Below are 111,087 nucleotides of genomic sequence, written 5' to 3' on the forward strand. Positions count from 1 at the left end.
TTTAATATTTTAATTTCTTAAGCACTGTGTCATTATGCAATTGATTATATATTCTTGTACTTGTTTTGTAAAATATTCTGCAATTCAGCCTTTGGCTGCTAATGAATTTTCAATAAACCATTACTATACTATATTAATCTCGTTTGCTGATTTATGTATTACAATCTTATTTTATTTTGCACGTGCGGAATTATTGGGGGGCAAAACGATATGTTTGCCCCCCAATATTTTGATTAGTGTGGCGATCGCCCCCCCCCCCCCTTCCCACCAGGATCGACGCCTCTGGTTACAATTAAATAAGTTTTGCAAAATAAAAAATATATACAAGCAATGCAGGGAAGGAATGACTATCAGAGAGCATTTCGGGAGAGAAATCATAAAGCATTTCCAAGCTTATAACTATCAGGCCCATGGCCTTGGGAAGCAGGGGTGCTTCAGCACCTCCAAGATTTTCCCAGGGGTGCTGCGTGTATTAATTTCCATAGGCAGCACTTCCTGGAATTCTGGTAGGTGTGTCTTTTTTAATATAGTGTGAAACATGGTTTGACTTCTCCTGAAATGCGAAAGACAATTATAAATTTAAATCCCATTGATATACAAAACAAATAATTGTGTGCATCTATTAGGATATTTAAGATTTCAAAATATAGAGGAAATTTTGTGTTTCTGCGACCTAGATTTTCCTGGCTGTTACTGTTATTTTATTTATTTAGTAATTTTATTTATTTCTATTATTTATTTATTTATTCATTCATTCATTCATTCTTTTTCATTCATTCATTTATTTATTGATTGATTTATTCATTTATTTATTTGTTTTTAATATATTTTATTTTATTTATTCATTCATTTATCTGTTTAATTCTTATTTTTTTATTTACTTTTTTTTCTTTTTTTTGGGGGGGGGTCAGATAGATGATTACAAGTAATTTTTCCGAAATAATTAATTAGGGTGCCTTTTTGGCTCATAAAAATGACGAATGATAAGAGCATATCATATCTTCGAATATTTTTAGTTTAATAATATTTAGATCCATGGTAGGTAGTTTAGGACGAAAAACTAATCGGACATGTAAGTTTGTAGACTGAATCGGGTAATTTCTATATCGTAAACAAGTTAAAAGTGTACATATTCATGAAGAAATATTATCAAAATAATATGTTTATATACTTTCACTCCCTGTCTTTATTTAGAAATAGGATTATCTATGTACTAAAAAATACTTGGAAAGGCTAGAAGCTGAAACAAACTCACTGTTGTAAGTAAGGTTTACTTTTCATTCTTTAAAAGCTTATCGTGAATTTCGATGGCAGAATAACTTTTTTAAATGGGACATATATAATTATGTATGACGATACCAAGACATTGATAAAGATCTTAATCATGTTAAAGGGGGTACTCCAGGCTGAATGTAGTAAGGCTTGAACAGATATGGAAAATTGAGACTTTCTTAAAATTTCATCCAAATCGGACAAGATATAACGAATTCTACATGTATTCATGAAATATTCAATGAGCAAACTGATGGTGTCATATGCCCACTTTCAGGGGCTGGGGGGGGGGGGGCTTCAGCCCCCCCCCCACTTTTTTCCAAAACCGTGTACAAAAACGTAAAAATGACCATATGATTGTGATTTTTTGCATGGTCAGCCCCCCCCCCCCCCACTTTGAAAACCGTTCCGCGGCCCCTGCCTTTTTCTTTTGTATTTTATTACATGAAAATGTGTATTCAAATGTTGGCATCCAAGAATAAAAAACAAAATGGATCGACAACTAATTCAATAAATTAGATATTAATTGCTGCAACTTATTTTATGAAATGGGAGACATAGCATGCACACATATATGAAAATATAAAATAATTATGATGTCATGTATAAATATAAGGAAAAGGAAAGAGTTGGTGCCCATCTAATGAATATTCATGACGACATGAATATAACCGTTTTCACGAAATATTCCTAAACTTAAAGATGACATAACTTCGCTAATTGTTATTAGACTATGACGAAATTTTCAGCATTTTGCTCCGTCTATTTAGATAAAGTTATGTTCAGCCCGTAGTACTCTACAGTGCGTATAAAAAAAAACGGGACAGCTTTGAAAAGTCTATAAAAAATTGTTTCAAATTATTATATCTATATTTTGATGTTATCTTTTCTTTGAAATGCCATTAAAAAAAATAAATTTTGTTCATGCTTGAGCAAACACGGGACGTTTTTTTCGGGGGTTCAAAAAGAGGCTTGCGCCAAGATGGCAGACATGAAAAAATGTGATGATTAGACTTTTGGCTAATCAGCAGACTTCCTCTTTTCATTATCTTTGCCATACTTTTCGAATTATGCTGTCAAATTTCATTTACAAATTTATTTATTTACCTGAATTATTTTGTTTTTCATTTAAACTTCTTTTACCTTTGAATTTTCTTTCATAAGTAAGAAAAGAAGACTTTTTGTCAACCAAAGTAAGAAGATTTGCATTGTTAATTGGGAGAATTTGTAATTATTAAAATCCTTTTATTACTGGTATGTGAAACAAAATTATGTTATTGTAAAAGACATGAATCCTATTTTCAAGGGGTTATTGAATCCTTCACCAAGTTTAATTATGTGCTTGACAGGACAAACAGGAAAGGATTCATGTCTTTCAATGACAATGGTGTATTGAGTCAATTTTGAACGAGCAAGATATGGCAGATCGGGTAAAATGTATTAAAAAGTTGTGAAGCGAGCAAGCAAAAATTTCCACTTTTTCATTAAAATATCAAATTTTGTGATTTTGACATAATATTCAGTAAATGATATCATATTTCAATTTCTATGTTTTCTGTTATTTTCCTTTCCACTTTTTTTCTTGGTCATTATTTTTAATTGGGGGATCACCCCGAGCCCCCACCCATCAGTATGCCACTGTGTACAAAGGCACCATAACCTTTGTAGCACACAATGAAAGGAATAAAAAAAAACACGCTCTCCCATACTTCGGTTTAAAAAAAATTGTTCTTGCCTAAAAAAAGAATATTCAAAGCTAAAAGAAAACATATTAAAAAGGAACAACAGATCTATTCAAGCAAATAAGATTTGGAAATGAATTTTGACCGCATAATTCGAAAATTATCGCACAGATAATAAAAAGGTTAAGAGGAAGTCTGCTGATTAGCAAGAAGTCCGACCATCATAATTTTATGCCATTTTGGCGCAAGTCTCTTTTTTAACCCCAGATAAAAACATTCCGTGTTCGCTCAAGCATGAACAAAACTATATTATTTTAATGGCATTTGAAGGATAAGACTTCAGAGCACCTATTGACACCAAAATAAAGAGATCATAATTTGAAACACAAATTTTTATAGACTTTCAAATCTGTCCCGTTTTTTTGATACGCATTGTATTTTGAAACTAATCCCGAGTAAATGTCAAATATATTCAATGCTCGCTCACTTGGTCACATTAAACTAAGGCAGTACCATTGCGACATTCGAATAAATACAACCCCTAACTTGAATGAGCATTAACTTTTATTAAGAGTTGGAGTTCCCAAAGACTATAAATATCTCAAGTATAGCGCAAATATAGGATTCAAACACAAGGGGTTCTTTATTATTCACATTACGTAAGTGAAAATTGTACAATAAACCCAGGAGAGTGTATGTTTATAGATCGAATTGATGATGATTTCATTCTTTTAATTTTAACTTGGCAAGTTAAAATTTAAAGAATGAAATCATCATTATATATTATACACTAATTTTTTTTTAACCCAATATGGGATCAAATGGGAACATGCATGTTTGTTGGGTAAAAAGATACCAAATATTTTGTAAAGTTTTACGCAATGTTGCGTTGAAATTTACCCTTCAAACATGCTTTTTGCCCAATATTGGGGAAAAAATTACCCAGCAACCATGCATGTTCCCTTTCTACTCAATATTGGAACAATTTTTACTTTCTGTTTTTAGAGTGTATTTACATTTAAATATGAGTAGGTAAGAATAATCAAGGGCTATGGGCGGTGATATTAGGGGGGTGGTTGCTTTCCGCACTACCTGCTAGAAACCCACGTCCGACAAGCGTTCATAATTATGTATACCTTCCCATAAAGTATTTCTCTCTATGACATTTCCCAACAAAATTACGTATTTATTAAAGCTTGATTTCAATTATCATACTTAGTTGGGTATACTTTTTCTACGCTTGGCACTTTTGGTATGAGTTATATGTGTGTGTATTTGTGTCACTAGACTCGCGAACAACATTATTAGTAAATATAAAGTTATTCAATAGACCTGCAACGTTTCAGACCTTCCGTCGATTTTTTTTTCTCCTTAATTTATTTGATTTATTTGGTGGGACTAACACCAAAACATTTGTTAATTTGACCAATCCAAAATATAGCCCTATCTAAATTTGAACTGATCATTTGTCATTGCAATATAAGTTTCTTTTTAGGCAATGTGGACAGAAAACGTTTTTTCAATTCAATCCAATTCATTTGTTTTTATAATCTCAATAAAAACACCAAATACAATAGAAAGTTCCAAAACAAATAACAATAAAATTAGCATTTAACAATTGAGTATGGGGGAACTAGCAAATGTGGGTAACATTATTGAGTTCTTGATTATTAAAAAAAAATAAACCAAAACAAAACAAACAAACGAACAAATAACTCAAATATTCAATATTTGAGTTGCAAAAAATAATTGAAATTTATAGCTACGTTTGAAAGACGATAGAGCGGAGGTTTCGGATTCCGATGATTGGCCCGGGTTCGAATCCCACTGGGTGCACTAGTGCTCTTTCGTAAAGTATTAATCCTCATTACCAGGTCCATCGGAGCCTACGTTAAAAGCCGTCGGTCCTTTGGTTGCTTGCTTACAAGCATTCATGCCTTCTTAGCAATCAGGTAAAAAACACCACCATTTAGCAATAAGCCAATAAGCATTAGGCTAGCGCGCTCATCATTTTGAAGGGGTGGGAGAATAATGGGAGAACATGTCTTAAGTTAGCCACCACAGAATTAGTGGCCTATATGCCAAAGTCCACCGCCTATAATGTTGAAATGATTATTTGTGCACGATATTAAATTAATGCCACTTACCAGTTTAAATTCACCCCTCTCTAGCCTTGCAGGATGCTTTTTCATAGATTAAACATCAAAAGCACACGGGTAAATAAATTTGCTTCGTGCAACTTTGACCGATTCCAAATCCTGATAATTTCATTAGAAGTTCCAAAATGATCTGATGCTGAAAGAACATCACCTCGTAACAAAATAAACCACCTTGTATTTACTACTTTCAACCGCAACTTTCCAAATGCAGATCCGGATGTAGATGAAGAAAGTACACTCGGGATGTGAAACTAAACTATATACTCCCTTCCTCTTATACTTTGCACTGCATTGTTTGTAATACAACCTACGTCCACTTATATCATAATTGTGTATTTTCTTTTGTGTATCACGTGTGATAATAATCAGCTCTGAAGACGATATCATACTTAACTCAATTATTTATTTATCTCGTACTTTTGTTTTGATAGCGATCTTTGTAAGTCGAGATGAATACATTACGGAATAGAACACAGATGCCAATATAAACTTTAGTAGTGTGAAAGCGATAATAAAATCATTCAGGTCTTCATCAAACTGTATTGGAATTGGTTGTGTTTTTTTGCCTATATTAAAGGAGAATGAAACCCTTGAAACCAGCTGAATCAATATCAAAGAGAAAAATCAAAGAAACATTTTGTTGAAAGTTTGAGGAAGATTGAATGAATAATAAGAAAGTTATGAGCATTTGAATATTGAGATCACTAGTGCCATGTAGATCCTCCTAACGGCAATGCGATCAAGATCTGTGATGTCACACACGTACAACTCCCTCACTACTTTAGTACTTATTTCACTTATATTCTCACTTTTATAGAGTCTATCACAACGTGAGGTGTTCTCTTTATGAGATGACAAGTACAGAGGTTTCACAACATTATATCATTGATGAATCATGTGTCATATGATTAGAATGAGCAAAAAGAGATGTTTTGAGGTATATTTTCAGTGTCCAAATGGGAGAGTTGTACGTGTGTGACATCACAGATCTTGGTCGCATTGCCAATTGGAGGATCTCCATAGCATTAGTGATCTCGACATTCAAATGCTCATAACTCTTTTATTGCTAGTCCTATTTTACTCAAACTTTTGTTGATCTTATTCTTTGATTTTTCTGCTTTCACAAAAGCTAACTTGCTCCAAGAGTTTCATTCTCCTTTAAGAAGATGGTGGTTAATGAATCAGCTCAAAATTTCGATCTAGATACTTCAAAATACTCGGTATTTATAGAAGCTCAATGGAGAAAACACATGATTTATAGTCTTACCAAGTTTAGAGATGCTGTTAACAGGCGAGAGCTATGAAGAGCAAACGTTGGACAAGGTTTCGATATAATTGCAATTAAAGGACTGGGGTGAAGAGATTTGAAAAGATCGAGAGAGATGGGGGGAGAAGAACTGTCATAGCAGAGACGAAAATGCAGGGGCGGATCCAGCCTTCGCCAGTGGTGGGGGGGGGGCGGAAATTTTTTCAGCCACATTTTCCCCTATCGGCCGCTCGAAATTGATTTTTTTTTAAAGGGGTAGTCCTAATAGTCACTTCTAAGCTCTATTCTTTATCAACATAAATATATAATAATCTCATAAGCTTTTGTTTTCAATAGTGCGAGAGCGAAGTGCGAGCTATTATTTTAAAATTTCATGTATTCTGTCATAAAATTCAAACATTCTGGGCAATGTTTGTGATCCTAAACGAAATTTGTATCCAACTAAATAATTACTGCGAGTGCGAAGCGTGAGCGGAAACTACGTTTTGATCTGATAAAAAAATGATGTGTTAATGGCTGCTTGCAGTTAGCCATGAAGACGTTACATATTTCAACAATCAATAATGCGAGCGCGAGCTGAAAATTTTGACATTTCTACCTGAAGAATGGAAATTCTAAGCACTTTTTGTAATCGTAAAATGATAAGTATATAACAATTGATGCGAGCGCGAAGCGCGAGCGGAGGAAAAATCCGAGATTTACACCTAACAAGTGGAACTCATCTGGCAGTCTCGCCTGCATTACGCAATTCGATTATTCAAAGAAGAAGACACTAATATGATATATATTAATATGAAAAAATATTATGTCCATTGACCCAAAATGACCTTTGACCATGGTTATGTGACCTGACATGTGCAAAACAATCAATTATACTTATCATAAACTTTTAAAGTTATGATGACAATTCCACAGATACCCCCAACATTACCAAAGTTTATTTACCCAAATGACCTTTGACCTTGGTTATGTTACCCGAAACTATACTTGATTGCTCTTATGTCCAAGTTTCATGAACTAGATCAATAAGATTTCAAAGTTATGATGACAATTCCTCAAATACCCCCAACATATGGCCAAAGCTCGTTGACCCTGAGTGACCTTAGACCTTGGTCATGTGACCTGAAACTCGCATATGATATTCAGGGATACATGGTTGCTCTTATGTCCAAGTTTCATGAACTAGATCCATTAACTTTTAATTTATGATGACAATTCCTCAAATAACCCCAACATGGCCAAAGTTCGTTGACCCTAAGTGACCTTTGACCTTAATCATGTGACCGGAATTCTAGGCAAGATCTTCAGTGATACACTATTAGTAATTACCCTTTTAGTTTTATGAACTAGGTCAATATACTTTTGAAGTTATGACAACACTTCAAAAACTTAACCTTGGTTAAGATTTCAATAATGATTCCCCCAACATGGTCTAAGTTCATTGACCCTAAATGACCTTTGACCTTGGTCATGTGACTTGTATTTCACGCAGAATGTTCAGTAATTCTTGATTACCCCTATCTCTAAGTTTCATATAGGTCCATATACAGTGGCGTACCTGGCATATTTCGTCAGGGGAGGCAAGTGACAAGAATGAGCAAGGTGGGGGGGGGGGGGTAGTAGGCATGGACGTTTATAGGCACAATTTTTTTCAAGGGGGGGGCTGATAATAATTGCCCAAATATCAACTTCACAATTTTTAATTTTCGAGCGAGCGAAGCGAGCGAACATTTTTTCAATTATTATTTAGCCTTTTTACATGATGTGAAACGTGCAGAAATTATACATTCGGACATAAAATTACCAATACACGAGGATATTTGGGCACCTCGCAGTCCTCGTTGCCCTGCATTTTGCAGCCCCCCCCCCCCTCCACTACACGTTTGGATGTGTAGGTCTGGCAGTGGCACTGAAGGTGGGAAAGGTTACCAAGGGGTGCACAATAAAACAGTTTGGATCTTGCTACTACTGATATTTGCTATCGGGCGATTGCACTTTATTGTCGAAATTAATTCTTTTTTTTTTAATATCATTCCAAAAATGAAATGTATTGGATCGTGATCGATATATTTCTAATCAAGTGGCAATTGCAATGTTTATATAAACATACTTCTTTTATTTATCTTTGAAGGTGTTTACATTATGTTCCCAATTCTGCTGATTTGGAGACGTTATAAAAAAGGTATTTGAAGCGCGAGCTAAAAATTTTGATATTCCTAACTGGACACTAGACATTCTAATTAAGTAGTTTTACATGACGGGTACCTACACAGTCGTGCGGGCGCGAAGCGTGAGCTAAATCTTTTGATATTCCGACTTAAGAACTTGATATTCTAAGCACTTTTAGAAACCATGAACAAATTGGTTTCTAACTGAATAATTAATAGATGCGAGCTGAAAATTTGAGATATTCCCACTGAAAAGTGGGCATTCTAAGCACTTTTTTTTAACTATGAACAAGCGGGTAGTTAAAAACAAGTCAGCGATCCGCTATGTCCAAAAATCCAAGATGGCTTTCAAAATCCGAGCCTAAAATGACTGTTGTTATCTAAAAACCCTAAAAACCGACATAGTTGTTTAATATCCGCCTGGGAAATATGATATTGGTGTCTAATCCACGGTTTAAATTGTCAAGTAATACGTTGGGACAAGTTACAAGGACAGTCAGTGGTCCTGTATGTCCAAAAATCCAAGACGGTTTGCAAAAATGGAGTCTCAAATGTCTGTCGTTAAGTTAAAACCGACACAGTTTGTTTTATATCCGCCTGGGGTATATGATTTTGGTGTTTAATCCATGGTTTAAAGGGTCAAGTAATACATTAGAGCAAGTTGCAAGGACAGCCAGTGGTCCACCATATCCAAAAATTAAAGATGGTTTCCAAAAAAGGGAGTCTAATATGGTTGTTGTTACCTAAAAACTGATATAGATTGTTTGATATCTGCCTGGGGTATATGGTTATGCTGTCTAACCCTTTGTTTAAAACTTCAAGCAATACATCATGTACATTAGGATAAGTTGGACAGTCAGTGTTCCTGTATGTCCAAAAATCCAAGATGGCTTCAGAAAAAAGGAGTCAAAGATGGCTGCTGTTACTTAATAATGGACATAGTTCATTTAGAATCCACCCGGGAGATATAATTTTGGTGTCTACCCTATGGTTTCAATGGTTAAATAATACTTTTGGATTAGTTACAATGGTATGAAGCAGTCCATTTTGCCGAAAACCTCAAAGATGGATAAAAAGATGCGTCGAAAATGAGTCCCATTAAGTTAAAAATAGTCATTTAGCTATGTGAAAAAAAAACGTTTGGTGTCTACGCTATTGTGGTTTGAATGCTCAAATAATACATCGGGACAAGTAACAAGGATGGTCAATTTTCCGGGTTTTTTTTCAAAAATCAAAATCCAAAGTGACTTCTAAAATTGCGTAAAATGACTGTTGTTCCCTACTCATGAAACCTTTTAACGGTACTTTTTAGGTTAAAATTGTACCCCATCTTTAAAGTTTATTTTTTTCGGGTTTTTACACCACCGCCGAATTTTGTACCTGGTAATACTTATTTTAAGAGCCTTAAAAACATAGCAGATACACCAAAATAATGGTTCTACATGGGATAATATAAATTATGAAGTATTGCCATTTTTGTATCAATGGTGGCCAATTTGAATGCAATTATGCGAGCCTTCTTCAATTTTCGGACAACAGCGTATCCCTGCAATACGTCTTAACCTATATTATTTGACCCTTGAAATCATGGGAAAGATACAAAAATGTCTTTAGGTAGACATTATATGCACTTTGCATCAATTTTTGTTAAGTAACAGCAACCATTTTTGAAGTCATCATGCATTTTTTGACATTCTGCACCACTGACAAATCTTGAAACTTTTCCAATGTATGTAATTTTTCCCTTGGAACCATTATTTTTTTTCTTTTCTTTTTGGATAGAGTCCCCAAATTATATTTACCAGGTGGATATTATATCAATTTTGACCATTTTAAAGTTACAATGTCCTTTATTGACGCCATTTTGGAAGATAATCTTGGTTTCTCTGACACCCTCACTGACTATCTTGTAAACATGTCCTGATGCATTTCAAGCTTTTTAATATAAACTAATTTGTTGACGCTGCAGCAAGCAATATATTTTTTTCCTTTTTGGAGTTGATAGTACAACGACTGCCGTTTTGGACGCCATCTTGGATTTCCAGGTACCCTGGACGACATTTTTTATATTAAAACTGTAATCTGTCTCCATAGATTTTGTTTAACCCTAAGTTTCATGAAATAGATACTTATACCCTAAAAGTTATGACATTTCAAAAACTTAACCTCGGTTAAGATTTGATGTTGACTTCGCCGCCGCCAAAGTCCGATTATTGCCGCCGTCAGAGAAGCGACGTCCATATCTTGCTTCTGCTATGCAGGCAAGGAAAACAATCGGCGAACATTGAGTAAAAGTTATGATGTGAGTTTGCCAGCATCTCCCAAAAATTATCAAACATTTGGCCATATATTATTTGTCAATCAGCAGCTGTGAATCACGGCAGCCATCTTGGAATTAAAGATGGCTGACGAATCAATCAATCGGATTGCTTTATGTTTGCAACCCTGGGTATCAAAAATATAGCATAGACCAACATTCTGAAATATAATCACCTATAGAAATTGTTTAATAGGGGAAACCCATAGAGATATATACTATCTCTATGGGGAAACCACATTCAAAATGCCGCCATTTTGTTTTTTGCCAATTTGACGGTGAAAACGTCGGAATCAAGTTTGGCAAACAGCATTTTTGGATTCAGCACCACTGAATTACCTTAAAAGGATTGATAAATCAGCATTAACACAAAATGCCTGTATATAGCACTTTTTCTGAGCACATTTTTGAAATTCTGGACCTGACTATAGTGACATGAAAGATTATTATTTTTCAAGTCTTCCCCTCTTTTCATTCACTCGTCTTCCTCCTCTTTATATTCTCCCCTTTTTCTTATCTATTTCCCTTCTTTTCCTTTTTTTCTTTTTTTCCCTTTTTTCTGCTCCGCCAATAGGGGGCCCGCGCCCCTCGGCCCCCTTTGATCCGCCTATGAAAATGCATATTGTTTTTATTTGATTCACTTTCCATCTCTGAAAAATGTGTCAATATACATGTAACTCACTTAAAAGCACAGGGTAAAAACACCACTAATCTCTTCATCACCTTCTCCTCAATTCTCTTCCTCCATTGTCCCCACTAGCCACTAGCGTACCTATGGGGGGGGCAGGGGGGCAGTCTGCCCCCCCCCTGACGAGCCACAACCCATGCAAAGGACGTATCCCTGCCCCCCCCCCCCCCCCCTGACGAGCTCGAAGACCTTTATTGTCCCCCTGACTGACGAGCGTGAAGACCCTTTTTTTTTTTTTTTTTGCTTGTCAATTTTTTTTCTGGTACGAAAATCCTAGGTACGGCACTGATTGCCCCTCTTCCTTTGCTTATTCTCTTCTTCTCTTTTCTCCTTTTTCTCTTCTAATTTTATTCATTCTTTCCTGTTCTTTCTCCTTTCCTCTCCTGTTTTCTTCGCTTCTTCCTCATTTTCTCCTCTTCATCCTCATCCTCATCATCATCTTCTTATCATTACTTCATGATTATCTTTACTTTTTCTCTGCTAAGTATTAATCAATTTGTTTGATGTCTTAAGAGTGTTAGGTGAATCATTTTTGTATCTTAATGTGAAGTAGATTTACACAAATAGAATTAAAGTGAGATATAAAAAGCCATTAAAGAAATCGAATGAATCATAGAAAGCATTCAAAGAAAAAGAAAACAAGTTTGTTACAGTAAAATTTATCAAATTATCACACTAAAACAGAGAAGATATCAAGTAGAAAAAACTTTTATTTCCACGCAATTATCTTGTTATAAATGCAACACAAAATCAACAACAATGGGAAAAAATATAGTTTTTAGAAGATATAGATCATATAGGTGACTTTGCGGAAGTCAAATCTTTTGGACAACAGTTTTTTTCTTTCACTTTTTAGGCAAAATTTGACTTAGAATCTGTCATTACTCATTAACACATCACATGTTTTGTATATTTTGTTCTGAAATAGCTACAATTTAGGTGATTGTGCAGAGTCTACTCTATTACTAGTACTTAAATGAAAAAAAAAATACACCGAAAAATACAAATTTGGATTATAATGACAGATTTAGTATGACACACAAAATTACCAGTACAAAATTATTATTTTGATATTTCCATTAATATTTAGGTAACATTTACATGTATGGATTTCAGTTACGTTGTACATCCTGATGTAGTTAGGAACAAAATTATCATCATGAATACTATACGCTTACTTATCAAACAAAATAATAAAGAAAAGCCCATACATTTATCCTTCAATAATCCATATGAATATATCTTCCTTCCTTCTTTCTTTCTTCCTTTCCTTTCTTCCTTCCATCATATCTATCTCAATTTGTTTGCATTACATCAAATATTTAAAAAAAATAACATAAAACTTCAAACTATGAATTAATTATTTCTTGAATTAGTACTGTTGATGCATTCTTGAAAAAAAAAGATATTCCTGCACAAATTTCTTTCTTTGCAAAATTATTCATCACGCTACAGAATGAAGTCAAAATTGGCAAGATATCAACAACAATTACAATACATATTTCAGCTCCAGATTATAAAAATAATGAAAATATAAAATACTTATTACATTAAGCACATGATAACTTGATTAGTTATCTATGTTTGTGAACAAAATTTCAGAGCAAGATTATGATATACATAGTTGGACTGATGTTTCACCCACATTGCAAAACTTTGCTTTCCCAACTTTTCAGCGAGTAGGGCCTTTTGAATTTTCTTTCAGCATCATCACAACTTGCCCCCCCCCCTGGATGCTTTATTCACACAGTACTCTTAAAAATGGTTTACAATAATAAATTGCTAAGCTCTAAATTCTGCTTGCTATTACTTTAAAACAGACATCAAAGTGTCCATTTATTACTATCAAAATGAACAATATGAACACTGGCGGAGCAGAATTATCGCAAATATCTATTTTACTCTTTGGTGATCTTTGGAGTGAAAACTACAAAAACACTAGGCTTCCCCCGCCTCATATTTTGACTGTGGAGGAAGAGATGTACTGAAGCCTCTGGGGAGCGTTTCATCAATATTTTTGTGCGACAAGTTGTCAGATCTGAAAACTTTCCTTGATTTTGACTGGCTGAGAAGCACCGTTACTATGGTAACCATCAGGAAGCGTTCGGCAAGTCCTTTCATGAAACTGTGCACCCAATTCAGCAAATAATAACCCATTTCTGTGGCCCGTTGCAGAAAGATCTGCTTTTATAAACACAACTAAAAAATTGTTGAAAATCAATGTGTTTGATTTTTGGTCCTCATTAGTCACCTCAACTTTCAAACGCTCCTAATTTTCTTATTATTTGTTCAATTTTTCTCACACTGTCACTGATTTGTTTGTTTGATATTTTTCTGTTTTCACACAAGCTGACTTGTTCTCAGATTTTCATTGCAAAAATGCATAAGAACTGAAAGGAGGATGAAACCCTCCAAAGCAGTTGAAATCATATAACAGAGAAAAAATCAAAGAAACAGATCAATCAACCAGTGTGTTGGCAGAGCATCTGTCTCACAACTGGGCCCATGATTAATTGGGCAAAAATAATTTTTGCAGTATTTCTATTTCAGATTTGTAGTTCGAACAATAAATGAAATAAAAAATCTGTATTTTTATTTTTCGTTTCATTTTCATTTAAGTTTGAGGAAGATTGAATGAATAATAAATTTATGAGCATTTTAATATTGAGATCACTAATGCTATGTAGATCATCCCATTGGCAATGCGACCATGATCTGTGATGTCGCAGAGGTAAAACTGCACCATTACTTGAGTACATATTTCGCTTAAATAATTCTCTCTTTTTTTCTGGTCTATCGTAAGTTCAGGTATTCTATTTGTGAGATGACAGGTGATAGATTTTTTTCATAACATTACATCATGGATGAATTGTTTGTCACACTCACTAGCATGGGCAAAATGAAAACATTAGTGATCTCGGCATCCAAATGCTCATAACTTTCTTATCGCTTTTGTTGATCTTATCTCTTCTGCTTTCACACAAGCTAACTTGCTCCAAGTTTATCTGTGAAGCTAATACTTATTAGAAGAACCAAACAGGACGTGCAGTAGCAAATTTGCTCAGCCCCTCGTCAGAAGACTGTGATGAATAAAGGAGGGAAATAAGAAAGAGTTTCAAAGGGAGGCTTCATTGGCTTGATAAAATGGGAATGATTACATGCAGTGATGTTCATAGAATCATCATGGTTCGATGGATTTATTAAGAAATTAAAATGAAAGGGTCTGGACCAAAAATAATTCCCCAGGGTAGGTTCTCAGTAAATAGCAAAATTGATCTAAAAAAAAGAAATCATAAAAGTAGCTTATATGAAAATTCCTCTTCAAGCTGTCAAATTTGAAGTTGTAAAATTATAATCACAGATGAGATACAAGATTTTCTTTGACAGCCCTTTTTTTTCTGAACTTCTTGAAAGCTTCATTGAAATTGAACAGTGTGCACAAACTTTGTTTTCTCCTTATACTTTGAAGCTCTTGCTGCATATCTTCTACACTCAATCAAGTACTTGTGTGGGCTATTGATGATCAAGTTTGACAAGTTATATATCCTTTTAAAGCTTAGGGTGTGCTTTTTCAAGCTCAATAAAAATCTCAAATTCACACTGGGCGACTAATTGGTTTTGGGGTGGAAAGTCAAATGCAACAAACAAACCACAAAGCTGCACTAATGATATGAGAAACACTGGATGAATCAGTGGCGGATTTGGGGGGGGGCACATCTGGCCCATGCCCCACCCCCTTTGAGAGCAAAAAAAAAAGTGGAATATGTCATGCTTAGACATGAGGACATTTTTTTAACAAATAGTCTCAGTTTGGGAGTGAAGGCCCTTTTTTTTGCTTGTCAAATTTTTCCTGCAACAAATAACCTCGCTTGATTTGGAAGTGAAGAACTTTTTTTTCTTCAAAATTTTCCTGTACAAAATGCCCCCCCCCCCCCTGGGATGAATAAACTTACCACTTCTGGTGCAGTGCTGTTGCATGATGATGGCAGTTTAAACCATCTATCTGGATCTGTTATTTTGTTTGTAAAATTCATGTAGTTTCCAGCATTGACGAATATGGCTGAAATAGAAAGGCAAAAAGTACAGAGATAAAGGCAGACAAGACAATTTTCTGTTAAGCGGCAAATCAAAATGGGAAATCTGATTTGGTTTACTAATTTTCTTGTGAAACTTCATTGAATTTACCTTCTAAATGGAATTCATGTTTTTTGTGTGTATATTTTCAATGATAAAACAGAATTCTCATTTAAGACCAAGTTTGAAGTGGAAATATATGTTTTCAGAAATGGAAAAGACCTTTTTTTTAAAACAGAAAATCATTGTCCCTAAATAATGAACATGTGAGCTCTTAAGCATGACTCGATGGATCTTGATTGATCTATTTCATTAAAATCAGAAGTTTGTCAATTAACCTACAATTGTCCCCAAAATGATTCGCTCACATTATTTTAATTATTTAGGGACAATGATTTTTTTTTTTTTTTAAATGGTCTTTTCCATTTCTGAAAACATTTATTTCCACTTCAAACTTGGTCTTACATGTAAATGAGAATTCTGTTTTATCATTGAAAATATACAAAAAAAACATGTCTCCTAAGAACTAAGAGTAACCTTTTGCAAAAGGTTACTCTTAGTTCTTAGGAGCCGTTTTTCAAACCATATTAAGCCGGTGACAACTGAATTATGTAGGCCTACATGTAATTCACAGGCTCTGTAATGGGGATACCCAATTCCAGTAGCTAACGGGTAAAGGTTCAATTTGTCTGAGCACTGTTTATTTCAATGTGTACTCCCTCAAAGGGGCCTGACATGGCATTAACTTAATAATTTTGATCATCAAATTTGTGATAGATTTTGACATATTCAGAAAATATCATATTTCACCCCTTTTCTTCTTCTACCTCTTTTTTCCTTGCTCATGATTTATTTTTATTTTATTTTATTTGTTTATTTATTTTCATTTAATCATTTATTTATTTATCATTATTATTATTATCTATTTTTTGGGGGGGTCCATGGCCCCATCTGTATGACAGTGACCTTGTGTACATACAATTTACAACGTTTATTGGTAACAACTAACAAAATCCAGTTTGTAAACAAATCTGAATGGTTATAGCCATTCCATATTTAGGAGGGGTGAACATCAGAAATCTCTCCTAAAATTGTTCATCAACTCGTGGAAAACATGATTAGTGTTGGGGATAGGTGCCAATGGGTCTTGTGATGAGTGATAAAAAGCCATATTACTGGAATATTCAAGAAAATTGGAAACCTTTTCTAGGAATCATTATAAAAATCAGTGATTCTGCTCAGTCACATTTACAATTCTTTTGGTCAGAAAGGAAAGGCCAGAGCCTTATAAGCCATGAGTTGAGTTATTTATCAATATGCCTACAATTTCTTGATCAGGGTATCACCATAACATTAAGAATTCTTGCAGCAGGCATTATAAGGGTAACAATAATAATAATGTAACTTATAAAGCACCAAACTGACTCTACAGAGTGCCCGGGGTGCATAGAGAGTTAAGATGAAAATAGAAAGGCTTTGAGCAAATTTAACCAAAAACCCTCGAATTTTAACTGAGATACAAGTTTTGATTTCTTCAGGAAGGCTATTCCACAAAGTGGTCTCTGTGTGTTGCAGAGTCAAAGCACCGTCTTACAAAACTTACCTGGTGGCTCTGTGGTTGAATCAGTCCCAATGAAGGAGCTACTGAACGGTGTACACATGTAGTCAGTCACGGTGTAACGCTGCATGCCCTTAATGACGCCCGGAGAGGAACCGATGAGCCATGTGTGCACCTTTAACTTCTCTAGTCCGACAGCAAATGTTCCCTCAAACGTTGCATCATCTGGTAAATGTAAGAGAGTGATCAATGGATTGTATGTTATGTTAATTTCTCACTATATATTTCCTTTGTTCTTCTTTTGATGCGTGAAAACAATGCAGCTTGATTAAAATGACATTTGAATAGGTCTACGGTACTGAAAAAGCATTTTCTCTTATTTCTTTAATTATCTTTACAATCAATATTCGTTTGATTGTGGTTTTCATCCTCCTTTTCTTCATCATCTTGTCCGTCATGTTCCTTTTCTCCTTTTCTTGTTCTAGTGATGCAGCTTTCTCCTTTGCTGCACCCAGGCTGTTGAATAAGCTCCCTCCTCTCCTTAAATCGTCACCAACATCGGATCAGTTCAAACAAGACTTCAAGATCTACCTTTTTTAATATCCTGATCATGTATGCACAGGACTTGGAATAATGTCACTGTCTGGTAATTTGTATATTTTATCTCCTATTCTGACCAGGGATGGCATCTCAAAGTACTTTGTATCTCATCAAAAAGGTGCCATAAAAATATAAATTTTATTCTTTCAATTTAAATGTTTAAAAGTTGCAGAATAATCATTTTATAGTTATCATTATATTCATAATGATTTACCATATCCTGTTTTGATGTGTTGTCAATGACTTTATATTTAATAAAATTGATATACTTCTTCTTCCCTCCTTTTTATTATTCCTCTTCTCATTGTTATTCTCCTCCTGATTCCCCCTTCTTCTACTTCCTTTTCTTCTTCTCCTTATACTTCTTCTTATTCCCCTTCTTCTTTTTCCTTCTTCTTCTTATACTTCCCCTTATTACCCTTCTTCTTTCTTTTTCTTCTCTCTGTGTGTGCCTAAAGTTAGTTACCAAGTTGATCAATTCTATTACCTGGTACGCATCTCGAGGGTGGGATAACACCTTGCAAAGATTGCTTGGTACATTTTTCTCCATTTACGGTCCACTGATAACCCTGAAAATATTATTGGTAAAAGGGACATAGATTATTCAATATTCACAATAGTGTTGAGGAAAATAAAGTTTGATTAAAATCCATCAAAAGACAAAAAAGTTAAAATAATGATTTCTTGAGTTTCATTTTTTTTTCAAGTTCAAAATTCACCTTTATTCAACAGTTACACACACAATAGTGCAGAGAGTTAGAAATGGTGCATTTTCAATGCATGATGATTCAATGATGGTTCTGAAAAAATATAAATTTAATTTAAGGAATAATTAATTCATAGAGATAGAATATTCCAATTAATTTATTCATACACTACAAACAGTGGCAGACCGTGACCCGGAGGAGACAAAGCATTGGAGGGGCACTGTATTGTTTGTGAACAATGCTGTGCCCCTCCAATGCTTTGTCTTCTCCGGGTCACGGTCCGCCACTGACTACAAACAGAAATGTAAGAGCAACTTGCAAGGATGTCTTGAAAATGAACAACAAAAATTCATAATCCTGTTTAAAATAAAAATATTATTGAGCCTTGATTCATATGTTTCTTTCATTTGCTACTTTATTACAAGACATGTGACCAAGTGAGAAATTCCCCTTGTGTACACTGGCCCTTTGGTCTTCATACCGTATTCACAAATGGTCCAAAATTCATCTGAAAACAACACTTATGATTTATACTCACCGCAGTAAAGTTCTGTATAATCTTGAGTTTGGTTTCCGGCTCACCCACGGGACGGATGGCCGCTTCCATGCCTACCAATGCCTGGACGAAATCATAGGCAGCATCTAACGACTCCTCTAAGATGGCCATCGGGTTGTCTCCAACTTGTGATGATAGAACTTGCTCTGTACATGGAAAAAGTAATATGCCTATGATCTTTGTCTTTTTATTCACTATTAATTATGTTATACAAGTTCTCTTGAGATATTGAAATTTTCCTTCTTAGCAGCATGAAAATGATCATCATCTTCATCTTTAATGGTTGTAAAAATCGTCGTTATTATTATCGTCTTTGTCAATGGTTGTTAAAATCATCATCATCATCATCATCACCATTACCATCATGAATAGTAACAATAACCTTTTAATATGATGACCTAATATAAATCCTTATAGAATTTGTACGAGTCCAGCAAGCAACAGGTCACTAGAGTCCATAGTAGGCGACGGGTTAATATATTTACCATAATGAAACGCAAATTGATCAGGAGCACAGCAAGGAATCGGCCGTTGTGCTGATGCGATCACGACGCAGGCAAGGAAAGAAGAAATCAGTAGTGCTTTCATGGTCAGGTGTGACACTGGATCTGTACACAGAAATATTTAAAAAAATTGAAATGATGAAAGTATTTGATTATAACTTCAAATATCCTTGAAATACACATTATATCTACATATCTACATATTTACTTAAGTAAATATTTGTTTTCAAGAATAAGGGGGAACATATTCTGTTCATACGATTGCTTGCATTCTCCATTTCATATAACACTGGATATTGGTTTCGCGCTATTTTCACATTTTAATTATAATATTGGTGTAATATTTTTTTGTAAAATAATAACATTGTGTCAATAAATGAAAATGATAAATGAAAGTGTCATTTTCAATTTCAGTGTAGCCAACTGGCAACATGCTTTTAGTTTGACACTCAATCAGTGAAACCAATCATACACAGCCACAGACTTAAGTTTTTGGTCTATCTGCCTTCATTTATGAAGCTTGTACATGTAGGAGTGAAATCGTGATTAAATTTAAAGTGAAACAAACAGAACAGAGGTAGGAAATTTCTGTCTAATTAATGTTAAACCGGCCCCGCCCGCAGGGACAGCACCCCGGACAGCACGCACAAGGCTCCACCACGCCTAACCCAGGGAGCTCCGGCCCGCTTTGCAGGCCGGAACCCAGGACTCGTCCGTGTACTAGTCAAACATATACTCTCCAAAATGGGGTAGAATGGGGTCGCAACATAGAGATGTATACTAATATCTCTATGGGTCGCAATAGCACTCCAAATAAAAGGGGAAAATAAATTATGCATGCACTTACCTTGATTATATGGATGAAGGTCTATCGAGACACAGAATCCTGACATCGAGGCAAAAAACTGGACCCTCAAAAAAAGGAAAAGTTAGACGTCTATGTCGCGTTCGTTTTGGTATCGATCAGCCATTTTGTTTTCAATTTTGACAGAAGGAGAACGAACGAGACAGAACTTTTCCTTTTTTTTCCTGTTTGTGCCTCGATGTCAGGATTCTGTGTCACGATGGACCTTCATCCATATAATCGATGTACCGTAAGTGCATAATTTATTTTTCCCCCTTTTATTTGGAGTGCTATTGCGACCCCATTCTACCCCATTTTGGAGAGTATATGTTTGACTATTACACGGACGAGTCCTGGGCTCCGGCCCGCTTCGCGGGCCGGAGCTCCCTTGGTTACGCCGCGCCGCGAAGCGACCCCGTTCCGTTGGCGTTGCAATTGCGCGTGCACTGCACTGCATGTATCTAACATTACAAGTTAGATCTCTGCTGACAGTGCTGTCTGCAAGCAACGGGGCAAGCAAGCAAGATCTGATCTTCGGAGCGGCTAGAAGAGTCGTATATATTACTGTGGACTTACAACTTTCGACAGCTCAACGAATATACAGGCCAAAATTCTGGAACCCACTAATTTAGATCTGTTGACAATGACAGTAAATATAAATGTAATGCACCCGTGACACGTACCGATAAGGACGACGAAAATTATCGTCACATGGGAAAATTGTCACCTGATAATTTATAATTATGGTCAGGTGACGCGAACTTTGGTCCAATGAGATGGAACGCCCCTTTTCTGCTAGTCTGCAGGCACAGACCTTTGCTTTTCGCAATTCGTATAGTGCATTAATGTAGTCTGAATTTTGATTAATATGACGTGCTATTCAGTAAGTAACTTTTCTTTTCTTCCTTCTTTTCCCTTGATAATGTTTTTGGAGGGGTGGCCAAGGCTCCCCCATTCCAGCAAGATTACAGATCAATACGGGGGTTATGATGATATATATATATTGTTATATATATATCATCATAACTCCCGTGTTTAGGTCCTTGCTCATCACAATTATATATTGTTATATATATATAAGAGTTGTAAGAGCAATTACTTTCATTTATTTATATATAATGATTAAAAATATTCCAGAATGTCTCGGTAAAGCTTTGTTAGGCATGCCTATTTTAATAGGCTGAGTAATTTTTGTTATTTCTGGAATGTACGAAGATAGACTGCTACACAATAGAGCCTGCCAGCAGTGGAAAATCACTATAGGATAAGCTATTTTGTTTACATTGTTAATTTCACTGAGGTCATTCAAGAGTCTTCTAGAATTTAACTGCTCTAGAAAGAAGGAGAATGTTCTTTTTAAAGACAATACTAGGAGCTTCCATGCAGAATAGTGGAAAAAGTGGAAAAAATAGTGGAGCTTTTCACGAAAGGCTGTGTTTAATAGATTTCTGAACCAGTCTTTTCTATGAAAATTATTCATCAAACAATAACAACAAATAATATTAATAGACTATTGGTAGAGGTGCACAAATTGGGGGGGGGGGCTTGGGCGCTTCCCCAAGGCCCCCCCCCCCAAAAAAAAAAAATGACGACTAAAACAAAGGAAAGAAAAGAAAAGAGAGAGAGGTGAAATATGATATCATTTTCTGAATATTTTTATGTCAAAATCTGGTACAAAATTTGATTTTTATTTTTTTGAAAATGTCGATTTTTTTTTTTACTTTTAGTACATTTTGCCCGATACGACATATCTGGCCCCTCAAAATTTTGGGCTCATTACGCCACTGATAATTAGGAGAAAAAGAAGAGAACTTGCCGTTTCTTGTGATTTGAATAAAATTGCATATTAATGAAGTAATTCTAGACCTCAACAATTCCACAAAGCCATATAAAACAATGGAATTATTAGGAGAAATAGCTAGCGTATTTTATTCTGAATAAATTAGCATTTGCATAGAATTGTAATGAAACATGCAGTGGCATAATGAGCCAAAGAATTTGAGGGGGCTGGATATTGCGTATAAGGCAATTTTTTTTTAAGTTGTGAGCGAGCAAAAAATTTAGACATTCTTATCTTTAAAAAAATCAAATTATGTATGGTACAATATCCATTAAAAAATATATTTCACCCTTCTCTCTTTCCCTTCCTTTTTTTTTTTCTTGGTCGTGTTTTTTTTGTTGGGGAGGGGGAGGGGGCCAGCACCCGAAGCCGCCCCCCCCCCCATCTGTACACCACTGAAGCAATTACTTTGTAACTGGCTTTCCTTCGCAAGCTGCTAGCTAGTACTAATAAAATAGTTTCCATGCATGTACGGTAGAACCCAGTCGACGCGTTTGCCGCCGAGACTATATTGAAAATAATATATGCCAATAAAAATGAAAATGCACAAAATTTGTGTTTTTTCCTTCAAATGTCCGTCGAAGTGTTCCAAAGATGACACACATGCACCCACACACATCCCACACACAACCTTACCTCATATGCGGCCTCCATTCCCTAACACAAATTTACACAGACACACAAATAAACAACTGGTACAAGAAACTACTCAGCACTGCCTTTCGTAAAAAGCTCCCCCGATTGTCTCGAAAAGGTGCGTTATTTTGACTCCCCTCCCTCAACCCACCCTTTCGAGAAAAGCTCCCCCGGTTTTTTCGAAAGGCCGTGCGGCCATCCCCGCTCCGCGAACGCAGACGATCGTAACAAGCCTATACAAATGGACTAATCAAAACTAACACTTCAAGAGATGTAAGATCATTATTTTTCGTTTTGTTTAGTGTATGAATGATCTATTTTCCTGCAATTAAAAATCAAATTTAAAACTAAATTTCATTGTTATTTGTAGTATCGTAAAAATATATATATAATATATATATATTGTATCGACACACTAAGCAAAGGGGCCCACCAGGGGCGGATCCAGAATTTTCCAAAAGGGGGGCAAATTTTTCGAAGGAAAAAATTTGACAAGCAAAAAAAAAAAAAAAAAGGTCTTCAACTACAAATAAAGGATATCTCGTACCCGAAAAATATTGACATGCAAAAAAAAAAGGTATTCACCTTCAAAAAAGGGGGCACGTGTCCCTGTGCCCCCTGGATCCGCGCCTGGGCCCACTAAAGTATTCCATTTTAGGGGGTGGGCAGTTGTGGTGACTGCGGATGTTCTGCGCTTTTTTTTTTTATTATACCGGCCATAATCCGATAAATTATATCAATTACTCTTATCATTACTGCGATTTTTTTAATGTAATAAATAACCCGGATACCATGAGAGCACATTCAACGTTGTACAGTAGAACTTATACCATCCATGCTGAGTGTTGCACCCCAAAAGCAGTTTTACTTTAACTATGATTCTGAACTATATGTACCAACATGACCTTTGGGAAATATTTTCACATAAATATTCAGTATCTTTAATGTTTGGTTGATATCAATTTTGTCAAAGCCTCAAGCCTTTTTCATATTTTCATAGGACAATTTGACACCTTCTACATTCGTATTTTAATCGTCCTTTCACTCATTTCTGTTTTTTTTTGCATTTACCATAAAGATGAAAAAAAATCAAAGACAAAAAAAATTATAAACACATAGACGTAATGTTGTTTAAAGATACATAGACTACATTAATGCAATAGTGCACTGAGTTTTTTTTTTTCAAAAACCATGTAAGCTTATCGAAATATTAAATCCATATCGACGGCAATGGCAAAAGTTAAAAAAATTGATTATTCCATGTTTACATTGCTATACAAGTTTTGAAGAAGAAAAAATCTTAAAACAGCCATTAAAATTGAATCTCATGACGATTTCATTGCTTTCTGGGTTTTTTTCACTTAAATTATTGAATACATGTATGTTTGATCTCTGCGATTTTTACTTATCTTGCTTTTTTTTTCGATATTTATTTCACTCGTTCAGGAATAAGTTCCTTATTTTGTGGTATCTGTTCTATTTTTATTCTACTTTTAGTATACTAAATTAGGTGGAACTAAATTAGTTCCAATTCCTCACACCTCCCCAAACCAGCCTACGCTCTTGGTTTGAATCCTATCCAATTATAGACAATCAATGTAACCATGGTTACTGTATATTGATCAGTCATTGATTGGCGCGACCTAAGTCTTAATCAATTTGCCCCCCCTCCTAAATTTAAAACCAATTTGGCACCCCTCGGGTCAATTTTACGTCTATCAAGATTACGACAGTGCCCCTGATATTAAGATAAATTTGGCATTTCCTCGAGGATGATATGATTCAAACAGATAAAGGCAAATCAGACAAACGATACACGGAAAATTTGATCAATATCGGACAAAGAATAACAAAGTTATGACATTTTAAAATGTTGCTTTATTCCGTTGGAACAGTTCTAGGCATGTTCTTCATGAATATTCAATGAGCAAACTGATGATGTCATATCCCGAAGTGTTCTTCTGCATTTTATTATACGAAATTAGGGGGGGGGGGGTTCAAATTTTTCCCCTCCAAGAACTAAAATAATTGAACTCTCAACTGATTTAGTACATTAGATAGTCATTGCTGTATACTTTCTTTCATTATAAGAGGGACATAATCATTCACATGTATAAGATAATTAAACAATATTATGATTTCACGTAATAACATAAGAAAAGAGAAAGTGGAGATGTGACATCATCAGCCCACCTGATAAATATTAATGACGACGTGCTTCAGGGGCGGGGGAATGTATTTTCGTTTTGGTGGGGGGGGGGGGTTAACGACAAAAAAGGACATTTATAATTAAGTCAAAATTGGCATTTTGGTGCAAACGGATATTTTCACCATGAGATTATCATCTGCGTGAATTAGTGTTTTATCCGCGAGCGAGCGGGTTTAAAATGTTTTCAAATCTGAAGGTGCAACACTCGCTTTTTGGTCAATTATGGCGCTAATTACTGTTAAATATTTGTTTAAAGGGCATCCTAGCGAGATGTTGTGAGCGCGAATCGCGAGTTCAAACTTATGGACAATAATCATGTAATAAGACATGAAAATTAAACATTCGAGCAGTTTTAGATATGAAAAAGATGTGTATCTAACTTAAAGATTCCACGCGAGCGCAAAGCGCGAGCTGAATTTTTTAATAAACTGACCAGAAAAGGAACCTGATAAAGACTGCATTTAGTTGTGATTGATGAATAGGTTACTAATGTCACTAATCAAATAATGCGAGCGCGAAGCGTGAGCTGATTTTTTTTTTAAATTTCCAACCGGAAAACTGGACATTCTAAGCACTTTTTAAAACCAAGAAAAGAATGAGTACCTTACTGAACAATAATTGATGCGAGCGCAAAACGCGAGCCCAAAATTTGTGATATTCCAACCTGAAATCTAGGCATCTTTTTTTATCCTCTCCTCCTTTTTCCCCCTTTTCCCCATGGGGGGGGGGGGGTTCTGCCCCCTTGAGTCCGCCGATGAAGCCATGTGCAAGATATTTCCAAATCGTAAAAAATGTAGTTTTTTTTAAATAATATTTTATTTTCTTCCTCTTTCAAATCAATAAGTTTACAATCACAATTCATATGATTCTTTGCATGTATACAATAAATAAACAATCAAACAAATAAATATATCAATATCAATGAGATTACAAATATTTTTAGAATGATTACAAATGAATTTAAACTCTTCTATAACAATGTGAAAGCAGAGGGGAAAAACCCATATCAATCGACAAAATAAAAAAACATACTTTGTAAAATATGACTTTTTCCCCTGAATAGAATATAAATAATCTCTTTTGCACATATTAATTGTACAAGAATAAAAAAATGATAAAAGATTATTTTAAAGGTTGATTAGAGGAAGGTTATTATCCTAAAACGTCCCTACACACTCACCTTACCCCCATACCCCCTCCCCCCTCATCTCTCTCCCCATACACTCACACAAGCTCACTTCAACTCACCACCACCCACAGCTCCCCCCCCCCCCCCCTCTTCCCCGTCACAAAACTCACATCTACACACGTACACCCACACACGATGCATCCTGCTCTGGTATCTGTATTTGAACAAATAAACAAAACAAAACAGAAACAAAATGAAGCAACCAATACATCCATATAATTAAGAAAGGTATGCATTGATTTGTTCCCATTTCCTTAAGTGCACCCCCAGCTTCCCCTTTTTAAACGCTATTTGATATTCCGTATCTCTATACTCTTTAACCAAATGTGTCACTTTCTGTACGGTTGGCAATATTCCCTGTTTTCTTGAACTAAAAATAATATACTTAATTAAGAATATAATACAGTTTGTAGTATTTCCAGATATCCCCATGAAAATTGTTTTCCAACTGTCACTGCCAAGTTCATTCAGTTGAAATATTTTACTCATCTCTTCCCATAATCGCTTAACTTCAGGACAATTAAAAAATAAATGTTGGTAAGACTCAACTTCTTTTTTACAAAAGGAACACAAACTATCTGTCTCAAAACCAAATTTAAAAAGTTCCCTTTTCGTGTACACAGCCCCTTGTAATTGTTTGTATTGAAATTCTCTGTTTTTATTGCATAGCATTGCACATTTCAGTGTCAGAAATACTTCTTTCAGTTCCCCCATTCCCAGATCATATTCGGATTGCCCATCTGTAACATGAAATACATAATCAATTTGAAAATTTTCAATGAAGTGGTCGTATATTCGTCTAGATTTTATATCACATAGTTTCTGAACATGCCCACAGGCACATATCATCAATTGAATTTCAGAGTTGTCTGTATCCATTTCCATAAAATCACCTTGTATCCACTCTTCTGTTATTACTGAAAATATCTTTTGAATTTTGAGCAAGTTTTCAGATGAAAATTTCAGATTATACCAGTATGAAACTTGTCTTAATTGACCTCTTCTTCTTCTTTCTTCTTTGGGTATACTGCCCAACGACCCACAATGGGAGCCAACCGGGCAGGAAGTGCGCAGATGTTAATAGCGCGGAGAGAGAAGATGCTTTTTGTCTCGCCTGCATAGCAGAGCGAGACTATAGGCGCCGCTTTTCCGACGGCGGCGGCGGCGTCGTCAACATTGAAATCTTAACCAAGGTTAAGTTTTTGAAATGTCATCATAACTTAAAAAAAGTATATAGACCTAGTTCATGAAACTTGGACATAAGGGTCATGAAGTATTACTGAACATCCTGCCTGAGTTTCAGGTCACATGACTAAGGTCAAAGGTCATTTAGGGTCAATGAACTTAGACCATGTTGGGGGAATCAATATCGAAATCTTAACCAAGGTTAAGTTTTTGAAATGTTGTCATATCTTCAAAAGTATATGGACCTAGTTCATAAAATTTAGACATAAGGGTAATAGTGTATCACTAAATATCCTGCCTGAGTTTTGCATCACATGATTAAGGTCAAAGGTCACTTAGGGTCAACACACTTTGGCCATGTTGGGGTTATTTGAGAATTGTCATCATAACTTTAAAAGTTTAAGGATCTAGTTCATGAAACTTGGACATAAGAGCAACCATGTATCCCTGAATATAATGTGCGAGTTTCAGGTCACATGACTAAGGTCAAAGGTCACTAAGGGTCAATGAACTTTGGCCATATGGGGGTATTTGAAGAATTGTCATCATAACTTTGATATTTTATGGATCTAGTTCATGAAGCTTGGACATAAGAGCAATCAAGTATCCTTGAACATCCTGTGCTAATTTCAGGTCACATGACCAAGGTCAAAGGTCATTTAGGGTCAACAAACTTTGGTAATGTTGGGGGTATTTGTGGAATTGTCATCTTTAAAAGTATATGGATTTATTTCATGAAACTTGGACATAAGAGCAGCAGTGTATCCTTGAATACCCTGTGTGTGTTTCAGGAACATGGCCAAGGTCAAAAGTCATTTAAAGGTCAATGTACTCTGTCTGTGTTGGGAGTGTGTGTGGAATTGGCATCATAACTTAGGAAGTTTATGGTACTTGCTCATGAAACATCGACATAAGGGTAATCAAGTATGAATGATAGTTTTGCACAATCCTAATTGGGTCACATGATCATGGTCAAAGGTCATTTTAAGGTCAATGGACATAATATTTTTATATCTTATTAATGTTTCTTCTGTGAATAACTATTCATTAGCTGTTTTTCAAAGGAAGCAATGAGGCTATATCGAATTGCGTAATGCAGGCGAGACTGCCAGAGGCGTTTCGCTTGAAGGTTTCTATGTTCTTGATTTCAGTGGTTGGGGTGTGAGGGAGTTCCAGTCTGGGATGGTTCTTGGAATGAACGAATACTTGTAACAGTTTTTGTTGGTTGAGATGGGAATGAAGCTTATGGATGAAGATTTCCGAAGGGGCCTTTGGACCGGGCTCAAGACTTTTCGCACTGGGATGGCTAGGCGACCCGCAAGCGCCTCGCGCAAGGTTGTTACTCGACGTACTTTTCGGCGCATTTGCAGCGGCTCCCAGTCGAGCCTCTGCTTTATGGCCGAGACACTGTTATACCTAGAGTAGTCACCAGTTACAAATCGAGCTGCTCTGTTTTGTATAGCTTCAATTTGATTTGTTAGTGTTTTGCGTATGTGAGTCCCAGACAGTTGAGCAATAGTCTATATAGATTTGATCTTACCAGTGTCTTGTAAGAGATGTCTTTGATCTTCTTGGCACTAGTCGAAAAGATTCCTGCGTAAAAAACCTAGAGATCTGTTAGCTTTTGCACATACTTTGCTGACATGTGCGTTCCAGATCAAGTCGTTTGAGATGTCAACACCTAGATAAGTGTGGGACTTTGACTCTGGAAGAGGGGAATCATTGAATGTGTACTGATATTTAACTGGATTTCTAGAGTGGGTTATATGCAGTACATGACATTTCTTTGCGTTGAAATCCATCTGCCATTTTGTCTGCCAAACTGCAAGTCTATCAAGGTCATTCTGCACCTTGTGTGCATCTTCCATACTAGACACTTGGTCATAGATTATGCAGTCGTCGGCAAACAAACGGCTGGTGGAGTTCAAACCATCGGGTAGGTCATTGATGTAAATAAGGAACTACAGGGGTCCGGTGACTGTACCCTGTGGAACGCCGGAGTCCACCGACACCCATTCCGACTGTTCTCCTTCAACTACTACCCTTTGTTTACGGTTAGTCAAGAATTCTGATATCCACCTATGTGTTTTACCAGTAATACCATAGGACAGCAACTTTGACAGGAGCCTTTGATGTGGTACCTTGTCAAATGCTTTTTGGAAATCCATTACAATTAGATCGATCTGTTTCTTATGGTCCACATCCTTTGCTATCCTGTATGGTAGAGATAAGTTGTGTTTCACAGGAGTGTTTTTTCCTGAAGCCGTGCTGGTGTTCATTCAGAATGCTGTGGTTATCCAAATGATTCATTATGCTAGTATGGATAATGTGTTCCATTACTTTGCTGCAAACAGAAGTAAGGTTTAATGATCTGTAATTGGATGGGTCGGCTTTGTCTCTAGCTTTCTTGAATATTGGGGTGATATTAGCACGACGCCAGTCTTCTGGAATTTCACCTGTTGAGAGGGATAATTGAAATATACTTGTGAGTGCAGCTGCTATTTCTTCAGCTGTTTGCCATAGGACCCAGGGTGATATCTCATCCGGACCTGTAGCTTTGTGTGGATTGAGATTTTTCAGTAGCTTAATAACACCTGTTACATTTATTTCAATATCCGGCATTGTAGGTAAGCCCAAATCATGAGATCTTGGTACATCATGGAGTCTTTCTTTTGTGAACTGTTCTTGATACTGCTTGTTCAACAAGTTAGCTCTTTGTTTTCTGTCAGTTACCAGCTCACCAGTATATTTGTCTTTTAGGGCTGGTATACCCATGGAGTCTTTTCTCAATGACTTGACAAATGACCAGAATTGTTTGGGTGACTCGCATGCACTTTTTCCTGGACATATTTCCTATGTGCTTTTCTTGTTTTGTTTTTTGTTTCTTTTCTAAGCTTTTTGTACAATTCCCAGTCATCGGGCTTACCCGTTTTGTTTGCCTTGTTGTGTTTACGATTGTGTAATCTCTTGATGGACTGGTTTATCCAGGGGGTGGTATTCGTTTTGCCCACCATTCTAGATGGGACAGTCTCATCTACCACTTTACTCAGTTTATCTTTGAGGTTGCTCCATACTTCGTCAACTGAACCTGCATTCTGTACTTGAACCTGTCTGTCATGGCTTATACTACTCACTGCCTCCTTTAACTTGTCTGTATCTGCCCCAGGTATCTGCCTTATTGTACAGAAAGACTTTCCTTGGTTTTTGCCTACTTATCAGGGGCTTAGTGTTAACAAGAATCATAGGAACACCATCATGATCACTCAGTCCTGGAACAATAGTAGATCTGATAATTAGAGAGGGATTCTTGATGAAAAATAAATCAAGAATGTTATCCCTATACGAGTGGGTTCCGCAACGATTTGCTCAAGGCCATTATCGTTAGCTATGGCGTAAATCCGTGTTGATGGGTGGGGGGATGACTGAAATATTTTGGCATTTTTTTGCAATCATGTTTTTAGATATGCAAGGAATTGTCATTGATATGTCCACAGTGGCGTACCGTGGGTCGCGGCATGGGGGGGGGGCACCAGCAAAATTTTTGAATGACTGAGTGAGTGACCTAATAGAGACATTTTAAGGACAATGTCATTAAACGGATATGTATCTCACTCATCAAATAATGCGAGCGCGAAGCGCGAGCTGAAATTTTTTTATATTCACACCTAAAAAGGGAAATTATAATCAAATTTGTGTAATCATGATAGGTACCTGTCTCGCTTAACAATGCGAGCCTGAAGTGGGGCATTCTAAGTTTTCTTTGTAGGAATTAACCAGGACCATACGTATTTCATTAACCAAATGATGCGAGCGCGAAGCGCGAGCTGAAAATTTTTGATATTCAGATCAGAAGAAGGGACATTTTAAGGACTGATTTTAGGAATTCATGAAGAGCAGACATATCTCACCAATCCATGAAAAATGTGAACGTAATCACGGACAGGAAATGTTTCATATATACGAAGACCTTAACATGGGGCAATCACTTTTGAGTCATGAAAAAAAAAGCATATGTCACTACATAAAACAATGATAACTCAAGTGCTAGGAAATATATTTGGTTTATATTGACTTGAAAACGGGATGTTTTGGTACAACAGGATTATATATCTCGTTAAACAGACAATGCGAGCACCAGGAACAATTGAGACGTAGGCCCTGGGCAAATTATGTTTCATAAAGTTATGATAAAAATGTTTCTTATGTAATGTAACTTAACATAATTATAATATAATATAACATTATAATGAATAATATTTTCTTCTTTCCCACTACGTTTCTCTTCCTTTCTCCCTCTTTTCTCCTTTTCCCCCTTTCCCCGGTTTTTTTTTTGGTCAGCCGATGGGGGGGGGGGGGAATGTGCCCCCCATGTCCCCCGTAGTTACGCCACTGTATGTCCATATGGCAAATACCCCTCCAATATTATTATCTTTTTTACCCCATGATGGTTTAATTGTTTATTAGAGATTACATTCAAAATTTTTTGACATTCCATCTTAATCCCTTCCCAAAGACCCCAACATTGATGAATTGGAAGTATTTCGTTTGGAAATGGTGAACTGGCTCTTTATTTGCATTTTATGATTCAATAATATTATTTTATTTGTTAGGCGGTATTTTTGGAAGAATTTTCACCAATAAAACAATTATCTCTTGTGATTTTTTTTTTCATTTCTTTCGTAAAAAGTGGGGGGGGGGGATGTTTGTACAGGCCATCCCCCCTCCTCGAAAAGTGGGGGGATATATCCCCCCCCCCATCCCCCCGGGATTTACGCCAGTGATCGAGAAGGTCTCGACACATTGATGCCTTCTGCGATCCTGGCTTTACGGTTTGTGAATCCCAAATGATGTCACCTAGGTTAAAGTCGCCACCTAGCCAGACATTGCTGTACTGATCTACATGCATTCACCTTACCTAGAAAGATCACTACATTCATAAATTAGAGAAGGCTGTAAAGGATCGGGATGATTCAGTGTATGACTTACAACTTCAACTTGACTTCATGTATGCACAGTGCCTACAACAAGGAGTTGATCTTATGATGAATGGGAATCCTCCCTTGCAACATACTTCAAAGTCAACTTCTAGAGTCGTAAATGAGCCTAAAGGTCAGATGAAAAGGAACACATCTAATACAAGAGATAGAATACCCACCAGGAACTCATTTTCTCCTTTGATTGATGAATGCTTCTTACCTGACTATACCAGCTCAGGCAAGGCTCCTAACTATGATACTAGTATCCAGGCTCAACCACCCTTCAGTGTGAAAAAGAAACACCCAGAATTTATCAGAAGGAAACCAAACCATCCATATGTCAGCAAAGGAATGAATAATAATAATAGGAAGAGTCAAAACTCCAAGTTTCACTCAAATGAAAGAAGGCAAAGTGCTGTCAACTATAATGATCAATGGCCAGCCCGAACAAGCTATGTAACATCAAAAACTGAACAGGATACAGCAAGTGAGATAAATGACAAGCAGGCACAGTTTGTATCTTATGCAGACAAGGTTAAAGATGGTCAAGAGCAAAGTTACTTTTGTCATAATACTAATGATTCAGATCTACCTCAGAGAAGAAGAAATAGCAACAGCCAATACCACACCTCTAGGCCCCTCAGCTCAATATCTCATCAAGAATGCCTTGAATTCCAACAGCCCAGGAAACAACAGGATAACAGCACCACGAAAGATAGATCATCGGTCCCCCAAGTACCGAATCAGGAGGCCTCCAAGCTAACACCTTCATCAAAACAACAGGATTTTCGGCAGGGCCGAGCCTCAACCGCCGACCACAAAACTCTAATGGAGGACACTTATCAGGCAGTGATGTATACAATCAATCTTCTGGCACTACCCCTATCCACTACGGACCCTGTCATTCGCCAAGTACTGAGAGCCCAACACCATCAAATACTGCACTTAACCTCCACAAGCCTCCACTTACTAGAAAACAACAAGGAAAACAACTAAGAATGGGAACCTTCAACTGCAGGGGGGCACAATCTAACAATGCTTTCATATCACGTCTTTTAGAAGAATTGGATATCCTATTAATTCAAGAACACTGGCTTTACCATTGGGACCTTAATGAGCTTACTAATATCAATGATAACTTCCAAGTCTTTAGTATATCACAGCAAAATAACTCATCATTACCACTACCAAGAAGGAGAGCAAAGGGAGGAGTAGCTACATTCATCAGAACATCAAGCTCTTGGAAAGCAACAAAGATAGAATCTCAATCGCAAAGATTAGTCATTACAGATCTACGTTATGAGCCTTCAAACTCGCATTTAATTATCTGCAATGGATACTTTCCGTGTGATGTTGATGCCAATAGTATTTCTGAGTATCATCATATGCTCTCTACCATATCCCACATCGAAGCAACCCATAAAGAGGCCCTGATTATACTTGGTGGAGATCTGAATGCTGATCTGACAAATGCATCGTGTAAGAAACCTACAAAGCGTATTCTAAAGGAATTTCTGATTAGTGAGAACATGATTAACTTATCATCTCTCCAAAATAAAAAGGAGCTATACACCTTCCAATCAGATGATGGTTTACGACAATCATACATTGATGACTTCATAATTCCTGCAAAACTCGAAAACTGCTTCTCTGACCTTCTTATTCAGCATGACGATCCTTTAAACACCTCTGACCACACACCGGTTAAAGTGACATTTTCACTACCACTTTTAGCCAATTATCAAGTAGATCATGATATACCTGATCGCAAAGCTAAAGGATCTGGAAAGTCTATACTTCGTCCTAAGATATCTTGGCATCAGTGCAGTGCTGACCAGCTACACCTTTTCTATACTCTTCCTATGGAACAAATATCAAAGAACCTTTTCTATAATCTTCCTGCAATGTGCTTGGATCCGACTCAAATCGACCTGCTGCTTGATCAACTTAGCGAAGAAATGTTGAAGGTATCACTAACTCTACCACACTCGAAGGGCCGTCAGAAAAGAAAAAGGAAAGGGAAAAGAGAGTGGACCAAAAAGGTAGAGGCATGTTATAAACAATCTCAATATTACTGGCGTCTCTGGAGGGCCAGCGGAAAACCAAAAGGCAAGGACCCTCTCTGGATCAAGCATGTATATACAAAACGTCTATTTAGAAGTAGCATCAGGCAAGCACGGCGGATGTATCACAATAATCTCCTTTCAGAAATTGAGGATGCTAAAGGTAGCAATGATAAACTCTTCTATAGGCTTGTCAAAAGCACTAAAGGATCTCGGTCCACTGATACACTGTCTTATAGGGGTACAACATATGAAGGAGAGGCAGTTTTAGATGGCTTCAACTCACATTTCTCAGATCTTGCTAAACCGGATTACATGAATGCCTCTTCTCCGCCTGAATTGGATGAAGCTATTCCCACTCGCCCGTTCCAGGAAAATTTGAATCAACCACTTCAACCCTCTACTTCAAAAGATCTAGATGGAGCTATTAATTCTCTCAAGAAACAAAAAGCTGCAGGACCTGATAATATATCTCCTGAGCATCTTATATATCTTGGCCCAATAGCTCGGAAATTACTTCTCGCCCTCATCAATCGATGTATATCCCTAAAGTATATTCCTGAACCTTTGAAGTCCGGCCTTATAGTCCCAGTTCACAAAGGAAAGGGAAAAGATGTAAAAGATCCTTCTAACTACCGAGGCATAACAGTTTCTTCAACAATTGGTAAAGTTTTGGAAATGCTCATCAAATCTCAACTAGAAATTCCACTCGCAATAAATGATGTCCCAGACCAGTTACAATTTGGATTCCAGAAAGGCAAATCTTGCCTCCTTACTGCATCTTCACTGGAATTAATAATCCAACTGAACTCTGCCAAGAAATGTACAACATACCTTGCTCTTCTCGACGCACAGAAAGCATTTGACATCGTTTGGCATAAAGGCCTATTTTCTAAGCTTCAAAACCTAGGCCTCCATGAATCCCTGTTATCTACACTGGAAGAGTTCTACAACGGTATACCAGTAGAGTCATGTGGGAAGGAAAAGTCAGCTCTCCTTTTCAAATCCTTCAAGGTGTAAAACAGGGGAGTGTGCTCTCTCCCACCTTATATACAGTCTTCATCGATGGCCTGATCAAATCACTAAGGAACGCTTGTCTTGGATGCTCTATTAATGGTTGCTACATGGGAGTGATAGTACTAGCAGATGACGTTGCTCTAATCAGTACATGCCCCCGAGAACTCCAATCAATGCTGGATCTCACCTTCTCTTATTCCTGTGATTGGAGATATAAAATTAATCCACAAAAAAGTGCCGTAGTAGTAATAAACAAAAAAGCATCAACCAGTGTAAGTTCAGTCGAGTGGAAAATGGGAGGAATGACAATCAAGGAAAGCAGAGAGCACCCACACCTTGGCATAGTAAAAAGCAATTGTAATATTGACCATACCAATAACATCATTTCAAAGGGATATAACACCTTCTTCTCTCTCACTGGAACTAAGCAAGGAACTCTACGCCTGCTGCCACCAATATGTACTCATCTTTGGAAAATGTTCTGCATACCAAGAATGCTATATGGGATTCAGATTATTCAACTTACCAACTACATGCTGTCCCGTTTGAACAAGGCCCAAACATTTCTTTTTAAAAGAGTGCTTGGTTTGCCAAGGAGTGCGGCGGACGAAATTGTTTATTTATTGCTCGATATCCTCCCAATGGATAAGCGAATCGACTATGAAATTCTTCTCTTACTTGGGCAATATGCAAGCCTTTCAGACGAACGCACTGAGAGAAGAATCCTGTTGAATGGTATAGCATACAATACACCTTTGGTAAGACGCTGGATAAAAATCCTCAATAGTTATGAGCTTCCAAGTCTCCCTAACATCCTTAGAGATCGCATTCCATATAAAGTATGGAAGAAGCTAGCACTGGGAAAAATTTATAAACAACACTATGCTGCCCTTGAAATTGCAATTGCTAAAAAATCTTCTCTAAGTCTATGGTCGGGCATGACCCAACGTGATAAAAAGAATTATTACCCAAAGCAAGTCTCCAGCCCTCTCCTGAGGGAAGCTATGTCCATCAGAGCTCAATTATCCTGCAGTACATACCCAACGAATAGAAGGTTATTCTCTCTGAATCAAAGTACCACAAAGTCCTGCAAGTTCTGCCACTCCGAACTGGAAAGTGTTGTACATTTTGTTGGAGAATGCCCAGCGTTTAGCACACACAGGAAAACCCTTCTAAACTTCATAAAAGAAGACGAGGAACTGCAGTATTTTTCTGTGCATTTCAAAGATCAAGAACCTCAACAATTTACCGCTTCCGTCCTGTTTCTTCCTGACGTCGAATTAGCAGATTCCTCCAGAAACGACCTCAACCTACTTGTCTTAAATTTCTTGCATAAGATTCACCTCTCTCGATCTACCTTACTCTCACGTCAAAATATGTAACGCTAATGTTAATGCAGTATTAAACTGCGGATCTCCGATACAGCGGAGGAAGGATACAGAAGAAGAAGAAGTGAGTTCTTAAGAGAGGCCAGCCTATCGGTGTTAGGGGGTCTATAAAAACAGCCAACAAGCACTGGTTTGGCACCATGTATTTCAATTTCTATCCATACACTTTCATTTTCTAATCCTAGGTCATACCTTTGGATACTATTATATCTCCAACTATTATATCCGAGACCTTAACTATACCTTTCTGAAATAATTCAATATAAAAAAGGGTCATATTATTAAGGCATATATGCGTGTTCTTAAAAATAATGGGATTACTTTTCCCTCCAAAATATCTACACTTATCCAATTCGCGCCATGCCTTCAGCATATCTATGTAAAATAATGGTATACGTTTCAAATTCATTTTACTCGTATCATAATCACACAGAAATTATGATTCGACCACCTAAAGAGCTAAAAAAATATTCGAAGGTTGCTTTCCAACCCGAACTTTTCCCTCCGTCTAGCAAACGTTTAATCCACATTATTCGTTGGTTCATATCAAAGACCTCAAAATTTGGAGGTCTCAGTCCTCCAACAGAATAGTCTTGATATAGATCTCACGTGTACGTAGAATAGATATTCCACAGCACTGTACATACTCCTGCATAATTCTACAAGTACGATGATACACCAACCTGGTGGACTGTACTTTAACAGATGATGATGATGATGATGATCTCTTCCTCCCCAAATATAATTAAAATGTTTTTAAAAAAATCTGCATAGCGCGCCCTCTTAGCTTAGGGTTCATCGGCGCGCGGCCAATTTGAAAAAAAAAAACAATCGGGGGAAAATTAATACGACTTTAACTGAAGTGAAGAGTCAGTAGGAACTTCACGAAAATTTACTTCATGGTGCAATGTCTCGAAAAAGGAAGTTTTCAACTCAAGATATAGAGGATCAAGAAAATAAAAGGTGTGTATGTAGCAGTTTGATAATGATTTATTGTCTTAACTCGTATGAAATTGAATTGTATTTGTAAAGTGGAGCATTTGACTCTGAATCTGATCCGAGTATTTTGTTGTCCCACATGCTTACTTCTGTGTAAGCCTTGCCTGCCTATCAGACTGTAGGATGGGGCACTCTAGGCGACACCCCAATACTTACCCGTGCTAATAAACTGGGACTCCACTCACGCGCATTTGGGCCGCCCTAGCTTAGAACTAAGCAATATTATCTAGAAATTGTTACATTGTAGTCATTAAATATGTTCTATTAAATAAATTGATAATGTTTAATCGGTACTCACCGGTTCTTTTGTTGCATTTTCAGACCATTTCTCACAATTCTTCGTAAATATTTGCGGCAAATTTTGTCGCCATAGACAGCTTAGCATCCATCTTTATTGATAAATGGAGCGCCCTTTACGATAGTTGTTAATGCCGCGGAGAAATCGTTAGGCATTTTGGCCTGTGTTCAAGGCGTTCTTTCTGTTTTATTTTTTACATTGAAGATTGTGCATTTGTTGAATAGCGCCGTCTACGTCAGGTATGAGATCGAGTGTATAAATACACTCTTCCAAAATAATTATGATTCCGACCTGGCGCTGTTTAACTTCAATCTCTTTCACCTAAATTAGCGATGAATGCTAGCATTATAAAATATATATTATTAACGTCTGACGAAAAGAATAACCAACCGATCAGCTGACGAGAACGCGAATCACGTGATCTTCATATCAGCTTCGATCGCGAGTCAGAAGAGAAGAGCAGCTGCCCAGAAAATCAGGAAAAAGCCGTGAAAATGTAAGTTCCCCTTCATTTCTTTCATTTTTTTTTTTGCTAACGATGCATTTACACTATAAAATTATAATTTAAATAAGAGAAAGGAATATAGCTTGTACTTGTACTTGTGATATAATATAAATATCCTGTTCTCAGAGATTTCTAACCAAATATACTACTGATGTCGCCTATGAGGTCCATACATGTAATGTTGGACCTCATTGGTACTAGGAGTGCTCTAGGCGACACCCCAATACTTACCCGTGCTAATAAACTGGGACTCCACTCACGCGCATTTGGGCTGCCCTAGCTTAGAACTAAGCAATATTATCTAGAAATTGTTAAATTGTAGTCATGAAATATGTTCTATTAAATAAATTGATAATGTTTAATCGGTACTCACCGGTTCTTTTGTTGCATTTTCAGACCATTTCTCACAATTCTTCGTAAATATTTGCGGCAAATCTTGTCGCCATAGACAGCTTAACATCCATCTTTATTGATAAATGGAGCGCCCTTTACGATAGTTGTTAATGCCGCGGAGAAATCGTTAGGCATTTTGGCCTGTGTTCAAGGCGTAGCTGTTCTATTTTTTTTTATAGGTATGAGATCGAAATCACAGCGAGTATTTACACTCTTCCATAATGATTCCGAAAGGGAGGCGCAACACCCCCCACCCACATGGGCGCAAATTCCAGGGGGACATGTCCCCCTCACCTAAAATAGTAGGGGGGCACATTATGAAATGTCATCCCCCTACTATTTTTGGTCTTTTCATTCAAAATCGAAATAAAATATGTATTTTGGAAGAGACGATCTTACTTTTGGGGTGCCCTTTTTTTTTTGCTTGTTTGCTTATCAAATTTCTTTTGGTCAAGATGACCTTCTTTTGGGGGTGATAAACCTTCTTTTTTGTTTTTGTTTGTTTTTTTCTTGTCAAATTTTCCAGCCCCTGGTCCCGGCTACCTTTGGGGAGAGATTTCCGCCCTTGCCTAACAGTACACTTGATATTGTTTGCGAATCTGCGTGGGCGTCGGGGGCTGGGGGATGAGGAAAAGCGGTGAGACGAGAAAAAAAAATAGAAGGAAAAAGAGGACAGAAAAAAAGTGAACGAAAGAAAAATGAATGGAAAATAAAAGGGAGGAGAAAATAGTGAGAAAAGTGATGGGTAGGTCGAGATTTTATGTGTCCGTGCAAAAAGAAATGAGCAGAGGTTGAGATGTTGTCTGTTTGGGCAAATGTCTGTCTGTTTGTTGGACTGGCGCCTGTTGCAAAAATTATTAAGCTGATGGAATCAGAAAGTTCCAACTGCTTCATGTCATACCGACAGTGACAGGATTAAGCGGTTGTAGGTATAAATCACGCTCTAAAACTGTGTTCTTTATTAAAAAGTTGTCCTTCATATTCATTTTCGCAAAAGAATATCAAGTTTTCAATTAATTGTCTATAGTTATCCTGTTTATGATAAAAATACTTAGAAATTGGGTTAGGTTAGGGTTATCAAATTATCGGGGCAGAAAATATATTTTTCAGTTCGCGCGTCGAGCTGGCATTAGTGATCAGTGAGATTATGTTTTTAATGACATTCATTCTATTCACAGCAATATATTATTAAACATAGCCGCATGAGTTATAGATAGGTCTATAGTTATCAGGTGAATAATTTACCGCTACACACTGATCATGCGGATACTGTTTTGTAAAGGGGAATTTCACCTTGATAAAAAGATTGTGAAAATATAGGCCAAAGAAAAATAATTTCAAAATATCGGTGAAGGTGTTATTTTAAAAAAATGGAGTTAGTAGAATTTCGAATGCTTGATTTGTGACGTCATAAACGAGCAGTTGCTCAATATTCTATGTAATATAAAAGGCCAAAATTTCCCATTTTTAATGGTCCGTAATGACCCACTTTTTTCTTTTTGGAGAGAGTATGAAGTTATCTATTGATATACTGAATTTACAATAAAAGTCATTATCACGTATTTCTTGACATTTCATTTACTTTTTACCATAATTATATCCGATATAGCTGCTCGCAAAGGCCTACGCCGTCACAAATAATTATTTAAAAAATCTCACCTTTGATTTTTTTTTGGTGGGGGATGGATTTTTCCTGAACGCATACCAATTTTTCAAATTATTTTTTCTGCTATTTTCATAATTAACTTTAAATAAATTCACCTATGCACTTCTTAATTTTTTCAAAGACAAAATAACAAAATTACATCTAGTCATCATCATCACCATCATCACCAAATTCATTCTCATCATCATCACCTTGCACTACCACCATCATTATCATCATCATCATCATCATCACCGCCACCATCACCACCACCATCATCATCACCAAGATAATTTTCATCATCATCATCTTTCTTTTTTTTCTTATTTTTTCCCCTTCCCTTCTTCTTTTTTTCCTTCATATTTTCCTCCCTTTTTAGAGGGGCACACCACCAAATAAATATGTTTGTTGTTGTTGTATATAAGTTGGCGGATGCCTCATGAAATGAAATAAAAGAGAAAATAAGGAAAGGGAAAAAGTAAGAAGAAGGATAAGAAGAAAAAAAGAAAGCCAAACAAACAAGACAAAATAATATCAAAATTTCGTAATAAAGTCAGTCAGTTTAATGATTATGTTTTCAATGAAATGAGACATAAAAGAATTGAAACGAGTAAAAAGGGCTACATCATAGTTAAAAGAAATAGAGGGAAGCTCTGAGACAATAAAAAGTGTAAAAAAAATCAGAAAAGACTTTGAAACACTCTGAACACGAGTATAATATATAAAAAAATTGGGAATAAGCGAGGACAAGTAGCTGAGGGACCCCCCCCCCTCTCTCTCTAGTTATTTACTCAAACTCGCATATACAAGAGAAGAAATTCTTACTAATCAAAATATTGCGAGCAAAAAGCATGAGCTGACATTTTTTTAAATATTCAAAACTGATAGAGAGACACATTTTGAACAATTCATGAAACATAATCATTCATTATAGCTACCAATCGGACTGCGACAAGATCTGAGAATTAGAAATTCATTAAAAGCATAAAATTGTATAACATTAAAATAAGACGGGCACAACGCATGAGCTAAAGCTTTATATACCAATTAAAAATTTGGACATTTTTAGCGTTTTCGGTAGTCATGAAAAAGATTCATATTTCATGAAAGCTCAAATCCCGAGGAGGAATATTTTTTATTAATTGACTTAAAAAAGGCTGTTCTAATTAAGCCCCATTTAATATTTGATTACAAGTCTCGTTAAACAGTAAAAGAGGAAAAAATAAAGCATATTGTGTTCCTCAATTCTCTTTCTCTTTAACCCTATTTTTTTTTTTTTTTTTTTTTTTTTTTTTTTTTGGGGGGGAGGTATTTTGGTTTAAAAAAAAGAGAAAAAAAACGATAATTGCTGGCTAGTGGGTGTAGTGGTAGGGACACCCCAGCCCCCACCCCCCCCCCCCCCCCCCCCCCGTAGTTACGCAAACATGGGACCAAATGATCCTACTTGTTCCAAGGCGAAACTTGTGCAATCAATTGAATGTTATTTTTGAGAAAATTCAAGCTTGCGCTGTTTAAATTCAATCTCTTTCACCTAAATTTGCGATGAATGCTAGCATTATGAAATATATAATTATCAACGTCTGGCGAAAAGAATAACCAACCGATCAGCTGACGAGAACGCGTATCACGTGATCTGCATATCAGCTTCGATCGCGAGTCAGAAGTGAAGAGCAACTGGCAATAAAATCTGGAAAAAGTCGTCAAAATGTAAGTTCCCCTTCATTTCTTTCAATTTTTTTTTATTGCTAACAATGTTTTAACTTTCTTAAACAAAAATTTAATGAATAGACAGTACGATAGATGGTACTTGTGTTATAATACACAAATAATCATCTTCACAAAGATTTCTGACACAAAATACTACAGATGTCGCCTATGAGGTCCATACATGTAATGTTTGGACCTCATTGGTACTAGGAGTGGGATGGGGGGTCGGGTGTCCGGACACTTTATATTCTCGAAGCCTTCTATTTTGTCTTTAGATTACACTAAAAATATGAATTCAATAGTAATAATCATCTTCTATTTTGTTCTCTATAATATTTCCTAACATTTTATACTAAAAATTGACGAAACTTCGGCCTTCCGTCGCTTGTAAATTTTTCCAAATGACTTTCTAAAATTGATCGTCCGGACACACAACATCTTGGTATACTACGCATGCTCCTAACTTCGAGAACTATTTATCCGCGAAGCCAAAAGGGAAGGGTACCGGTATGTTAATTTAGAGCGATGTGAATGCAGGAATAATTATCAGGTGTTTTTGAGCCTGAATATTAAAGTTCTTGTAATTTAACAGGGGTTCTTGTGATCGAGGCGGTTCAACACCACCTCATCATCTACCTCGGCCCGAGCGAAGTTAGTGCAGGCTCCACTCCACTTCACTATCAGTATCACTACCGCTACACTAAGCTCCACCTACCCGAACTTCGGGACCGTGAACTCGATCAGATATTCCGAGTGACAAAGGTGGGATCAAAAAGTGGTTTATTGTAAAAATTATAGAAAAAATATAACGAGACAGAAAAATAGCTTAATTTCTTACTCTACACCATTATTAGGGTGTCTGGAGAAAAAAATTAATTTTCTTATTTCAAGAAAATATCACATTCTCTTTGTGAATTTGAACAGAAATGACCTTCGGACTGACAGAAATGTAACATTTAAAAAAAAAATCAAATTATTGGCTGCAAAAAAGAAGAATGAAATTAGGTCAATTTTCAGCATTTCTCTGCTATAGACTGTGTAGTTAAAAAATGGACACACACAAATCCAAAATTTTAGCTTCCGAGAGCTCTTAAAAATTTATTATTAATGCCAAAAACTTGTCCATAAAGAGTCCAATAGGATTTTTCATGCTCTTTCTGATGGTATGATTTTTATAAAGATTTGGAAACCAGATCGCAATGAAAAATTGTGACAAAGTGAAAAAAATTGTGCAAAACAGAAATTTCATTTTCCCATAGAAAACGCATAGGGAAATGGCATTCTCAACACACACACAAATAAGGGTTTGCAATTTATCTCTAAATCCCTATTTAAAATGATCATATAAACTTGTCCTTACTGTCAAAAATACATGCCAAACACAAGTTAATCAATTCAGATCACATTTTTCTAGCAGCCTGAACTTCCCGAAAAAATGTGCCATATTTTCCCCTAAATCAGCCTGTTTTATGCTGACACTTCAGTGTGGCTTCAGACACCCTACCCTTATTTCACTCCGTGTCCATCCTCCAGTTATCCTCAAAATTGGTGATTTTGGGCTAGTATCTAATTCCTCACACGTATTATTCACGGCTGATTTCAAAACATCACATGCGATCGGTCGCAGGCCAAACAGCATAAATATTTATATCATATTGGATGGCTCAGAAAATACCAGAAATATTCTAAGAGTTTGGGTAAATATTCCAAGAATCAGTGGAATATAGTTCATAAAACTTGGACATAAGAGTAATCAAGTATCACTGAACATCCTGTGCGCATTTCAGGTCACATGACCAAGGTCAAAGGTCAATAATGGGGGTATCTGTTGAATTACCATCATAATTACCATCATAACTTCAAAATTCTGCAACTACCTTAGATAATTTTTTTTGTAATAATCCAGAAAAGGTAGAAATGAGTGGTATTATCACAACAGATGTCAGTGATCATCTCACTCCTTTTATTATGATCTCATCTCAACCAGATACAAATTATCCTCAAATGTATTATTCAACACGAGATTTCAGTATTACAATTATAATTTACTATCATTAGAATTATAATTGTTATCATTATAATTATTTCATAATAATAATTTTTATTGAAATAATGATTATTATTGTCTCAATAATTATAAGGCCTTTAATTATAATTACTATAATTATGATTATTTTTATAATTATAATTATAATAATAATTCTTATTGATGTCTTATTAATATTACTGTCTCAGTAATTATTACAATTATAATTACTTTCATTATAATTGTTATCATTATAATTATTTTATAATAATAATTATTAATAGTTATTATTGTCTTAATAATTATAATTACTATAATTATAATTATTTCAATAATTATTATAATTATAATTATTTTATAATAAGTATTATTGATGTCTCATTAACATTATTGTCTCAATAATTATTACAATTATAATTACTATCATTATAATTATAATTGTTATCATTATAATTATTTTATAATAATAATTATTATTGTAATAATAATTATTTGTCTCAATATTTATTGTCTCAAGATTTATTGTCTCATTATTAATGTCTCATCATCACTATTGCCTCATTATTGTCTTATCTTATTATTTCGTGATATTTTTAAAATAATAATTAACACCATAACAAAGGTCCATAATCAGATAGCAAATTCATGAAACATATCTCATACACGTATGTAAACCTATTTCTAAATTAAATTCATGAAAGGAGCTTTCTGTGCTATTAAAAGATACGACTTCCATTAACAATACCATATTCTAGACATTCAGACGCATTCTAACAAAAAATCACTTATCAAAAAAAAATGGTGATTTCTAATTTTAAAAAAAAAGGGAGGATCACTTTCATTCATGGGCTGTGTGGTTGCTTGACATTTAAACTGAAGCAGTTGATTAACTCAAGTAAAGTGAGAAGTACGGTGGCATGTTTTTTGCCTTTTTATTTTTTACCCGTATCGCTTTTCGAATCTTTCCTTGACAATGCTGCTGCTGCAAAAAAAAAAACCCTGAAAAAACCCCAAAACTTCTATTGCGGACAGGAGTCCCCCTTTAATCCACAATGTACCCTTCCCCTTTGATCGGCCCCTTGCAATAGCAGCATCGTTCGTCATTTGTCATTAATTTCCTCTTTAATTAATTCATTGTTTAAAGATGGGTAAGGATTTTAATCCTTTTGTTTCTTACAGTTTAATATTGCAATGAATTTAATATTATTTTTTATTTTGCTAAGGTATTTCTTGGATCCCGAGGCTGTTAGTCGTCATCTGTACTGCTCCATCTGCCAGGAAGTATTTACTGAACCTCAGAGAGCACCATGTGGCCATAGCTTCTGTAAAGAGGTGGGTTTTATACTTTCATTAAAGGACAAGTCCACCCCAACAAAAAAGTTGATTTGAATAAAAGGAGAAAAATCCAACAAGCATAACACTGAAAATTTCATCAAAATCGGATGTAAAATAAGAAAGTTATTACGTTTTAAAGTTTCGCTTATTTTCACTGAACAGTTATATGCATGAGCAGACTGATGACGTCACCCTCTCACTATTTCTTTTGTATTTTATTATACATGTATGAAATATACATGTAAAAACAAATAATTTTCTCATTGTTATGTGAAACAAAATTTAATTCCTCCCTGAACATGTAGAATTACCATTATTTTAACAGGGTATGGTTTAAGTCTACTTGGTCCTGACTGACAAATCTGTAAAAATTGAAAAATTTTATAGTTCAAACAAAAAAAACGCAAAAGAAATAGTGAGTGAGGGACATCATCAACTCTCTCATTTGCATATCAATGAGATGTGCATATAAGTGTTCTGTGAAAAATAAGCGAAACTTTAAAATGTCGTAATTTATTTTACATCTGATTTTGATGAAATTTTCAGTGTTATGCTTGTTTGATTTTTCTCTATCGAATAAAGTCAACAATTTTCTGGGGTGGACTTGACCTCTAAAGGAGAATGAAACATTTTGATCAAGTATAGCTTGTGTGAAAACAGAAAAATCAAAGAAACAAATCAGTGGAAGTATGATGAAAATTGAAGAATTAATAAAGTTGTTAGTATTTAAATGTTTAGATCACTAACAATTTGTACATCCTCCCATTGGCAATGCAACCAAGATGAGAGATGGCAAACCTGTACAACTCCCCCACTCTTTTGTGCACATTTCACGAAAAACCAGATTTTTTTTCCATGGGAGGGCATGCGATAGTACACAAATAATCAAGGTATATGAGTGCAATGGACAATACTTCATGAGCTGAAAGATGAAATGATCCATTCAACAAGGCGTAGCCTTGTTGAATGGATCATTTATTTCATCTTTCACTGAATGAAGTCCATTGTACAAATAAAAAAAACATTCATTATTTGTTTTATATGGCACTTAAAAATAGATCCTTGTTGTTTCATGTTTGACATCCATGAATTTGGATGCAAAATTACATGCAGTGCGAGCGAGGTCTGTTGATTGTCGATAGGAGTACACTGCAAACACAAGTGTTTTTACGTGTAGCACTGGTGGTTTCGGCCAGTGTGCTATGGACAAAATTATATGGATGCAAACTTGCACAAATGATATTGTAAAATAACTGTATTATCAATATCAAACAACTAATCAGATGACAAGGATCTATCTTATAAAGCTAAAATTACGGTTTGAGATATGTACAAAGAAGAGAGTTTTTCCTTTGGAGACATCACAAAAATAATTTGTGTTGCCGATGTGAGGATCTCCAGAGCATTAATATTCAAATGCTCATAACTTTATTGCTCATACATCTGTTGTCGAACTTCTGTTTCCATGCATGCTTCAAAGTGTTTCATTCACCTACGGTAAGCCAATATTCGATGAAGTAAATTTTCATTTAAAGATAAATGAAAGTACAGTTGCAGTAAACACTGATGTCATGATCTACATGTAGCTCTGGTACAGTAACATAGCTTTAACTTTGTGAAATCTGAAATCTAAGCTAAAAAAACGAGCTCACTGAAGATCACCAACACAGAACATGGGACAGTGTATTTTAATTGTTTGAGAAAAGACCTGACAATTTGATTGGATTCTCTGCTCATTTTGCTAATTTCTTAGCAATTATCTTCCAGAATCCTTCGGCACAATTTTTAAAATTTACACATAAAGTATAAAGATACTTTGGATGGTCGTTTCTTTGGATTGAACTCATTTTGAAATTGTTTCCACAGTCTGCATTTTATTTTATATTTCAAAATGTGGTCCAAATAAAGTATGAGGATTTTATGTCGAATTTGTTCTTTTGATCTCAACCATCAATCATTCAGATTTAGATTGATTATATATATATTTTTTGTTTATCAATGTACCATTGTGCACACACCGGAATTCAAATGTGTTACAAAGACTTTCTAATCAAAATGTCTGGCTAACAATGGTTTTTATAAATTATATTCCTTTTAATTTGGTTCCATGAAAATCAAATTACATGTACTTATGATATCAGGGCAGACTTTATCTGTGTATATTTTTGTCTTGCCTAACACAGAAAAGCATAAATGGTTCAGGGTGTTACTATTGCTTGGAAAAATACAAGATATTTGATGGAATTCCATCAGTTTCCATGTTTATTTTGCCAATTTCTCAGCAATTACACATTTTCTTCCAGAGCCATTTGGCACATATTGTTTATCTACATGTAGATACATGTTTAAACACTTATTTGATCATGAAACCAAATGACAAGGAACATAATTTATAAAAACCATTGTTAGCCAGACATTTTGATTAGAAAGTAATACATTTCAATCCGTGCATTTAATAGCTATACTTGAAATTATATTACCCCTCCCTTCCTGCCTTTATCTTAATTTCTCTTATCTTTGCTTGTTTGTATAATGTTTACTATTGTATCATGTAATCTTTGTGTGTAAGAGGCCGTTCTCATTATGCTTTCTAAAACTAGTTTACTGGAAACCGATTCAAGAAACCAGTTTGGAAGATCACTTTGCTAGCGTTCCCACTCGATCACACGGAAGTGGTTTTCAAAATCACTTCACGTAAAGCGATCTTGTTGCTATGGAAACGCTCTCAATGGGGTGACACGTTACACGCGATATTCGAAACTGCAGCAAAGGCATTCTACACCTGTCGTATAGAGAAGTGCGCTCAAAATGTGCAAAAATCGCTTTCCAAAGAAAGGTTGTGTCCTCACTTATGCTAAAACCAGTTTAACGAGGCAAAGCGATCTTGAAAACTACATTGCAAGATGGCTTTCTGAACCTGTTTGGAAGATCGCTTTGACCGTTCTCACTACACGTTAAATTAGTTTCCAGTAAACTAGATGTTATTTGTTCTGTTTCAGTGTATTTTCACCTGGTTGAAGCACAAGAAGAACTGCCCAGAAGACAGGTAAGGGATATCTTATGAATAAGATCTTTCTTTTTCTCCAAATTCCTACATGTTATTTCCTCCGAAATACTTTGAAGGGCCCATTTTTTAATAGTCCACACATCATCATCTTTATGTACTCAAATTATGAACTTATATTTTTTCATTTGAAATAAACCTATTCTGCTTTATATTTATCAATTTAATGAGCATGAATCTTGGGGTTGACATTTTTTTAAGCGTTATGGCCATCCTTTTCCAATTTATGAATGCTATAATAATTTGGTAGCAGATCATATTTGTTTGGAATATCTTTTTTAGAACACTTTTTCTATGATTCATTAAAAAAATAGTAGGCCTAATCACCATATTATGTTTGAGATGTGATACACAATAAGACAAGAAATAAAATCAAATCATTTTATTATTTCATTTCATTTATTTATTTTCTGTTTTTATAGGGGCCTAATACTATTCTTGAATGGTACAATCACAACTCTGCTGTTTGTTTATTTATGCATTTCAATCAATAATTTGTTGGTCCCGTTCTATTTACTTTATATTGATTATCCATATCTTGACTATGTAATATATTTCTAAACACAATATGCATACATGCTTACTGTTTTTATGTACATCTTTGAGGTATTTCTATCATAAGTTTAAGTTCATATTTAAGTTTATTTTGATTTAAACATCAGACAATCTAAGAAATATATAAGAATTGCAAGAATTATTGAAAAGCAATTGATTGTCCAGCTACAGTAACACCCATCATTTTTGCATAAGTGTTTTTTCTTTTTTGGTCTAGTGGTTAAAGCTTTGGACTCATTATTGTAAGGTTGTGAGTTTGAAGCCCTGCTCTGTCTCCACTTTGACAAACAAAAACCCAGAGTAATTTCTGTCATCAATAAGGTCAGCCACTATGTCTGATTAACTTAAAATGTCTTGTCAATCTTTCTTGCAGACGTCCCTTGAAACGTTCCGACTTGCATTATGACTTTATTGTCGCCAATGTGATCGGGGATCACACTGTGGCGTGCCCCTTTCGTCGGAAGGGCTGTGAGTACTTGGGCAAGCTGGATACAATCTCCCTGCATCGCAAATCCTGTGCTTTCAACCCCGGCAACCTCCCAGCGTTTCTTCATAAGGAGAAGAATGTTCTCGGTGAAAGACAGCCCACTTCTCAAGGTACTTCTTTCATTCATTTGATTATTCAACCATCCATTCACTCCACTCATTCTTTCTTTCATTCTTTATTCTTTCTTTTATTCACATATTCATTCATTTATCCAACCAACCCACCCTTCATGGAATAATTCATCCATCCATCTATTCATTAACCCTAAAAGGACTGGGGGGGCCATGGTGGCTCCCCCTCGACGCTTCGTGTGATATTTCCGAGACGCAAAAAGATAGCCCCTCAACATTTTAGGACTTTTTTTCTTTGAAGTCTCCCGCAATTTTTGAGACCAAATTCGCGACATACGGATATACCATCGCGACCTCACGTGACTTTTTACGAGACAATGTCATGCCGAAAATGGCTCATTTTATACTTTGTGTACAAAGTCTATGGAAGATGAAATTCATAAAAGGGTGATTATTTTTCATTCTAATTGGTCTGCTTAATTAATTTAGGGTTTAATAATGATCTGTAATAATTTCCATTGAAAAAAAACAATGAAAACAAAAGATATAAAAACAAAGAAATACATAAGAAAACAATTGGCTTTCGCAATTTTTTTGTGGAAATCTATAAATTAGATTACAAAGATGACATCAGCAAAAATGTGAAATAGGGTGTTAAATATGCAAATAATGTTTTTCATGAATAAATTTGCATATTTTATTCATAATAATTAAAAAATGATTATTTTCAGATTTTTAAAATACTAGCTTGTAGTTTATGTGGTAAAGAATGTGCGTGTCAAATTTTGGCGCGATCGCAGGAACGGCGGCTGAGATCAGAAGGGAGGCCATCATGGCCCCCACCCCCCCCCCCCCCCCCCAGTCCTCAATACAACACAAATAGCCCAGTCCTTTTAGGGTTTAGAGACCAAAACCCCTATTCACAGTTAGGTGTTTTTTTATCCCAGTATTTTTTTCTGCTCAGAAAACATTCCCCACCACTAAAGCTGTAAATAAAGGAATAGTGACAAATGCATTTGGGGAATTTACCAAAGCTAAAGGAAGGCTTTAAAGCAACCGGCACCACTTGAGGCATAATCAATAATTCTTACAGTTCAACTCCATCTTTATATTCTTTAGGATTGGAAGGTAGTGGATCCTCATTTTCCGAGAACATTGCATCACCCATGGTACCAGACAATGACAACCTACCAACGCCTGCCAAGCCTTCCCTGAAGATGAGACTCTTCTGCAAAGGTGGCGGCCAGCGAGACCTCCTCTACTCCATGTTTGAAGACGGCACCTCATCGACGTCCTCAGACACATCACCATCTACATCATCATCATCATCGACAATGGCGGCTAAAGCAACAGCCTCAAGAACCAGAAGGAAAGCTGTTCATCGTGATGTCATTATTCTTGATTCTCCATAAACCCAGGTTGGTATCTTTGAACTCATGATTCCTTCTCTGTCCAGTGCCTACTCAACTGTTATATGAAAGCCTATGGGAGGTGAATCAAGTAATATTTTTACTACCACTAATCATAGAACTGTTATATAGCACATTAAACCTTTCAAAAGCTAAAGTGGAATTCTGATGGTGTTTAAGAGATGTTAGGAACTTAGAAACCCATTCAGCAGTTATAAGCTTGTGCACAAGAAGTTCGATGGGCATTGTCCAATACTTATTTAAATTTATTATTGATTTGGCACTTCAGACACATTCATAATGTATACTGTAAGTTACAAAATCAATTTCAGTAGATTAAATGAATACTACATGTAGATCATCATACAAATGCAATTATTGTTAACAGTCTAACAAATACATCGCTTTGCAGCCAGGGAAGAGGAGAACAAATTTAATCACTTTATTACAACCCGTTTGTCCTTGCTGGTATGGCTATAGGGACAGTGATAGTTTGTTTAAAAAAAACGTCTTTGCCATTTCTGGAAATCTTTAACTCTGTTTCAAACTTGATCTTATGTTGATCTTATTTTCACAGAAAATGTAAAAAGCAAAATCATGAATTCTATTTTGCATAGTTAAACTCAATAAAAAAATCATCCTATCCTTTCTATATCTCAAATTTTTACAGAGCTATATTGCTGACTTTTAAAAATACCAGATAGCTGGGATGGCAACGTCACATCATTCTAGAGATGACGGATGACGACAGATATGATCACCAGCGATCAAGAAGAAATTGCGACAGATTACTTCAACAAAGATCACTCTCCTGCTGGCCAGCTTAGTGCCTTCCAAGAGATTGCAACTTCGAGAAATGGAATCAAGACCTTCATTTCAGGGCCGATATTCAACTTGATACTTGAGCCAGAATTCAGTATTTTGCTTGATTAAAATACTACATTTTTTGGCTAGTTATTTTGCTTGAATCTAAGTCAGCTGCCTACCAGGCTTAAGTCTTACTTGCGTGCAGTTTACAAACGTGATCCGCGCAGTCATACATTATGCACACAGATGAGTAAATACATTGGGCATTAATTGGTTCAAACTTTATGATGTCACAATAGTTGTTAATTAGTATTTTGTCTATATTTGGCTTGATAAAATAATATTCTTACAAAAATCAATACTTCCAATTGAATACCGGCTCCGGGGCCTGTTGCATAAAAGCTACCATCAAGAATCAAGGATTCCACGAAAGTGACCATTTGATTGCAAAGTTACTACAATATGAATTTTTATGCAACAAGACCCAGATCTCTATTTGCAGCTCAAGACTGACAATGCACACTACGCTATCTTTTTGTGACCCAATTTTGTAAAGTTTGATATAAACATTACAATCTGTGTTCAGACTCAACGATCAAATTTCCAAAATGGGGGTATGAGTCTCAAAATAATATTTTAATCAATTGTATTCCTCCTTGTAGAAAGAAAGCAAACTCAAATCCTAATTGCAGCATTGTCACAGCAATCTTACTTTGCCATTGACTATGATTTGAAAATGATTTGGACTATACTCGTATCATATTATTTGCAATGAATAACATTTTGTTTTTCATACTCCTAGCATTATTGCAAACTTCAAAATTTGTTACATTTTTTAACTCCCATATTTGACGGAAAATGTGATTAGTTAGAAAAAAAATTGGATCGCTGTCAGATCGCGTAGTGTGCAGCAGGCTTGCCATCAGAGATCAAGATTAGGCCCCTGTTTCATAAAGCTTAGCGATTGATTGTGGATGTGAATTTTACAATTTATTACATATACTATGATGCATGATCACTTGTAAAAATCAGCCCCGCGATCAATCACTAAGCTTCATGTTATGAGGGCCGTAATGGCCCAAATACACAAAGGTGGTTTTAATTGTACCATGGTACAAATCTATATGGAGATTTCTCTTACTATCGCGCTTGAATTTAGCACCCTTTGCCAAAAGTGCTCATTTGTAATGGACCTTGTGCATGTGGCGTTATAATCTCATAGCGCCCTCCCTCAGAGGATATAGGAATACACGTAACAGAGTTGTCAGAGATGTGCCAGCTGCAGATCACCAACGCATGCAAGGCAATGGCTTCCGCCTCTGAAATAGTGACACGATGATGTCAATGCATAAGTTCTATTGGACTTTTCTTACTGTCCCTGATGAGTATCATTATATACACAAAGCCTGCATTGTCCATGATTTTGTACCATGGTACAATTGAAACTTCTTGAGAATTCAGGCCACTTTGTTTGATATGTTTGATATACACAAAAAGTGTGACTTAATATCCCACTTCCGAAAACAAACCTCATTTATTTATTTTCTTATGATATTTATATATGATAATCATGACAATTTGAATGTAATCTTGCATCATGGGTTCTATCCTTCTTTTAACAAGACCAAATAATTAACTTGTCTTTAATTACACACTGCTGAAGACATAGAGGTTGTTTATATTCCTTTTCATATAATGTTTTGATTGAATTCGCTTTCACAAAGAGCAAGTAACTTAAAGGTTCCTTTTTCATTTGCATTGGTCATGTTCATTCTGTTATCTAAAGAATGATAATTTAAATTTAAGTCCTTTTTCTTCAATTTTACTGTGAATGAAAATTAGAGCAATTGGAGGAAAATAGCATATATTCTTACAGGTTGTTGCAAAGCTCACATAGGTGCATGTTTAGGCCAGGAGAACACCTGTCCCTAAAAATTAATTGAGATATCCCATTCATTTATCAATAGTATATATATTCCATATATGGGTCAAACCTATTTAGTATTTCTTGCAGTCGCAATCAATTTTCATCATATAATTTATCTTTTTAAAGGACAAGTCCACTCCAACTAAAAATCCAGCAAGCATAGCACTGAAAATTTCATCAAAATCGGATGCAAAATAAGAAAGTTATGACATTTTGAAGTTTCGCTTCATTTCGCAAAACAGTTATATTCTCATCCTTGTCGGTATGCAAATGAGGGAACTGATGACATCACTCACTCACTATTTCTTTTGTATTTCTTTAAATTAAATATGAAATATTCTAATTTTCTCCTCATTGACCTGTGAAACAAAGTTATATTTCTCCCTGAACATGTGGAATTACCATTGTTTAACATTTTATGGTTCAGTTAAGTTGGTTCTTATTTTCAATTCCTTAAAAATTGAAATAGTGAGTGAAGGACATCATCCATTCTCTCATTTGCATGTGACTAAATTGTGCATATAACTATTTTGTGAAAAATAAGCGAAACTTCAAAATTTCATAATTTTCTTATTTTACATCCGATTTTGATGAAATTTTCAGCATTATGCTTGTCTGATTTTTCTCGATTGATTCAAATCAACATTTTTCTGAGGTGGACTTGACCTTTAAATACCGTTATTCTAAGGTACAGAGCTTTCCTTTTTGAAAAAAAAAAAGAAAATGGTATTGCAGGTTCATGTTGTGACATGCATCGATTGCTTGATTGTAAAACCAGGATTTTTTTATTCTTAAATAATTTTAAATAATTGAGAGCATGCTTTTAGCCTCCTTGGAGCTCATTATGACCCTGCATATTCACGTCATACAAGAGATGAGTTTGGTTGAGTTCCCTTTAAGCTAACACCCATGGATTCTACTATCTTGTATATATTCTATGAATTGAATTGAACAGATTTTAAATTGCAATTTCTGTTCTCGCAAATAAGGAAATTTATTTATTTTCAGAATTTAATGAACAGATGTCAGTTTGAACATTTATGATTTTAGAATTGGTATGTTAATGTCACTGAGATTAACGTATCCAACAACTAATTGAATCATTACTTTATTGGAAAATTGGTAGGATAGAACTAAAGTGTACCGTTCTTGAAAAAATTGGACATTCCAATGCTCATTGTTATTGTAAGACTATAACACCATTTCCACTATGTTATTGTGTAAATTATATACATAGGTCACCGAATACCAAAGTCTGTCACTTTATGAAAGGCAGGGACTGTATTTTTATATGATTTTTCCATAATAAATTCAAGGTTTATGTCTTTTGAACGGTTACGAAGTGACAAATCACTTTCAGGATAATATCTGTTCTTATCGATTTTGTGATGTATCGGACAAATGAGTATCATAATGTAGTCTTTCAAAACTGATATGGATGTATATAAAAATACATCAGATAATAAGCAAATAATTTTGGATGGTTGAGGTGATGGAAAAAGCTATCACTTACAGAGTGATTTGGATATTGGAAGATTGTTTTTACAAAACCGTGAGACTGGCAATAAATTCTGATTGTCTTATACATAATTTTTTCATAGCTTTTTTCCCGCCCTTAATAAGTGTGAATATTGTATACATGTGTTGTATTAAACATTTTGTAAACATTTTTATTTCTTTGAGAAACATTGTAAGACTGGCAGCCCAGAAGGTTCATTCAAGTAACAGCACCGGAGGAGTGGGCCCTGGACCTCACGAATATGGACTGGTGTCTGGACTGTGCTGTGGTCATCCTGCTTACTCACACAATTTATGATGTCACCACTGAAAGACTTGTCTTTTTCAGCATTCAGAGAAGGGCATATGGCATCATCAGGCATGACATACATCCTTCCTAAAGTAAGTGCTTTGTGATTTAAATGACTTTTTATGTATAGAGTATGCAATACAACACAGTGAGGTTTTCCAGCTATTCTGTTTTGAGGGCAACAATTATGATGGTACAGTAATAGTGGAAAGTGACTTTCCATACTTGAGACAGTTTTTAGTCCCCCTTTTGCCTTAATGGTGGTTTCAATTAAAATTATTTTTAGAATTTTGTTTAGATTACTTTGAAATATGACTGTGACAAAACAGAAAATGGTCTTTGTGTTTGATGTGATTCTGACAAGTGACATTTTCATTGTTTTCATCTCAATCCACTCTCTTTATCATTACCTTAATTCCATTCCACCCATTCTCTTATTCTCTTGTTTCTTATGTCTCAATCCATTGATCTCTTGTATCTTTGTTCTTCCTTGCACCACTCCCCCTCCCTCTTACTGCCTCATCCTCCTCTTATTCTCATTCTCCTATCCCTTCCCCCTCTCCTTCTTTCTCTCTCTACTCCTATTTGTATTTTATCTCTGATTACAGACTTTCGTTCCCTCGTATTCTCCGCCCCTCTCTAACACTCAATATCTTCCTTCCACACAATTTCAACATGAATTCATCATGACTGATGTTACAGTGTTCTCGTACAGCAAACTCATATTCATTCTTCTTTGAATTGATTTTAAGAAAATAATGTAGAAGTAATTGTTTCAATACCAACTGCTGTGATCAATCTGCAGCATTTTCATTATATATTGCAGTTATGTTTCTATGAATGTCAAATTGAACCACCCTTCTGAAAGGTAAAAATTACTCCACAGCTCAAAAAGTTGGTCCTTTGCTCATAGTTGATGATTGTAAACCCAATGTTTGTGTGACACTGACAAGTGTGTATCCTCTAAGACGTAACCTCAGAATGAGTATAGATAGATTGTGTGTAGATTGGCTTAGGAATGATCAATGGGTCTGTGTAGAAGGTAGAAGACTCAACATAGTCACGTCTCCGTAAACACAGAAAAGTGTGTGCTTGAATGTTCATTCCCCTCTCTCTAAAAAAATGCTTCATCGAGGATACTATGGATTTGGCCTCGTCTCGCCGCCGTGTCCGCTGCTGCAGAGATATCCTCGTGAGCACTCTACCAGCTGCATTTCTTCTCCGATCATCTTCAACTTTGGCATGAAGGTCCATTATGGTAAAGCAAAGCCGCCTATTGATTTTGGTGTGGGTGGAGACATTGTTGCCATGGTAACAAGAGTTTTTGTGAAAATAGCAGAGATTTCCTTGTGAGCACTCTACCAGCTGCATTTCTTCTTCGGTCATCTTCAAATTTGGCATGAAGGTCCATTATGGTAAAGCAAAGCCGCCTATTGATTTTGGTGTGGGCGGATACATCGTTGTGGTCTAGTGGTTAAGACTCTTGTCTTTCAATCTGAGGGATTTGGGTTTGATTCCCATCCATGGCACGTTTTCCTTCAGCAAGAAATTTACCCACTTTTTGTTGTCCTCAACCCAGGTGAGGTAAATGTGTACTGGCAGGAAGTAATTTTTCAAAAAGCTGTGAGCACCGGAATTGGATGACTAGCTTAGCCGGGGTAATATAGGAGCACTTCAAGCATGTAACAAGGTGGATTCATGTGCTTTACGTGTAGAAATCATATGTTATTATTCAATACCAAGGAAACTTGTCATATGACAAATGTTGATGATACATCCTCAGGTGTTTCTCATTTGAAGAAGGATATCTACATCTGAGGCTGCTAGCTCTTCTCTTGTTATACATTTGGTGTTTTGCAGGTTCATCCTCGCTAATCTTGCATGCATACATTATATGGACTTCATGTGGGTCTTTATAGAGACTCTGTGTACAAATTGTTTCCTTTTGCATTATTTCAAGCTCCTTCAGACTATGGCTGTTGTATTTGGTTGCAAATGAGGTTGCAACACTAGCAGTTTGACAGTACTTTTGTCAGGTTTTAGTGTACGGTCACAAGAGGGTGCCATTGTTATGTCAGATTCCACAGGATTCATCCCATCACTCCACTGAAGCAAGTCAAGATGAAAACTAGACCTTAGAAGGATCGCCACCTGTTTTCATGGAAATATATGATAGAGCAACTGTGTACATGCAACTTTGTACACATGTTCTACCATAGACTTGCTGTTGCAAGTAGGTGGACAATTGTATCTTTTCTCTTTTATGGCCCTATTTGAGTTAGTCAGTTGACATTATGGTGTTTTGAATTTAAAGCTGCACCATTAATGGCCTATCCCCTGGCATACAGTCCTCAGAGCTATTCTTTGTTGGTAATTTGATATAGAGCCTTGTTAGAGCTAGAGGAGTAGACAGAAGGTTCCTAGCATCAAGAACACTTAGAAAGTGATGGGATGTCAATCTTAAAGGCCAGCTATGCATGGGATTTCAGGCAGGAGTTTGAATGGGCAGAGATCGCCAAGTGCTGTGTATATAGGCATTGACTGTCATGTAGGTCTTAAAAAGGTGTTATAGATTGAGAATGAGCAATAGCTCCTAGTGCAGGAGATTGGCTAGTCTACGGTGACAGTAAATGAAGGATTGTATCATCTCCCATTCTATCCAATACATATGACATTGCACTTCACATTTTGATACCCATATTGTAATGTAATTATTGATTAGGCATTATGAACTACCTATCAGGGAATATGAAGCATCCGGTGTCCACAGACTGGCTTAAATGTTTAGAGCCGCAGGGTTCGGAGGCTCCCACTTCGCATTACATTGTCGTTGCTTCAAGCTCCTTTCTTTCAGAGTTGTGAGGTGAATTGGATATGTAAACATAAGCTCGTGTTTTCCGTCAACAAATGGACGAATGACCAAGACCCCCCCTCCCCAAACCACAATGCTCACAAAACAACCAAACAAAGGCACAAAAATATTTATATATGTTTTTTAATTACATTTATTTTCATAGAAATACAATTGAATCATATGAACAAGAAATATTACATTGACAAGCTAAGACATATCATTGATACTCTTCATATTAACTGCTTTAAAGCTGAAAGAAAAACAAAACAAATTGTAATAGAGTAAAAAAAGCTGATTAAATAGAACATGTAATATCAGTCATGATTGGTGATTGTTGAGAAGGTGTGGAAAGGAAGAGAGAGTGATGGAGATGGATGGATAGTACAGGGAGACTGCAATCAATAGATTGATAGAAAAGATGAACAAAGGAGAAGATGAATAGAGAATGGATAAGGGAGAGATGGAGGTGATGAGAAAGAGAGGGGAATGGGGGCAATAAAAGAAGAGGGGGAAGTGCAAGGATGGATAGAGGTGCTACAAAAAGATCAATGGATTGAGATCTATGAAGAGAGAAACGAGAGGGGGTCAAGGAAATGGAAAAGAAAAGGGATGGGGGTGCGGAGAGAAAATTTGTTTTAGGGTGATTGGAGAGACCCCTAAAAGATCAAGGAATATGGGGGATAGAGATCCTCCTACTTAAATTACCATCATAAATGTCGCCCTCATCGACAAAAACCTGTAAACCCTCATTATGTTGTCTTGCATACTCTAGGCAAGTCGAAATCACAAAGAACTTAATGGACGGGGTATGTCAGAATTGATGATGGCATGTGCACCACTTCTGAACATTGAGAAAGTTAGTCTTTGGTGGTGGCGTCATAAATGGGTGTGAGTTTAGTGAGAAGACTACCTCACAGACTTGGTATCAGACCATTTTGTGAAGGCAGGGTATGCTTCATTGGTCTAGGTTACTGGCTTTGGGGCTCCTTACTTGAATGAATATTCTGGGTTGCCAGTCGTTTTTTTTTTTTTTTGTGGTTTATGAATCTTGGAAATAAAGGCTCTTATCTTTTATTTATTTTTATTGGTTTATCTCTTATTTTGAATATTTGTTTTCAAAGTCAGCACTGTTGCTATATTGAATTGCGTTATGCAGGCAAGATTGCCAGAGGCGTTCCACTTGTGCAGTATTAATATTAAAAACTTGAGGGTAAGATTTTGAATTTTCAAGATGAATCTGAAAGGAAAAGTCCCTATTCCATTAAACTTTAATAATGGTTATTTAATGTTTATTGGCAAATGGATGAATGTAATTTCATATCACTACTTATATTAAAGTGACATTGAAGGTTAAAGGTAGTTTTGGGGTCAGTAAAGTGATATTAGAAAGAGTTAAACAACTTTGCACTTGTTAAATCATCTGTCAGAATCTGTTAAATATGCTTAACATGCGTCTGAAATTTCAGGTTACTAGGTCAAGGCCAATTGCCATTTCAGATAAATTAACTTAAATGAGAATTGATATGTTTATTATTATTGAAAAAAATACGTAATCACATGAAATGTATGTATGAAATGAAGTGGTCAAGTGCCATTGGAGGTTAACTTAAGATTCTATTATGAAATGAAAGTTGTTTTTTTTTCTCTTTTTTTAACATGATTCATTTTTCAAGTAGTTAAATTCAAACTCATCACTGGTGCTATATTGAATAGTGTAATACAGGCAAGACTGCCAGAGGCATTCCACCTTTTTATAATTCTGATTATCAACCTTTGTAAAATCATAATTATGTCAATGACAACATCTGTAGAATACATTCCAACCTGGAATATACACATGCTAGAAATAGATAAGGAATATGCACATGCTTGCAATAAATAAAGAGTGAATTGAATCAAATTTAATTGAAAATACTTTATTTCCTGTTGACAGGTCATCAGAAGGTCAGGAACCTCCTGCAGATGGTTGCCTCACAAAGAAAAACAACGGAAGAAGGATTGGACGGCTCAGGAGAAACGACAACTCTTCATCACAGGATGACTACTCCAAAGCCCTCACCAAAGAGTTCTGCAACTGGGTTTCAGGGTTCGGGCTGGATCAACAATTGTGTAGAAGAATCAACAATTCACAGTATCTATGCTAGTGGTTATGAGACAAAGCCCGCCCTCTCTGTGCTGATCCATGTCATCGAGCTGACAAACGTGCCTGCAGAGCTAAGGGTGCCGGAACAGTTTCACAAAAAAACAAAGGCTCCATTACAGACTTCAGAACAGGTGGAGAAGAAGCAGAAAGAGTTGGTGAGTAAAATAAGATTTCAAACATTTGAATTGCCTGAATACCATATATGCACACCTTACGACTGGTCCACGATCCGATTTTGGAATTTCCTTAAATAACACCCACCAAAGATTCAGCGATGTGTCCGAGTCCATTCAGTCCGAGTTCGGCCTGTCCGAGTCTGGCACATGTGCAATCTATTACATAATCAGAAAGACGTTTCTCATTCAAAATATCTATAGTTAAAAAAAAGGCACAAAATATTTATAAGAAGAAAGTATATAGTTGATTTTAGTTTTAAAATTACATGTAGTGAAAGTCCTAAGAAACATACCAAGATTAGATATTTTCACATGTTTCTAAGCACCCTCCTTGTTCTGTAAGCAAACATTCCCCAAACCTTCAATATGTGTAAATGTAATCTGAGAAAATATTTTGCCAGATAAGAATATGGTGAACTGAAGGTATTTTATTATATAAAAGTGAAATTCAAATGTACACATATCATAATATTTCATGTTTTGAAAAATCCCTTTCCCTTTTCAAAATTAATAAAACAAAAGCATTTCCGAAAAGCACTGTTTCTTGCCGAATGCAATAGGAAAATGACAACGTCACACACTATACCATAATGCCTGTAGCAGATGACATCCTGCACTAATGTAAATATTTTCAGTATGATGCTTTTTCCTGAATATAGAGGTCTACATGTATGTCACATGGGTTCAACTGATACAGATACAAAGAAGAACTTACGCGAATACCAGTTGATTCAATGACAGTCTTACAAAATGCATAGATGGGATTATTCCATTGAGTTTTTCAATTAAAATTTTTATTAGAAATGCCAGACTACTCCCTTACTTGATTTGATCTAACAAGAAAACACCACCTCATAAGATATGTAGCTGTACAATGAAGGGATGCTCTGCAACGGCTGCAAGACAGGCTTTTCAAATGCGATATTATAGGGTTTTTTCCACCCTACAAAATGTGCTTGTTGCACTTTTAAAATGTGAGTGCTTCAACCATCACAGGGCTCAAACGAGCCTATGTGGCCTCAAGAGAATTCCACCTGTGCTGAACATCCTCTCAACAGGTGCGCTACTTGAAGGCACACTGAGGATTTGCATGGCAAGTAGGTGGAGGGCTCCGACAGGCAGAATTGCCAGGGGCCCAGAAGGTGATGGTATCTTGGCTGTCGGTTGCTGTTCCAAGGTAGTTGTTCAGCTGAGCCCTTGCTGTGTCTTTGCTCCCATTCCCTACTCACTTGCGAATCATTTTGTATTTAGCTGTTAAACGCAGGAATTTTGCTGGCATCTCCTCATCCTCGCTGTTGCTGGTGGTTGCCATTCATTCCCCAGTCTCTGCATTACTTAGCCTTCTTTCTGCATCACTAATGACCATCTCTGTAATGAAATGGACAAAAAATATTATATATCTGGTAATTCTTGATCGATCTTATTACCTGCAATAAATCGGATATGATAGAAAAGAAATGTAACAAATTATTTTTTAATATTTCAAATTCATTCTAGACTGTAGATCATTTGTACACAGATGCTGCCTCAAGGTTCCCCTCCACATAATCTGCATCCATCCAATGCAGCATGTATTGTGGGTCCAGGATGGGGGCCATAAGGAACAAGTCCTCAACGAAGGATGCTTCATGGGTCCCTGGTTCAGGTGGGACCATGTTGCACTTCACAAAGATTCCTTTGAATCTTGACTGAAGGGAGTCCCTCATTGCCACAACGATATATGCCTGCAGTCAGTGCAGTGCCTCCCCTCGGACAGCCACTTCTTCAGATGGCTGTTCAGGTCCAGGACCACAGGAACCACCTGGCCGCTGGTGCTGCTCACATCTCCCGAATAATGAAAAAGAAAATTTAAATATAATACTTTGTTAGGAAATTGTTCCTTCAAAAGTACAATCGTTTTTTAGATAATGCCCTCAAATTTCCATGAACTTTCCAAGGCTGCACTGCATAAAGGTTAAACAAAGTGAATCAGAAACATAAATTTAACTTGACAGTTTTGTAGGTATAGTGTCTTTCCAGTCTTTCCAGAGGAACCTGACTTCGAGGTCCACCTCAAAGTCTGTGACAATCTCTTCTTGGTGTATGAGTTCCCCATCCCGGAATGTTTCTTTCTTAACAGTTTGGTTTTATGTGCTTCCCTTTTCCTTAACACGTTGCCTCCAGCTCCTTGTTTGATAACAAGGTCCCTACTTAGCAGCCTCATTGACTCTGCGTATATTTGTACTTGCCATGTTTTGTTCTGTTGATTCCTTGTGGTTCTGCACTGTCACTGTGTACCGCCGTTCTCTATTCTCTAGGAACACCTTTCCTTCTTTCCCGTAACATGTCGTGGTACTGTATTCAGTGCCTTCCCCTCTAAAACTCTATTTACATCCAAAGTCCTGATGTCCCGCCCTATTTTATATATTTTACAACAGGGACATCATCCTTCAGTATAATTTATTTGAAGTTCAAATTAACTGTAGAATACTAATAATACATGTAACAATTTTTGATAATTGCAAGCCTTTATTTTGGAGTAAAGGCCAAATTTGTTTTGAATCGTAATTTGTAATTAATAATAATTTTTTTTTTCTTTCTTAAAAGAAATGCATTACGGTTCAGGGAATTACACTCTTCAGCTGGGTAAAGATGATTTACAGAGCCTGGTACCTCAAACCAAAGACGTGGAAAAGACGAGGTAAGGATATTGAAAATTATGATGAAGGAAGACATAATATATAATAAATATAATCATCTGCAAATAATATGCATGTATATATATACAGGTATATATATATATACGTATTATGTGCAGATGATACAAATATCTGAATGTCACATGAAAATATTGATGTTCTGCAAGTGCAATTTAATAATGAATTAAAAAAGGTGACTTCTTGGTAAATCATTAATAAATTATCAGTGAATATCAGTGCACATACGCGCATGTCGTTACCTCTACATGACTTTTGATGACCTGGAGAGTTGACCCTTGACCTGAAGTTGATGTGATGTAAATATGTTTCATTTTTGATAATTGATATTGGAGATATGATTGATGATGTTATTTTACAAAATTTAGCATAGATGACGTCACAATGACCTTTTGACCTTGAATTTGTTTCATACACATTGCACGATAGGTCCGCAACTCCGCATAACTGATAGAATTTTCATGAAAATTGATGAAGGACTTTTGGAGATTTTGTGGGAACAAGAAGACGGGGAAAAAGAAAATAAATGGTAAATAAATCAAAAAGAAAATTCATTGAAAAATAAAAGGTACATGTATCTGTCAATTGACAGATCACCTAGTAATTCCTGATATTGGTAGTGGTTAAAAAGTAGTAAGATATAAATTTTATCATTGAGATAATAGAAACATATCAAATCTCTGTTTATTTTTGTCTTACCTGCATAGCAGTCTAAGTGAGACATACATGTAGGCACCCTTTCAGACTTCTGTGACAACGTCAACATTTAAATATTAGTTTTGATGTTAGTTTCTGAAATTTCATCACAATGGACTTATTTCATGAAAGTTGGACGTAAGGGTAATCAAGTGTTGCTGATTAACTGGCAAGTGTTTCAGATAAAAAGGTCATGGACAAGTCATTTATCGTCAATGAACTATGGCTGTCTTGTGTCAATATTGATATCATTTTTCATTACATCATACATTAAATAGGGAAAATAAAAAAGGGCATCAAATGTTGAGATTGGTAGTGAGGCCAGTCAACAGGGTATCCAGGGGCCTGTCTTACAAAGAGGTACGATTGATCTGATCAATCGCAGCTATGGAAAGCCAGCAAAGTTAACATATAAAATGCATGTTTGTTCCAAAAAAATTCTAGATATGAATGTATATCCATAAATGTATATCCATAAATTCATTGATTTCTTGACAGTTTGGTGTGTTTTTCTTTGTTTACTATAAAAGGACATTTTGCAAATTTCCTGTAGAAAAAATTATGAAACTGATGGGTTTCCGTAGAGTTTGCCTTTCATAGCCTTGGATTGTTATTGTTATATCATATATTCAAAAGAGAAATATTTGATATTTCAATATCACAAAGTCATCAATCTTGTGTATGTTGATTGATGTGATGCAGGCAAGACTGCCATGCAGAGTCATTCCACTTCAGAACCGAGAACTAAATTTTATCTTGTATTCTCATTACTCTCTCAAGCAAGCACAGAGTGCTGTCCATGAGAGCAAAGCCCTGGAATTAATGCTTCATCTAGCAGGATTGGCCCAACAGGAAGCAGGGAATATGGAGCTTGATTATGAGGACGTCGTTGACTCGTCATGCTGGAGGATGAACTCAACAGACTCGGGTCAAGGTCAAGAAAATACCCAACAATATGCTACCAGAACCAATGGTAAGTTGTACAGTATTTACGATTGATGTGGGCGCGTCATGGTCAAGTGGTTCTGACTCCTGCCTTTCAAACAGAGGGTCGTGGGTTCGAATTAATCCTTGCCATGGTGTGTTTTCCTTCAGCAAGAAATTTATCCACACTGTGCAGCACTCGACCCAGGTGAGGTGAATGGGTACCCGGCAGGAGTAATTCCTTGCATGCACTGACCGTCGGTGATGGTAGCTGGAGCTATTAAGAGCCGGGGTTACAATAGCAGTGCTTTGTATCCTCATTCAAAAAGCGCTTTATAAATCTAGCTATTAATATTATTATTGTTATTATTATTACACAGATAATTCATGTATACTAGAATTAACATTTTTAATACATTGCTTAAGTGTCTGTCCTCAATAATTGCAAATATACATTACACCTTGAATTGCAATATTCAGACATCTTACCAAAAAAAAATATCCAATTTAAAATACTAAATAAGCGAGTGAATTTTCAAAGCGTTTTTGTTGATCTATGTACATAAAATGATGCCATCAAATAAATATTTGTTGAAAGTTTCTGTACGATCGTAATAAATACTAGAAGTGCATATTTTTTTCCAAATGCAAACTTTATGAAAAAGAAACTTTAGAATAATATTTCTTTCTTTCACTTTACACCTGCAGTCATGTCACTCAGTGTACATCATGGATACACCCCATATCTGATGGTAACCATCTTTCAAGCATAAATCAAAGATAGTCTACCAGAGACAAGGACATAACACCAGTCTTGGAATCATCTTCTGTGAGGAGTGTCTGGTTTTAAAAGTTATTGGTATTTATGTAATCATGTAGATCGATCAGTTAAACTTTATTTCAATTTATCCAAAACTTTTTTTTAATTATCAAATGTGACTTTATATTCATTTGTCCTCATGAACCCATTTTTATGTGTTTTCTGATTACTTTTATATAGCTCCAATCAACAGGTCCAAGCTATTATCTCTGCTGATATTTCATTTTATCGCAATTATCTGTTGTTTCATTAGTGCATGCATACTATGTACATGTAGGTGTTATGAGGCTTAGAATTAACCCTAACTAGGCCGGGGGGGGGGCTGAAAATTGCTATAAATTAATTACCTAATTTATTTGTAATTAGTATGCAAAATCATACTTTTTAATCCCAAAATAAAGCTTCAAATGTCCTAATATTTGGTATAGAAAGTCTTTGTGGTGTTCTTATCAAATGTTCTTGGAAAAAAATGCAATATCAGGTCATGTTCATAAGTATTTTTTTGTTTTGCAATTTCCTATGTATTTTTATTTTTTTTACCTTTTGCATTTCTTTGATATTTTCATGAAATTTTCTGGTGATACTTAAAAGATTGCAAACAGCATATAACAAATATAGTAATTTGAATCAGTAAAAACAAATATATCCATTTATTCATGTTTGGTTGAAAACACAATTTGTATTGAAATTGTGTACAAAATCATGTTTTTGAGCAATTTTTGATCCAACATGCATGCCCAAAATTATGTGTATCTTCGGAACTGTGTACCAAGGTGTCACAAATTTAGGCTTAAAAGATGCCGGAGACTGAAAGGAAAAAAGTAACAAATCAGCGTGGCAAGAGCTTTTCTTGTTAAGAAAATATTGTTTGAAACGTTGATGGAGGGGCCCTCTAATGCCCCCCCCCCCCTCCCGGCCTAGGTAGGGTTAAGTGTGGTAATTAGGCCTAGTAGATATTTGTGAAGTTAACTGAAGAAGTTAGTATTTTTGTTTGTTTTGTGTTGACAATTATTTTACCAAATATTTCATTAATGTATACTGTCATCATCCATTACAACAAAAAACTTTAGAATATTTGTCAGTTGCTAAATTCAGGATAAAGAGTAGTTTATGTCCAGAATATCATTCATTTCATGTGATTGATCTTTAAGATGCTCTTGATATTTGATACGCAGTCTGATCAATTAATTTGCATTAAAGCGTGTCCTTTGAGAGTGATTCAAGCAACATATTAATCTGTTATTTTCCACACGCAAGTAGATATTCAATCATGCTTAATTTTAATGTGAAACACCTCTTTAATTTGTCCATTAAGGCCTCCCCACACCTTTCAAATGGTCCACGATCTGATTTTGGAACAAATCACATTTTGCTAATTTTCTGAAATGTGATTGACAACTCTGTTTTAGAAGCTAAAGTTAACTGTGATAAAATACTAAATTTGGGGTGATTTCAAGCCTTCATTTTTTAAGTAAAGCCCAAATTGGTTTTAAATTATAGGAAATCATATGATTGCTATGACGTCATTACGACTAGATGTTCATTTCGCTTTTATTCAAATGATGATGCTTATATAGTCACAGATTTCAATATGAGTATTTGTTGGATGACTTTATACAGCAAGATGTCACATGCCTCAATGTTCACAACGTTTTACTCCAAAATCGGGTTGCAGAACAAACAAAAGGTGTGCGGTGGCATTTACATCAATGTCAGATAGCTTGGACCTGGCCTACAGTGTACAATAGTCTGTGCTATATACTATACTTGCTTTGTATTCATGAAGTGTATTTTTTTTTCTTTTTTGAAAAAATAAATTGTATGACTAGCAGCCCGGAAGATTCATTCAAGTGACAGGACCATAGCAGTTCACCTCATTGATTGATGGTGGTAGGCCCGACACCTCACAAACATGGCTTCCTGTCTGGTTTGAGCTGGGGTCTTCTTGCCAGAATCACACAATTAGTGACATCACTACCAAGAGATCCATTTTTCAGTGTGCAGAGAAGTGCACTGGACACAGTTGTGTATGGTATACAACTTACCACAATGTAAGTGCTTTAATAAGGATTTTAATTATATTTTGTGTAGCATATATATGTGAGACAATGCAATCGCTTTTCCAGGGATTATGTACTGAGGGCAATAACCTTTGTGAAAATATTGGGCAGCAATTTTCCCCATATCAGGATTTTCTCTCCCTTTTCTTTTAATGACTATAATCCCATCTCTTTACCTTAATAGTCTTTCTTTATGTACCTCCCAGTACTATTTGTTCTAGCTTTTGCTATAACTTTATCTTTGTTTCACATTGTTGCAACATGATATTTGCCATGACTGATTTAATAATGTGCTAAGAAGATTAACAATTATTATAAGAAATTCATATATATATTTAGATATACAGACATTCATCCTATTATTTTTTTAATTGCGGAGCAATGATAGAGCAATAGGAATTATTTTGCAATATATATATTCTCCCTTTCTGTATGTGCTATTTTTTGGGTCAGATTAATTTGAATTAAATTTCAAACTTTATCGCGGTCATTTCACCATGTACCTACATGAACCTTATGATGCCGAGTATGTGTCCTTCATGTAATCACAGAATGTGAAGAGATAATGTGGACTGCACGAATGTTTAGATATGTGATGATAAAGGTAAGTTCTTAATATAGGTTTGTCTGCCCAAATCTTCAACTTCGGATATAAATTTTTCACCTATTTTTATGAGGGTTGTGCACTTCAATGGTTTATCCACAATGTGTAAAAAAAAAAGCTTCTTCAATCAGAGCAATATATGTAAGTCTGGAATCTTGTGTCAGAAGCGTAATGTCAAATTTTGATTTCTAGAGCCTTGCCAGTGTAGTGTTTCAAGTTGACCCATTTGAAATATTGATGGAGCGGTTTGGCCAATATGGCTTTGGAGTTTGGTGGAACTGATCAAGATCGATCAAAAACTGGTTTGCACTCCAAATCAATGCAGACAATCATTTGTTCTGCACAAAGAGAAGAGAGAGGAACTGGCAACGTATGTTTAAAGATAGTGCTGCTGACTTCCAGAAATTTCTCAGTGGATTAGTTCCAGCTGGTCATTTTTGTCGTAGCCATTTGATATTTTCCTGTGTTTATAGAATTTTCCCGGATTTGACTCTGATGAAATACATGCATAAGGCAATGTGAAGTCTTGGTATTACAGAGTAAGAGTCAATAAAGACCATTTTTATATGCCTGCCCGGCAACAGGTTGGGACGTACTATGGTATCACGCTCGGTGTCCGTCCGTCTGCAGTGTCCGTCCGTCCGTTTACTTTTCCTTGTAAACGTGATAACTTCAGTTTAACTTAGCCTAGGCTCATACAATTTGGTGTGTATGATACTAGCATTTATCCCAGGAAGCCTTTTGAATTTGAGGTCAAAAGGTCAAAGTTCAAGTCGCCACCTTCCACTTTTCTTCCTTGACCAATAACTCCATTTTCCGTGTGACAGGTGTTCGTATTATGTGCTTGCCCTAGCAACAATCTTGTTTGCACCTCATGCATGCTGATCTTGTCACCAAAAGGGAAGCTATGTGCATCTGATATATTTTCAGGCTTAGTCTGTACATCTGCTTATTAAACCACAATGCATTTGTTTGAACTCTAATAAAGCAGATTATTTAACCCTAAATAGACTGGGCTATTTCGATGCCTAAGAAGACTGAGATGCTGATTTAGCCCCCCCCCCCCCCTTATAATCTTGGCCGTCGATTGCGGAGAAAATTGGCATGCGCGTTACCCATGGCATAATCTACAAAACAATAAGATCAAATTCTGTGAAAAATCCCATTGCTAATTAATTATGCTAATTTACGTGTAAAATAAAGAATTTGCTCTAATTAACTAAATAATGCCCCTAAAATGCAATTTTTTGGTACATAGACTCTTAATAGGTACATCTCATCAAATGTACTTTAAAAAATTTCATTTTCGTAGGTATTTTCTTGTTTTCTAAATTTCTTATGTATTTATTTGTTTTTTACTTTTTTTTCAATGGAAATTGTCAGGGACTTTATTTTGACCACAAACAAGATGGAATTCATTGATTTTAATCAGTAAAAATAATGATACATATATGAATTTTGGCTATTTGTACACAAATTCAAGTTTTTAAGCAAGAAACGTTGCGTAATTTTGGAACCGCGTACCTTTGGGTTGCAATTTTTGTCTCAAAAGTTGCCCGAGAGGTAAAAAGTCTGCAAGTAACGCGGTCAAAAACATTTGCGCAGCAGATTTGTGGGGGGGGGGGACTGAATCAGCCCCTTCCCAGTCTTCTTAGGGTTAAGTCTTTGTCAACATTCATTTTCTGTGTCCAGGAGGGAACGCTCTTTCTTTGGAATGAATTTTGAATAGATTTCCTGTTTAGAGGAAATTTCATCATGTTCAGGTTTTCAGAAATTGGGGGAGGCATTTTTAGCCCCCCCCCCCCTCCCTGATCTCAGTTGTTGATCTGGACATTCTCTCTGATTCTCATCAAATATTTTTCTTAGTTTTTATAGTATTTTCGATGAAAGTTTTCTTTATTTTTTAGTCATAAATCTAAAAAAATAATGATACATTTATGAATTTTGGCTACATAAAGAATTTGCATTGGACTGGTCAATTGAAATCATGTTTTTGAGCAATTTTGGGTCTGACATACACTTACAAAACGTTGCCCAACTTTGTACTGCATACCATCGCATTGTGAATTTGGTCTTTAAAAAATGTGTGAGAAAAATTTAATGAAATAATGTGGCCTTTACAGATTATCACAAAAGGGTTAAGGTATGCATGTACCTGCTTCACATTGCCAGTTATATTTGGAGGAGGGCCTCCACTCAATGATTCAATTTCCTTATGATCTTTTGCCATCTAAAAATATTTCATTGGAACTTGTTAGTCTTTCACTTCTTTGCAATGATCATACATTGCATAATTTGCAAACCATCATAGAATTGTTTCCTCCTTATCGTTCCTTTGATCATGTCAGAGAAGTTTCTCAGCCAGGTCCTGAAGCTTGACATGAAGTGATGCTTGGCTGTTCATTCATCCATCTTCCGGTTTGTGGATAGGGCAGTGATTTGGTAGATTTTTCCTACAGTGTCCCTTTGGCTATAAAAGAAAGGGTTTCCCTATATCCAGTCTGGAACAAGTTTGGGCAATTCTATTGGGTGCTGTCTGAGAGAGTTGTCATTGGTTCTTGATGACCATTCGACGGAAGAAATGGTTTCTTATATCCATAGAAAGATTCTTTTCAAATTTTATTGGATGCAGTCTCTGCCATTTGACATTTTGCTCCACTACTATGGTTCATGCATTGTATTGTAATGATTGATGGGGGATTATAAACCATTGTGGGATATGAAGTGTACTCCCTCAGGACAAGCCTTTATTGAGGTCCCAACCTTATTAGATCTATCTATCATTGTCGGTGCCTCGCCTGATCTCTCAGAGTTCATGGTTATGTGATGGATACAGTATGCAAGCAAACATTTGGTTCTTGTATGATGGTGAATAAATAAATGAGCTTGACAGGGGGAAAAATAAATTCTTTACCCTGTTGGATTTTATTTTGATAAAAATGCAGTGTTTATTGAAATTTGTAGAAACACGATTGCATCATGTACAGAAAAGGAAATGTTTATTTGCAAAATTGTAATATATTCCATTTGCTCTTTTGAAAAGAAAAGCCCCTTCAAAACCCCCCTTCAAAAAGTGTTCATTGGCTAGCTTTTTTATGTGATGATATAAAATGAATTGTTTGATAAAAATATGGAATGATTAGTAATAATACTCAAAAATTTTAATTTGAAAATTAAAACATTGTAATGTCAGTCATGGATAGTTCATGTTGAAAGGATGTGAAATGATTGAAAATGGGCAGATACGGGAGCATTTCATGACAAGTTAGTAATTATCACTTATTTGCTCTGAGCCAATCAGATGCAAGGATTTGTTGGTGATGGGTAGTACAGGGAGGTATGGGAAGGGAGCACTATCAGTGGAGGGGAAGGGGGGGGGTTGGAAGAAAGGGAGCAGATTAAAGTGATGGTTAAAATACTACAAAAGAGATTAATAGATAGATTCTTATGGCTAGGAAGAGGAAAGGGGAGTAGTTGGGAAAGAGAATGGGGGTGGGGGTAAAAGGAAATTCCTTTTTATAAGTCCCCCCCCCCCCAAAAAAAGTAACTGTTGCCCCGTGTTCCCCCTAAAGAAGTAACTGTTGCCCCCAGGAACATAATCACTTGAAAAGTTGAGGCATTGTCTTGCATACTATGGGCTACACAAAAGATCATTAATAAAGCACGCTCATTGTGGCAAGTTGTATATCATGCATGACAGTGACCAGTGCCCCACCCTGCACACTTGAAAATGAGACTTTTGGTAGTGATGTCACATTGTGTGATTGTGGCAGGAAGACCCTGACTTGGATCAGGCTGGTGGTCATTTTGTGAGGGTTAGGGTTTGCCCCATTGAATCAAAAGGTCAGCTGCTGTGGTATCCTATATACTTGAATGAATCTTCTGGGCTGCTGGTCATTTTTTTTAATCATGTATTTTTTTAAACAAAAAAAAGTTATGAAATAAATCCCTTTGAAAATGATAAATTGATTTTCAGTTGTGCTTATTTGTGTATACTGTGAAATGGGGACTTGCCTGCCCCCTTTTTATTCCTAATCCCCTAGGGCCCCATTGCATAAAATTTACTATAGATTACCAAAGTGATGTCACAAAAAATTCTTTTTGCATTTCAGCATTTTGATACCATATTTTGGTAGCACATGATGAACACTACTAAAATCTGGTGAGAATCGGTCCATGGGGGGCCTGAGAAATAACCTCATGAATACATAATTAGCCCCATTGAAGTTAATGCATTATTGGCCTGGTTCCTAATATTTAGAGCCAATAATGCATCGACTTCAATTGGGCTAATTATGTATTCATGAGGTCATATCTTGGAGGCCCCATGGACCGATTCTCACCAAATTTTGGTAATAGGGGTATTTCATCATGCGTTATACCAAAATATGGTATAAAAAGCGCTGAAATGCAAAAAGTGAAAATTTATGTCACACTTCGGTACCCTATTACAGTAACTTTGCCATCCATTCAGTGGCATAATGAGCCAAACATTTTAAGGGGTCAGACATGGATAAAAAAAATTCTTTCTCTTAGTCGTGCCCCGCCCCACCCACATTTGTACGCCAGTGTTACCATTGGATAGCAAAGTTACAAATAATAGTACACAATACACATCTTGGGCATTATTAGGAATTACACGCACAAGACACCCTTGGGACAGTTCTAACATGTCCGAGGCAGAGCGCCCGTGTGTGTGTAATTTTTCTAATGCCCAAGCATGTGTATTAAGTTTTATATAAAATAATGATGTGGATCCCAGTCATTTGATAAGCCATCCTCATCTCAATAAAGGCAAAACAAATTATTGTATTTCGGGGGCTACTTCTGACAACCTAATGCATAAATCTGCAATATTGGATATGTTGCAGTGAATGGGCTCTTTTGAGTATTTTGGGGTGATTTTTTGTTTGTTTATTTGCTTACTGGTCATGTGATAAGATATCAGCCAATCATTACGAGTAGGATCCATATCACTACTTTATAATAGTTTTTATGCAACGGCCCATAGCTGGTATTCTGAAAATTGTGTTATCTTTGCTACCACGCATGTCATTGGCTCACATTGAGAGGTTTTTACTTGTGAATGGCTTATTTGCACAGTAAATATAAATACCATTAAAAAAAATTTTTTTTGATGGTTAACACAGAAAAGATACACGATTTTCAGAATACCGGCCAGCTTTTAGGTTGTCATGGCTACTGTACAACGTGTAAAAGGTAAACCAAATTTAGGAGGCTAATGTATATTTAAATTGTTTATTGTAGAAATCCTTTTTTTTTTGCAAAGAAAATTTCTAAGAAGGCCTATATTTTCCTGATACAATTTCCATCTTTAAGTTTTGAGAATAAAGGCCGTGATTAAATTTTAATTCTTGCCTTGGTGACTACTATTAATCTCAATCAATATACACCAAGGGATTTCTTTTTTATTTTATAGACCCTCATGATTTGGATCACCCTTTTCTGAACTGTACAAGCCAAGCTTCAGTTAGCACCCCCCCCCCTCACATACACACTCCTCCCATCCAGATTCTAGACTTGGTAAAATGTTGCAAAATGGATTGAAATTCTTTTCAAAGAATGATACTTTATAATTACAGTAAATACTCTGTTATTCTGTTCTTGTTATTTTGAGATTACATATTTCATTACCAACAAAGATGAAAGTAAGCTTGGTCCGATTAGTCGACCCCATTTTTACATGAATCCAAAAGAAAAATCATGAATCGTTAAATGTTTAATCATGAATACCCGGCTCAACAATCCACTTTTGCAACATTCCAGGTATAATTAAACTTTTATTTTACAAGAGTGAACTTCAAAAAATGAACTTAATATTGTTGAAAATCTTTTGAATTTGAGAGCAGTTTAGAATTTATTTGAATAGTATTTTCTGACAATGAGTTATCTCTTCACACAATTACTTTTCTGTAATAATCAACGAATTGAGAGACAATACCATAGATATGTATTACTAGTTATATATGTTTATGGACAATACCTATAACAGAGCAAGAATAAATATTTCAAATTGGCAATGCTAAAAGTTATCTTGTGTATTGGATAAAGATAGGTTTTCAGGTGTAAGTTTTTAGATCGGAGGATAATCGGAAGTTTATTCAATTCCGTTGCTAAAGTGATTATTAGATCAGGTTTATCAATGAAAACATTCATTATTCATGAAGTTCACTCTCATCTTCTTTCTTTGGTCATGTGCGAAGAAGAAGTGCTGGAGGGGGGGGGCTAAAGATAGAGGGAAGGAGAGAGACATGAGAAGAAAGAAAGAGGAGTGAAGGAGAGAGGGGGAAGGAGAAATAGGAGTGACGAAGAGAAATAAAGAAAAGTTTTCATGGAGGAAGGTAAATGGGATGAGGAGATTATTTGATAAGGGAGGATGACAAAGCCAATAGTCCAGGTGGATGTGATTGGCCTTGAGTTATAGGGTGAGAATATGAGAATAGGTAAATGATTACTGACAAAGATGAGAGAATGAGGATTAAATGTGCATTAGGGCGTTCAAGTTACACCTGAATATGAAGAGGGATAGAGAGTAAAAACTGATAAGAGGGGGGGGGGATTAATGATAGATAGAAAATTAATGACTGGTAATTATATAAGGGGGTGAGAGGAAAGATCATGTTACACAAAGTAGTTTGAGGGGAGGGGGTTGTAGAATGTTGTAATGGCTCGAGAAAGAAAGTTTAGATTTACAGAGAAGGAAAGTGTTAAAAATTTTCGGATGCGAATTAAGGCTTCAGTCACAACTCAGAGCGGCGACCGACCGGATGGTAGCCTGCTCGGGCTCCGCTGGAATTTAGGGATCGCCCAACGATTTTTGTAGAAGTCGAGTGGGCTGTAAAAAAGAGGAGGAGGAAGTAAAGAGACCGAGTGTTTGGAATATGATTCCAGACAAACCTTCAGCAGTTTAAGTAAATGAGAAATTAAGTTGTTTAGTGATGAAAATAAAACAAATATGAAGGGAGGGGAGGGTTCAAGGTAGAGAGAGAGAGAGAGACAGGGGAGGTGTAGGAATGAGAGAGGGACAACTTTAATATGAAACCGGTACGAGAATAAATACAAGTAGCCAAAAGAAGGTATAACAAGATCATTTACTAATCAATCGCCCTGACCTGTTTTATAAAGCTGTTTGTAAGTGACACATGCACGACTTTAAGAACGACTTGAACATGTTTTTAGTTGCTAATTCATCTACGGCATATCATTAAGCAAAATAAAAGGTCACTTGTCGTGTTTAAAGTCATTTGTAACTTACGAACAGCTTCATAAAACACCCCAGGCAAAAAATAACGAATTAGAGGAACTTATACTAGTTCGAATTAACCAAGTGCATTCTAAAAATAGGGCTACCATATTTTATTTACAAATTTAAGGTTGTGGGATGTATGCCGAGATACTAGCAATTTAACGCATGCATACAAGAAACTATTTTACTTATCGAATTATTCGCACAATTTCTTTGTAAGCTTTCTATTTGACGACCTACACCTTATCAGGTGAGGATTCAAATTTGAAAACGCGATTTCTTGCGCTTTGTGCACATGGAGCCCCGGCCCCCCCCCCCCCCCCCCCCCACTTAGTGTTATTTAGAGAACGCCTATGCTCGTTTCCTCCCTTTGAAAGCACCCCCATCGAAGGTCTGTCAATATTTCTGAACCCCCCTTTCGAGGGCTTTTCGCAGGCTTTTTCTGCCTTGGAGACCCCCCTAAATCCGGAACACTGCTCAATGTACCCCCTATATCTCAGGTGAGCTCTCATTCGAACAAAAGGAAATAATCCTGAATGAGGTTTCAAAACTAGCAGGAATTTCAGGTATTTGATCTCGGGATTTGATCATTTTTTCTATATTATTCAAGATATTTTATAACCTCCTTTTAAAATTGCTCAGGAGTCCAAAGAGAGAGATAAAAAAACACGCCCCCTTTTTAAAGAAATATCTGGGTGAAAATACAAATACACCCCCATTTTTTACAATTCGCGGGCCGGACTTATCCCGCGAAAAGGTATCCCTTTACCGGACATTTTGGGAACACGCATGCGGTCCTTCCGTCCCCGGAGTGGGGGGCCGGGCATGGAGCAAAACAAAACACAAAAAATGAATAAGTTAGAAACTTATTAAATTAACATTTTTTTGTATTTCACTATTAATGTCACAGACAGGGAGTAGAAGCAATGAAACTGGCAATAAATATAAAGGTCTACTTTTTGGCAACGGTACGTAGCAGATGTTTAATCCTCACCCTCAAGTGCTGTAAAATCTTATGAATTCCTGAAAGGAAGAAAATATTGTGAGAGAGCTAAGAAATGTGAAATTTTGAACATTCAAAGTTTCATTTCTGATGCATCTACCTTTGGTATTATAAGGACTATGTTTGGGTTTTTTTTCCTCCCCCTTTTTTCGCATTTCTTTTGAAATAGTGTTCAACTTTTAGGAATGCTGCAAACCTTGATGAAAAAGCAATTTTAAAACCAACAGCGACGTGAAATCATGCGAGAAAGCGCAGCGCCCAAGCTGTTTACAAAACATTGCCCTGAACACTGATCAGTGATGCAAAAACAGAATTCAGTGAAGCATGCGCTTTCATATATAATGTATGAAAATTATGCCAATTTTCCGCACGCAAGGTTGTGTAATCTCGTTTCTTATGTTACTTTGTCTGATTAACGCCATAAAAAATGAGGAGAAAGGTTATACAGCAACTTGCGAGCAACTTGCGTGCAAAAGTGATACAAATTTTTTGAAGTTTTGTTCTAACGAATCATATTGTATAAATTCATTCTATCAAACAGTGGATTTGAATAAAAGAGGAAAATCAAACATTTTAATCGAAATCGGATGTAAAATAAGACATATCATTTTACAGTTTCGCTTAAGAGAGTCGGAGTATGTCCCTTAATTATTATTTATTTTGTATTTTATGAAATGAAATTAGAATACTTCAAACTTGTATATATTTGACAAGTATATCAACGAATCACAGTGATTGCAACAATGATAATCCCTCTTTTCAAAGAGGATCATGCCTTTTTCATAGCATAATGAGGAGAAATTAAGATGTTTCATATTTCATAGAATAAAATACAAGAGAAATGTGGATAATGGCACTGGTTCCATTACTCGCAACTGACAATGGTAATTGTTTCGTGAAGTCAAGTGAAACTTTAAAACGTCTATAACTTTCTTATTTTACATTCGATTTTGAGGAAGTTTTCATCCCTATGCTAGCTTGATTTTCCTCTTTTCATTTGATAATTTTGTGTTGGGGTAGACTTGACCTTCAACATCCTTGAGAACATTTCCGACCTGCATGTAACGTAAAGGTCGTCCGTCTCGGACCGGCTGAAGACCAACTGGATCCTTGATCACCGTGATGAGACTGCATCGGGTGGATTTCCCAACCATAGTATGGACATGGTGTATTCATCGATCGAAGGATACCATCCACATCTACTCCTTATTATAAAACCGATTTGTCCTCTCAAGTGGGAAATGAGATTGGGCTGGTCAAAAATATCGTCAGACCTCAGTTGTTAATCACAGGCGGATGCCTTCCAAGCAACATTCTCTGATCCACCTGACCCGCCATCACCTCCTGTTGAAAACTTGCTCCATTCCTTGCTAACCCGGCTTCATGAATGGTGATTCCTTCATTGTGGCCCAGGATGTACTACGCACCATCAGGCGATCTTTTTCAATAAGGGTAGAAGTCTTGCACTAATGGGAAAAAAACAGAACAGAAAACAAGTGAAACATCTCTTCTGTATCAATAACAGACCATAATATTATAGGGGTTGTTTCATGAAAGGTTATAGTAACAGCTATAGGCTTAGTAGCTAATCACGCCCTATCATAAGGCTTCAATAATAGTTATAATAATGGCAAAGCAAACATTGGTAACTATCAATGTTAAGACTCTGGCCCCAATCAATGTTGATTCATATTGATGCACACTGCTAAACACAACTCATACTAGTACATTTATGGGGATATTCATATTTTAGTGAAAAATATCTATGTTTTTTTTTTAATAATTCAAGAACAGAATATTTTTCAACTTGCTAAACCCCTTTCCCTGAAAAAAATGTTCCAGCTCTCAAACCAGCAGTGACGTCACGTCAGTCGTCATCAGAGTCAACCGAGGCTGGAGCCATCGTCACTGCTCACTAACCTACAAATTGCAATAGACAATGAAATACATTAAGCAAAGAAACCCTAAAGGGGTGTTGCAAGACAATATTTGAAATCAATCGCAAATATTCTGTTGCAATTTTTACAATTGATTGATCACTTTTAACTGTAGAAAATCAGATTACACTCCTTGTTTCAAGAAGCAGATTAGCAATCAATCGCAAATTTGCAATTAATTACACGGCATATGCTTGATTTCGGGAACGAATATAGACTTGATCGCAAGTTTCTTGCAACGCCCCATAAGAATCCTATGCTTTCATACAATATATTTATACACTACTTTTTCTCTTGCTGGTGATGCTTTTAGTTTAGCATGCCTGACATTGCACCTTTGATGTTACTGCAAACAGGTCGTTAGCTCTGGCAAATCTACATGCCATTGTCACTTTATAAGCTCAACGGCTGATGTCATCGTAGGAATGAGATTTGGAGCTCTTGTTAAAAGGAAGTCCACCCCAACAAAAGTTGATCTGAATAAAAAGAGAAAATCAAACAAGCACAACGCTGAAAATTTCATCAAAATTAGACATAAAAATAATTACGTTAAAATTTCGCTCATTTTTTTTTAATACATGCATAACATGCGCAACATGGTGATATATAATTGAGAGGGTTGATGACACATATGCACTCACTATTTCTTTTACATTTTACTGCATGAATTATGAAACATTTCAATTTGTGAAGATTTTTATATTAAGCTATTCATGGCATGGTATTACCGAATTCCTCAATTACCCATGTTCAGGGAGGAATAAAACTTTATTTCACAATATACAGAGGGTAGATTGTAAATATTTCATAATAATGTCAGGTATTGTCGGTACAATCTTGACAATCAAAACAATCTATACTGAATACCTTATCAGACGAGAACTATATTATATTTTTCTCTATAAATAGAATATTCTTGTGAAAGTGAATAGATAGACCTACTGTTTGTTTAAATGGCAAGATACTTGACGCGTTTGAAAAAACCTTTCAGTTTTAATATAAATTATTTTATGAATTTCCCCTTTTATTACAATATATAGGACTTATAAGCCCCATTATGATACAAGTAAATGAAATGAATCATATAAATTAAAAAAAATGTACACCCGTCCGACACCCCTGGATTTAACTTAATTTCAGCCCCTCATTAAAATTAAATGTTAAGTCCACCCAATAGCAATTTGGATTCATCAAATCGAGAAAACCAGGCAAGCATATTTACCACTGAAATTTCATCAAATTGGATGTAAATGATCATGAAGATCATGTCACATGTCACGTAAAAAATATTTTCAGTCTTCCCCTCATCTTATTTTATTCACTCGTCTTCCTCTTCTTATGTTTCCCCTTCTTTTTTCTCCTCTCTTTTCCCTTTTTTTTCCTTTCCTTTTCTTTTTGCTCCGCCAATAGGGGGGGGCGGACCCCTCGGCCCCCCTCCCCTGGATCCACCTATGCTATTGTGCCCCCTTTTTTATTATTCTGAACCTAAAACTCTACAATTCTTACACCAGCCCTATGTCATCTTAGATATTAAGACCAGAGCAAATGTCGCAGGAGCAAATGTTGTGTCACCCAGAATTGATGTTCGAACTGGGTGGCACCGAATGAGAGAAGGAAAATAAATGTAAGGGAAGGGGAGAGGAAAGGGAAAAGAGGAGAAAAGAAAGAAAAAGGAGAAAAGAAAGAAAAAGGAGAAAAGAAAGAAAAAGGGGAAAAGGGAGAACGGGAAGAAGGAGAGAGGAAGAGAGAGAGAGAGAGGGGGATATTTAACAAATGGGCGGAGGCACCCTTTTGATGTTGGCCGAGACGCTAATTTGATGTTCGATTTAGGAGGCGCCAAATTAATGATAGAACTAGGGGGCACCAAATTAATGTTCGAACTAGGGTGGCGCCGAATTGATATTCGAATAAGGGGAGCGCCGAATTTAATGTTCAACGTAGGGAAGCGCCAAATTAATGATCGAACTAGGGAGGGAGGGGGCTCCAAATTGAAGTTCGAACTCGGGGAGGCGCCAAATTGATGTTCGAACTAGGGGGCGCCGAATTTATGATCGAACTAGGGGGCACCGAATTGATGTTCGAATCAGGGTGGCGCCGAAGGAGAGAAAGAAAGAAAAGTAAGGGAAAGGGGGAGGAAGGGGAAATAAAAAGAGAGAAAGGAGAAAGGGAAAAAGAGAGGGGAAGAGAGAGAGAGAGGGAAATAATTAAGAATCAAGCAGGAGCACCCGTTGATGTGGACCGTGGAGTTGATTTGATGTTCGAATTAGGGGAGCCAAATTGATGATCGAACTTTGGGGGGGGGCGCCAAATTGATGTTCAAACCAGGGTGGCACCGAATTGAGAAAAGGTAAAAAAAAAAAGTAAGGGAAAGGGGAGGAAGGGGGGAAAAGAAGGGAAAAGAAAAAGAGAGAAAGGGGGAAAAGGAGAGAGGGAAAAGGAGAGGGGAAGAGAGAGAGAGAGGGGAAATAATTAAGAAATAAGCAGGAGCATCCGTTTGATGTCAACCGGGGAGCTGATTTGATGTTCGAATTAGGAGGCGCCAAATTAATGATAGAACCAGGGGGCACCAAATTAATGTTCGAACTAGGGTGGCGCCGAATTGATATTCGAATAAGGGGAGCGCCGAATTTAATGTTCAACGTAGGGAAGCGCCAAATTAATGATCGAACTAGGGAGGGAGGGGGCTCCAAATTGAAGTTCGAACTCGGGGAGGCGCCAAATTGATGTTCGAACTAGGGGGCGCCGAATTTATGATTGAACTAGGGGGCACCGAATTGATGTTCGAATCAGGGTGGCGCCGAAGGAGAGAAAGAAAGAAAAGTAAGGGAAAGGGGGAGGAAGGGGAAATAAAAAGAGAGAAAGGGGAAAGGGAAAAAGAGAGGGGAAGAGAGAGAGAGGGAAATAATTAAGAATCAAGCAGGAGCACCCGTTGATGTGGACCGTGGAGTTGATTTGATGTTCGAATTAGGGGAGCCAAATTGATGATCGAACTTTGGGGGGGGCGCCAAATTGATGTTCAAACCAGGGTGGCACCGAATTGAGAAGTAATTGAAGAATTGAAAAGTAAGGGAAAGGGGGAGGAAGGGGAAATAAAAAGAGAGAAAGGGGAAAAGGAGAAAAGGAAAAAGAGAGGGGAAGAGAGAGAGAGGGGGAAATAATTAAGAAATAAGCAGGAGCATCCGTTTGATGTCAACCGGGGAGCTGATTTGATGTTCGAATTAGGGGATCGCCGAAATTAGTGTTCAATCTAGGGGTAGCCGAATTAATGATCGAACTAGGGGGAGGCGCCAAAGTGATGTTCGAACTAGGTAGCGCCGAATTCATGATCGAACTAGGGGGTGCCGAATTGATGTCCGAACCAGGGTGGCGCCGAATTGAGAAAAGGAAAAAGTAAGGGAAAGCGGGAGGAAGGGGAAAAAAAGAATGGGAAAGAGGAAAAGAGAAAGGGGAGGATAAAGGGAAAAGAAGAGGGGAAGAGAGAGAGGGAAATAACTAATAAATATGTGGGAGCACCCGTTTGATGTTGGCCGGGGCGCTGATTTGATGTTCGACTTAGGGGGCGCCAAATTAATGATCGAACTAGGGGGGGGGGCGCCAAATTGAAGATCAAACTCGGGGGAGGCGCCAAATTGATGTTCGAATTAGGGGGCGCCGACTTTGTGATCGAACTAGGGGGCGCCGAATTGATGTTCGAACCAGGGTGGCGCCGAATGGAGAGAAAGAAAAAAAGTAAGGGCAAGGGGGAGGAAGGGGAAAGAAGAAAAGAGAAAGGGAGAAAGGAAGAAAAAGGATAAAGGAAAAACGAGAGGGGAAGAGAAAGAGGGAAATAATCAACAAATAAGCGGGAGCACCCGTTTGATGTTGACCAGGGCGTGTTCAAATTAGGGGGAGCCGAATTGATGATCGAATTTGGGGGCACCAAATTGATGTAGGCATACGAACTAGGACCTTGATGTTTGCCTGGTGGTGACAAATTTACGTTTTATGGGGGGGGGGGGTAAATTCATATTTCACACGAAGGTCATATTCATCCGCGGGCAAATTGACCTTAAACTTAGGCGGCGCCATGCGAATTCATGTTCGACCGGGAAATGCTCGTATTGCAAGGCAATGGTGAGATACATGTCCTGCCAAAAAATTAAATGCGAGAAGAAAAAAAAATAAGAGAAGGGGGAAGGAAAGGGCAAAAAGGAGGGGAAAGAGGAAAAGAGAAAGAGAAAGGGAAAGGGGAGAAAGGGGAAAAGGAGAGGGGAAGAGAAAGGGGGAGGGAAATAACTAACAAATAAGCAGAAACACCCGTTTGATGTTGATCGGGCGCTGATTTGATGTTTTTATTAAGGGGCGCAAAATTGATGTTCGAATTTGGTGGCGCCAAATTGATGATAGAACTAGGGGGGCACCAAATTGATGTTCAAACTAGGGGGCGCCAAATTTATGTTCGAACTAGGGGGGTGCCGAATTTATGATCGAACTATGGGTACCGAATTGTTGTGCGAACAAGGGTAGCGCCGAATTGATGTTCCAATCAGGGGAGCGCCAAAATTTATGTTTAACCTAAGGGGGGGGGGCGCCAAATTGGTAATCAAACTTAGGGGGGGGGGCGCCAAATTGGTAATCAAACTTAGGGGGGGGCGCCAAATTGAAGATCGAACTCGGGGGGGGGAGGCGCAAAATTGATGTTGGAACTAGGGGGCGCCAAATTTATGTTCGAATTTGGGGGCGCCCAATTGATGATCGAAGTAGGGGGGCACCAAATTGATGTTAGAAATAGGGGGCGCCGAATTTATGATCGAACTAGGGGGCACCGAATTGATGTTCGAATCAGGGTGGCGCCGAAGGAGAGAAAGAAAGAAAAGTAAGGGAAAGGGGGAGGAAGGGGAAATAAAAAGAGAGAAAGGGGAAAAGGAGAAAGGGAAAAAGAGAGGGGGGGGAGAGAGAGGGAAATAATTAAGAATCAAGCAGGAGCACCCGTTGATGTGGACCGTGGAGTTGATTTGATGTTCGAATTAGGGGAGCCAAATTGATGATCGAACTTTGGGGGGGGGGCCAAATTGATGTTCAAACCAGGGTGGCACCGAATTGAGAAAAGGTAAAAAAAGTAAGGGAAAGGGGAGGAAGGGGGGAAAAGGAAGGGAAAAGAAAAAGAGAGAAAGGGGGAAAAGGAGAGAGGGAAAAGGAGAGGGGAAGAGAGAGAGAGAGGGGGAAATAATTAAGAAATAAGCAGGAGCATCCGTTTGATGTCAACCGGGGAGCTGATTTGATGTTCGAATTAGGGGATCGCCGAAATTAGTGTTCAATCTAGGGGTAGCCGAATTAATGATCGAACTAGGGGGAGGCGCCAAAGTGATGTTCGAACTAGGTAGCGCCGAATTCATGATCGAACTAGGGGGTGCCGAATTGATGTCCGAACCAGGGTGGCGCCGAATTGAGAAAAGGAAAAAGTAAGGGAAAGCGGGAGGAAGGGGAAAAAAGAATGGGAAAGAGGAAAAGAGAAAGGGGAGGATAAAGGGAAAAGAAGAGGGGAAGAGAGAGAGGGAAATAACTAATAAATGTGTGGGAGCACCCGTTTGATGTTGGCCGGGGCGCTGATTTGATGTTCGACTTAGGGGGCGCCAAATTAATGATCGAACTAGGGGGGGGCGCCAAATTGAAGATCAAACTCGGGGGAGGCGCCAAATTGATGTTCGAATTAGGGGGCGCCGGCTTTGTGATCGAACTAGGGGGCGCCGAATTGATGTTCGAACCAGGGTGGCGCCGAATGGAGAGAAAGAAAAAAAGTAAGGGCAAGGGGGAGGAAGGGGAAAGAAGAAAAGAGAAAGGGAGAAAGGAAGAAAAAGGATAAAGGAAAAACGAGAGGGGAAGAGAAAGAGGGAAATAATCAACAAATAAGCGGGAGCACCCGTTTGATGTTGACCAGGGCGTGTTCAAATTAGGGGGAGCCGAATTGATGTAGGCATACGAACTAGGACCTTGATGTTTGCCTGGTGGTGACAAATTTACGTTTTATGGGGGGGGGGGGCAAATTCATATTTCACACGAAGGTCATATTCATCCGCGGGCAAATTGACCTTAAACTTAGGCGGCGCCATGCGAATTCATGTTCGACCGGGAAATGCTCGTATTGCAAGGCAATGGTGAGATACATGTCCTGCCAAAAAATTAAATGCGAGAAGAAAAAAAAAATAAGGGAAGGGGGAAGGAAAGGGCGAAAAGGAGGGGAAAGAGGAAAAGAGAAAGAGAAAGGGAAAGTGGAGAAAGGGAAGGAGGAGAGGGGAAGAGAAAGGGGGAGGGAAATAACTAACAAATAAGCAGAAACACCCGTTTGATGTTGATCGGGCGCTGATTTGATGTTTTTATTAAGGGGCGCAAAATTGATGTTCGAATTTGGTGGCGCCAAATTGATGATAGAACTAGGGGGGCACCAAATTGATGTTCAAACTAGGGGGCGCCAAATTTATGTTCGAACTAGGGGGGTGCCGAATTTATGATCGAACTATGGGTACCGAATTGTTGTGCAAACAAGGGTAGCGCCGAATTGATGTTCCAATCAGGGGAGCGCCAAAATTTATGTTCAACCTAGGGGGGGGGGGCGCCAAATTGGTAATCACACTTAGGGGGGGGGGCGCCAAATTGAAGATCGAACTCGGGGGGGGGGAGGCGCAAAATTGATGTTGGAACTAGGGGGCGCCAAATTTATGTTCGAATTTGGGGGCGCCCAATTGATGATCGAAGTAGGGGGGCACCAAATTGATGTTAGAAATAGGGGGCGCCAAATTGATGTTTGAACAAGGGGGGAGGGTGCGCCGAATTGATGTTCAAACTAGGGAGCGCCAAATTGATGTTCGAACTAGGGGGCGCCGAATTAATGTTCGAACTAGGGGAGCGCCCAAATTTATGTTAGAACCAGGGCGCGTCGAATCGATGTACGAACTTGGAGGGGGGGGGGGCGAATCGATGTTCGATCTACAGGGGGGGGGGTGTGCAAAATTAATGTTCAACCTAGGGGGCGCCGAATTGATTTTCAACGTAGGGGGCTGGGCGCCAAATCGACCTTGAATGAGGGGGCACCAAATTGACCTTAAATTCGGGGGAGGGAGGTGGGTGCCAAAATAATATACCTTTTGAACGCTAATTTGATATTTGACTGGGAGCGACAAAAATTCCTATTTCGGGGGGGGGCAAACTTATATTTCACTTGGGGGCCCCAAGTTCATGTCATCCGAGGGCGCCAAATTGACCCTAAACTTACGGGGCGCCATGCAAATTCATGTTCAATCCTGGGGGAGGGGGTCGCTCGTATTGCCTGGTTATAGTGACATACATGTCCTGCCAAAAAATAAAACTCGGCTGAATTCAAATATCCCGTTGTTCCCCCAGACCCCCCCCCCTTTTTTTAAATAATTCTTCTTTCTCCCCCACCCTCTACCTACCTTTCTTCATAGAAATAAGGTCGTCCATACCCCCCCCCCCCCACCTGTAGAGTGGCTTCTGTATGTAGGCATTACTATTGTATTTTTTTTTCAGATAAGGCCTATACACTTAAGGGATTTAGATAATGACAAAGACTTAACAAAGTGAACATTAGAGAGCTTTTGCAACTACTACGCAGACGCTTTCTACAACGCACCAAATTACTTTGAAAATGCAATCAACACAATCGACAGCTGAGAGGTTTTTGTCGAAAGTTGGTGGACCACCGGGACAACAGATCGCCCGAAGATTCGGACGAAAAATTTAAAAATAAGTAATTTGTGCAGAGTCCAGTTCGACACTGCTGTTTTGATTTACCGATTTTCGACAAAGGTTGTTTTGTTAATGAAGGGCTTTCGACAAAAATTATCTGCGTTATTGGAGGCGTCTGCATAGTGGTTGCGAAAACTCCCCATCGGCCTATACTACAATCATAGACATAAAACAAGTGATGCATATAGTGCATCAATACGTGATTATTAATTAGGAAAGCCTAGGGGAGATGGGCCATAAATTTACAATTTTGAAATTTCATTTGATATTGATTTGATTAACGATGAAAAAATATCCCTAAGTTATTCGAAGGTCCAAAATAGTTTTAAGATGTATTTAACACACAAAATGGGGAAATAATGCCAACAACAGTTTTTAATTTTCGCGCTCTGCTTGCCCCTTCACCCTCCTTATTTTTCTTGCCACTCTTCCTATCTCCTCATCCTATTCATCCTCTTCGTCAGTGGCGTAATGAGCCAAAAAATTTGAGGGGGCCAGACATGGCGTATCCGGCCAAATCTATGAAAAAGCGAGCAAATGTCGTGACACTTTTTATTACAAAAATCAAATTTTGTGATAGATTTTGACATATTCAGTAAAATGATATTATATCTAAACATTCTCTATTTTTTTTTTCTTCTTTTTCTTGGTCGTAAAAAATTTGGGGTAGCAAGCGCCCCCCATCTGTACGCCACTTCGTCTCCTCTTCCTTTAATCATTCTCCTCCCTTGTTTTCTTTTTCTTTGAAATTTTGGGTGGGGGGGGGGGGCTGTCACCTGGTCCTCGGGGGCGCCTCCGTTAAAACACTGTTTAAAATGTTAAGCACATTGTTTCAGTCGTCACTCCAACAACTATTGCGTCGAGTTATAAACAAATTGTCTTTAAATTTTTTTTAAAAATTCAAAAAGTTTAAATTTCAATTTCAATTCAACATCTTTATCCAAAGATACAAGGATTAATACATTTTCAAAAATTGAGGTAGCAACCCACTAAGCAGGGCTTGTGCACCGTGACATGATAATAAAGACATAATACAAACAATAATTGATTAAAAGTTTGAACAACTTGTTGGAGTGGTGGGGTAAGACAGCATACATGTACACGTACTTTAAATTTTAAAACCGCGTTTTTACAGTGCAGACAAAAAGTAGAAACGTACCATGCAAAAATCGTTCCCAGAAATTACATTTGGTTCATGTACATTTAAACCAGTATAATCTTCCCCATTCTGAGACACAGCTTGGCCTCGCAGACGAGCGCAAAATAATATCGGGGGTGAAATTCTACCTAAGGTTGTATTCAAAGGTTATGCATTATTAATTATAACACAATTCCCTGCTTTTCTTCGTAGACCAATTAACTAATAAAGTCAAAGTTAAATCAGCGTATCGTTATAATTCAGCAATCAAAAGTTAATAATGTCTGATGTTTGATCAACTTACCCGGTTTTCCTAATATGGCGACCTTCTTCATCCACCTATTGGCTTACTACATAGTTGAGTCGGCTTCCAAGTTGAAATCGTTGAAATTATTGTCGATTTTCTTAGGAGACATTGTCCATCAGAAAACTGAAAATCCATCGAATATTAAGCAGTTCATATTTCGAACATAGACACCTTATTCCTCAGGATATACTCTGTAAAAAACAAAATAACTCCTCCGTGGCATTTGCCTCAATCGCACGACTCCTGTTAAAAAGAGAAACGGGATTTCAAACAGTCCCACCATTGCGCAGGATTGTCTTGTCTTGCCTCGGTGCGTGTAGTATTACGTAATCATTCAATTGGTAATCACTCGCTCCAAAGATGCCAACAAGAGGGAGTTTTCGCAACGGGGACGCATTCTAGAACACATCAAGTGTGTTGAAAATGCGAGTCAAATGATAATGAACAGCTAGGAGGGTCTTTGTCGAAAAACGGTAAGGACGAAACTGCTGTTTCGATTTACTAATTTTTGACAAAGACTGCATGTCCATGACAAAGCCTGCTTTGTCATGGACATGCATGCATGAAGGGCATTTGACAATATATTTATATGTTCTTAAAGACGTCGTGCGTCGTGCATGGTGGCAAAAACTCCCGAATAATTATATGTGTGTCTGAAAAAAAGTGGCAAGGAATTAGTGCCCCTTTGGCTTTTTCCAAGCAGTGGAACCAACAACAAATTTTTTTTTTAAAGAAAGAAAAGATTAAAAATTTCTAATTCCGCTTTCACTAACTCGCTGATCCGGACCAGTCTCGGGCTAAGTCGTAAAATTTTGAGGTAATGAATGGCGCGGGTTATTTCAGGTCCGGGCTATATTGACGCTGCTTTTATCAACACCAGACCAGCGCCAGGCCCGCGTGCCCGAGTTTTTTTTATGGGTGACCGTAAAAAAGCGCCGGATCTGCTATAGTTACTGAACGCAATGGTGCGGACTATTTTTAAGCGCGGGTCTGGTGCGTGGCAAAAAAAATCGTAAGTTACTGAAAACAATATTATTTAAAACTTGAGAAAGGAGAAAGAAAATAAATTATTAAAAGAGAGACCTTGGTCGTATATCTCTTTAATAACCCCTATTATCTGATATAGGTAAAAGAAAAATGATGCATCACTCTCATGTCCTCTTGACCCCTCCCTCCACCTCCCATCAAAATATTTTGGAGAGAAGTGGTACTCATGAAAAAAATTTCTTCAAGGAACATCATAAATACATTCTACCAGGAATATGAATTCTACTGACTATAACCAATAGAAAAAAATAAATTGAGGAGAAAGATTGAGAGGGTCAGACAGCGAGAGGGAAAGACGGAGACTAAGAATGGGGAGGGGGCACTCAACTATATATATTTGTTCTCATGTGTGACCCCACCCCTCAGCCCCCCCCCCCCCCAAGAGTATTTTTGATGGTTAGGTGCATTAAGCCTACCAATTAAATTGTAAAACGCTAAATGCAAAACACAGAGCCTAGAGGTGTATATTTCTAATCTGTGTTTCTCGAGTAAGAAGATAAATAAATTTTAAAGATAAAAATCAAAGTTTGTTATTCTATTCTAGTTATTATCAGATCTCAGATATGATAGCCCTCCCATACATATTTAAGGAATTTCTTGCGACCTAAACATGCTTTGATTATACAGTGCGTATCAATAAGAAGTTTAAACTTTGAAATAGTAATCGGAATTGAAAAATATGCAACATGGGGATATTTTTTTCACATAATATAGTTAGGTTTGGGTCTCATCTATCAAATATAAGTAAACAATTTGACAGAATGTTACACTTAAGTGAACACTGTCCATTTTCGTAAAGCTCGCAGAAATTGGTTTTCGCAGTCATTTTGACGCTTGACGTCGAGTTAAGAAAAAAGGCGAAAACAAACTGACCGTGCAGTACATTTCTCTATGCACTTCTTTTGTATTTTTAGCAATTGAAATAAAACACATACATTAAAACAATTTGCAACAACTTTGCCAGCCAAATTAATATTTTAACCCGAGGTAAGCACAACTTTTACATTTTTTATGCGAGCTGGATCTGAGGACATAACTAAATGGAAGCAAAGGTTTATTTCAGACATCTCCAGAAGTTTTATCATTTAAAGTGAGACAACATTTCATATTTCATTTAATACTTGTTTCTCCACACTTTTCCCAAGCTCGACAATGATTAACAAAACGAAAATCAAGCCATTTCATGTGCCGAATCACAAATCCGTGTAAAGCAGATATCATCACGATGGCTTCGGTGTGTGGGGAGGGGCGCAATATAAATGGCGCTCTATAAGTGTTATTGGGCAAGGAAACATGTTAAAAAGTTAAAAGATATCTTCAAATCAATCTACTTAACAAAAGTCCATGTACTCTTCATGATTAACATCTACTTTTAACTATTTTCAAGTTCTGCGCAAATCATTTTTTGCGAACTTTTCGAAAGTAAGTGGTGCTCACTCAGGCGGAAATATTTTTCGACAGTTATATCATCATTTTGCTTAAAGAGATCTGTACAAAATGTTTAAATATGGGAAAAGCTTGAGGATTTTTCAAATATATAATTTTACATGATTATTTCTGAGTGTAAACTTTTTTTTGGATACGCACTGTATAGGTTATCAGTTTGTTAAGGGGGCCGCGGATCCCATTTGAAAGTGTGTTTGTGTGTGTGTGGGGGGGGGGGGGCTCAACATGCACACAACCATAATTTGATGGCCATTTTCACATGTATTGTACAGAAGGGGGAGGGGCTCCACCCAGCTCCCCCCACCCGCGCGGCTCATGTTGCATTTTGTCAATCATTTTCACAAATGCCCCGCATCAGAATGGCTTAAGAGCACTTCGTGCATTTTTCACTGTTCACCTTATTAAAATTGATAAGTGTCGGCAAACAAACCAACCCGCCAGCAATACACGGCTAATGGAAGATTTGCCAATCTGTCATGAAATCATAAATCTTAATTGGCAAAACTAATCACGACGTGGTCACACGTACTTTATTATACAGTGCGTATCAAAAAAAAGTTTACACTTAGAAAAAACCCTGTAAAATTATACATTTGTAATAACCTTAAGATTTTTCCACATTCCACAGAGCCTCGTCGATCTGGCGCTGCACAGTGGCTGCCGGGCCCACGATCAATTGGGCAAAGCAAATTTTAGGAGTATTTCATTTAATGTCTATTTCGAACAATAAATTATGGATTTTCATTTTTTTTCATTTTTTCATTTCAACATTGGTTCAGATCCATTAAAGCAAATGAGGATGTAACTGTCGAAAAATGTTTCCGCTTGAGTGAGCACCACTTACTTTTGAAAAGTTAGTAAAAAATGATTTGCGCAGAACTTTGAAATAGTTATGCGAATAAAAGTAGACCTTAATCTCTTAATAGCTCCATGCCTTAATCATGAAGAACACGTTAAATTTAGCTAGTAAACTTGATTTGAAGATATCTTTTACCTTTTTAACTTGTTTCCTTGCCCAAAACACTTCGAAGAGTGCATTGCGCCCCACCCCACTCCCCCACACACCGAGGCCATCGTGACGATATTTGCTTTACACTGAGCTGTGATTTATATTTAATGGCTTAGACTTGATTTTCATTTTGTTAATCATTGTCAACCTTGGAAAAGGTGTGGAGAAACAAGTATTAAATGAAAAATGACATGTAAACCCACTTTAAATGATAAAAACTTAGTGAAAAATGCTGGAGATGTCTGATATAAACTTTTGTTCAGATTTAGTTATGTCCTCAGATCCAGCTGGCACAAAAAGGGTAAAGGTTGTGCTTACTAACAGTTGAAATTTCAATTTGGGTGGCAAAATTGTTACAAAATGCTTGAATGTATCTGTTTTATTTCAATTGACTAAAAGTGCAAGAGAAATGTATAAGAAATGTTTCGCAGGGTAAATATGATTTCGCCCTTTCCCCTTGACACATCGTAAAAACAAGCATTTCTGCGCAAACAGATTTCTGCGAGCTTTACAGAAATGGACAGTGCTCACTCAAGTGTAACATTCTGTCAAAACTTTTACTTTCATTATATAGATGAGACCCAAACCTAAGATTATATGTGAAAAAATTACCCACATGTTGTATATTTTTTAATTCCCATGGCTTTTTCAAAGTGTAAACTTTTTTTTGATACGCAATGTATATATATCTCTCTCTTCCCCTCTCTCGTTCTCTCTGTATATTTGTCCATCTATTCCCCTCTCCCTCTGTATGTTTGTCTATCTCTTCCCCCTCTCCCCCTCTCTTTGTTTAATCTATCACATTCTTTCTCATTCTCCCCTCTCTCTCTTCCCCCATCCCATCTCTCTTCTTTCTATTCCCCTCTCTGCCATAGTCCTTTACCTCTTGCATATTTCAAAGTTGCCCTATATAGGAATTTGTCAAATTTTAAGTTTGAATCCCCTTTACAATTTCTAGACCTTGAGCTCTATGTTTTTTCACAACGTGGGGAGGTTCCACAACAATGCCGATATTTTTTCATGTCATTTTTTTTTAAAAGATGTAATTAATTCATTGAAGAATTGAGGCTTAGTCTATTCTTCAATGCAAACTGAACTGAACAATATATACTATATTAATTCACTAACATGTGGTTCAAAGCAATAATGGGAAGGGGTGAGAAAAATTGGCCTCGTCAGATCATCAAATAGCATATTCTCTCACTCTATTCCTCTGTTATTCGAATCCTCAGTGGGTCATTCGTGAACTTGATAAATAACAAAGATGTAGAATAAAGTAAAAATAGATTGGAATTAAATCAAAACCGCGACCCAAATTGTGCCTATATTATTTAACTCTATATTAATATCTTTGTAAACGACATCTACTTAAGATCTGTGCAGGAAGCAAAATCAAATAGATATTGTTCAATGATTTAAAATGATACAAATTCTACGTCAAGGATCAGATTACAAAGGAGGGCTGTCGGGAACGGGATGAAATAAGAAACAACTAATGGATGCTGCAAATAGCATGCTAATTTGCTGAATAGATCTTCAATTTAAAAGACAATGAGGCTTAATGGATTCTTTGTAATTACGTAACGCGACAACACACAATCTCCGTCGAAACTCACTCCAGTTCTTAATTGAAAAAAAAAATTATGCTGGCGTCTTTTGGAAGCAATTTTCTTAATTGGAGCGACTATAGACCCATCTCGTTTGGGACAGAGATTGAAAAGATCTAGAAAAGCAGGAAAGACTCAACCTACAACGGTTGAAAGTCTGTATAGTACCAACCAGGGAACCAATTAGCATGATTAGTGCGTTTTCAACTGAAATGTCACCCGCTCAAAGCTCAAGCAGGAAAGGATTTTCGGTTGCAGTTTCAAGGAGAAGTGAATATTCAATTCGACATCACCCCTTCGAACTTTGTTAAGCCTTTTGTCGCATGCATTTTACAGGAATCAGGAGAAAATGGTCTTAACCTGCAAGAAGAAACAACCATATCCTACCAATATTACCCGGTAGTGGCTCTTGTAAACGCAGTGGTGCCTCAACACTTGTGATGGTCGACACACTGCCATCAATACTACAATATACATCTGAGTGTATTCCGGTTGATCAAATTCTTCGGATTAAGCAACCACAAAAACGCATAAATAATGAGACATTACATTCAATATTTCATAAATAACCAACTGGCACGTTACTGACGGAATTAAAAAAAAAATTGATATTTTCTATATCCTTTGGATTGAATTTGTGCCAGTGACCGAAGAAGATACCATGAACCCTAAGATATCGCCGATTGGTGCAGGTCTATAATGAACACAAGAATGTAAAACTCTGAAATCTTGCAACAACACTTGTCCAGTTTAAGAATGCCATTATAACTTCCCCAAGGATAGCTGGCAATGTCAAATTCAAAATAAAGATGTGAATGGATTGACATATAGGCTCAAATATAAATCTGTATCTCATTATAGCCAACAGCATGGGATCAGCTGAGAAAGCCAAGATCGGCGCGTCAGGTCCAGGAGACACTGTGGACCTAGCGGACTGGTATGGTGGAAGCATCTTCACCAACTCGTCAGCGAATTGGACAGAAATGTACGATGGTTTTCAAAAGAAACATGGTAGACCAGTCTTCACATTTCAAATAGTTGCTGGCACATTTTATGCCATCATGGTTCCTGTAGGTCTGCTGAGCAACCTACTGATCATCATTCCTTACTTCAAAAGCTCATCCTTAAGACGGGTCACATCTAATTTCTTCATAGTCCACATGGCAGCAGTGAACATGATCAATATCTGTGTCTTCTATCCGCTTTTATTAAAGATAGTGTTCGCGAAGACAAGTGAGAATCCAAGAGAGTGCTTGGTCACCTCCGTGGCCTTTGACATGATCTTTATAATTCCTAGTTTGTTTTCAGTGCTCTGTGTTTCGGTCAACCAATTGTTCTTGATAGTCTCTCCACAGAGGGTATACAGGCGATGTTGTACGCAGAAGGCCATCAGGGCGATCGTATTGCTGTTTTGGTCCTGCATGTTGATAAGAGCAGGGCTGGAAATGGCATATCGGACGGTCGATGCTACTAATTGTGATGTAGATGATTATGAGAATGTATGGATGGATGGGGTCGAGTTTTTCTTTTTCATTTTGTTGCTTGTGATGCCATCTTTGGCCATTCCAGTCTGTCACGGGATCGTACTTTGCTACATTCGTTCCAGTCGGAAACGAGCAAAACGAGAAACATCAAGACATCAGGATACCAAAATCGAACTAGATGAAGACGTCCGGGGTTGTAATAAAAGAAATTACGAAGCATCTTCAGCTTTTGGTAAATCCGCTAGGACGATAGCGCCAGATGTTTCTATGGTAACAGCTGTATCAATGGCGCCAATTTCGGAAACAGACTTTCACCTCGATTCTGATTCTCCAAGCTGCAGCTACCAAACTAAAAAGCCTTTCAAAGAAACGATATCAACAGACAACATCACTTCGTTCAAGGGAAGGATCAAGCCTGTGGATGGATCAACGTCAATGGATAAGAATCCAAACAAAAGTGCAAACACTGGCGAGGAATCTTATCAGAACACAGCTCCAAAAAAGCACTCGATTACAAAAGTTTTGTCGCGCCATTTTTCTAGTAATAGGTTGGCAAGACCTGAAAACTGTTCACGCACCCGGCAGGGTCCGGGAAAAGCAGAGATCCGTCTCATCAAGATGATGATAGCCATGTACGCCCTTCTTCTTGTAGCCTGGATAACTTCTTTGATGTCTATTTACTTAATCAAGGATAAGACTGTCTATCGTATCCTTTTCTGCCTGGGATCCCTCCTACCTCTGTTCCACACATTGGTGCCCTACATTTATCTTTGGGGTAACCGTAACTACCACCAAGCAATCAAGGCTTTGTGTGCTCGTTCAAGGGTCTGCAGGAACAGGGTGGGGCCAAAATAGTTGGACCATCCAAGATCTATACGAAGCGGCGAAAAGTGACAATACGATTGTAGTTTTGCAACATTAAAAGACTTCACAGTTCACAAATTTTCTTGGTAGAAACATTTTGACAACAAAACATAGGCCTATTTTTAAATCATTTTATCAAAGTTAATATTATATAACACTAACAGATTCAAATAACATTGATTTTTCCCCCGGAACCTTATTTCATATTTGCCATCCTATTTTATTAATATGAAATAGAGGAAATTCAGAATGTAGGTATTAATTCATAAGGGGATGTTAGAAAAATACAATTGATTGCAAATTAAGGTCTAAACTTAACCACTACTATTGATTTCTTCTTTGAAAGGAAAGGACAAATTTATATGCTATAGTGAAAATTCTTTGAACATTCAAAATGTGTAGTAATTGGTATTTTAATTTTTTTGCGAATATACGTATATATATATATATATATATATAACTCCTCAAAAAAGTTTGGAAATCTGACTTTGATCGATAATTCCTCCTCGCTTTTAGTTAATATCAATGTGTAATTGATACCAATGAATAGAGCATTTAATTTTCTTTAAAATGATACCCTACATGATATGATTATGGTTCACATGGAGGTGCAGTGTCTTGAAATGTGGGGCAAGGTCAAATTTCAAAAGTTGCAAAATGACACAATATTGAAAGTCACTGTTCTTTTTTTCCGTGATGATGAGTGAGTTTCTCAGCGGTTTCTTTTGTGGAATCAAACACACCTCTGCACAAGCAAAAACATGGAAAACAATCAAACATGCATGGGTATTTCAAACATCGACTCAAACCATGGTATCTCACAGTACCATCACTAGATAAACCACAACAAAACATCAAAAATGAAGAAGCAGGGGCTTGATTTGAATGGATTTTCATCTCTATTGACACAGACAAAAGAATCATGTTCTTTATTGACCCTTGATGACTATTTCTGCTCGTTTTGCAGCTTTTCAATTAAGACCTCATCCAACACTTTCGAATCCTGCTCTTTTTGCGATGACATGATCATAACAAGCATGGTATCATTTCAAAGAGAATTACATGATCTTTTGAATGATATCAAAAATATGCATTGTGTAAAATTGGGAGTTGGGAGAAATCAATGGACAAACTCAGATTTCCAAACTTTTTTTGAGGGGTTTATCTATCTATCTATCTATCTATCTATCTATCTATCTATCTATCTATATATATATATATATATATATATATATATATATATATATATATATATATATATATATATAATGCATTTACGTGAAATCGCAATGTTACCAAAACTTTATCTGCCCCTTTATCACCATTTTCTATGGAAATAAGAGACCAACGGGACGGAGCAAAATATATAAATTGCAAATAAAATTGATAAAGTACACGAACAGAGAGATGAAGAGATGGAGAATGATTGGGTTAAAAGCAAGTTCATGTCATATTAAGTGGCTAAATGGAAATATCCATGGTGTAATTGAAAACCCATTTGGTGACCGACCACTGAATGCGATATGCGATTAATGGCACAAAACTAGCGAGTGTCTTCATCAATATCTGACATGGCACTATTGAACTGGACGTTAATAATTGCGTTATCTGTCCAAAAGGCTTTTTGTCATCAATATATTAATCGAACCAAAGATTAATGGTTCGTCCTCTTCAGATTGGATATATATTGGTAGTATTAGTTAAGCCACGCGGTTGTGCTAAGCGATAGCCGCCCAAAATACTGTTATAATTATGCACACGAACATCACAATAGAGTATGCAAAAGGGAGTTTTGAAATATTGGGGATGGCTTATTGTGGATCTGTTGACGTTCGAGAAGTGACGTTGCTGATGGGATGCGAGTCATTGTAAGCCGATGAGGAATTTTGAAGATCTTCTGAAGATTTCACAATTTCACTCTCGTAGGAATTCGGCAAGAGAGTTTTTTAGTGTTGAGTACCAAGCTGGTATATAACCAACTTCATAGGAAACATTTAATCAGGTATGATGGCTGACCTTATAGACGACGGCTATAACTCTCGGGTCTTCTTATGAAAGTGGAGACAATGGCAGAGCAGGGACTCGAACTCACAACTTTGCGATTATAAGTCCAATGCTCTAACCACTAGACCACGCGACCCCGTTCAAATTTATTGCCGTTAAAATTCAAATCAAGTTATGGATGCAGATATGTCAGGAGGTTTAATAGGAAACAGTACTTTGGTAGGTCAACACCAAGATCGAGTCCGAAATGACTTTATAAAATTCATACAGGGGGATCGCTTCCATGTCATCCAAGCATGTGTGACATTTTACCTAGTCGTCATGACCATACTGGGTCTCCTTGGAAATATCTTAATCATCATCCCGTACATCAAGTCAAAGAAGGTACGCCAAGTCACATCCAATGTCTTCATTGTTCACCTTGCTATCATCAACATCCTCAGTATCAGTTCTGGATACCCACTTCTCTTGGCCATTGTTTGGTTAAAAGTGAGGTTTAAGTCACCATTTACCTGCTTGTCTGTACATGCCATCTTCGACAACCTTTTCTCATGCCCGTCATTTTTCAGCATGATATGTGTCGCGGTGAATAGGTGTCTCTTGATCACATCTCCACAGAAGATGTTCCCGAGATACTGTCAGAAGAAAGCCATCACAGCTATTTTCATTGCGATGTACTCGCTCCTGGTCTTAAAAGGTGGTCTAAGAATATCCTACCTTGAATATATAACCCATCCGTACTGTATCGTAAGAGGAGTAACCGAACGATGGGTGAAATACTTAACTTTCTCGGTTGACCTATTCTTTACATTCACTCCTATGTTTGTCATACCAATTTGCCATGGCATCATAATTTTCACAGTTAGGAAGAGCCGCAAGCGTGTTACAGCCACCAAGAGCAACGCTACTGGTACCTCGATGCATGTAGAATTATCCAAGAAACCTGTACGAGTAGTTCCAAGAGGGTCCGTTGATTGGACATTACCACTACCTGGACAAACAGTATCTACGTCCAATGTTGGAGGATCTCCTGTGGCAGCGGTGGGATGTTATGAAATGGAGGATGCAGTTTCCTGCGCCAGAGGATCTGCTCCTGGTTCAACATCAGGATATGAAGTGAAATGCCTGAAGGATGAGGGCAGTATGGATCCCATAAGTGGTGAGTGTAAGTCACCAAAGAGGAAATCATCAAACTTGGAATCTGTCTCCAACATGAAACCAGTAAAAGTGAAGAGACGGCCCAGCTCACCTAACAGTCCAAAGGCAGAGATTCGTCTCATGAAGATGATGATTATCATGTACATCATCATCCTTTTGCCATGGCTGGCGGAGTTAGTCACAAAACTTACAAAAAACAGAGATGTTGATTTCATTCTGCAATTGATGGGTAGCCTAGTACCGTTTTGTCACGCAGTAGTGCCGTTCATATACCTTTGGGGTAATCGCAATTATCATGAAGAACTCAGATCTCTTCCGATTCTGCGACACTGTTGAAATCGGTTTCATGACATTTGCTCCGGCGACAATTTGTAAATTTGCTGTAGATTCGACACACTAACACAGAATTACCAACTTCATCCCTTGATTTAACACTATACCCTATCCTAAACCTAGCATAAAACCCTATTGCAACCCTAACCATATATTTTAGACGAAATAAAGACGAAACAATTGTCGGCGGAAAAAATGTCGTAACACCCTGAAATCGGGTACAGATCCGGGAGCAATTTCCGTTGCTTGTCATTCATAACAATTCCCCCAGTAAATCCTGGATCCACCCCTAGCCTGAATTGCTAAATACTTACACAGCCGTTCCATGACAAAAGGAAGCGACTCTAGATTTTTTAAGGACCAGTCCACCCCAACAAAAAGTTGATTTGAATAAAAAGAAAAAATCCAATAAGGATAACACTGAAGATTTTATCAAAATCGGATGTAAAATAAGAAAGTTATGTCATTTTTAAATTTTGCTTAATTTCATAGAACAGTTATAAAAGTTATCCTGGTCGGTATGCAAATAAGGGGACTGATGACGTCACCCACTCACTGTTTCTTTTGTATTTTATGAAATATTATAATTTTCTCCTCATTGTCACGTGACACAAAGCTGTATTACCATTGTGTTAATATCTATGGTTCAGTCAAGTAGGTCCTTACTATCAAATCTGTAAAATTTAAATGTTGTATAATTCAAATAATAAAAACACAAAAGAAATAGTGAGTGAGGGACATCATCGACTTTCTCATTTGCATGCCACTGAGTCGTGCATATAACTGTTTTGTGAAATAATTATATTTATAATTGAAACTTTAAAGTGTCATAATTTTCTTACTTTACACCAGATTTTGATGAAATTTTCAGTGTTATGCTTGTTGGATTTTTTTTCCTTTTTATTCAAATTAACTTTTTGGGGTGGACTTAATCTTTAATTTACCTTTTCCTTGATTTCTGATATATTCTGTATGCTCTACATGATACTTAAAGTAGCCCCAAAATTATAAAATAAGACACTTCAAATCAAGTAATTACACATATATTTCGACATAAACAATGAGACATTTTCCTCATTTTACTTTAAAAAATTCATTCCACAAAGTTGCTTCCATTTGTCATGGGACACCATTAGAGTAAATGGATATAATACAGAAGTGACTGCCATTTTTATTCCTCAGGAATACGAGATTCATTTCTTTAGTGTAAACTATATGCAAAAATGGTCATTCCTCATTTTACATTGAGAGAATCTATACAATATTTGTTGTGAAAGATTTGCAGTTATATGTGTGTGTGTGAATACGCATTGAAGAATATTCTAAAGCATGCATTTGCAGTTGGAAAGTAGGCCCCAGAGTAGGTCTGTAATAATCACACCAGTGTTACACATCATCACCCTAATAACATTGCCAGATACCCTGAAAAATCTTCAAGATACTATAATACCATGGACTAGTAGGTCCATGATAATACCTATGAATTACAATTATCTCAAAAAGCCAACTAAGGTAGACAAAAATTGTCTATGGATACCAAGTAGTTCAGTTCTTAAGCAGCAGTCATGCATGAGATTAGATAGTAATTTTGAGCACTAAACATGATCCATTATTAACCCATCCTATGCCTGGGTAACTCGGCCTAGGATCTACGGGAAATGTGTGTTATTTTAAAATCAAACATCAAAGTGATATGGTCTTTTAAAAGAAGCAGACAATGATGATAACATTTTGGTGAAAGACATTCAAGAAAAATGACTAGTAATGAATATTTCATGAAATAGAAAAAAAAATAGAAATAAAACTCTTTTTTTTGCCATGGAAGAGGGGCTTGATTACAAAATTAATGGAAGGATAGTAGGGCCGAGTTTTCTTTCTGTAAACAAAGGGCGGGACCACCATTTTGTTATGTAATTTTCCAACAGTAATAATGATATTCATAAAAAATATTAATATACAACATATGAAGTGTTGAATACCAATGTTTCTAGGACCTTCGGAGTATCAACCACTCTTTCAGCAAGGCTATCATGAGGAGCACAATCATTAAAAAAAAATTATATCCTACCAGGTACCCATTTACCTCACCTGGGTGGAGAGTGGCAAATCTTGCCTAAAGATGCTAATGGGGAATAGATTTCAAAACATAATTTGTTTAAGAAAATTTCAGGTTGTAAATACACCTAAAAACTAAGGTCATTTTTTTGTATTTTATGTACTATATCGGGGTCGAGGTCAACTCGCCACTTCGGACACCACCGGAAATTAGGCGACATGTTGTCCATTGGGGTATGTGAACTGATTGTGAAACTATCTAAGATCTTTAACGATTTTGTTGAAATTTTATTGAAAGCAGAATCACACAACCAATAATACCCCATTATAAAATTTCTTCTAACTTTCATTCTATATAAAATGCAGTTCCACATTGATTGATGTTAGGTCCCTTGCTTTTTCTGATACATATTAATGATTTGACTGTAACACCTTTGTTATTATTCATATAATTTGTAATGGAAAACTTTGCATCTATTTTTGGCAGGTCCAAGTTGTCCAAAGCGCCGAGTGAGCTGGCACCCATTATATGGTATATACAGTTGAGTTGAAAGTTTACACACACCCAGGAAATTCAAAGAAAAGTTGACACTGCTTGCCAAACATAAAATTTACTGTATCTTATAAAATATTTGTGCTATCATGACGAATTCGATATCAAACAAATGAGTATGTCATGCCCCTTTATCACATTGCTTTGTCATCGGAGCTGAGAAATATTTAGGTGTCATTTTCCCCAAAAAATCTTCATATTTTAGACAAATTAAAAATAAAAACTTGACAAAAACATGTCATATTTGTGCTAGTTACTTTTCAACACAAACATTTCCAATTACACTTTTTTGTTCAGTTGTGACATATCCTGATAGAAAATCTAATATAAATCATAGATTTGACATTAATATATTTCTATGAAACGATGTTTGAAAATACAATAAGCAATAGTCACATTTGGCACGAATATTACTTTTTTTATTCACAGAAAATTCCACCTGAAATAAACTTCAATCGCAACGGCATCACAATCAAGTGAAAGAGCTTAATACACTCTTTCATTTGATACCAAATTCGTCATGGTAGTATATATATTTCTGAAGATATAGTAAATTTTACGATGTTTGGCAAGCGAACAAATTTCACTGAATTCCATTAGTGTATGTAAAATTTTGGCCTCAACTGAATTTCATCATATGATGCAGGCATATTTTTTAAATATATATTTTTTATTTGTCTTCTTTACCCAGGGTAGCCTGTTCAGTGGTTTAGACACTGTTGTCAACCAGGGCCCTGCACAATACATATATACATAAAACAATCAAAAGAACACATTTCATACATTATAAAGTCCACATTGTTACACTGCAATACGAAGAGAGAAAAATGAATCGAGTTCTTGAAAAAGGAAGCAGTATTGGAAATTGACAGGAAAATAAGGAAAAATTGATAGGTATGTATTTTCATTATTATAGATACAACACACCTTCTGTATCTCAACCTGGCATTCATTAATTTTTTTTTAATGATAAATTAATGTTGTATTACTAAAAAAAAATATTTTGTGAAAATTGAAGAAAATGTTTATTTGAATGAAATGGTTCCCCAGAGATTCAATTAATATTTTCTAACCTCATTGAGTAGCGAGTTATGTAATTCCCATAGGCTTTGTACAGGGATCACCTAAATCCAGTAGGCAATGGGTTAACTTGTTGACCACTGAATTCTGTGATTCCAATAGGTTTTGTACATTGACCAACCGGTTCCAGTAGGCAATGGGTTAACTTGTTGACCACTGAATTCTGTGATTCCAATAGGTTTGTACATTGACCACCAGGTTCCAGTAGGCAATGGGTTAACTTCTTGACCACTGAATTCTGTGTTTCCAATAGGTTTTGTACACTGACCAACCGGTTCCAGTAGGCAATGGGTTCAACCTTTTTGAGACTAACTATGCTATAAAGCGCATTTCCATGACCACAGCATGCATATATCCAGACACCTTCTTCAACAGCTTAAAACCAGGGGCCTGTTTCATAAAACTTGTTCAAATTTGCAATAACAGTTTAAGGACGTTCCACAGTTATGTTTGTGCGCATTATGATCTGCGCATAGTTTACACTCTGCGCGCTGACGTCACAATGGATGAACAGGTGATTGATTAGCTGCGGGTATGAGCTGATTTTTCTCATATTCTGCACTTTAACTGCAGATCCGATGCGTTATTTCATGAAGCTAAAAATGGAATTATTCCATGGACCATTAAAAAAAAAATTTCTACAATTTCAAAATACTTTACTCTGCATTGCTGCCAAGAATCAGGAATATTACCCCGAGTTTGAATAAATGGTAGAGTGGTTTTGATTTTTTCTTCACATAGATACAAAGCATTCGGCGCATTTTTGGTGTTTTAAAAAGCACATTTGCTCTAATAAAAATGCTAATAGTTTAAAAACAAGCACATGGACCCCTATTTTTTAAAGTGTGTAACTGTTAGGTATACCTACCTCTACAACTCTGCAAATTTTGGTGAAAATGACATGGATTTTGAATAAAGTGCAGCATTTATTGTACGTTTGTAGTTTGTTACTAAAATTTTACATTTTTTAGATTGGGGTTTTGTTATAGTTTCCGCCTTTTTTTAAGAACTGCCAGCGCTGTTAAACTTAAAATTGCAAACAAATAGCACTTTAAATAGATTCTCCTTTCGAACGATACAATTATTAACTCTTTTGCGAAATTTGATGACTTTTTCATGTATTTTGACTGAGTAATAGAGGTTTAAACTCATTGTAGTAATCTTGGGCGGTCTAAAAATGCCAAATTCTTTTGAATGCGCAATTCTTAAGAACATCAATTTGGGTGAACTTTGAAGCTCTATAGCAAAAAATCAAGCACATGGACCTATGTTAATTTTTGCATATTTCGAATATTAAGGTTCTAAAGTATCTATGTGCAAAGTTTGGTGAAAATGACATGGATTTCACTTTAACTGTGGAACGTCCTTAAAGCTACTGAAATCATTCAATTTGATTGGCTGGTAGTAAACATGTTATGGAAATTATGAATTTGTTAATATAACAAGTCTTTATGAAACAAGCCCTAGAACTCTCAAAGCTTCTGTAAATATTATTCACCTTGCAAAACTTGTACAAAGATATGCACTCAGACAGGTTGCTTGTCATAGTTGTGTAATTTGTTATTACAAACATTTATTATTCTTACATACGACGAAAGTGTCGGGGTACATTTCTAGACTTTTTCTTAAAATTTTATACAGTACAGGCAATAATACAGAGCTGGCCCATGATAATAAAATACATCGCATAAGCAGCCAGCCTAATCGACTGATTAGTCCTTATCTCTTTCTCCTACATAAATAGTTACATAAAACATACAATATATTCTCTAAAGCTCTCGTTTGAGAGGACAATAGTTAAGTAAAGTGTTCTTTCAAGCAAGAAAAAATACTTATATGATCTACACAGATCAAATGGAAAGATTGCTATAAATCTTTGCCCTAAAAGCACATTTTTGGTTTAAAATACAGTATCCAAAGTGAAATACAAAGGTGGTAAAAATAAAGAATAATTTAACATCTGGGATAATCCTTTGTGAGTCAAATGTAAATGTTTGATCATCATCATCATCATTTTCTTGACTAATTTTCACTAAATACTTCACAATAAATGTGATAACCTCACTCACAGATTCTGTGGGTTTTAAACAAATGCATCATCTCAAAATCAAACGATTCTCGGATGATTGTAATGACAAAAGAGCTGACAAGTTATTTTGGCGCAAGGCTCAATTCCATTAGCTTGATATCAATATTGACTATTCAGAAACCTTGCTACTATCAGATACCTGCTGAATATAACACAAGTGACCAGTAGCGGACCGTGACCCGAAGGAGACAAATGATTGGAGGGGCACTGTATTCTTTGTGAACAATACTGTGCCCCTCCAATGCTTTGTCTCCTCCGGGTCACGGTCCGCCACTGTAAGTGACCTTGGGTGACATTTGGTGATTGGATGGTGCCAGGGTTTTTTTTTAAAGGAGGGAAAGGGGGGGATAAACAGTCATTTTTTCTCAAGTGAATAAGGGGGTAACAAAAAGTTACATGATCCAGATCACTCATCTCTCCCTCCTTTTTCTTTTTTCCCCTCATCTTTTTTATTTTGCAATCCTTACATATAGCCCAAATTGTTCCCTGGCGCACCGTCCCTATATGATGACCAGGGAGCGTTTAATCAACATTTTAGCCTGACAAGTTGTCAGATCTGAAACCTTTCCTTGATTCTGATTGGCTGAGAGGCACTGTTACTATGGTAACTGTTGGATAAAACATGACTTGTCAGATAAAACGTCTGACAAATCCTTTCATGAAATGCTCCCCAGAGCATAAATTTAGCGTGACTGATAGCATGACCGTTAGTGACCATAGCATGACCGTTAGTGACCTTAGTGTGATAAAATAGTGACCATAGCATGATCATATCATGATTAATTTTATTGCAAGATTATAACAATATGTACTTGCTGAATGAGTTGTTACTACAGTATCAAAGGACTGTACAAATGGTGGAGGAGGGGGGAAGGGGTAGTTACACTTTTTGCTTGTCAGATTATCTGGGACCAAAATGTTCACAAGTGGTGGAGTTGACAACCTACCGCTTTTTTTCAAATTAAGATTTGGGGGAGGGAAATTCACCAGAACCAAATTTAAAACGGTGAACCTGTCCAAAGTACCTGGTTCAAGCTCTCACTTGCACGAAATCCAAAGTTTACTCAGGCGATGCTACTTCCATTGGATGTGACGTTAAATGGGTACAGTTGGCTATTTATCAATGGTAATTTGGCCAGAAAAGTAACAATCAGGGATAACTCAAAGTGTGATTGATCATGGCAGTTAATATCGATCATAGAACCATCATCAATGATATAGTTTATGTAACTGGGCCTGGGAGTATGTATATTAGCTGGCCCATAGGCAGATGTTCTGGGAATGATCGAACTCCAAATATAAGGAATAACTTACAACGTCACAATATCAAGTTCTTATGAATTTTTTTTATCACAAATCAAGCTGTCGTAAACGACATCTAACGTATATATGGTGAGCCTGCTCACAGCCAATCAAATGTAAGATTCAATGGCTTATAACAATGATTGTAAATGTGTGTTAGAAAGCAAGGCCCTGGTTGGCACGTAAAGTCACTTTGGCCTGTATTCCGGAGTCAGATTTAATTTAAACTCTGGTTCAAAGTTATGGTTGAACTATGGATAGCCAATTGTGACAGACACACTTCTCTAATGGTACAGGTTTAATTCATCAGCTCAATTGAACGATGCAAAACTATCTGGAAATGGTAGTTAAAACAGTTTTCTTAATCATTAAAGCATGGGGAATGAGAACAGTTAACATTGGAAATATACAAAGTTTTGACATTTTTGACTTCCCATAATTGTTGGCTTCCCATAATTTTAGCACAGAGTTGGATTGTGGTCTAAGTTAAACCTGACTTCAGAATACAGACCATTGTCCATAGCAACCCATGACTTCCCAAAATAATACTACAACTACAGTATATTACTCAAACCACCAAATCTTTTTTCTAACATAAATGTACTCCCCACAATAACTTTTCTTGTCAGATCAGGATATTTTTATGTTCTATACAAGTTGTAAAATACAATATGACACGGTCAGCCAGGTCCTTAACTCGTTAGAATGAGTTTAACTTCAATGGGGAAAATTATGAAAATTACGTGTGAACAACATTTTTCAATACTCTTTACCAGTTTGGAATTGCCTCCAATCCCCAATGAAAAGCTTTTTTTCTGTGTTTTCTGTAAATATCTAACTTCTAAATTGAAAGAAAATCTATGAAATGCTACTAAGTCTAATATCTACTTTGGAATGGTTACAAGTTTTGGGTGAAAAATAGTAAAATTGTAAGCAACTTTCAAGTCTTTAATATATATACATATACAAATATATAAATTGTGTTTGAAGTATTTCATTCATCTTGTTGTAAAAGTTAAAACGTCCTACCTACTTCAATCTATTGTGTATCTTTGACTATACAAGTACATATTGGAATAGTGTAATAGTATTAAATACTTGTTCCCAAGTAAAATGGCACTTCTTAATATTTTCATCATGTTGTTGATAATTCTACTTATGTATCTGGATGAGTCAATAAAGAATAAAATTGCAGTGCATTAAAAAATTAATAATGGAATACTTAAACAAGAATGTGACGTGAGGACATGCAATTAGTCTGATCATTATGGTAATAATAATAATAATAATAATAATTGGATTTATATAGCGCCTTTTCCAGAGGATACAAAGCGCTGTTGATGGCATGAAACAAGTTAAGGTTTATGGTTGTACAAGTGTGTTTTGAGATGTTTTTTGAAGAGGTCAAAAGAGAGGTTTCGGAGAGATGCTACTAAGTCTAACATCTACTTTGAAATGGTTACAAGTTTTGGGTTTCAGTGGTGATTAGTAATAATCAACCGTAAATTAAATCACCAACACCAAGGTAGAAAGGGAAGGGGGTGGCGGCACTCAACTGACTGGGGACCCGAAGCATGTTCAATGCAGACAATACCAAGTTTGTCAAAGATGATTGTTAATCGTTTGTTGTATTTTATTGTTCAATATTTAATGATGCTACATGTACTTAAAACATATTATACTGGGAATGTAATGAACTATCATTGTCAATGTACAGTATGTGTCGTTTCATTAAATGATCTTAAACATTTTGTTCAGTATAAAACAGAAAAGCTTTCTTGTCTTGCTTTATTCAGTACTTCATTTTTTTGTTGAGGGCAATGAATTGGATAACGTCAATAAATATTCCAATTCAAGGATATTGGTATGTGTGTGTTTTTAAGAAATGCTATTCACTGATTTAATATGGAAGTTTTGAAATATGAATGTGATAGCAAAACACATCCATAGCATCACAACTTTAACAATTGTTATTAATGAAAATTCAGTTTATTTTTCCAAGAATGCTGAAGAGTGTATGATACATGTGGAATTAAAAGGCACGGATCCGGGGGGAGGGTGGAAATTCAATATTTGGGCACCCCGTAAAATGAGCAAAGACCTGGGTTTTTTTTGCATCTCAAAGTTTTTTTTTAATTAATGTCCAATAACCTTTACAGGTAACTTTTTTTTGGTCAAATTTTTCACCCACATTCGCACCCCATTTAAATTTGACTTCCCCCAAAAAGGTAAAAGAAAAAATAATGTTTTACTTCCAAATGAAGATGATTATGAAAGCAATTAATTTGACAACCAAAAATATATCTTGGGGGTGCTTCATCAACCCAGCATCCTCACTTCCAAAGTTCCATGCGCCACCCCCCCCCCCCCATCTATACCAGTGCTAAAACCAACTGTAAAATTTCAAATTACTGAATGACCTCTGTTGCCGTGTATACAGTATACATTATGAACGGGATATGAGGTGAAAACAATGTTAGCATTACACTGGATGAGATATTAGAGTATCTTAGGTAGCAGGCAAAAAATAAATTGTTCATTTTCTGTAAATCTGTAAATTCTGATTGGCATGAACATTGCAGTGATTGTGGACTTTCCAAGGCTCTTGAGCCCCGTGTAACCTTTTCTCCCTGATAGGTAACCACCTTATGATCTTTACCCAGACAAATAATTGAAACAACCTTTAAAAACATGGATTCTCTATTGGACCATTTGGAATATAAATACACACAGGTAAGCAAACTTAACAATATTATTATCTCTTTGCTTAATCTTGGAAAAAATGTAATAATAAAAACAAAACACAAGTAAACAAATATCAGTCTGTTGATACATGTACATGGCAATGATTTGTCAGGAAAATATACACAACAATATTAAAGCTTTAGTGAGATTGGGGGAAAAACACATTTTAGGGATTCATTTTAAGTTGATATGAGAGGGGTTTATCTATACATATACGTATGAGAGAAAAAGCATTTAAATTACATGAAATTAATCGCAAAGAATTCTCTGGTTTTCATAGAAAACAGGATTATTGCATGGTACCAGCCAGCCTTCTCTTCTACATCCTAATATCAAAACATTTTATAAATCACATACACATGTAACAATCGAATAGACCCACAGGGGCCGAGATTCTCAAAAGAGGTTTCAATTTGATGGTACAAAACCATTGAGTATGCAGAGTTCGTTTCATCCCGCTTTAATGAGGCACGCTTTGCCATAGCGCGCAATTATTATCAAATTTTTCTTAGTGTACGCAATGAAATAAGTGTAATTATATACACAAAGTTTGCATTCCATGGTTTTGTACCACAATTGACACCTCTTTTTAGAATATGGGCCCTTATGATTGTACCCAACAGAGACTTTTTTAAAGATCTTTTATAGAAAACACTTGTCATTACAGATAGTGGAGTTTTTCTACAGTGCATGCTAGATAGAATGGAATGCACAAAACTTGGCCATTACTAATTTTCATTGATTTCCACTTTAGTGTAGAGAGATGTTCTTGGTGTTGCAACATCACACATAACACCCAACTTGAAGTGAGTTTAGTGTTTCAACACCACACACAACACTAAAATTGAAGTGAATTTGGTGTTTCAACACAACACTCAACTTGTAGCGAGTGTGGTGTTTAAATACCACACATAACACTTAACATGAAGTGAGTTTGGTGCTTCAACACCACACACAACACTCAACTTGAAGTGAGACTGGTATTTGAACATCACACACAACACTCAACTTGGAGTTTAGTGTTTCAACACCACACACAACATTAAAATTGAAGTGAATTTGGTGTTTCAACACAACACTCAACTTGTAGCGAGTTTGGTGTTTAAATACCACACATAACACTTAACATGAAGTGAGTTTGGTGTTTCAACACTGCACACAACACTCAACTTGAAGTGATTTTGGTGTTTGAACATCACACACAACACTCAACTTGAAGTGAGGTTGGTGTTTCAACACCACACACAACACTCAAATTGAAGTGAGTTTGGTGTTAGGGATTGATGTCACTCAGTGCTTAGCTTTCAATAATGTATGGTTTGATTATTAACACCCAAATTTGGTACTGAAGCTTATTTCAGCGGCCAGATTCACATTTTCGACACCAACACCTACATGAGTACCAAACTTCCCGATCCCCAATTATCCTGCTAGGAATGTGCCACTTTTGTAATGGGGGTGTTATGAAAAATATCAATGTCTGTATCCACCTAATAGGGAATTTTCACAATCACTGTGCAGAGGCTTTCTACAATGCAGAAAATGTTTGTGACCAACCACCCCAAAACCACCAATAAGTCGGGAACATTCTCTGTTTATAGCCAACATAGTAAATTGGTCTTCAAAAAGCCAAAATTCAAAACTTAGCTTGTCTGAAGAAGCATTTCTTCATCTTTATACTGTAAAAATTTAGAGTTGTAAAGTTGAATACAGAACAAGAAGATACAAGAGTTTCTCTGACAAAAGGTTATGCGGAATGCTTGGAAGTTTCATCGAAATTGCACAGTGCGCACATCTCATGCTTGAGTGAACACAAACTTCAAATGTTATTTTCTCCTTTATTTTCTGAAGCTCTTGCTTTGTTTCTCTGCATTCAATCAAGTATTTGAGTTATTGTTGATCAAATTTGACAAATCATATATCATTTTAAAGCTTAGGATGCGCTTCTTCAAACTCAATAAAAATCTCAAAATTCATTTTGGGCGACTTATTGTTGGTTTTGGGGTGGGT

At 36.7% G+C, this 111,087-nt stretch overlaps 4 protein-coding genes and 1 long non-coding RNA gene across 7 annotated transcripts; 3 read left to right on the top strand and 2 right to left on the bottom strand.

Moving 5' to 3' along the window:
• Window positions 1–12,245: 12,245 nt before the first annotated feature.
• LOC129269880 (development-specific protein LVN1.2-like) lies at window positions 12,246–21,246 on the bottom strand. 2 transcript variants are annotated; one of them, XM_054907336.2, is made up of 7 exons: window positions 20,972–21,246; window positions 19,534–19,656; window positions 19,031–19,194; window positions 18,273–18,354; window positions 17,231–17,410; window positions 15,507–15,613; window positions 12,246–14,633 (listed from the first exon to the last, which is right to left on the bottom strand). In XM_054907336.2, exons 2-7 carry the CDS (start codon window positions 19,634–19,636, stop codon window positions 14,577–14,579), a joined length of 693 nt encoding a protein of 230 aa, XP_054763311.2. In that variant the 5' UTR covers window positions 19,637–19,656; window positions 20,972–21,246; the 3' UTR covers window positions 12,246–14,576. The 2 variants fall into 2 exon arrangements, with proteins under 2 accessions (XP_054763311.2, XP_063961466.1); XM_064105396.1 differs by lacking the exon at window positions 20,972–21,246 and adding an exon at window positions 20,738–20,856 and having other exon boundaries at window positions 19,534–19,709.
• A 12,182-nt stretch (window positions 21,247–33,428) lies between these two features.
• LOC135155785 (uncharacterized) lies at window positions 33,429–35,513 on the top strand. Its single transcript, XM_064106026.1, has one exon. It carries the CDS (start codon window positions 33,429–33,431, stop codon window positions 35,511–35,513), a length of 2,085 nt encoding a protein of 694 aa, XP_063962096.1.
• Window positions 35,514–37,668: 2,155 nt separating this feature from the next.
• LOC129269882 (ligand of Numb protein X 2-like) lies at window positions 37,669–60,353 on the top strand. Of its 2 annotated transcripts, XR_010294815.1 has the most exons (7): window positions 37,696–37,861; window positions 45,695–45,803; window positions 48,806–48,852; window positions 49,799–50,022; window positions 51,103–51,401; window positions 52,063–54,102; window positions 55,027–60,353. XR_010294815.1 is itself a non-coding variant. In XM_054907338.2 (6 exons), the coding sequence occupies exons 1-5, from the start codon at window positions 37,806–37,808 to the stop codon at window positions 51,393–51,395; spliced, it is 729 nt and encodes a 242-aa protein (XP_054763313.2). In that variant the 5' UTR covers window positions 37,669–37,805; the 3' UTR covers window positions 51,396–51,401; window positions 52,063–60,353. The 2 variants fall into 2 exon arrangements, 1 of the variants encoding a protein (XP_054763313.2); XM_054907338.2 differs by having other exon boundaries at window positions 37,669–37,861; window positions 52,063–60,353.
• Window positions 55,938–70,371, top strand: LOC135155653 (protein FAM47E-like). Its single transcript, XM_064105397.1, has 5 exons — window positions 55,938–56,025; window positions 60,721–61,085; window positions 63,693–63,786; window positions 65,279–65,471; window positions 66,131–70,371. The coding sequence occupies exons 2-4, from the start codon at window positions 60,750–60,752 to the stop codon at window positions 65,299–65,301; spliced, it is 453 nt and encodes a 150-aa protein (XP_063961467.1). The 5' UTR covers window positions 55,938–56,025; window positions 60,721–60,749; the 3' UTR covers window positions 65,302–65,471; window positions 66,131–70,371.
• Window positions 70,372–73,242: 2,871 nt separating this feature from the next.
• On the bottom strand, window positions 73,243–88,556 carry LOC135155654 (uncharacterized). The gene is made up of 3 exons (XR_010294816.1): window positions 88,299–88,556; window positions 79,400–79,589; window positions 73,243–78,642 (listed from the first exon to the last, which is right to left on the bottom strand). It is a non-coding gene; the product is annotated as an uncharacterized LOC135155654 (long non-coding RNA).
• Between the last annotated feature and the right edge of the window lie 22,531 nt (window positions 88,557–111,087).

Source organism: Lytechinus pictus, chromosome 10 (genome assembly GCF_037042905.1).
Source record: "Lytechinus pictus isolate F3 Inbred chromosome 10, Lp3.0, whole genome shotgun sequence".
NCBI classification, from domain to species: Eukaryota; Metazoa; Echinodermata; class Echinoidea; order Temnopleuroida; family Toxopneustidae; genus Lytechinus; species Lytechinus pictus.

Excerpts from the sequence above, each read along its gene's own strand:
- LOC129269882 (XM_054907338.2), top strand. The coding sequence starts at position 37,806 with ATGTCTCGAAAAAGGAAGTTTTCAACTCAAGATATAGAGGATCAAGAA. Across the intron at positions 37,862-45,694 it reads GAGGATCAAGAAAATAAAAG|GTATTTCTTGGATCCCGAGG; the intron begins GTGTGTATGTAG and ends TATTTTGCTAAG. Across the intron at positions 48,853-49,798 it reads AAGAACTGCCCAGAAGACAG|ACGTCCCTTGAAACGTTCCG; the intron begins GTAAGGGATATC and ends TCTTTCTTGCAG.
- LOC135155653 (XM_064105397.1), top strand. The coding sequence starts at position 60,750 with ATGGTTGCCTCACAAAGAAAAACAACGGAAGAAGGATTGGACGGCTCA. Across the intron at positions 61,086-63,692 it reads AGAAGAAGCAGAAAGAGTTG|AAATGCATTACGGTTCAGGG; the intron begins GTGAGTAAAATA and ends CTTTCTTAAAAG. Across the intron at positions 63,787-65,278 it reads AAAGACGTGGAAAAGACGAG|CAAGCACAGAGTGCTGTCCA; the intron begins GTAAGGATATTG and ends TACTCTCTCAAG.
- LOC135155785 (XM_064106026.1), top strand. The coding sequence starts at position 33,429 with ATGGGAACCTTCAACTGCAGGGGGGCACAATCTAACAATGCTTTCATA.
- LOC129269880 (XM_054907336.2), bottom strand. The coding sequence starts at position 19,636 with ATGAAAGCACTACTGATTTCTTCTTTCCTTGCCTGCGTCGTGATCGCA. Across the intron at positions 19,195-19,533 it reads TCAATTTGCGTTTCATTATG|AGCAAGTTCTATCATCACAA; the intron begins GTAAATATATTA and ends TTCCATGTACAG. Across the intron at positions 17,411-18,272 it reads ACCCTCGAGATGCGTACCAG|ATGATGCAACGTTTGAGGGA; the intron begins GTAATAGAATTG and ends TACATTTACCAG.